At 38.3% G+C, this 144,179-nt stretch overlaps 1 protein-coding gene and 6 long non-coding RNA genes across 23 annotated transcripts; 4 read left to right on the top strand and 3 right to left on the bottom strand.

The window, feature by feature from the left end:
* Positions 1 to 58,941: 58,941 nt before the first annotated feature.
* Positions 58,942 to 113,527, top strand: LOC136258242 (uncharacterized). 6 transcript variants are annotated; one of them, XR_010702654.1, is made up of 18 exons: positions 58,942 to 59,024; positions 77,281 to 77,427; positions 77,483 to 77,519; positions 80,553 to 80,639; positions 89,125 to 89,195; positions 90,135 to 90,242; positions 90,285 to 90,348; positions 91,168 to 91,352; positions 99,812 to 100,018; positions 102,598 to 102,734; positions 106,604 to 106,678; positions 106,719 to 106,820; positions 107,378 to 107,613; positions 109,937 to 110,007; positions 110,948 to 111,055; positions 111,108 to 111,171; positions 112,003 to 112,187; positions 113,159 to 113,527. It is a non-coding gene; the product is annotated as an uncharacterized lncRNA (long non-coding RNA). The 6 variants fall into 6 exon arrangements; XR_010702652.1 differs by having other exon boundaries at positions 77,281 to 77,519; XR_010702655.1 differs by lacking the exons at positions 58,942 to 59,024; positions 77,281 to 77,427; positions 77,483 to 77,519; positions 80,553 to 80,639 and adding an exon at positions 86,675 to 86,805 and having other exon boundaries at positions 91,168 to 91,202; positions 91,244 to 91,352.
* On the top strand, positions 65,221 to 66,332 carry LOC136258538 (uncharacterized). Of its 3 annotated transcripts, XR_010702813.1 has the most exons (4): positions 65,221 to 65,747; positions 65,797 to 65,887; positions 65,944 to 66,038; positions 66,122 to 66,332. It is a non-coding gene; the product is annotated as an uncharacterized lncRNA (long non-coding RNA). The 3 variants fall into 3 exon arrangements; XR_010702815.1 differs by lacking the exon at positions 65,944 to 66,038 and having other exon boundaries at positions 65,797 to 65,878; XR_010702814.1 differs by lacking the exons at positions 65,797 to 65,887; positions 65,944 to 66,038.
* On the top strand, positions 82,421 to 85,634 carry LOC136258245 (uncharacterized). The gene is made up of 3 exons (XR_010702665.1): positions 82,421 to 82,969; positions 83,028 to 83,604; positions 85,581 to 85,634. It is a non-coding gene; the product is annotated as an uncharacterized lncRNA (long non-coding RNA).
* LOC136258244 (uncharacterized) lies at positions 85,640 to 86,701 on the bottom strand. 3 transcript variants are annotated; one of them, XR_010702663.1, is made up of 4 exons: positions 86,678 to 86,701; positions 86,535 to 86,636; positions 85,830 to 85,950; positions 85,640 to 85,777 (listed from the first exon to the last, which is right to left on the bottom strand). It is a non-coding gene; the product is annotated as an uncharacterized lncRNA (long non-coding RNA). The 3 variants fall into 3 exon arrangements; XR_010702664.1 differs by having other exon boundaries at positions 86,535 to 86,629; XR_010702661.1 differs by lacking the exon at positions 86,678 to 86,701 and having other exon boundaries at positions 86,535 to 86,671.
* Positions 113,048 to 120,500, bottom strand: LOC136258246 (uncharacterized). Its single transcript, XR_010702666.1, has 3 exons — positions 119,944 to 120,500; positions 115,058 to 115,101; positions 113,048 to 113,389 (listed from the first exon to the last, which is right to left on the bottom strand). It is a non-coding gene; the product is annotated as an uncharacterized lncRNA (long non-coding RNA).
* LOC136258243 (uncharacterized) lies at positions 120,031 to 135,893 on the top strand. Of its 5 annotated transcripts, XR_010702658.1 has the most exons (11): positions 120,031 to 120,177; positions 120,834 to 120,957; positions 121,520 to 121,638; positions 121,687 to 121,799; positions 121,843 to 121,935; positions 126,169 to 126,244; positions 126,452 to 126,531; positions 133,239 to 133,326; positions 133,378 to 133,533; positions 134,852 to 134,995; positions 135,687 to 135,893. It is a non-coding gene; the product is annotated as an uncharacterized lncRNA (long non-coding RNA). The 5 variants fall into 5 exon arrangements; XR_010702657.1 differs by lacking the exon at positions 126,169 to 126,244; XR_010702656.1 differs by having other exon boundaries at positions 126,169 to 126,531.
* LOC136258355 (uncharacterized) lies at positions 127,924 to 129,254 on the bottom strand. Of its 4 annotated transcripts, none has more exons than XM_066051673.1 (6): positions 129,190 to 129,254; positions 128,880 to 128,944; positions 128,791 to 128,819; positions 128,608 to 128,740; positions 128,126 to 128,190; positions 127,924 to 128,077 (listed from the first exon to the last, which is right to left on the bottom strand). In XM_066051673.1, the coding sequence occupies exons 2-6, from the start codon at positions 128,886 to 128,888 to the stop codon at positions 128,002 to 128,004; spliced, it is 312 nt and encodes a 103-aa protein (XP_065907745.1). In that variant the 5' UTR covers positions 128,889 to 128,944; positions 129,190 to 129,254; the 3' UTR covers positions 127,924 to 128,001. The 4 variants fall into 4 exon arrangements, with proteins under 4 accessions (XP_065907745.1, XP_065907744.1, XP_065907743.1 ...); XM_066051672.1 differs by having other exon boundaries at positions 128,608 to 128,700; positions 129,190 to 129,248; XM_066051671.1 differs by having other exon boundaries at positions 128,608 to 128,700; positions 128,791 to 128,944; positions 129,190 to 129,248.
* Positions 135,894 to 144,179: the final 8,286 nt, after the last annotated feature.

The raw sequence follows: 144,179 nt of genomic DNA, 5'->3' as shown, positions 1-144,179 counted from the left end.
AAAAGGGGGGGGCTAACTCAAGGTACTAATCTCTTGGGTAAAGGTGTGTGAAGCACACTTCCCAGCATGCTTTTAACTAGGGGGGTCTGGGGGCATGCCCCCCGAGGAAAAATTTGAAAAATAGATGCTAAAATACTGCAATTTGGAGACATTTCCACATAAAATTCATACCTGTAGATACTTTATATACTGCCTTTAGATTATAAGTATGGCTCTCTGAAGCATTTTGCTAATGTAAAAGTTTGGGTAGGTACAGACAACTAAGTACATGATGCACGCCTCTCACAATTGCACAACACTGAATAGGTGCATGTTAGAATAAGAATGTTGAAAGTGGAAAATTTTGAAATTTGAACAACACAAGATTGAATCTGAGAGCATTTTCAATGAAAATTGTGTACCTGAATTAAGTATTGCCATACATATTAACTACACAAGTAGATGAATGAAGCCCTTTAAACAGACTAATACACTTCATTGTATGTATAGGTGCAGGCAGATTTGAAAAATTCCATAACAGAACCAACTACATGTTTCCAGTGAATGTTCTATTACAGTAGTTAGCTGACTGCTCTATTAGAGTATCTCGATCTTGTACACCTCCAATGCTGATCCGGGTCCTTGTTGCATAAACTTTAGCATAAATCCACTGATAATACCTTTGAAAGATGTTTATAAGGTGGTTTTATGAGTATTTGTATTATTAGTGATCATACAATTATGCTAAGACAAAATTTCATTATAATAATCAGCATATTGATCAAGTAAAGCCTAAATATTAAGGGGGGGGCTTCAGCCCCCAAAGCCCCCCTCCCCCCCCCCCTGGATCCGCCCCTGCCTAGTAGGCATGAAAACTAATACTTTTTTATTCCTAAAAAATCGATCGCATAATTTTGACACAGGTTGGGTTTTGTGTCATATCTCCGTGGTCTTTATCTTGATTCCTTTCAAACCACCAAAAGGCACTCCTACGATGGTTACTCCATCTACATAGCAATTTTCAACTCATTCCATGAAGCGGTTTACCCTGTAGGCGTGACAACAAATCGATCTTGTTTTACGCGAATAATTGGTCATAACTCCTGAATCATTCACCGGATTTGAACCACATTTGATGCTAGGATTCGCCTTTGGACTCCCTTTCTGTGTGCCAAATTTTAAGGTGATCAGACTACGCGTTTGCGTTTTATAGCAATTTTTGCAAGTGTGCGAAAAGACGAAGAAGAAGAAAAAACCAAGAAAAAAAAACAAAACTTTGGCCACTCGTATCTCGGAAATGGCTCGAGTGATTTCCTTCAAATTTCGGATGGAGACTCCCCTAGCTGGCGGGCAACCCTGCAGCAAATTTGGTTCCAATCGGATGAGGTATCACCGAGATACAAATGTGTGAAAATGACGTTTTCTTTCTTCCTGTCAATATACTCACGGTGTGGCGCGCCGGCTTCTTGGGCCGCACGACACACTATCGTGTGTCTTGATCTAATCAAAAACAACCAAGCTGTAAAAAAGGGTGCAGCCTCCAAAAAAGCCAGGGTGAAAAATGTGAAATCCAAGGTGGCGGCCAAGAAATGCCTGTGATGGTAGGTTAATGGCAAAAATTTTAAAAATGACAATTCAGGTGAATTTGTGTTGCCTCCTCCAAGTTTCATTCAGATTCAGCACCAAATTTACCTGAATTGTCTTTATTAATTTTATTGCTATTAACCTACCATCACAGCCATTTCTTGGCCACCACCTTGGATTTCACTTTTTTTTTCACCCTGGCTTTTTTGGGGAGCTGTATGTACCCTTTCTTACAGCTTGGCTGTTTTTGATTAGATATCACTTCTTTTTGTAATTTCATACCTAAAGCCAGCCCATGGCTGGCTTAGGGTATTTCTTTAACTTATCTTTTTCTTTTCTATAGGAATGATGATTATTAAGGAGAAAATAATATTGTCTAAGTGTTACGAATTATATTGTCTAAGTGTCACATTTACCAATACTTGTGTTTATTAATCTTTAACTCAATGCAAATACTCTACATGTAGGGAAATGTGTATGCAACTAAAACAGGGAGAATCATAATGTAGCTGACCTCTTAGACTACATGGTGAACAGCTTGTACATAGTTGAACTTGCTACAGAGTGACTTGTAATGCAACTAAAGTCTACAGAAAGAATTGCAAGATAGCTGAACTTTATACAGGGTAGTTTTCTTGTAGGTAAGCCCTCCACAGGATGACATGTTTCTAGCTGAACTCTCTACAGGGTAACTTAGCTCTATCTCATCTCTCTACAGGGTAAATTGCTTCTAACTGATCCTTCTACAGGGTGATATATATATATATATATGTATATGTTTCCAGCTGCCCTTTCTACTGGGTGATTTAAAATGTAGCTGGTTTCTATACTTGGTGACTTGTTTTTAGCTGAGCTTTCTACAAGGAACTGTAACTTGTTTCTAGCTGATCTCTCTACATGATGATTTATTTCTAGCTCTTTCTACAGGGTAACTGTTTCAGGCCGATATCTCTACAGGGTGGCTTGTTTCTAACTGATCTCTCTATGGGGTGATTTGTTTCAAGCTGATCTTTCTACAGGGTGATTTGAAATGTAGTTGATATTTCTACAGGGTGACATGTTTCTAGCTGAATTCTCTACAGGGTGACTTGGTTCTATCTGATCCCTCTACAGAATGATTTGTTTCTAACTGATCCTTCCACAGGGTGATATGGTTCGAGCTGACCTTTCTACAGGGTGGTTTGAAATGTTGCTCATTTTTCAGTCACTTGATCCACTTGAAGTACATGCTCAACAATCATCACATTATTGCACACTATATCACACACTGTCACATTGTATGATCAGCTTACTTTTTCCTGACAATTGACATTGGCATTAGCATCTAGTAGTGAAACGACCACATTGTTGTGGCCATTATCTGCTGCATGATGTAGTGGAGTCCATCTTTTCTATAAATAATAGCAAACAACAATCGGTGTTATAAAGACATACATTATTGATAATCACATCAAAGCCAGATAGTATATTTGCAATGAGAAATTTAGTTGATAAACTGTTCAGGAAACATCTGTTTCATTGATAATAGACAGAATAATGGAGCCACTTAAATTCACTTGCATATATTAAACACTTCTGTATACTTTCATTACATAGTTTACAGTAATTTTGAAACTCCTGTGTAGCTAATTGACTGTTCTATTAGAGTAGTTAGAATTGCTGCACTGCTTTATTAGATTGCTTTACTAATTGTGTTGTTTTAATACTAAACTAATAGTATGACCATTGCTTAATGAAGATATAAAATAACCTAATGTGTTCTGTTTAATGATGAATCCAAAATTCTAGAAACTTTAAGTATCACTTTCTCCATGCCCCAGGTAGTTTGTAAAATTCAAATATATTCACCTGACACCCTCTGGGTACACCTTTGCATTTGCTCAGATAAACAATAAACTACATAATACACTTTCCATTTATATATGCCAGTCTAATTATAATTGTTAAGCAAATGCACATATAATTTCACTTACTATTTCAATCATATATTACACATATCATTTTTATGGAGATATAATTTCACTTGCAATTTTTCATATTCTAAATGTTTATGTACTCATATACATATCTATACCACTGCAAAAATAACTTAGATTTACACACCCAATGACATATTAAGCACACGTGAAAAATAGGTCAAATTTGCAACACATGTGTTTGCAGAAATGTGGAGAATAGGTCAAATTTGTGAATACGCAAATCATGACCACATATGATGAAAATGGTATTTCAACACATTTCCTCCAGTAGTACATACATGTTTGCAACTTCACTACATATGTGAACAGTGCACAAATGTATAGCAAAAAAGATGACTGTATGTGCTTCACCTATGATTGGGTAGCACATAATAGGAAATTCATATTTTTTTGCTGTGGATATCAAAGCAGCGAAGCTGCAAAAAAAGTGTGTGATCATGAAAAAAGGCAAGGATGAAATGTGAAACCACTGTAAAGTCAATCATTTTTAGTGATGAGTATAATCACCAAAGATGAATGACATTAATGTCATTGCATGGCCACCTTTAATTCCACAACTTTTCAACCTGAGGTTGCACACAATTTTTATACAGTAGCTTAGATGATTTGGTATGGATATTTTCACTTCTTGTTATTGAAAGCCCCAATGCTGGCATGTGGCTGGCTTTTAGAACCTTCTTTTCATCTGTTTTTTACTACAGGAATGAGGAAGAGTATAAAGGTTTCTTTTTGTTGTAAAAATTACAATGAATGTTCTAATAGTTACTGATGTAAGTGAATACACTATAGTGTGGCTTGTTAAGTAGCTGAACATTCTACAAGGAGATTTATTACTTAGCTAAACTCTAAACAGGCTAACTTGTAATGTACCTGTAGCTGAGAGATTTGTAACACAACTGCACTGCCAACAGAGTGACCTATATTGTTTACAGCTCATGTTATAATGCCACATATAAAAACCATCATAGAAAAGCCATATGCGACAAAAATCACCTTCTTACTTCATTTAATAGTTTTTAAAGTTTATTTAATAATTACTTTATGGTAAATGTGCCAGTGAAATTTCTTAGATCGCTATGCCTTTGTCTAGGAGTAGGGTATACTGTATATGCCTCCAGCATAGGATAGTTCATGGCATAGTCAGCAGAGAATTCTTGATTACAGATACATTGTGCATTTATTTATTCCATGGATGGAATTAATAACTGGCATAGGCAAGCCATTGTGTAGGAACACAGCTGTGCTTCCATTCTAATTGCAAGGACTGCCTGTAACTAATTCACTGTAAATCAAGAAAGATTGACTCAAACTGGCCATGCCCTAGAAGACTCAACTGTAGTTGCTGTACTGCCTCTATGTCTTTTGCATCAAACATGTTGTGGATCTACTTTCATGGCATGGTTCTCAGCCCCCAGCATAGCTACTTGAATATATAAGCATATGTCTCACTTAATAACTACTATCAAATGGTATGGTAGTACTGTTTAAGTAGGGATTGTGGTGAAAAATTTGCTCACTGCCACCCAAAATTCTGCCTTTAAAAAAATCACCCTAGAGACATTTTACACAACGAAATTCACCTTTATGGAATAGTACTAGTCCACATAATATACAACACAGCATTAAACACAACAGAACACATACAGGTGCTTGAATACAGAATTTAAAAAAAATATCACTAAAATTTGAATTTTAACTCACTGCCTCACTGCCGTACTGACTGCAATAGTCCTGTAGAACCATCAGCATCACGACTGGAATCAGGGTGATTGATCGACAAAAATATACCTTGATCACTTGATTTTGCCTTAAAACAGCCTTGATTGCTTGATAATTTAGCAAAAATTTTCATCAATTCTCGATTTGTTTGCGAGCTAGCTTAATCCATTTTCTAGGATGTCTTGATCACTTGATTCAGTGCTAACTTTATGTGTCAATTCGGATTTATGAAAGGCTGTTCAACTTTACAACAACTTCTTATAATTTTAAACAGCATTCATGAACACTGTAAAATTCAAACAGATGTAATATACTTAGACTTTGCAAAAGCAGTCTCCATAATGAATTACTTCTAAAACTCTGGAAAATCGGTATCACTGGCAACCTTTGGTGGTGGTTTAGATCTTACTTCAACACAGAGCCACCCACAAGGGGGAGGGGGGGCAACTGGGGCATTTTGCCCCGGGCCCCAGCCTGAAAGGGGCCCCTTGAATACCTGTTTAAAAGATTGATATACTCTAATAGAGCAGTCACAGTATTCTTCAGAGGAGAAGTGTGGCAAGCTTATAGATAAGGAGATATGGTTGGTGAGGGGTAGTTATTGTCATTGTTAGCAGGTCATGACCTTTTTTTTGTCTTCAACTTACAGCTTGGGTGAAGTTGTGATTCAGAATGGAAACCTCCTTGCCTCTGGGGCCCCACTTTAACTCTTTGCCCTGGGCCCCTTAATTTCTCTGGGCAGCCCTGCTTCAACAACAGACAGCAATGTGTTCACCTTAATGGTTCATATTCCACCTTCCTACCAGTCCTATCAGGTGTTCCTCAAGGGAGTATCCTAGGACCCCTTTTATTTCTAACCTATATCAATGCCTTTTTTTATCTGTCCATTGCTCTAATGCTCTCTTCTTTGCAGATGACACAAAATGCTATAAACAAATTCTTGAACATCTAGACTCCATACAACTTCAACAAGACCTTGATTCAATAGCAAACTGGTCTAGAGATCAGAACCAATTTTTTAACACCAGCAAGTTTATACACCTATCATTTAATACAAACTTCCCCGCATCCTATTTCATAGACAACACTGTAATCAAAACTAGTAGTACTCACCGTGACCTCAGTGTCATTTTATCAACTAATTTACAGCATCTTGAAAAATCATTATAACCATATGTGACTGGATCTGCAAAAAATCCCCTACATAATGGCACATTTTTCCAATTCTTTATTATTGAATATTTATAATCTACAGTGTACTTAGCTAAGTGCATGCTCTGGCCAAGTTTCAGCCTTGTATGCCAACAACTTTTGGAGTTACAGCCCTACAAAGTAGCAGCAACAGAAAGATCGATTTGTACAGCAAGTATTGGGAAAATAAGTTACAGGTGCTTACAAAAACAACTGTAACTTACAAACGCAATGCAGTACAGCAGTAGAGAGTTGCAACTTGCACCATCGTGTTCACCATGAATAGGGGAGTCCATTATATGGTAAGTTTTGTCTCCTACTACCTTTCTTCACTACATACAGTGACGAAATCCGTAAAGAAAAATTGATCGCATACGACCTCTTCGACATGATGTAACCAAACACCCATAACTCACGTATTCTTTAGGCTACTGCTACGAAACAAAGATGTTTGAACTCCTCTTGAGTAGGCGAATAAGATGGTACACATGTTTTTATCATTGCACACTTTCTTCATAAAGGACAAAATGTTTAAACGTTTTCCAAATTTTTTTTTCATTTACGTAAATATTTTATGCATTGCAATTATATTATATATACTGAAAATTTAGGCCCATTATGTCTGGTTTTCGCAGATCCGGTCACATATATCAGCTAAAACCTACAGAATCCTTGGACTACTGAGACGTACCTTCAGCCACTCAATTGACATTCCAACCAAGAAAACTTTATATTTAGCATTAGTTAGATCACAACTACTTTACTGTTCTCCCTTATGGCACCCTTACCTTATTTGCGACATCTCTACTTTAGAAAGAATCCAATGCTGGGCAACCAAATTTGACTATGCAAACAGTTACAAAACACGTCTTATCAAACTTAACATGCTACCACTGATATACACCTATGATCTTAGTGACATACTCTTCTTCATAAAATCAATCCAGCATCCAATCAATATCTCAACTTTTGTCGCAATCCCACCAGATTCTCCACCAGCAAAAAGCTTCAACACAATTTTACATCATCCAACAAACAAAGTAAATTCTACTTCAACAGATTACCAAGAACCTACTACAGTCTACCAGTACTTGGCTTAAGTCAACCTTTTCCACCATTTAATCACAGTTACTCTAGATCTTCCAGCAGCATTTTATAAACAATTTTGACTCTGACAATCCTCACAGTCTCCACTTTGATTGCCTTTGTAGTACCTGCTCCAAGTCTCCCCCCCAACCAAACTTCAGCAGTAATTAATAATTTTTTTTCTTGCTCTCTCTTTTAAAATAAGTACTTATGTAAGTAAGTTTATTATTAAATACATATGTAAGTTTTAACATTATATATAGGATAGTTTAAATATATACCAAATATAATATGTATGTAATAACTTTAGCCAGCTAACTTAAATTTGATTGTAGTTTTATACATTCAATTGTAAATGTAAGTTTAATTGTACGTATACTTTTTCTCAGTCTGGCTGTGGGCACATAATTGCCCACAGGTCTTTAATGCAGGCCTTGCCTGCATTAAAAAGCAGTTAAAATAATAAATAAATTTACCTCTTGATCGTTTGATTTGATTTTGATCCCAGTCACAGATGATTCTATAGGACAATTGGTAGCTAGTGACTATCCCTTGCAAAGCCACCATTTTACACCACAACAACAAACTCACCAGTTGGAGTGATGTGCCTTTTGGAGTTCCAATGAGTGTATATAGGCCTTCTGTGCCTTGTCTTTTCTTTTATCTTCAATCAGGCTGCTTGTTTTCTTCTTCATCCAACAAAACCATATCAAGGCATTAATTTCTGTATCAACACTTTCTTTCAGCAGCATAATTATTTAGATGCCACAGAATTATTTCAGAGCTGGATTTCAGAAGTGCCCTAGTCCCGGTGCTACTATACACTAGCTAGATATCTGCAACTTCACGATTGGGATCTCATTCGCAATAGGTTTGGACCACGCCACTGAAATAAAGATGTAGGTGGACTAATAGCCATAGATTATGGAGACCCCATATCTTAACAATCTAGTTAGACTTTACAGTAAACAAGATCACTTCACCCCTTATTGGTCTAGCTAGTTGCACACCCCTTGGCTGACTTGAGATCTACTCTAATACAACAGTCACTCTAATACAACAGTTTTTAAAAAATTTACTTTTTAAACTCTGGTCCTAAAAGAAAGAATATTACCTACAGAAAAGACACCTAAAAGAGCCTACAGAATCCCAGGGAATGTTAGTGAACTGGTAGATGTCCCTCTGCAATGGCGAGATCTATTGCCAGGGGCACACCAGGGTGCTTTTATTTGTTTATTATTATTAATACTTTACAATACTGGTATGTATTGATGGTCTGCCAACAACTTGTACTGGCAGCCAGGAAATTACTTAATTACAAAACTAATTACTTAATTACAAAGCTAATTACTCATTTACGAAACTAATTACTTAATTACAAAACTACTTAATTACAAATAAGAGTTGCTAGACTTACATCACTGAGAAATCACTAATTATCCCTAAGTTATAGCAGTTTGTACATCTACAACAAAACTGATAGGTGCATGAAATGTCAGATGAAAAATTGTTTCGAAAATGCTTAGAGCATGATTGAGAACCACGGATGCACATGATGGAGGAGTGAAGCAAGGAGAACCCCAAACTGCAATGGAGCCAGCCCATCACCACTGAATATGGGAACTCCACTTCTCACTGAGTAATTGAGCCAAATGCTTATAGGTGGTAGTGGCTGCTTTCCCCATTCCACTGGAGGAGGAAAAAACTAATGGGGTAAAGCTGCCATGTTCTACTTTGCATATACTCTCCTCATAAGCACGATGCTTCTCAGCCTCATGCCTAGGAAAAGTGGCAGCCTAGGTGGTAGACTGACTGGAAGCTACAAAAGAATTAAAAACGTGAACATCAAAAAAAGTGCGATGATGTAAGCGCCTCTGAAAACCAGATGCTCTGATATCCACTCTGGCATTATCATCAAGCACAGCTGAACAGTGATGTATAACCTCACCAGACAGGGCATGTAAGTGAGACTTCACCTGGACATCATGGCACACTTCCATCATCAAACTAGCAGTCAAATCTCGTACTTCATTATGCCGGATAATTGGAAAGGCACCATGTGGGCAGCCAAGGGCGTGAAACAAGGCAAACTTCTTACCAGTGACACACACAGTGCGATGGTAACAATGATGGTGTAAAACCATCATGTAAACAGATGGTATCAATGAATTCACCTTTATGAAGGCCGAAACCATACTGCTCCAATGGAGGTGCAGACAGTCAGGAAGAGGCCCCACTGTCCATGTGGCACTCAACAGCCCAGTGCAAAGGTGGAGGACAATTAGAGATGGTTGATTGCAGCTGGGCAGATAAAGACTGTTTCTAAGGACAGAAAGTTGGTGAAAGAGGTCATTCTGATGATGGATCACCTCCGGACACAAGGCTGATTTTTGGATAAGACTAAATCAACAAAGCCCTGCAAATGTGCTCTGGAAAAACCAAACTGTTCCACAGAAGTTGACACAGGGTTACAAATCCCAAGACCACCAAAGCACACAGGAAAGGAAAACAACTCCCGTTCTATGTCACTAACAGCATGGGGAACTAACTTTGGAAGTAGATGATTATGTACAGCTGATTCAAATGGAGAAAGCAAGGCTGAGACACCTGAATTATACAACAGTCATGTTTGATAGAACATTTATAAGTTACATTGTTCTGGTAGACATATTTTTATAAGAAAAAGAAGCAAGCACAATACAAAAAACATTATTGCTCTATAGGAGACAAGTGCCCTTCGACAGCTGGAGGCACACAAGGATGCTTGGTTCTAGAATGTAATCCGCTGATGCACATTAATGAAAAGCGCAGCAAGGAGAACTCCAAACTACAGCAAAGCCTGCCCATAACCACAGAATATGGGGAACTCCACTTCTTACTGAGCAAATGGGAAAGATATTTGTTTATAAGTGATGGTATCTGTCTCCCCATACCTACATACAAGTGCACTAATACAAGTTACATTGCACCACTACAAAAACTAAACAAATTAGTTTTTTTTTTTAAATTGTTAATTTAAAAATGAAGTAGAGATCTATGCAATAAAAAGTAGTGAAACAAGAGATGAATGATAGTATTATAGCATAGTTTAGTGGGAGTCCCTATTTTGGCATTGAACAAAATAATAACTAATGTGACAAAGTAGGGACTTCTCACTAAGTCATGCCATAATACTATCATTCATCTCTTGTTTCACTACTTTTTATTGCAAAGATCCCTACCTCATTTTAAAATTGACAATTTTATACTAAGTGACTCTGTAACATAGCTGCTGAGCAGTTGTCACATAGCAGGTAAAGTATTTTAATGTAGTTAGATAAACCAAGTGATAAGCCACAATTTATACTGCATAAATGCTTACCTACAAGAACCTGAGAAGAAACCTTGTGACCACTAAACTAATCAATGAATAGCTTGTAATAGTTAATAAGTTAAATTGCTTGGATGACTCTGCACCATTATAGTCATATAGTATTGTTCAAATATAAGAAATAAAAATTAAATACACTGTTGCTCTTTTTGTCTGCTAGTTGTGACAGCTGTGTTAGAGTACACTGAATTGACACCTCTATTAGAGTATCTCAATAATGAAAATTCCATGCAGCTATACAATAAGCATGTGGGTAGTGACATAATGCTATTCATTATATAGTCCATCAGCCTAATTGTACCTGTACTAACAAATGTAAGGTAGGGGTGCAGGAACTAGCTTATTGTGGCCAAAAGAGTGGAAGATTTAAATTTGTGGTAGTTAGAAAATCACTGAAATTGATGAATATATAACCGAAACCAGGTAATACACAAACTATGAATTGGAAATGTGTACTTAAAATATTTACCTACTCTGGTTACAATGCATAAAACATGTTTCTGCGAATTTAGAGGCTGTTTAGAGTTGTTTTAAGGTGTATACATTCTTTTAAAGTTGTTTTAAGGTGTATGTATTTTTATTTGTGTAATATAGTTGTTTTGTATGTGTCACCTTGTCTGTTTTTCATTGTACTTTTATGTGTAACCCAGTATGTGTGTAATTCTCCAGTAAGGAAGAATGACTATGCCGATTACCATGTAGTTAAATTAAAAATCAAATCAAATTTTAAAGTCATTCACTGCATTGCATTTTGTACTGAACAAGAACCCAAGGTATTTGTGGAGATCGGAGAGAATATCATTGATGACAGGAGGTACATGTCAGCAAATATAATGGCAGCATTTCTACTAGCTAACTTCTGTGCCAAACCAAATTTAGTAGAAAGGAATTTTAAGCCAACAACCTGGGTAAAACAATTGCCCAAAGTAGATAGTGCATGTTTTCTATCATTTTATCAAAACAGTCTGATTGAGTGCACGTTACAGTACAAAAGTCACAAGTGCAAGATTGAGATACTCTAATAATGTAGTCACACTAATAGAGAGACAGTTAAATAGTGGTATCTACAGTATTTTCATGTTCATCAGTGCCCCCATTTCTTGTTAATAACTCTTATTGTATGGGCAGCTGCCCAAACCTTTAGTAGCACTGTGAAGCCCTTTAAATGCCAGAAATAATAGTCAAAAGCGCTTTGATACAGCAAGAACAAGTGAGTTATGAGGCTTTAAAATATCCCATTCATTTATAATATGGATGATTCTGGCATGCAAACATGTTTACAACATGAAAACATGCTTGTTCCCAGTACAAAACCATTGGGAGTGAACATGTGTTCATCTCTTTGATATTACTATACTTGGCGGGGGCTCAGGTGAACACATACTGACTATAGTAGCTAAAGCCACTCTACCTGCTCTGAGTAGAATAAGTAACAGCAAACAAATGAACAGATCTATTCATTCAGGAAATATGTTTAACTGTTATGAACACCATAATTATTTCACTTTTAAAATAATTTTGTAAATCTTCTTATGCTGTTGTTTACTACTTTCCAGGATTCCATACCAGTCCAGCCTCCAATTACTGTCGGTGGTAAAAAAATGCAGTAAGCACAAATTTGTAGCTTACAAGAAATGCAAGATGTTACACCTGTAATGACATAAACTTTTTGTGCACCACGGATCATGGCTTACAAAATAACTGCATAAATAATACAGGTTTTTCCAATTGATAGCTCGTAAATGTGACCGGATTTCATATAACCCAGCTTCCACACACACAAAATCAAGCTTACACTTTTACCAGAAATGGATTGCTGGTCTAATACACTATCATATTCCACTCTGTATTTCCTTCAGGACTAGGAAGTCTGGTTTCTGCAGCAGCTTTCTTCCAATCCTGTCAAAACCACGAGTGGAAGATTAGCACCATTAAATGGCCATGGCTTTGTTGTAATGGTATGTAGTGAGCTGGGACTTCACTGAGAGCTCGCCAATAGTGTTCTCAATCAATTTGGAGTAATTTAGGGCCATGGAGGGCCCATACTTGGCCTCTGTATTCCATTCGACTTCTCTCTCCATTGTATACTCCTATATTAAGCCCACCCACCACCTCGCACTCTCCACCCCTATTACTGTCACTTGTGATATTATTGCCCGCTCAAAAAAAGCTGCCCAAAAACAGGGTATATTTTTGGGTATCAGAAACTTATGCACCCACACAGTGATAGCTAGCAAATAGATGAATAATTGGTGTAAATTTTGTTTGTACAGCTGTAGACACTGGGAAGTTACTACAAAATGATTACTTAAATCGCCATATCTCCTAACAAAACTTTGTGCATCAAAGCCGGGTTTTGTCAAATTCAGTCACATCAAGACACACGGTAGTGTGTCGTGCGGCCCAAGAAGCCGGCGTGCCACCCGTGAGTATATTAACAGGAAGAAAGAAAACGCAATTTTCACACCTATGTAGTTCTGTGATCCCTTATTAGGGACCCGCCGATTATGCTGGCATAATAATGAGCATAATAGATGTCTGAAAGCATTGAAGCATAATAGGAAGAAAACTTGTGCAATGCTATAAATTCTTGCTTATCAAAATACATATCCGACAAGAAGATCGATAAACTCTAATAGAACAGTCAGTAACTCTAATAAAATTATCAGGTAGCTGACTGTTCTATTAGAGTATATCGATCTTTTCTGTGACATGCATTTTGACAAGCAAGGATTTACACAACCACTTACTGCTTTTCCATAAAGTGCAAAGTTATTAGAAAACATGGGAACTGAGGTAAAAATGTTGAGCATAATTTGAGCATAATAGGTAAATATTGAGCATTAATTTAAGTATAATAGGTAAATTTTTGAGCAGTGCAGCATAGCATAATAGGTAAAATAATGAGCATAATCGGCGGGTCCCTATCCCTTATCCGATTGGAACCAAATTTGCTACAGACGTGCCGGCCAGCTAGGGGAGTCTACACACCAAATTTGAAGAAAATCGCTCCAGCCATTTCCGAGATACGAGCGAACAAAATTTTGTTTTAATTTCTTCGTTTTTTTCTTCTTCTACTTCTCCATTTCGCACACTTCGCAAAATGCGCCATAAAACACGAATGCGTACTCGGATCGGGCTGAAATTTAGCACACTTAAAGGGCTCATTAAGGCGGATCTCTGTACCAACTTTGGTAGGAATCCTGAAGAACATTCACGGAGTTATGACCGATTATTTGCGTAAAATAAGGTCGGAGGTCTGTCACGCCTACATGGTAAACTCCTTTGAGAAATCAGTTGAAAATTGATATGTAGATGAAGCACCCATCGTAGGAGTGCCTATTTGTGGTTTGAAAAGAATCGGAATAAAGACCATAGAGATATGACACAAAACCCGACCTGTGTCAAAATTACGCGATCGATTTTTATGAATAAAAAAACTATTGGTTTTCGTGTCTACCAGGCAAACCGCTTAGAGCAACAAGCTGAAAATCAGTATGTAGCTGGAATAATCATCATAGAAAGTCCTTGCAGTAGTACAGAAGAATTGGATTACAAACCACTGAGTTATGATTCGAAAGACAACTACGTGTAACAAATGCGAGATCGAGATACTCTAATAGAACAGTCACCCTAATAAAGTATTCAGCTGCATTTATAATTTACTCAATTATATTACATTGCAAGTTATTCTGTAGGGAATTCAGCTACAAACAAGTCACCCTGTAGTCAGATCAGCCAGAAAAAGGTACCTAATAGAGAGTTCAGCTACAAAGAAACCATCATGTAGAGAGTTCAGTTCAAACAAATTGCCCTGTAGAGAGATCAGCTAGAAGAAGTTACCTTGTACAGAGTTCAGTTACAAAGAAACAATCATGCAAAGAGTTCAGCTGCAAACAAATCACCCAGTAGAAAGTTCCGCTATGAACAGATCAGAGTTCAGTTAGAAACAAGTCATCTTGTAGAGAGATCAGCTAGAAGTCACATTGTAGAGAGTTCAGCTACAAAGAAACTACCATGTAGAGAGTTCAGCTGCAAACAAATCACCCTGTAGAGAACTCAGCTACAAACAAATATGCCCTGTAGAAAGATCAGCTAGAAGAAGTTACCTTGTATGGAGTTCAGCTACGAACAGATCACCCTGTGGAGAGTTCAGCTACAAACAAATCACCCTGTAGAGAGTTCAGTTACAAAGAAACCGAGAGTTCAGCTGCAAAAAAATCAATCAATCTGTTGAGAGTTCAGCTAGAAGAAGTCACCTTGTAGAGAGTTCAGCTGCAAATAAATCACCCTGTAGAAAGATCAGCTAGAAGAAGTTACCTTGTAGAGAGTTCAGCTGCAAACAAATCACCTGTAGAGAGTTCAGCTAGAAACAAGTCACCCTGTAGAGAGATCAGCTAGAAACAAGTCACCCTGTAGAGAATTCAGCTACAAAGAAACTACCATGTAGAGAGTTCAGCTGCAAAAGATCACCCTGTAGAGAACTCAGCTACAAACAAATATGCCCTGTAGAAAGATCAGCTAGAAGAAGTTACCTTGTAGGGAGTTCAGCTACGAACAGATCACCCCGTAGAGAGTTCAGCTACAAACAAATCACCCTGTAGAGAGTTCAGTTACAAAGAAACCACCATGTAGAGAGTTCAGCTGCAAACAAATCACCAGTAGAGAGTTCAGCTAGAAACAAGTCACCCTGTAGAGAGATCAGCTAGAAACAAGTCACCCTGTAGAGAGTTCAGCTAGAAGAAGTCACATTGTAGAGAGTTCAGCTACAAGAAACTACCATGTAGAGAGTTCAGCTGCAAACAAACACCCTGTAGAGAACTCAGCTACAAACAAATCGCCTGTAGAAAGATCAGCTAGAAGAAATTACCTTGTAGAGAGTTCAGCTACAAAGAAACCACCATGTAGAGAGTTCAGCTGCAAACAAATCAACCTGTAGAGAAGTCAGCTACAAACAAATATGCCCTGTAGAAAGATCAGCTAGAAGAAGTTACCTTGTAGGGAGTTTAGCTACGAACAGATCACCCTGTAGAGAGTTCAGCTACAAACAAATCACCCTGTTGAGAGTTCAGTTACAAAGAAACCACCATGTAGAGAGTTCAGCTGCAAAAAAATCAATCACTCTGTAGAGAGTTCAGCTAGAAGAAGTCACCTTATAGAGAGTTGAGCTGCAAATAAATCACCTTGTAGTTTCTTCTAGCTGAACTCTCTACAGGGTGACTTGTTTCTAGCTGATCTCTCTACAGGGTGACTTGTTTCTAGCTGAACTCTCTACAGGTGATTTATTTGCAGCTGAACTCTCTACATGGTGGTTTCTTTGTAGCTGAACTCTCTACAAGGTAACTTCTTCTAGCTGATCTTTCTACAGGGTGATTTGCTTGTAGCTGAATTCTCTACAAGGCTACAAAGAAACCACCATGTAGAGAATTCAGTTACAAACAAATCACCCTGTAGAAAGATCAGCTAGAAGAAGTTACCTTGTAGAGAGTTCAGTTACAAAGAAACTACCATGGAGAGAGTTCAGCTGCAAATAAATCACCTGTAGAGAGTTCAGCTAGAAACAAGTCACCCTGTAGAGAGATCAGCTAGAAACAAGTCACCCTGTAGAGAGTTCAGCTAGAAGAAGTCACATTGTAGAGAGTTCAGCTACAAAGAAACTACCATGTAGAGAGTTCAGCTGCAAACAGACACCCTGTAGAGAACTCAGCTACAAACAAATCGCCTGTAGAAAGATTAGCTAGAAGAAGTTACCTTCTAGGGAGTTCAGCCACAAAAAAATCACCCTGTAGAGAGTTCAGCTACAAAGAAATCATCCTGTAGAGAGTTGAGCTGCAAACAAATCATCCTGTAGAGAGTTCAGCTAGAAGAAGTCACCTTTAAGAGAGTTCAGCTACAAAGCAACCACCATGTAGAGAGTTCAGCTGCAAAAAAAATCAATCACTCTGTAGAGAGTTCAGCTAGAAGAAGTCACCTTGTAGAGAGTTCAGCTGCAAATAAATCACCCTGTAGAGAATCCAGCTACAAACAAATCACCCTGTAGAAAGATCAGCTAGAAGAATTTACCTTGTAGAGAGTTCAGCTACAAAGAAACCACCATGTAGAGAGTTCAGCTGCAAACAAATCACCAGTAGAGAGTTCAGCTAGAAACAAGTCACCCTGTAGAGAGATCAGCTAGAAACAAGTCACCCTGTAGAGAGTTCAGCTAGAAGAAGTCACATTGTAGAGAGTTCAGCTACAATGAAACTCCCATGTAGAGAGTTCAGCTGCAAACAAATCACCCTGTAGAGAACTCAGCTACAAACAAATATGCCCTGTAAATATATCAGCTAGAAGAAGTTACCTTGTAGAGAGTTCAGCTACAAAGAAACCAGAGTTCAGCTGCAAACAAATCACCTGTAGCGATTTCAGCTACAAACAAATCACCCTGTAGAGAGTTCAGCTACAAAGAAATCATCGTGTAGAGAGTTCAGCTGCAAACAAATCATCCTGTAGAGAGTTCAGCTATAAGAAGTCACCTTTTAGAGAGTTCAGCTACAAAGCAACCACCATGTAGAGAGTTCAGCTGCAAACAAATCACCCTGTAGAGAATTCAGCTACAAACAAATCTCCCTGTAAAGAGACCAGCTAGAAACAAGTCACCCTGTAGACAGGTCAGCTAGAAGAAGTTACCTTGTAGAGAGTTCAGCTGCAAACAAATCACTCTGTAGAGAATTCAACTACAAATAGATAACCCTGCAGAGAGTTCAGCTAGAGTCAAGTCACCCTGTAGAGAGAATCCTGTAAAGAGTTCATCTACGTACAAGCAGATCACCCTGTAGAGAGTTCAGCTACATTTCAAGTCACCCAGTAGAGAGATCAGCTGCAAATTATCCTGTGGGGATTAATTGATATGTAATAAATATATGCAAGAGTTCATAATAAAATGAACTCTTGATATATGCATTATATATATAATTTGTACATTTACTGATAAAATCAGAATGAGTTAAAGTATTTATAAAATCTGCTTCATATTTTTCTTTTCCCTGTGGTAAAGAAAAATATATAGGTTAAAAAGCCCCAAAGCTGGCCATAGGCCGGCTTTGGAGTATACAAATACAAAAAGAAGTGAAATCTAATCAAAAACAGCTAAGCTGTAAAAAAAGGAGTGCGGCCCTTGAAAAGGTTATGGTGAAAAAAGATGTGAAATCCAAGGTGGTGGCCAAGAAATGGCTGTGATGGTAAAAATTTTAATAACGACAATTCAGATGAATTTTGTGCCAATTGACCAAGCGGCACCAAATTCACCTGAATTGTCGTTATTAAAATTTTTACCATTAACCTACCATCACAACCATTTCTTGGCCGCCACCTTGGATTTCACATCTTTTTTCACCATAGCCTTTTCAAGGGCCGCACTCCTTTTTTTACAGCTTAGCTGTTTTTGATTAGATATTAACTACACTGCAGCTGACAGTCACTAGGAATGTTGCAATAGCTACTGTTGCATAGACTGTATTCCAAATGATGTCATGCTAATTTTCTATTTGTGGGACTCTTATATTTTCCAGTATTATCACCAATGGTATCGAGATTTCAAAGATTGATATAGAGGCTAACAAACAAGATATTGAGGCAAAACTACCAGGTTTGGTTATTACAGCAAAGAAACAAAGTAGTCCTTCTAAACTTTGAAAACCAGCTGAAAATTCAAACCCGGCATTAGAGAATAGATTTTATACCGTTATAACTGTACCTTTAGTTTAGGTCAATAGCTATCTTCTTCCAGGATTGAATAGTGATTCAAATCTTTTTAAGCCCTATTGGAACTCTTACTCGAAATTGTGAGAATACCCCAAATAGCCGTCATGTTTATGGCATATCAAGACACACAGTAATGTGTTGTGCGACCCAAGAAGCTGGTGCACCACACCGTGAGTATATTGACAGGAATAAAGAAAACGTGATTTTCACACATAAGTAGCTCTGTGACTTCTCATTTGATTGGAACTACATTTACTACAGAAGTGCCAGCCAGGTAGGGGATTCTATGTACCATATTTGAAGTAAATCGCTCCAGACATTTCCAAGATATGAATGGCCAAACTTTCATTTTAATTTCTTGGTTTTTTTCTTTTTCTTCTTTTAGCACACTTTGCAAAATCCACCATAAGGCCACCAATTGTAGATCCTTGTTTCCTGTCACCCACCCGCATGGTAATTGTTGAGCCGCATGCAAATTTATTATTGCATTTGATAGTCAGTCACGTGACCTAAATATTAATACTGGCAGGGAGTTCAGTTATGTGGTCATGTCATTGGGATGAAGACTAGGTTATTGGATAGGTAGACTTTGATGTGAGTTTTTGATGTTATTTAGTACATGGTACCTGGCTTAATACTAGCAGTCTATCTCTTCAAGTAGCCATTAGTAAACATGAGATGCACATCAACACAAGTCCCATTCTCAATCTGTTATTAATGTGCAAACTATTCGGAAAATTCGTACTTTGAAGTTGATGGTACAGAGTCAGGCTAATACGTACAATACTATGTAGCTAGTACATGTTGCCACAAGCATGGCAAACCCAGAAGCTCTATATGTAAATACCTTCCTGGCTGCTCAGGAAACACTGCAATATTTCAAATCTAACATTCTAGAGGTTTTGCAGTGATGTTTCAAAGATCATTGTGGCGAATGAAAGTGAGACCACCATGCTTGCATATCATTGCATGGTCTGGGAAAACATGGCCCCACAAACGCAGTGGCTTGGTATATATATTCTCAAGCTTCCAGTCATATCTCAAATGCAGAGCATTCCAAAATTCTTACGTATTTAGACAGATGAAACCCCTGCATAGCTAAAGGTAGTGCTATTAACCAGAAAAGAAGCACCTGGTTCACCGTTCAAATCCATCACCCACTGGAATTGGGCAGAAAGATTAGATCGGATCTCTGATGCTCGTGCCTTGGAAGCACAGTGATGATCTTCTTCTTCAGCAGTTTTTAGTTCTAAAGTTTCACTGTGTTGTGTACTCCATTAGAAGCAATGTTGGAGTGGTGTAATTGCAAGGTGGTTCCAATTTCTGCTACCACATCTTGATGAACCCGAGCCTTTATGGAGTGGACATCAGGTAATGGTGCTTGTACAGCCTCGTCGAGGATAAGAAGTTGATGAGAGGCTGTGATCTTGGTAGAAGTATTAAACTGGGAACCTGCTATGTGCAGGGTTTACTATATGCCAAGGCCACCCAGATGACAGGGTAAAGAAAGAGCTTCCCGCTCCAGAGTAGAACAGGCACTGTGACCAGCCAATGAAGGGATCAACTTCAAATGAATGACATCTTCAAGTGGTTGGAACAGAGGGCTGACATCAGGAATGGTTCTCATGATATACACAGGAAACAAAGTGACATTTTCAGACCAAAAATCAGCATGGAAATGCACAGGAAATGTAACTGTTGAATTTACTATATCAAACTGGAGTAAACCTGTATACCGTAAATGTCACATGTTGTGACATTTCCTAAAACATTGGAAATTTCATGTGTCTGGGCATTTCCTCTGCCAAAAAGTTGACATGTTGTTATTAGATTTCCTGCATGTATCCAGAAAATTGACATTTACATGAGATTTCCTTATTCAAGGTCACATGGCATGCAGTGACATTCCTACACTATTTAGAAATTTGACATTTACATGAGATTTCCTAAGTCATGAACACATGGCATTTCCTATATACACTGTTCAGAAATTTGACATTTACATAAGATTTCCTTATTCAAGGTCACATGGTATGCAGTGAGATTTCCTACACTATCCAGAAATTTGACATTTACATGAGATTTCCTAAGTCAAGGACACATGGCATGCAGTGACATTTCCTACACTAGCCAGAAGTTTGACATTTACATGAGATTTCCTTAGTCAAGGACACATGGCATACAGTGACATTTCCTACACTATTCAGAAGTTTGACATTTACATGAGATTTCCTTATTCAAGGACACATGGCATGCAGTGACATTTCCTACACTATTCAGAAATTTGACATTTACATGAGATTTCCTAAGTCATGAACACATGGCATGCAGTGAGATTTACTATATATACCATTCAGAAATTTGAAATTTACATAAGATTTCCTAAGTCAAGGACACATGGTATGCAGTGAGATTTCCTACACTATTCAGAAATTTACATGAGATTTCCTTATTCAAGGACACATGGCATGCAGTAAGATTTCCTGTACTATTTAGAAATTTCAATGAGATTCCTAAGTCAAGGACACATGGCATGTAGTGACATTTTAGTCTGAGATTGTCACTCCAGCTGCTACCATACCTGACTACTATAACACTTCATAGATTAGGATAAGGTCTCTGTGTAACCTGTGTATTTGGAAATGCAATATATACGGTACATTATAGAGGCTAAGGACATATCATGTAAATTTCAAGAAATATCATATTTACTGGATATTTCCTACATTAACAGGAAATGTGATAACCCAAACCCACAATGAAATAATACCATACATTTTGCAAACTCTATTAAAGTAGGTAAGCTAGCTAGTTGTAATGTACTAATGCTGTCTGTTCCTTACCATTTAGGAAATGTCCATAAATATCATGTAATGTCATGTGTCCTGAACTGGTGGAGAGGATAATGCACACTGGCACTATACTGTCCCCATCTATACTGTGTTTAGGAAATGTGTTGACACATGTCATTTACTGACATTTCCTAGACAGGAAATTTGCATTTTGACACCACCTATCCTGAGTGCAGAAAATTTCATGAAAATTTAATCTTCCCTGTGTTTCAGAAATGTCAGTAAATTTCATCTATCCTGCATTAGGAAATGTCAAGAAATACCATCAATCCTGCTATTAGGAAATGTCATGGAAATTGTGCCCTATACTACTTCAGGAAATGCCAAGGAAATGTGCAAATGTCATGAGCATCGGAAATGTACAGAAATATGGAATTTCTGTACATTTACTGGGGATTTCCGAATACCTGAAATGCAGCTTTTCTTCCTGTGATACACCCACCTACCTATCATTCCATGTGTGAAAGCACAATAGGCTGCATGTGGGTGATTTGCAGTAATACTAGCTAAACAAGACATTGCAACAGTCCAAGTACAAACCTTCTTAGATTCATATTCCTCTGCAAATTCATGAGAACCCAGTGCAGCACCAAGATGGTGCTGGCATTGATTGTTACGCTGAACATTGGTACCACCAAATATGGCATTTGCAACAGGTAAGAGATGAGGCTTCACAATCAATACAGTTTTTAAAGCATTTGGAAAATATCCATAGTCTGGCTCCAAGAGGGACAGTATCTGCCACCAAGACATCAAGGCTTGTATTGTTCCAACTGCAGTGGCATCATCTGCAAACCACACCCGCTTAGCTTCAGGAACTGCCATACGGAGCTGTCAAATGAAAGGAACTACAGCCTTGGCATACATCGCCATGACAAAGCGGTCACCTTGAGTCATTCACTTGCATAATGGTATTCATCTTCACCAACAACAAAGAAATGGACAGGTTTGGCATAAGTGTTATTAAGGATGGTAGAAAGTGCTGAACATAGAATGGAAACGTTGTGGAGGGCAGCCTGGCAGTTCACACAGTTAAAAGTATTAGTGGCATCCACCAACAGAGTAGCTTCACAATCACTGTCATCAAACATAGCCTTCATGGCATAAACTGCAGCTTCAGAGCCAGCAGACTGCCCTGCACAAGTTTGCAATGGACCAGCAGCCAACACAATATCATATCCAATAGCAAAAGAATGGACATGGCAATAATCCTATGCGGCACATCCAGGACACACTCCAGGTAATTTATCAAGTGGTATAAGCCTGCAAGCTACAAAAGGCATCAGAATTGCAGGTCCAACAACAGATGTAGAAAGGTAGCGACCAACAGAGGAAAGAGCATCACACAATTCAGCAGATGCCTCTCCAAAAGAAGAACATGTACACATGTGCCTCCAAGCATTAGCATCAACACCAGATAGAGCAGCAGAACCATGGGTGTTAAGGGATGCTCGCTTGATAGGTCACTGGTTAAACAGTCAAAAATGATTGGATCAAACTGAGGGGTATCAGTAGAGTCCAGGAGGACAGCAGGGGTAGCAAACTTTCCACGGGAATTGGATTTCCTTTAACTGGATTTCCTAATGAATCAGTACCACATGGAACCAGTGAATCAAGCGATAACACTTCACCTTTCAACTCTTCAGCCAAAAGACAATAACCATGCTCACCTTTCCCTCAGACATAAGATGATCAAACAGGCAGGACTGGTCACGTGGTGTAACTTTAAGACAATCTTATATACACTGGCATTCATGAAGCAGTTCTTCAAAGGACCCGTTAGACCCTAAATCCAATCTCAGAAAATATTTCATCTCAGCTAAGACTTTTTGCAGATGACTGTTTATTGTATCAAGCTATTAAAACAGAACAAGATTCTATCCTACTCCAACAGGATTTAGACAGTCCGTCCCAATTAATGGGCAGTCATTTGGTAGATGAGGTTCAACCTTAGTAAATGCACTGTTATGAGATGTACAAGGTCCCAGAATCCTATGATTGCAAATTACTCCCTTCATGGATCCATTTTATCTCTAACACATAATCATGCTTTATGCTAGATGATCACCTCTCATGGTCCACCTATGTTACAAACGTTACTAACAAGGCTACAGGGATGTTGAACTTATTTTAATGTCATCTTAGCAAGTGTTCATCACATGTAAGGCATCTGCTTATCTGCTAATGGTTCGACCAGTAATGGAGTATGCAAACATTGTCTGGGACCCACACTATCAGACTCAGATGTCAGTTTTAGAAAAAGTTCAGAGGCATGCAGCTAGATGAGTTCTATCTGACTATAGTTATCACAGCAGTGTTAGTGCCATGCAGGAACAGCTCAACTGGTTGAAGAGAAGGAAGCAAAAGAGGCTTAATTTGTTCTATCAAATAATGCATGGAGAAATTGGCTTATCCTTACCAGAATACATTCATTTCACCACCAGATGCACTAGACACCATCATCCATTTCACTTGATTGTGCCACCAACAAACACGGCCACCTACATGACAAGTTACACCATCTGGGAATGGAATTCACTGCTACTGCAGCTAATTGAACTGAACACTTTAGTTACATTTTCAAACTTGATTGTACAGCACTTATAATTTGTAATCAGCTTTGCTGTCTGCCCTTTTCCCCCAAATAAATCATTGTAACAGGTGTGAAGAATAATCTCTAGCTTTGCTGTTCTTGTAAGGCTTTTGCAATAACAATGGTTGTATTACAGAAACTGCCAACAGAGCAATAAAGCGAAGAGCAGAATTATCAACAAATTCCTTTTATAATCTTGCAATCTCTTTCACAAATCATTTTCCAGCTATACCAAAGGGTATCAAAAACACATTAGGATGCCAGTAAACAAAATAATATCATCATCCCACACTGCTTTAAATTAAAACAATTAATATTAATTTGTGACTGATCACCACTGCATATTTATAGCTGTATAGCTATGACATGGAGTATAGTTTCTGTTAATATGCAGTGGTGGATCTAGGATTTTTAAATGAGGGTTTCTGAAAGTTGGCATAGCTGAATAAGAAATCTGATGGCAAAATTTTTGAGATTTTAGAAGCACTATAAGGTCGGATATTAGGCTACTTTTAGTTAGCAATTACAATAAATACAATGCAGCTAACTATAGGGCAAATATGGTGACTATAAGCTGCAGCTTTAATTGCTCTATTAGAGTAGTTACTTGACTACTCTGTTGGGGTATCTCGATCGTTTTTTAATGCAGTGGGAGATGGCAAGTAAAGTGTTGCTGAGGGTTTAATACCCATAAATGGTGTCAGTTAAGTACAACTGCATGCATGCTACTGAAATACAGTGGTATATAGTTATTTGCTATGACAAATTGTCAGTACAACAATGTTTAGGGCACATAAACTTAATTATTAGTTTCTCATCCTCCTGTACTCAAAATAGCAATGTAGGAAGGAGGGTTTTTATTTTATTTTTCATTGACTAGTTAGCTGAATTAGCTAGCTAAAATTACTCATCTTAGACTGTTCTAGCAAGGTACCAATGTAAGAAGGTGCTGGATAGCTGCACACAGCCACCAGTGGTGCAAAAATATCCTTGATGAGGTAATGAAAATGGCCATGTGGGCAGGGATGAGAAACTAAAACTAAGTTTATGTGGCCTTATGTACCACTGAGTTAAATTTAAAAGGGAGTTTCTGTTGAAACCCCAGAAACCCATCTAGATCCGCCACTGATATGCAATATTTTTCCATAAATCAGCTTGGGAAATGAAACTACTCTATTCATAATGTTGTAATTTGCACACCATGCAGTGGTTCCTGACTAGGGACCCGTTGATTTCGCCAGCAAAATTTTTGGCATAATGGTTGGGTAAAAGCAAAGAGCAAAATGCTGGCATAATACGTGCAATTTTTGTGAAGTGGACATAAAAATTGCACAAAAGATCGAGATACTCTAATAGAACAGTCAGACACGCTAAAATATCGACAATGCATAGCTAATTGTTACAAGAACAACAAGTGACAATCGAGATACACTAATAAAACAGTCGCACATGTTAAGCAATATTAGCTGGCTTCTTGCTTTACATGTTAGAAGTAATTTCTGATTGAGATACTCTAATAGAACAGTCACTTTAAGGCGAAACTGTAGCTTTGCACTTGGAAATATTCAATTAACAAAGATCAGTGCTGAGCAAAATTATAATTCTTGAGCAAAATATGGAGCATAATAGGTGAAAAATAAAAGAATTACTGGAAAGAAAAATAGGTAGAAAAAAAAGGAAAATAGACTGGTCCCTATTCCTGACACTAAACATTTGTTGTGGAATAATACTTCACTGCCACATATAGACTAGCTGGGTAGCTAGCTGTATTTATTATCATACTGGGTAGGCAGCACTGCTGATACACCCAGGAAAAAAGAAATAATTTACAATTAGATTAGTTAATTAGATGCTAGATTGATATATAGTTAATGAATTGGATGCTACTGTCATTGGAGGTAATGTGTTCCATTCCTTAATTGTTCTGGGGAAGAAACTGTTCATATATGAAGATGTTCTGGTACACGGATGTATTAAGAAGGATTGGTGATGAAGTCTTGTTTGAGTAGGACATGTTTGGTAGTATGGTGGTACTTGAAGTGCAATAAGGTTATTGTTAGCTTTGTAGAGCAGGGATAGTCTAGCCTTCTTGCATCTCTCTTCCAAGGTGGGCCATTGCAATTGTTGGAGCATTGATGTTACACTGCTGTATCTACTGTAGTCATTTAGCACCCAAATGGCAGCCCTTCTTTGGATATTCTCAATGCTGGTAATGTAAACTGCTTGATAGGGTCCCATACAGTGCTGGCATATTCTAAGGTAGGCCAAACAAGACTGAGATATGCAGTTTCTTTAGTTGATTGAAGGCAGTTGGAAAGATTTCTCTTGATGAAATTAAGTACTTTAGATGCCTTAGACACAGTGTTGGTTATATGTGAAATAAAGGACAATGTTTTGTCAAGCATCACATCTAGGTAAGGATGCTGATTAATGCTTTTCAGGGTATGGCTCTCAATAAGATAGCTCATAAGAAGTGGACTAAAAGATCTGTAGTATTGTAAATTGACACATTTGTCGACGTTCAATCTTATCTGCCAGCATTTGCACCATTCAGTAATTAGATTAAGATCTTGCTCTAATATCTCAATATCTCTTGTGGAATCAATCACATGGTACAGAATACAGTATTCTGCAAATAATCTCAACGTCGAAGAAACACCAAATGCCATGTCGTTTATGTAGATAAGAAACAGCAGAGGACCCAGTGCAGTGCCCTGAGGAACTCCAGACTTAAGTTGAACCCACTTAGATGCAGTACCATTAACAGTAACATGTTGTAATCTTTCTTTTTTACCAGAGTGATATCCATTCAAGCACCTGACTACCAATACCATATTTCTTTAGTCCACATAGCAAATGTGTATACACATGCTAATGATTGTGGAGTCATCTCATAGAATTTGCACTTGCCCAAACCACATTAGGTCAGGCCAGACCAATTTTGGATGCCAAAAATGGTCTAGCAGGACTAAATTTGGTCAACCAAAATTGGTCCAGCCAGACCAGTTTTGGTATACAAATTCAGTCTGGCCAGACCATTTTTACCTGGACCGATTTTTCTATGACACTACCAGGCAAACCCGAGGGGTCACCAATGCCCATGCCAACTTCTAAATTGTGTACAAGAGTCCAAATATTTAAGTATTTCAAAATGTATTTCTGTATTATTTTAATAAATATTTCATGGATTTATAATTGCATTTCTCAGATAGTGTACAAGAGTCCCAAGACGTTGGCTAGCCCTCGAGGCAAGCCGCTTAGAGCAATGAGCTGAAAATTGGTATGTATGTAGCTGGAATAATCATCATAGAAAGTCCTTGCAGTAACATGGAAGAATCAGATTACAAACCACTTAGCTATGTTTCGAAAGCAAGCTACATTTAGCAAAGCGAGATTGAGATACTCTAATAGAACAGTCACCCTAATAAAACATTTACCTGCCTAAAGAACAGTCACCATGCAACTAAAATTAAATCACCCTAGCGGTTCAGACCATTACAAGTCACCCTGTAGGGAGATTTATAAGTCACCCTGTAGGGAGATAAACTTGAAACCAATTCACCTTGTTGAGAGTTCAGCCACTAACAAATCACCTTGTACAGAGTTCAGCTACAAGCAATTAAGTCACCCTGTAGAGACCTAAGCTAGAAACAAGTCATTCTGTAGAGAGATCAGCTAAAAGCAAATCACCCTGTAGAGAGTTCAGTTAGAAAAAACTCACCCTGTAGAGAGATCAGCTACAAACAAGTCACCCTGTAAAGAGTTCAGCTACAAACAAATCACCCTAGTGATATCAGATAGCAACAACTCACCCTGTAGAAAGATCAGCTAAAAACAAGTCGCCCTGTAGAGAGTTCGGCTATGAAAAAGCCACACTAGAAAGTTCAGCCACAAACAAATCACCCTGTAGAGAGTTCAGCTACAAATAAATTACCCTGTAGAAAATTCAGCTACAGACAAATTAGATCAGCTAGACACAAGTCACCCTGTAGAGAAATTAGCTAGTTACCCTGCATGTAGAGAGATTAGCTAGAATCAAGTCACCATGTAGAGAGTTTAGCTACCAGCAAATCAACCGGTTAGATCAGCTAGAAACCAGTCACTCTGTAGAGAGATCAGATAGAAATAAGTCACCCTTAGACAGATTCCAGTCATCATGTAGAGAGTTCAGCTACCCTGCCAGAAACAAGTCACCTGTAGACAGGTCAGCTAGTAACAAGTTTAAGCATAAGGCTATTATGCTCTAAAAATTGAGCATTTTGTGCTTTTGAGCAGTGCTCAAAAAATCACCTATTATGCTTTTGAGAATTGCCCATTATTCCCAAAATTATGCTACCATAATTGGCTAATAATGCCAGTTTATGCTGTATCAGACCATTTTCATTGATGTTTAAGCTTCAAAATAGTCTTGAATTCTTTAGCTGGTTGCTGTATGAGAGTATTTCATTTCAATGTGACTGCTTTATTAGAGTAAATAATATTCAGTGACTGTTCTATTAGAGTTTCTGACTGCTCTATTAGAGTACCTTGATCTTTTTAACGGAATTGTGTAATCTGTAGATTTTCCTACTGTTAAAGCTTTATAATCACTTCAAAATGGTAGTATAATTCCTGATTCCCACACATACCTATTATGCCCAAAATTATGCTGGCATAATAGCCACATCCCTAAACAAATAACCCTGTAGAATTCAGCTACTATCCTAGAGAGATCAGCTACAAACAAGTCACACTGATGAGAGCTCAACCAGAAAAGGTTACCCTGTAGAGACATAAGCTAGAAATAAGTCAACCTGTAGAAATATCAGCTAGAACCAAGTCACCATGTAGAGGGGTCAGCTGCAAACAAATAACCCTGAAGAGAGATCAGCTAGAAACAAGTCACCTTGTGGTGAGATCAGCTAGAATAAGTCACCTTGTAGAGAGTTCAGCTACAAAGAAACCACCCTGTAAAGAGTTCAACTGCAAACAAATCACCCTGTAGAGAGTTCAGCTATGAACAGATCACCCTGTAGAGAGTCCAGCTGGAACCAATTCATCCTGTAGAGAGATCAGCTACAAAGTAACTACCCTGTAGAGAGTTCAGCTACAAACAAGCTACCCTATAGAGATCAGCTACAAAAAAAGTAACCTTGTAGACTACAAACAAGTCACCCTGCAGAGATCTCAGCTATATACAAACAAATCACCTTGTAATGAGTTTAGCTAGAAACAAGGTACTCTATAGAGAAATCAGCTAGAAACAAGTCACCCTGTAGAGAGTCCAGCTACAAAAAATCACCCTGTAACAAACCACGCTTTAGAGAGTTCAGCTACAAACAAATCACTCTGTAAATATTTCAGCTACAAACAGATCACCCTGTAGAGAGATCAGCTAGAAACTAGTGATTTGTAGAGAGTTCAGCTACAAAAACAAATGACCCTTTAAAAAGATCAACCAGACGAAGTAATAGAACCCTGTAGAGAGATCAGCTAGAAACAAGTCGCCCTGTAGAGAAATCAGCTAGAAACAAGTCACCCTGTAGAGGGATCAGCTTGAAACAAATCATCTTGTAGAGAGTTCAGCTACAAACAAAATCACCATGTAGAGAGTTCAGTTACGAACAAACCACCCACCCTTCATTTACAAACAAATCACCATTCAACTACAAACAGATAACCTTGTAGAGAGTTCAGCTAGAAACAAGCCACCCTGTAGAAAATTCATCCACATTTCAGAGAGATTAGCTACAAACAAAGGAATAATTGGCATGTATATATGTGTATTATATATAAATATATAATTTGTATATTTAATCAGAAATAGTTAAAGCATTAAAAACTTGCTTTATGTTTTTCTTCTTCCTATGGTAAAGAAAAAAGAGATAGGTTAAAAAAGCCCCAAAGCCAGCTTTGAGGAATATAAATACAAAAAGAAGTGATATCTAATCCAAAACAGCCAAAATATTAAAAAAATAGTGTGGCCCTCAAAAAGGCTATGGTGAAAAAGATGTGAAATCCAAGGTGGAAGCCAAGAAATGGCTGTGATAGTAGGTTACTGGCAAAAAATTTAATAACGACAATTCAGGTGAATTTGATGCCAAAATCGAGCAGCACCAAATTTACCTGAATTGTAATTTTTACCATTAACCTCCATTCTTGGCTGCCACCTTGGATTTCACATCTTTTTTAACCAAAGCCTTTTTGAGGGCTGCAATCTTTTTTTACAGTTTGGCTGTTTTGGATTACGTAGATTTTATATATTATCAACTTACTTTAGTCTGACAATTGACATTGGCATTAGCAGCTATTAGGAATATCACTACATCATTGTGGCCATTATTTGCTGCTTTATGTAACGGAGTCCATAATTTCTATGAATGGTAACAAAACACAATCAGTGATATGAAGATATATTGACCATTACACTATTTAGATTTCTAATCTGAAATTGTCTTAATGAACATGAAATGACAAAGAAATATTGCAAAAATCAGGACACACAATCAATAACTTTTTTTGATTCAACAGTTCTATTAGTGGGTGTACATGTAACTGATATGGTAGATGCAAGTAACAGTTTACAATAATGTAGTTTAGTATAAAGTTTATCAGTATGACAACTCAATATTATCTTTATATTAAACAACCAATCATTTTGATTCTAGTCACGGTCCCCACTACACTATACATATCATATAGCTAGAGAGGACAAAATTTCCTTTTTCGTGGTTGTTAACAGATCCACAAACAATAATTTATTTGTGACTGGATTTTGGAAAAACAATCCAAATCGCACATTAGAACTTTTGAGACAAACAGTTTTAAAGAATTCAAGTCAGCATAACTTTCCAAGGATAGCAAGCACGCACGTGTATGAAACTTGCACAAGAGATCGATACATCAATCTACTACTTTTTAGACCACTTCTGGTACTTGTAGCTACTCATAAAGTTTCCCGTGAAATAAGATAGGAAATCTGAGCAGTTGAATGAGCAAAGTAGTATCACGAGTGCTCACAAAGGAAGGAGGGCAAGAAATAGACTTCAAAATGGAGGAAGACCATGATTGGAGTCCAGACACAAGATTACAGGACTGTGTTGGTTTCTTAGTGGCTGATATATAACATAATTAACAGAAAATAAGTCTGGCCAACATTATCAGGCCATCCACCAGTATACCACAAACCAGGCCCTTCACAAGGCCAGAAACTGCCATTCGAACTCTCCACACTACCCATGCAGAAAAGATGGCTGTTAAAAACAACCTTGAGTATTTTGAGGGTCAATACTAGTAATACAATAGTGCAACTATCCACTGGTTGTGTTAGATTAATTTTGCCTGATGTGCAATTTGGATCATATTGTAAAATCTGATCACATTTGTCCTTGAAAGTAATATATATACATTCAATGCTGATTTCTAAAGGTTTTTCTGTCAACTATAATACAATACTACATTATGGTTATGTACGCACTCAAGAATCAAAATAAACAATTATATTGTAAAAAATAGTGAGTAAGAAAATGTCCAAACAGACTGAATCACATAAATTTTATGAAACTGTGCGGTTTGAGACAGAACAGTCATTCACATCCAAACACACACTAGGTGTTCAAATACCAGTACAGTATGACTGAGTGAATCTGTAAACTACTTGAAATTTCTATTACACACATTGATATTATTAGTTTACCTTGTCCACACATTCTATGTTGGCATGTAAGGATATCAATTTCTTCACTATGCTATCATGACCCCTCCGTGAAGCTACATGTATAGGTGTTCGTTGATACTCCTACAGAACAAAACAATTATCATAATGTGGTAGATAATTATATCGAATATTTATGACATGTATATAGCTAATAACTTGAGAAATGCAGTAACAATTACGCTATAGACACATCACAAATATTACACACAATTTTAGTTTAATAAGTCAAACAAAACTACCTGTACATCACTAAATGATTTCTTAACAATCCTATACATGTACTGTACTAAACCTCTATACAATAAAACTATGACACTTTTTGTACTCTTGTCCACTTATGCTACTTATATGAATGGCTAAATTGATAATAGGGATGCGCCGATTTTGCCGGCAAAATTTTTGGAAACTACGCTGGTAAAAGCAAAGAGCAAAATGCTGGAAAAATAAGTGGAAAATTGGAAAAATGGGCACCAAGGAATGGCAACTTGGCACATTTTGTATGATAAAGATCGAGATACTCTAATAGAGCAGTCATTACGTACGAAATATTCTAATAGAGCAGTCACACATACTTGTAAGCTAGAGATACTGCAATTAATTTTTACTGATGCTCAACAAAATAGAAAAATTTAGAGCAAAATAGGTAAAAAATAAAAGAATTGCTGGAAAGAAAAATAAGTGGAAAAAAAAGCAAAATAGGCTCATCCCTAATTGATAAACTGTAGTGATCATTGTAATATATGACTAGTTAGTGCACACCTCTGCTTAGTAATTCTTCCATGAATGCTACCATTATACAGCAGCTTAAAAATTCAAAAATATAAATGTATAGGTGAGCACACGATGACATAGATAAATAAATAATACAGTTAACACTTCCACACAACCATAGATTTACACTAATCAAGACACATGATAGTGTGTCATGTGGCCAAGTAGACTATGTGCGTACAACAGACAAGTGTGCAGAACCAGGAAACGTTGTTTTCACACATCTGTAGCTCGATAGTGCCTGATCGGAAATTAACCATTTTTACTGTGGTAATTTCGTTGGGATGGGGCACCTCCATTTCAAATGTGAGCTGAATCCGCCAAGCCATCACTGAGATATTCGTCTTCAAAGTTCGTCTTAGTTTCTTCGTATTTTTCTTCTTATTACAATCTTCTTTTTGCAACACTTAGAAAAATTGCTATAACTGGTGCATGTTTGAGTCAATTTTCCTCACATTTGTAGGGCTGTAAGAACGTAATGAAGCATGTTTACAGTCCAATTGTTGTACACATCAGATAAAGAATCAGGGAGTTATAGCTACGCAAGTTTTGAAGTTCGATAGCAATTTTTTGTCACGGCAACGGCCCACAGGTTAAAACCATTTGAAGGAATGGCATGAGAATCGGTCTGTACATGGAGTAACCTAGTTTGGTAGTGCAAACTTTTGTGGTTTGAAAGAAATCGCACTAACAGTCATGGAGTTATAACAAAAACGCCAATCATATGTAAAATGCAATCGATTGAGTTCTGTTAATAAAAAAAGTAGCTAACACTTTTCACACCTATAAGGTAAACTAGTTAACGGAACCAGCTGAAATCAGGTAGAGAGGTATATAAATCATTTTAGAATAATCTTTCAGTGGTTTACAAGGAATCGGATTAAAGCCCACTGAGCTACACTATGAAAGTGAACTAGGTGTAAGAAGTGCACAATTGAGATATTCTTATATAGGGTCCACAATCCGAAAAATCAACTTTTACAAATCGATCCCCCTACCATTGTGAGATGTTCATTGTAGTATCCCATTACTAGATCACCATGAAACCAGAGGCATGATTGTTATCTTCACAGAAATATCGGTTTTAGTATTCCGTGAGATGCAAACAGAAATTTTTTTTTAATTTCATGCTCCACACAAAGAGCAAGATAAAATTTACTACTTAGCTAGATATTATCTAGAGTTATTGTAGTTAAAAAGTATGCATAGTAATAAGTAAATGATTCACTGGGTTACCGGCACAGAGTTGCTTTCTTTCAAGAAGCAGAAAACGAAGCACGAATTTTTGAATTCAAACTGCCCTACCACCCAAGACAAAAAAATGACTTCTCCTATCACAGAACTACCATGCTCAAACATCTTAAGTGACCACTACTCGAACACCGAAGAAGTTTCTTAAAATTTATAATGTTTTACAAAATATTACATGGTCTTGTTGACATTTCATTTACACTTATACCCCTCTCAACATCTACCCATGGACACAGCCAGTGTTTCGTCACTCCTTTTGCTAGAACCGATACATATTTAAATTCTTTCCTACCCTCTGCTATCAATTTGTGGAATTCTCTACCCGATTCATTAGTTGAACTGTATGATTTAAACCAATTTAAAGTTGATTTATCCTTATACCTCTTCCCAACAGACTGGTTTATGTATGATTATCTGTGTGTTTATACTCTTTCTGTGAGTTCTAAACAGTAATAACAATAACAATAAGAAAACCAACTCTTCCTCATAGTAATGTGATAAAGTTGGATGCATAGTCTGTCTATGCTGTTGGTCTGGAAAGGATCTGAGACTTCTCACCATCTGGGTGAAGTGTGTCAAAATTTTTGTATGCCATTTCATGGGATTATCTCAATGGTGCCAAGGTCCTTTCCAGTACATCTAATGCCACACTGGTCACCTAATTTTGTTTAGAATGATGACAAAATAATGATGGTTCAAAACGTTTGGTAGTAGTAGCAGTTGGCGTTTCTGTGATTTCATATGATGCAGTATACCAGCAACTCACTAGGAGCTCCACCTAGCTCGAATCTAAAATGAAAGATTTTGTACCTTTTCTGGTTTGTTATGGGATGTTTTGCAGCATAACGGTGATGTAGGGTGATCTAGTGAAGATTTGAAGCTGCTGTGGAGCGTGAGAGGTGAAGTCAATTTTGGACGATTTTGCTGCCTTCCTTGATGCATAGCTTAGAGCGGGGTGTGGAAGCTGTGGATGAAATAATAATTGACAACCACTGCTACTAAATGTTCAGAGACATCTTGCATTGTTTTAGTCAACAATTAATAATTGTTGTGGCTGCAGAAGCGCTGGAAATGGCTAGAAAGTGCAACACAATTTTTTAATGCTGCAGAAAATTTTGACGCTGGTCACCCAGATGGTGAGAACTCTCAGATCTTTTCCAAACTAACAGCATAGACAGACTATGCACCCAACCGTATCGAAACACTATGAGGAAGAGTTGGCTTCTCTTACCCTGGATGGTAGGGCAGTTTGAAATCGAAACTTCTTATTTCTTGTTTGTTTTTTTAAAGAATGCAACCCTGTGCCGGGCACCCAACAAATCATTTATTTATTTCTGTACGTACTTTTTAACTACAACAACTCTGGATATGATCTGGTTAAGTAGCAACTTTCATCCGGTCCTTTGTGTGGAGCACAAAATTTAAAAAATTAATTTTGCATCTCGCAAGATACTAAAAACGATATTTCTGTGAAGACAACAATTGTACCTCCGGATTCATGGTGGATATAGTAATGGGATACCACAATTGACATTCCACAATGGTAGGGGATTGATTTGTAAAAGTTGATTTTTCAGATTGCGGACCCTATTCTAATAGTGCAGTCACCCTAATAGAACATTCAGCTTCACAATAAGTCACTCTATTGTAAAGTTCATCTGCAATAAAGTCAACATGTAGAGAGTTCAGCTAATAACAAGTCACCCAATAGGGAGTTTAACTACAATCAAGTCATCCTTCAACTAGTATCAAAAACAAATAACTCTGTAGAGAGTTCAGTTACAAACAAGTCACCCAGTAGAGAGTTCAACTAAAAACAAGTCATCCTGAAGACAGTTCATCAGTAAACAAATCCCTTTGTAGAGAGTTCAGCTATGTTTCAAGTCACCCTGTAAAGAGCTCAGTAGAGATCAGCTAGAAACAATTCACCCTGTAGAGATCAGCTAGAAACATATCACCCTGTAGAGAGATCAGGTCGACTCAAGTCATCCTGTAGATAGTTCAGCTGGAAACAAGCCACCCGTAGAGAGATCAGTTAGAAACAAGTCATCCTATATAGAATTCAGCTACATTTCATAGAGTGTTTCAACTAGAAATAAGCAACCCTGTGGAGAGTTCAGCTACAACAAACTCTATTTGTAGAAAGATCAGCTGGAAGCAAGTCATCATTGCAAAAAGTTCAAATACATTTGAAGTCACCCTGTAGAGAGATCAAATAACCTTGTAAAGAGATCGATCAGTTACTTTTTATATTACCCTGTAGAGAGATCACCTCAAAACAAATCACCCTGTAGAGAGATCCAGTAGAAACAAGTCACCCTGAAAGAAATCAGCTAGAAACAATTCACCCTGTAGAGATCAGCTAGAAACAAATCATTCTGTAGAGATATCAGCTATAAATAAGTCACCCTGTAGACAGTTCAGTTGGAAACAAGCCACCCATAGAGAGATCAGCTAGACATAACCACCTAGAGAGAATTCAGCTACATTTTGTAGAGTGATTCAGTTAGAAATAAGTAACCCTGCGGAGAGTTCAGCTACAAACTCTCTCAGTAGAGAGATCAGCTAGAAGCAAGTTATCCTACAAAGGACATTTGAAGTCGCTCTGTAGAGATAACCTTGTAAAGAGATAAGCTACATTTCAAATCACCCTGTAGAAAGATCAGCTTGAAATAAATCACCCTGTAGAGAGATCTGGTAGAAACAAGTCACCATGTGGAGAGTTCAATCAGCAAGAAGTCACACTGCAGAGAAATCAGCTAGAAAAATCTCCTGTAGAAAGATCAGCTAAAACAAGTCACCTGTAGCAAGATCAGCTACATTTCAATCACTCTGTATATAGAAAGATCAGCTTGAAATACAGTAAATCACCCTGTAGAAGGATCAGTTAGAAACAAGTCACCCTGTAGAGAGATCAGCTAGAAACAAATCACCCTGTAGAAAGATCAGCTTGAATCAAATCACTCTGTTGAAGATTACTTAGAAACAAGTCACCCTGTAGAGAGATCAGATAGAATGAAGTCACTATATGTGACCAGATTTTACAAAACTGATCCAAATCGTACATGAGGCAAAATCAAACTAACACCACCAGTGGATAGCTACACTATTGTACTAGTAGTTTTGGCACTCAGCACCACTTAAACTACTCGAGGCTGGTTTCAACAGACGTCTTTTCTGGGAGGTGTGTAGAGCTTGAATGGTGGTTTTAGGCCTTCTGAAGGACCTGGTTAGGCAAGAATAAGTGGTTTACTAGTGGATAGCCTGACAACGTTGGCCAGATGTTTTATCTGTAGATTTTGCTACATATCAACCACTAAGGATCCAGCACAGCCCTGTAATCTTGTCTCTGGATTCCAATCGTGGTCTGTCACCATTTTTAGGTCTAACCCTTGCCCACCCCACTACCTCCCACCCCGCCACCTCCCACCCTCCATCTCCCACCCTCCACCTCCCACCCTCCACCCCGGCCCTTTGTGAGCACTCATGATACTACTTTGCTCGTCCAACAGCTCAGATTTTCTATCTTATTTGGTGGGAAACTCTACAAGCAGCTACAAGTACTAGAAGTGGTCTGAAAGGTAACAGATTGATGCATCTTTAGTGTAAATTTCATACGCGTGCTTGCTATCCCTGGAGAGTTATGCTGGCTTGAATTCTTTAAAACCGTTTATCTCAAAACTTCTAATGTGTGATTTGGATCGTTCTTCTGAAATCCAGTCACATTTGTAGCACTATCAGAGAACAGTGCCATCGAACACCAGAGTATGTATTATCCATGAATTGTAAAATAATCTCCATTAAGTGCCATGAAAGTCATTTCATTGATATTTCATGGTAATATCCATGCTATGAAATATTCATGAAAACTGGAGATTTCATGGTATTTTCATATTACTGATAAATGTCACAAGAAGATTTCATAGTTGCAGTGGCCATGAATTATTAAATTTTCATAGGCAGTGTCCATGAAACTACATGAAATTTCATTGTTTACCATCACATTTTCATAGGCTCTTCCTTGGGAGTTCAGCTAGAAAAGTCAGATCAGCTAGAAACAAATCACGCTGTAGAAAGATCAGCTAGAAAATCACTCTATAAAGAGATCAGCTGGAAACAAGGCACACTGTAGAGAGATCAGTGTGATCAAGTCACCCGTAAAAGCCCAACTACTTTTCAAGTCACCCCATGGAGAGTCCAGCTATGAACAAATCACTCAGTAGAAAGACAGCTAGAAATAAATCACCATGTACAGTATTCAGTTAGAAACAAATCTCAGGCAAGTTATCCTGTTAGCTACCTGCAACAGTTCAAGTATATTTCATGTCACCCTGTAGAGAGCTCAGTACAAACAAGCAGCCCTGTAGAGAGATCAGCCAGAAAGAAATCATCCTATAGAGAGATCAGCCAGAAAAAAAATCACCCTGTCAGGTAGAGAGATCAGCTTGATCAAATCACCTAGTAGGGAGTTCAACTACATTCCAAGTCACCATGTTGAGAGTGTAGCTAGAAACAAGTTACCCTGTAAATAGATCAGCTAGAAACAATTCACCCCAGGGGCAGATCCAGGCAGGGGCGTAGCCAGCCAATATTTGATGGTTGGGCATAACATCAACTTATTAACTACACACACACAAGAAACACGCTCACTTTCATGTGAAACTTTATCAAAGAAAAAATATGAAGAGTGTATGCACACAAGGCCTACAGCTACCTATGCTATAGTGTAAACAAATGTTGCTTGCATGCATGCAACATTTTACTAGCTATATCTATGCTATTCTATTACTTTTAGGGTATGCATCCACTGACGATCGTCGTAGCTGAGCATCACGTGACATCAAACTGCTGAACCTACAACGTAAATAGTTCATCACATATTTACTACAATCAACTGGCAGTATAGCTTACAGACCAACCACCACAGCGATATGCAATGCTTTTCAAGTAAACGCCACATGGTCCCAAATGAAGGCCGGGGGGCCTAATTTATGAACTATGAGTCCATGGATAATCACAAATATCAGCATGCCAAGAAAGTTTCGTCCCAGACTTATAGCAGCCAATGTACATTTTGCATGTATCTGGTGTAAACCACAACTCGTTTAATCAGTACAAATTGTGCACATGACACTTTATGACTTGACCTTTTCTCCATTTCCAGCTTCATTTGCATATACTTTTATTGTTATCTAGAAGAGTACGTTTTCCCGTTTTCCGCTTTCATCAGCAGTAAGTTAGGCTATATGGTTTTTTTCCTTATCAAAAAAATATGCTTAACAAGTCCACTGAAACGAAATCTTTTGCTGCCAGCACCATTCGCACTGAATCCTACTAACGATTATCTGACTTAGAGGTACAGTACCACGCTTCGACTCCATTTTAAATTTCGAATTTAAACCGCGCCAAGGAGCATGGCACGTGCGTCTACATGAAGTGTAATTATAGGGACTTTCCAAGGGATTTTCCGCTAAATGGATCACGTGATACACCATCTATCTCTATCCCTTCTTCGAAGTCAATGGTTCAACAAATGAGGTACACGTTTACGCTTTACAGTATTAAAGTAAGGTTGTTTTGTGTGCTGCTGTGAATCCTCGCGTGAATCTTAAGCTACTTGTGATGGTTGGGCAAAAGTTTGTGATGGTTGGGCAAGAAACTGTGATGGTTGGGCAAATGCCCGCCCATGCCCATCCTTGGTTACGCCACTGGATCCAGGAGCTGGCAAGAGGAGGGCCACAAACAGGCTAGGTAGGTGGTTGGGGAAAGCTAGCTACACTCTCTTGTTAGTTGCTGCATTTTTGCATTTTTTGAAGCAGCAAGTAATCACAGACATGCTAACTTGCACGCATTAGGTGTGAGTTTCACTCTCTGTCTAGTAATCTCATGCCTAACTCTCTGTTTCTCTCTCTTTCAGCTTAGTTCTCACACATTTCTCATGCCTGATCTGCTTCATAATTAGCCCTGTGCTTAAAATTGGGTAGCACTGTGCTTATTAATGTACTTTGAGTATGCAGCGACCTTTTATTGGTTTATTTTTATTTTTTTGTCTTCACTATCAAAAATCATGCAGCTGCACTTGAGTCTAGTCCACATTGCTTGTAGTGTTTAAGGTCTCGCTCCTAAAATTGTTGCGAGGTTGGCATCTAGGGACCCGCCGATTATGCTCATAATTTTACCTATTATGCTATGCTGCACTGCTCAAAAATTTACCTATTATGCTTAAATTTATGCTCAATGCTTATCCATTATGCTCAAATTATGCCTAATTATTTATGCCTCAGTTCTCAAGCTCTGCTAATAATTTCCAATTTATGGATAAATAGTAAGTGGCTGAAGCACAAACTTACTTGTCAAAATGCATATCACAGAAAAGATCGATATACTCTAATAGAACAGTCAGCTATATGATTGTTCTATTAGAGTTACTGACTGTTCTATTAGAGTATATCGATCTTTCTGTGATAGCTATTTTGATAAGCAAAAATTCATACTATTACACAAATATTCTACCTATTATGCTAGAATTATGCTCAATGCTTTCAGAGACCTATTATGCTCATAATTATGCCAGCATAATCGGCGGGTCCCTATTGGCATCTCTGTAATCACCACTTATCAGGGGCGGATCCAGGAGCTGGCAAGGGGAGGGGCACAAACAGGCTAAGTTGTTCAGTGCTGCATTTCTGAAGCAGCAAATAATCACCTCTTATAGTAGTGTCTCACAGTTGATTTTTGCCATTTTGGCCTTACCGGATGGTTGTGAAGTCATAAAAGCTGTTTAAAAGTTCGAATCGAGGGATTTTTTCCTTACTTTGGCCCCTTTTCTGTTACACCTTTTCAGCTATAAGCCACTACGTCTAAGTCCTTGCAATTAGGTTAGGTAGCTAATCCTAAGGCTGCAGCGCATGTTGCTGTCAGACCTTCAGTGCTGGTCACTGTAAAGCGCTGAACAACAAATACTTTAGGTTTAAGGAAGAAAATCCATCCCTCCTGGAGCAGACTGAGTGTGGTCCCAACTAGACATTGGGTGACCTGCAGTTCGAATCCTGGGGTTGGAAGGATTTTTTCCTTACTTTGGCCCCTTTTCTGTTACACCTTTTCAGCCACTCGCTTTTCAGCTATAAGCCACTAAGTCTAAGTCCTAGCAATTAGGTTAGGTAGCTAATCCTAAGGCTGCAGCACATGTTGCTGTCAGACCATCAGTGCTGGTCACTGTAAAGCGCTAATAACAATAACAAAAGGCTCTGAAAGTCTTTAAACCAGCAACACTTTAATTATTTTAGAGGCGCTTAGTACGCACGAAGGTGCTGGATGGAAATTTCATTGTTACTTTGACTTTGGTTCCAGTGGCGATTCTAGACCTGACCTACAGGGGGGGCAGTAGGGAACAGCATAACTATTGTTGTTTGGCTATAGTATAAAGTAGAATTTTCAGGGGGGTCTGGGGGTGAAACCCCCAGAAGCTGTAGGATTTTTACAATTTAAAGGCTTGAAAACAGCCTAAAATTTGTTCTAAAAACATGAAAAATGCTAAAAATAACAATGTCAATCTATACAGCAACTTTTCCCCAAGATTTTGTAAAAGTTATTTTTTAACAGGGGGGGGGGGGCAGAATCGCCTATGTTTGGTTCCCTTTAGTTTCAGGTGAATTTGTATTAAATTTTTCATGTGTTGATAAACTGATCTTGGTCTATGGTCTGACACAAAGTTTAGTAGCTAGCCACAAGCATGGTTGGCTCCTCCACAAGCAAGGGGGTGTCACTCCAATGTACACTGTACTATGATCTGCGATCGCGGTCAAAGTTAAAGGTCAATGAACAAGGCCGATTTTTCACGAAGAGCAACGGTAGTAAGTAGTGCACGAAAATATAGCGAAAATAAACGGAACCAGGTCCATAGTCAAGACAAAAATTCGATGAAAGTCAACAGTCAAAATCGAAAATCGATCTTGACCGCGGCCAAACGCAGATCGTAGTACAGTGCTTATTGGAGTGACACCCCCTTGACAAGGTGGAGGGGGGGTGGGGGTTTGCCCCAAATTCCCCATGCTGGATCCGCCATTGCTTATTGGGGCGAGCCTGAGCAAGTCCCACAATTGCAGTACTCGATTCGACCGTACGATCGTCGCGTTCCCAAACGTTTACGCAAAGAACACGGAAAGTCCAATGGCGGATCCAGGATGGGGCATTTGGGGCAAATGCCCCCCCCCCACTCACCTTGTGGAGGAGCCATATTTCTGATTAAAACACTAAACTTTATGCCAGGCAAGATCAGCTTATTAAACTCACGAAATATACACAATTTATTACGAATTCTCCTGCTACTAAAGCGAACCAAAGTCAAACTAACTATGAAATGCGTCACTCAGCACCTTTGTGCGTACTAAGCGCCTCTAAAATAATTATCGTGTTGTTTAAGAAAGATTTCACAGTCTTCTGCAAAGGCCAAAATGGTAAAAAAGCAACAGTGAGATACTACTAAGAAGTGTATTATTTGCTGCTCCAAAAATGCAGCAATTAACAAGATGATCTGGCCTATAAACGTGACTACCTACAAGTGACTTGCCCGTTTGTGCCCCTCCCCTTGCCAGGTCCTGGATCCGCCCCTGAAGTCCCACACTGTTAGTAGTCCATTGGACCGTACGATCGTCGCATTCCAAAACGTTTACGCAAAGAACACGGAAAGTCCCACACTGTTGGTAGTCGGGACCGTCACATTCAGTTTCCAAAAATTTACAGTGGTCACTTTTAAGTTTTATTGCACATGGCGCGATGTGACCATGGCGAGTGTTGAAAGTGCAGAAGAGAGAGAAGAAAGGCTCAGAAGAAGAAGGGAGCGCGATAGGCCCAGAAGAGAGAGAGAAACCGAGGAGGAAAGACAAGTAAGGTTTGTAAACGCAAATAGCCGGTACATGCACTAAGTGCAGCTTGCTACCTGTGCCTTTCGAAAATACTACTGTAGGTTGGCTAGGCGAAGACAATATGAAGGAATTAGACGCGAGAACGTGGATGAACACCAAAGGCTAATATGTTGACAGATTAAACCACCTAAACTTACCATCTCTCAGATATCGACGTCGTAGAGGGGACTTAATTTACACATACAGACTATTTCATAACATGCTGGACATGGATAGCTCATCTTTATTTACCCTTCGATCATCTTCTATAACAAGAGGTCATGATTTAAAGATCTATAAACCACACGCTACCTGCTTGCCACGCCGTCACTTTTATTCAGTAAGAATTATAAATGATTGGAATGGACTCCCATATGACTCAGTTAATGTTCATTCAACCAATTTGTTTAAGACACACCTAGATAGATTTTATTATGATTACCAGTATGATATTGTATAGTTATTTTTGTAGTAGTTTGATTGTATAGATCAGGTTTTTACAGGCTTTGCCTCCTTACCTGTACCCCCAATAATAAAAAAAAAAAAGGCTTACCAGAAGACAGCAAGATCGGCGTACACGTGGAACAGAATCTGATGAACAGAGGGAAGCAAGGTGCTGCCGGGTAAAATAGGACTGTTGATGGGTGTTAAATGCATGTATCTTTAATTTGTAACACATTAAGTTTATCAAAGAACTGTGTATTAAGTACTTTCAATAAACTAAGTGAGGCTGTGTTGATAGCCATCTAAATTGCATGTCAACATAAGTCAGTAATAAGCTGGCTATACTGTTTTTTTTGAATATGGGATTTTACAAGTCTTTTAGCTATAGATCAGGCTCGCCCCACAATGCTTTTAGCATCTGTCTAGTTATAGTAATGTCTCGCTGTTGATTTTTGACGTTTTTGGTTTTTTCAGATGCATTATGGTTGTGGAGTCTTAAATGCTCTGTAAAAGGTTTATGAATCTCTTAAAATAACAGCAATACGATAATTATTTTTAGAGGCGCCTAGTACATATGAAGGTACTGGGGGCAGTTTTACAGTTATAATTTGACTTTGGCTTACATTGATTTCAGGTAAATTTGTAATGAATGCTACTAAATTGTGCATATCATTTTCATGAGTTAATGGATCTAGCCCTGACATAAAGTTAGGAGGGGGGGAGAACTTGCCCATCCTGGATCCGCCATTGCACCCTGTAGAGTGTTCAGTTGGAAACAAGTCACCCTGTGGAAATATTAGCTAGAAACAATTCACCCTGTAGAGATTGGCTAGAAACAAATCATCCTGCATGTAGAGAGATCAGCTTGAAACAAGCGATAATTCAGCTACATTTTGTAGAGTGTTTCAGCTAGACATAAGCCACCATCTCAGCCACCATGTGGTAAGTTCAACTACAAATCATTCACCATGTAGTCAAAGAGTACAGGTACATTGTGAGGCTCCCTGTAGAACTATATACAGATTTCCCTGTAGAGTGTTCAACTGCGAACAGTTCAACCTGTATGACTTAATTATTTTTATGACTGATCAATCAACACAGTAATGTTTGTAAATTATTGCCTAAATGTACACGTAGCTAAGCAAATCATTAAAATCTTCTTCATACATAATAATTTTTTCTCTAGTAAAGAAAAAGACAAGTGAAAATAATACCTAAAGCTGGCCTAGGCATGAAATTACAAAACAAAGTGATATGTAATCAAGCTGTAAAAAAGGGTGCAGCCTCCAAAAAAGCCAGGGTGAAAAAGATGTGAAATCAAAGGTGGTGGCCAAGAAATGGCTGTGGTGGTAGGTTAATTGCCAAAATTTTAATAACGACAATTCAGGAAAATTTGGTGCTGAATCCTACTGAACTTGGAAGAGGCAACACAAATTCACCTGAAGTGTCATTATTAAAATTTTTTGCCATTAACCTACCATCACAGCCATTTCTTGGCCGCCACCTTTGATTTCACATATTTTCTCCCTGGCTTTTTTTGGAGGCCGCACCCTTTTTTACAGCTTAGCTGTTTTTGATTAGACACTATTCTAGTCAAGCAGACTATGACCCTACAAACAGTAGTTATAATACATATTTGTTACCATCAGACAACACTGTACAGTATATATATACACCAGATTAAGGTCTACACACCTCCTGTATAATAGCATCCATATCAACTCCATCATTTGATAGTCTAGTAACTACCTCCATATCACCATAATAGGTAGCTCTATGTAATGCTTCACATTCTTCCTATGTGTTATAAGGAAGACAAGTTGGCATTTACATATCACTTGAATAAGTACACACCTTGTTCTGTACAGTACAAAATATTGGTAGAAACCACAAAGAAATCAATTTTCTTTACAAAATCAAATGTAACACTCTGACAGGAATTCCAGAGGATGCATTTGCCATGTATACCTCTTTCAAGGGGACATGTAAATGTACACCAGTGTACATTGAAATGTATCCCGGGAAAGTGGTTACACTTCCAAAAGGACAAGCCACTTTTATCAAAACAAGCATGGCCTTTATGTGGATGAGGTACTGGTACCATAGGCGGATCTAGGAGACACTGTCAGGGGGGGGCCAAGGGGGAGCAAGAAGTTTTAGTGCACAACAGTATTTATTTCACTGTCACACTGTGAGGATAAGAATGGCAGAATTCTAGTACACAAGTTATATTCATTTGTATAACTTTATTTAGCATATAGCTGGATGAATGATGGACATATAGTTTTTAAGACTGTAGTTGGAGAAAATTTAAAAAAAATTGACCTCCTAGGTTTGAATTTGAGAGCATTTTTGATAACACTTAGCTAACAAAATGTATGCTTTGCAATGCATACAAAGATTGGTTGGCCTATCTGAGATAAACCTGTTTGGATGATGGTAAAGTGCATACCAAAACAAAATAAGGAGTAGCTAGCATTGTTATATTTGTAAATTGATGACATTAGAACTGCGACTGTTCTATTAGAGTAGTGACTGCTCTATTAGAGTATCTCGATCTTTCCACAAAAATTCAAATCTATTTGTCTCGCTTTCTTTATAGTGTACAGTTTAGCTATAACTGTAAAGTACATTTATAACTGTTGTCTTCTATTTGTCCATTGGCTTTCTATACTTCTGAATACACTGTGAATGCATGATTCTAGTTTCTGGTATCAATATAGTACTGTAGGTCCAAGGGGGGCAAGAGAAGGGCTAGGGGGGGGGGCACAGCACCCCTTGGCACCCCCTCAGATCCGCCTATGACTGGTACCACCATCTGTTTGTTTATACAAGCCAAGGGCGGTGGAGCAGGCCAAAGAGTGTAGGGGGCCGGACCAGCTGTAAGTTGAAGACCGAAAAATAAAAGGTCACTACCTGCTGACAATAGCTGCTATTCACCAATTATATCTCCTTAATTAAAACTACACAGTAGCTAGCTACACTGCTTCTCTGAATACTGTGACAGCTCTATTAGAGTATCCAGATCCTGAGTGTTCTATTAGAGTATCTCGATCTTTTCTTGCAAACAGTGTCCCATAAAAGTGGGGGGCCATGGCCCCCCTGCCCCCCGTCTCCACTGCCTGTGATACAAGCTCAGACCAAAATTGATTGTGAGAATATGCGCCCTTAGGCTTTGGGCATACATATCAGGCAAATCACTTGTGTCCATGTTACAACTATAAATTATCCAGCACAATAAGCATTCTGTTGTTTTTGACTCAAGTATATATTTGGTACAATATCTTTTACAAAGTTGGCTGTTGAATGATCACAATCAGTAATAAAGTTTAACACAGAAGTTGACAGGAAGGATAGCTACCAAATATTGAGAAAACACAGATCAGGTGGGGGTTTTATTTTCTGGGAATACAGTGTATAAGACACGAGTCACTCAAACAGGAACCCAAAGCCATAGCAAGGCCCAAAAAGTAGTCAGGCTATGCCAAATTAGAGGGACTGTGGGCATACCCCACAGAAGTTTTTGAAAATTTAGCCCTTTAAGATTGAATTTGGGAACACATCTGACTGAAATTATCAATGCACATTGTAAGATTGTTAAATGAAACCTATAGCTGACTACACTATTAGAGTTATTGTGCTGACTGTTCTATTAGAGTATCGCACTGACTGCTCTATTAGAGTATCCTGACCTTCAACAAAATACCAAGTGGCTGAAAAGTAGTCCAGCCAAAACCAGACCAGCTGAACTACTTGCAACGGGTCTGGAACCTAACCATTGCAGCTTTGCACTATCCAATAAGAGACAAATATAGTACTAGTGAGTCAAGTTAGCTGACCATACTGTGACTATTATACCACCCAGACTCTTGTATGCATTACATAAGGTGCTGGAGATTGGTTGATCAGTACAGGCTACATTGACCATCTAATATTCCTATGCATTTGGCATGGGTGGTGCTTGCAACAGAGGTATAAGTGTATGTTTGTAGTACTCATCTTATAATCCAACTGCAATAATATTATCACAGGTCCCTAGTGGGCAGTGTTGGGCAAGTTAATTTGTAAAAGTAACTAGTTACATATTACATATTACTTGCAACTGAACTATTTAGTTACAGTTACATATTACCCATAAAATAAAGTAACTGTACTAATATTACATATTATATTACTTTGTGTCCGCAGCCTTAAGCTGTCACTTGTGAAACTACCACTTTATCACGCAACATGATTGCATTGTTGGACAATGTGCAAATCTTGGTTATAAGTAAGAAGGTGGTGAATAAGCTTCATTCAGTAGGCCTCGTTACTTCGTTGTGGCTAGGCATTACTCAGAGGATAACCAAAGAGATTAGTAACTTTGTTACTTGTAGTAATAATATTACATAATTATAGACTCGTTACAGTAACTATATTACTTAGGTAACGCATTACATTTGTATGTAAATGAGTTATATTACCTATTTTTATAGCGTATTTCGTTATATCACTTTGTTGCCACAAAAGTAATAATATTACATAATGCGTTACATTGTATTGTATTGTATTGTATTAATGCTTTACAGTGACCAGCACTGAAGGTCTGCAGCAACATGTGCTGCAGCCTTAGGATTACCTAACCTAATTTCAAGGACTTAGACTTATTGACTTATAGCTGAAAAGGTGTAACAGAAAAGGGGCCAAAGTAAGGAAAAAAAATCCCTCCAACCCCAGGAATCGAACTGCAGGTCACCCAATGTCTAGTCGGGGCCACACTCAGTCTCCTCCAGGAGGGATGGATTTTCTTCCTTAATCCTAAAGTATTTATTGTAAAGCGTTACTCCCAACACTGCTAGCATTTAATAAAACCCCCTTGCTGGTGAGAAGTCAATGATTAAGTAGAGGTTGAATGCAGAGAAGATCTCAGATCCCAGCTGTTGTGGCTCCTCTGGTGCATGCCTAGACTACATGTTGTGGGGGATCAAGTCACCACTGGGTCTGGGATTTTTTCTGCATTCTTCAGCATTTCAGTTACATGTTTCTGACTCCCTGTATTGCAGGCTTAACCTTCTCACAGATCCCATATATGTGTTAAGCTAATTCACCATAGTTTGGTCAATGCCATGCAGCTCTACTTAGCTATTGAACCATAGCGTTACTAAGCTGGCAGAAACAAGTTATGCCATTAAAGTCAGTACACTAGTATCACATTGCCAGACCACTTTTTCTCTTTGTCATTGGGTAGGGGTCTGACCAAGTTTGATTACAGGTACTGTACCTGTACTCAGTGCAGATCAAGACACACGGTAGTGTGTCGTGCGGCCCAAGAAGCCGGCGCGTAACACCCGTGAGTATATTGACAGGAAGAAAGAAAACGCAATTTGTTGCACCTCCGTAGCTCTGTACTGCCTTGATGAAACAAGACGATTTTTGCTGTGGACACTCCCTCCAACGTCAGCACTCCACATTCCAAATTTGAGCGAAATCGCTTCACACGTTCCCGAGATATTCGACTTCAAAAATTGGTTAGTTTCTTGGTTTTTTTTTTCTTATTTTTTTTTCCTCTTGTTGCACACTTACAAAAACTGCTATAAAACGCGAACGCCATATCCGATTGCCTTGAAATTTGGCACACAGAAGGGGGGCATAAAGGCACATCTCGGTACCAACTATGGCTGGAATATGATAAACAGGCAAAGAGTTATGAGCAATTATTCACGAAAAATAACACCAATATGTTGTCACGCCTACAGGTTAAACGGGGGTGTCTATTTTACAGACCGGACCGGACCATCGGACCGGAAGTTCCTGCTTAGCAAGCTAGGTGTTTAGCAGGTCTATTTTACGGACCAGACCAGAAAAGCATGCATGCACGTGGATTGATGTTTTCATGATCGTGCGTGCTTTTTGAATTCCGTGTGCAAGGATCTAAAGGCCGAAAGCTTGTGAGAGCTGATATTTTTGCGGGTTTTCGGGCCCCATCCGAGTTAGTGGTTCAGTAGCTATCTCAGAATAATGTAGTGTGTCATTGTTTCGAAGTTTATTTATTTATTTATTATTCCTGGGCAGGCAGTGTTTACTGATTATGCCCAGGGGGGGAAATTACAATCAGGAGGGGGAGATTTACAAGGGCCAAGGGGGGAACATATGTACAATTAGCTAGCCACAAATCAGTTAGAAATAATTTCTTATCAGTCATTTCAATTAATGAGGTCGATAATAAGTTCCAATCAATGATAGGTCTTGGGAAGTAGCTAGCTATTTCGATATGCTGTGGTGTTTGTGGACAAGAGTGAAGATTTAGCCGTACACGAAGTTGTAAGATGGTTAATTTAAAGCTTCAGTGCAGGGACAGAGATTACAGCAAGGCCATGTGTGACTTCTCTGGGGAAGTATGTTTTTAAGCCTATAAGAGTGTAGTCCACAAAAGTAAACTCCCACTGTAGCTATTTGTTGCTAGTCTGTTGCTAGTTGTTGCCTAGCTAGGTGTCACTGAGCTGCTAAGCAGTCTGAGCAAGAGATTTTTCAGAAGGATAGTTAGCTATTGCTGCATGCCGAAGCCAAAACATTGTTTCAGTGTGTAACTAACTGCAAACTGATTCAGCATTGATCAAATTAATTAACACTTTTTCTTCTGATACAGATCAAGGAAAATTGGCCAGTCAAAAATAATAGCTATGGCCTTTTTATAATAATAGCTACTTGCAATTGTAATTACACCCAATCTGTCATGAGTGGCCCATTGTCATTTAAAGTTTGCTTGTTAGATGGCCGTGGACATGATATGGAGGAAACATCAAGACCATTATTTTAAGATAACATCATGACCCAATAGCAGAGACTGTTCCCTCCTTTCTGCTACATCGTAACCAAGACATAATTGTACCAAATCTATAAAAGGTATCAAAATGATTTATTATTTAATTATAATTGCTCCATCAATCAAAGGAGGAGGAGATGTAGCTAATGACTTGTAATAATGCACACACATTGTTAATTGTAATTACACTAAATTACATGCACTTTGACGTAATACAACTTAGTTTCAGTTTTGTAAGAATTGCTGTATAGTTTCATGCTATTGTGTCTTGTTCGAAGTAGGGATGTACCTGTGTGTTTTTTGTAACTATTGTCTGATTAGAATTTTTTGAGTGATTATAACACCTTGATCTATAAGTTTCATGTGGAAACTGGACTGCTATATGTACACTGTGGTATTGTGCATGAATCAGACTTAGGTAATATTAATTTTAACAAGTCAAGTATTTGCACACATGTCCTTTCCATCTGGTGTCACACACACACACATTGTAAACCTTCTTGAGCTCTGCCAGAAAGTTCTTTTGTTCCATTTTGATAGCAGAATGCAATGTCATATGGTCAGATTTCTAGTCCTCTGTGTATAATTATACAAACCAATATCACATGAAACTGTTACAGCCTACTGTGTAATATTACAGCAGTTTTTTTAAAGTCTAGCATGCTATAGCTACATACGTAAAACACAATTAATAATAATAATGTATGTGCATTATTATACAAGTCACTATACTCAGGGTTTCTGATAAAGCATGCAGTGATCACCACAGGAGCATGGACAAATTGCAGTACTATCATTGCCAGCCAGTTTACCCTGTGCAATCAGCCAAGATGTTTTTAATGGACTCACAGTGAGCTATACATACTCAGCAGTCAGTGATAATTATATACAAAAATTTAATGCTACATGATGGTGACAGACATCACTGGCTAACTGTCAGTAACCTGACCAGGAATTACATACGTTTATGTTATATAGCATGTAGCTAGCTCTCATGTTTGAGCTCAAATGGCTTGTTTGGGACAGATAGAGAGTCCATGTATATTCTAAATTTTGTAGACGTGCATGCATACGCAAGCATCTTGATGACTGTGGCATATATATTATTAGCATTACTTATTCCGTTGCTTTGTGCCTTGGTTAACAACCTGGATCTTTACTTTATGACCAGTTGTGGGAATTTATTGAAATGTCTTCAAAATCAGCACTGTAGTTTTCAATGTTTCCTATAGTAAAGTAACTTCTATAAGAAGAGGGAATTTAAAGTCTGACAGCAAAACAGTGCGATTCTACATCCCAAGGCAACCAGATATCAGTGATCTGATGAAAAGTGGTACCCTCGGGCCTCGGTGGTAGCCACTATGGCAACAAAGATGATTGGAACAGATATGTTCCTTAGTCAGTATTGCGGCTTACAAATTCAGGCTGCCGGTGTTTCAAATCATTATCTATAGGTATACACATGCTTGATTATTTGGTTGTATGAAAAGTTTCAAGCTGCTACATGTACAGACTGATAATATTGTTGAGTAGCCACTATTTGCAATCATTTGATTTGCTCTATCACCTGAACAACACGCTCGACACTATATTAGCTACTGAAACGTTTGGCTGCTGCTGCTGCCAGGTAGCTAGGGCATTAGCTAGCAAAATTGCTAAGATAATCGTCGTCTCTGTTATGAACGAGCAAGCTTCACCCGTGAACAGTTGCTATCGAGGTTGCTATTTACTGTAAGCTACAGTTACTGTAGTTAAAATGGCTTTGCTGGGCTATAGCTAGCTAGATACGTACGCCCAGCACGAGAGTGACCAGATCAATGCGAAGCTACAATCATCCGGGCACGACAGAGCTGGCAAAATGCTCGTGGGCTGGCACACAGACTATTTCTAGTCTGGTCCGTAAAACTTGGCTCGCTAAACAGGAACTTCCGGTCCGGTCCGGTCCGTAAAATAGACATTCCCGGTTAAACCGCGTATGGGAAGAAGCTGAAAATCGATGGGTGATAGGTTAACTATTGAACCTCAAACCTTTTGTGGTTTGAAAGAAAGCTAAAAACCAGGAAGATACAACGAAAAAACCAACACTGTGTAACAATTACGCAATCGAGATTAGCTAATAAAAAAACGACTGCTTGCCACGCCTACCAGATAAATCGCTTGGGGTAATGCTTTGAAAATCGTTGTACAGATGGAGTAATCATCTTAGAAAGGCTCATCAATGGTGTAGAAGAATCAGACTTAAAGCCACGGAGTTATAACATGAAATCCAACTTGGTGCAGCAAGTGCGAGATCGAGATACTCTAATAGAGCAGTCATCCTAATAGAGCAGTCACCCTGAAGAGAATTCAAGAGATCAGTTAGAAACAAGAAACCTATATAGAGATCAGCTACACACAAGTCACCCTGTAGAGAGATCAGCTAGAAGAAGTTACCTTGTAGGGAGTTCATGCAACTATACAATTACTTACCACTCATTGATCTTTCACTATCTACCAACACAATTAAGTATCATTTAACTAACTACTTATGGTCGCATTTTACTAATAACTTCAACCCTGAAAGAGCTTGTACATTTCACCTTTTGTGCCCTTGCCACCGCTGCTCTAGAGCACCAATTTCTACCAATTTTAGCAATCTCTAGCTATAATTATAAGTAACTAACAGTTGTAATTATTAGTTATTGCACTGTATTGTATGTATGTTTCTTTGGCAGTGGGTATCTATTACCCACTGACCTTTAATGCAGTCCTGAACTGCATTAAAAAGTATTAAAAATAAAAAATAAAATAAAATAGGTAGTTCAACTAGAAGAAATCATCTTGAAGAGTTCAGCTACAAAGAAACCATCATGTAGAGATTTCAGTTACAAACAAATTGCCCTGTAGAGAGATCAATAGAAGAAGTTACCTTGCAGAGAGTTCAGCTACAAGAAACCATCATGTAGAGAGTTCAGCTAAAAAACAAATCTCCCTGTAGAGAGCTTAGCTAGAAGAAGTTACCTTGTAGAGAGTTCAGCTACAAAGAAACCATCATGTAGAGAGTTCAGCTACAAACAAATCTTCCTGTAGAGGGATCAGCTAGAAGAAGTTACCTTGTAGAGAGTTCAGCTTCAAACAAATCACCCTGTAGAAAGATCAGCTAGAAGAGGTCACCTTGTAGAGAGTTCAGTTACAAAGAAACGACCATGTAGAGAGCTCAGCTACAAACTAGTGACCTTGTAGAGACATCAGCTAGAAGAAGTTACCTTGTAGAGAGTTCAGCTACAAAGAAACCATTCTTTAAAGAGCTCAGCTGCAAACAGATCGCCTGTACAGAATTCAGCTACAAACAAATCGCCCTGTAGAAAGATCAGCTAGAAGAAGTTACCTTGTAGAGAGTTCAGTTACAAAGAAACCACCATGTAGAGAATTCAGCTACAAACTAGTGACCCTGTAAAGACATCAGCTAGAAGAAGTTACCTTGTAGAGAGTTCAGCTACAAAGAAACCATTCCGTAAAGAGCTCAGCTGCAAACAAATCACCTATACAGAATTCAGCTACAAACAAATCCCCCTGTAGAGAGATCAGCTAGAAGAAGTTACCTTGTAGAGAGTTCAGCTACAAAGAAACCATCATTTAGAGAGTTCAGCGTCAAACAAATCACCTGTGGAGAGTTCAGCTACAAACAAATCTCCCTGTAGAGAGATCAGCTAGAAGAAGTTACCTTGTAGTGAGTTCATCCACAAAAATCACCCTGTAGAAAGATTAGCTAGAAGAAGTCACCTTGTAGAAAGTTCAGTTACAAAGAAACCACCATGTAGAGAGTTCAGCTACAAACTAGTGACCTTGTAGAGACATCAGCTAGAAAAGTTACCTTGTAGAGAGTTCAGGTACAAAGAAACCATTCTGTAAAGAGCTCAGCTGCAAACAAATCACATGTACAGAATTCAGCTACAAACAAATCACCCTGTAGAGAGATCAGCTAGAAGAAATTACCTTGTAGATAGTTCAGCTACAAACAAATCACCCTGTAGAAAGATCAGTTAGAAGAAGTTACCTTGTAGAGAGTTCAGCTACAAAGAAACCATTTTGTAAAGAGCTCAGCTGCAAACAAATCACCTAAATTCAGCTACGAACAAATCACCCTGTAGAGAGATCAGCTAGAATAAGTTACCTTGTAGATAATTCAGCTACAAACAAATCACCCTGTAGAGAGATCAGCTAGAAGAAATTACCTTATAAAGAGTTCAGCTACAAAGAAACCACCATGTAGAGAGTTCAGCTGCAAAGAAATCACCCTGTAGAAAATTCAGCCACAAACAAATTGCCCTGTAGAAAGATCAGTTAGAAGAAGTTACCTTGTAGAGAGTTCAGCTACAAAGAAACCATTCTACAAAGAGCTCAGCTGCAAACAAATCACCTATACAGAATTCAGCTACAAACAAATCACCCTGTAGAGAGATTAGCTAGAAGAAGTTACCTTGTAGATCGTTTATCTACAAACAATTCACCCTGTAGAGAGAGCAATTAGAAGAAGTCACCTTGTAGAGTGTTCAGTTACAAAGAAACCACCATGGAGATTTCTGTAATCAATATATGTATTATATTATATATAATATGTACATTTACTGATAAAATATTTAAAGTACATCTACTTCATCTTTTCTTCTTCCTGTGGTAAAGAAAAAAAGATAGGTTAAAAAAGTCCCAAAGCCGGCCATAGGCCGGCTTTGGGGTATACAAATACAAAAAGAAATGAAACCTAATCCAAAATAGCCAAGCTGTAAAAAATGTGTGCGGCCCCCAAAAAGGCTATGGTGAAAAAAGATGTGAAAACCAAGGTGGCAGCCAAGAAATGGCTGTGATGGTAGGTTAATGGTAAAATTCCACAAAAAATCACCTGAATTGTCGTTATTAAAATTTTTACCATTAATCTACCATCACAGCCATTTCTTGGCTGCCACCTTGGATTTCACATCTTTTTTCACCATAGCCTTTTTGAGGGCCGCACACTTTTTTACAGCTTGGCTGTTTTGGATTAGATTATAACTACATCTCACATTATGTCTGATTAAAGGCAAAGTTGATCTGACATGACCTGACCCTGTATTAAAGTCAATGTGCATTCCAAGCTGTGGGAATTGCACCCCAGGAGAATTTGGATATTACATGAGATTGCAAATGGTGATTATTTTGATACTCAAACTACTTCAGCAGCCATGCACTGCATCATGTTAAGCCACACATACTGATAATCCATCCCAATGCAATGTTTGTGACCCTATACTTAATAATACATGCTGGAAAGTGTATATGAACTGAGCTGTGAACTGTACCCTGCATATGGTCACATTACACAAGTAATTACAACTACAGTACTTATATTAGCTACACATATATTATTACAAATTGTAATCACAGCTAGCTATCTACCAAAATCACTACTTGTGTCATTAAAGTTGTGAGTACTGTAATTTGCTTTAGTTTTGTGCAAAAAAATTGTAATAAAATTTTGTTTAAAAGTATTTTTGTATGATTTACATGAATGACTGCTCTATTAGAGTAGTTTAAGCTTCTGTAAATTTTTCGTGTAAGAATTTTATACAAGTTTGAAAGTTATTTTACAACGAAAAAACAAATTACGGTAATAGCTAGATCTGTACTGGAATTTTGAACAGACATTAAGTACATGAGTTATACTGTGATTGGAATTAGTAAAGAACTGAATGAACATATGCATAATTATTCTATTATCATACTGCAGGACATTTACAAAGGCTGTTGAAGGCACTGTGATGGTGTGTAAGCTTGTAGTAGAAAGGTGAAGAACACACACTTTGCTGAAGGGTGTAGCTTTGATTCCCCAGTGGAACTTTATTTCATTTTTAAGATCTTAGCACCACTTTAGAAGCACTTCAGCTGCTTAACTAGGGTAGCTGACTGTTCTATTAGTGTATATCAATCTATTTAGCAGGAAGTGTACGGCCATCGTTGACCGGTTTAGTAAGTAATTTAGTGGTCTCCTAGCTAATTGGTTGGTAAATATGGCTGACCATTATACTGCTCTGCCTGTACTTATTCTGACCATCCTGGTTGTGCTGTAGTGGTAATATGACCCATCACTAGTCTACAGTAGCATGCACTTGTAGCAGCACCATCTGGAAGCTTAGCAACTGCTTAACAATGGAAGCCTGTAATACATCAAGAATCCATCACTGTAACAACAGAAGCCAAGAACTCAGTGCAGTGAGTGCACACATCACTTTAGGTCATTTTAGTCATTGGAGATTACAATCAGTTACACTGGTTCTGCCAATCCTGTGAAGCCAAAGTGGACCAGGTAGCTGTACAAGCGCTTTTGACTCCAAATAGCGACAGTCAATCTGCTGATACCTCTTCAAACCACACTCAAGTCATTGCTATGATTATTATTGATGCAATGAGCAAAATGGTAGGTAAATTCATGAAAGCTCTCAAAAATACTAAAGAATTCAAAAAGACTTCAATTGAAGAGATCATGGATCCTTTTGCAATCTACACAAAGATCAGTGCAGCAACCAGTTCCTAACCAAAGGTAACATCAAACAGTTATACACCTGTAATAAAGCTATTACAGCTGTTGAAGAATATTTGAATGAGAAAAACAGAAGTGCGATCTTATTTTTCATAACATTTCTGAACCTATTGAATTAGCTCCCAGTGATCAGCAGAAGCAAAAAGACACTGAAATAATTAGTGAACTGTTTAGCAAAGAATTTAACATCTCCAACCTTCAAGCCAAGCAGGTTGTTCATTTGGGTACTCACAAATCAGGTCCTTTGAGACTTCGTCTTCTATTCGTGGAGCTTGGTGACGTTGCTACTAAAAGGTCCATTTTGAGACAAGGGGTAAAATTACATAGCAGCTCTACATGGTCCAATGTTTACATTTCTCCTGATTTAACTCCTAGGGAATGACATCACAATAAACTGTTAAGGGAAGAACTAAAGGAGTAAAGAAATACTGGTGAAAAGGACATATACATTAAACACAGTAAGATTGTTACCTGACAGACTAACGGTGGCTTGTCAATCCAGGTTTCCAAGTGACTATGTCATAACCAAAGCATGACTTCAAGATCTGTTTGAGTTATAATAAATTGTGACCAACTATCAGCCTCCAATAAATTAGGACACAAACCTACTGTCAATTTCATTACTACCCACACTTACCTCCACACTGTAGCTTGGTTATTTCAACCCTGACAAATCCCTGTAAGTTTTTAATTAAGTAACTTTTTAAGTGTGTTATTGAGTAATTAAGTAAGTAGTTTTATTGTAATTAACTTTAATTTTTTTGTTAGTGATTACTTTTTTATTGGCTGGCAGCACAGGTTGCTGCCAGACCATCAGTATACACTAACATTTGTATTTGTTCACATGTTCCTGTAATACTTAGTACTCACGATTGTTGTGTGGCAACAGCAAGCACCCGCTCACACATGTGGCCTCTTGTCACATTTTGGTGACCCTGTCATGCCAACAACATTTGACATGAGTACTACATCAGTGACCCAGAAGTGGATCAGCTACCCCTAACGAAGGACTAGCTACACTGCTGACATTTGATGACAACCGAGGACACAATGCAACTACACTTGACTCACTGAGCTTCTGAGCTTCTTATCCCTCAACTGCTCAACTCACTAAGCACCCACTTCTCACCACACAGCAACTACAGTGTACCCTCATCCCCCCACCGGACACTGGTTACTCTCCTCACGACTGACACCAACGTCACAGCTCTCCACTACTATCACCCACTGGATACTATAGCTACCAGCAGTCAACTACGGCTCATCTAGCAACATTTCCAGCTCCTACAGACTTGTGGCTTGTACATCACACCTCTGGACTGCCAAAGTATTGCTGCAGAATCCTGCACACTGCTAGCACTACTTACCAACACCCTGAGCCAGCTCACCATCAACTACTCAGCTGCCCACTTCCATGAACAACACAGCACACCATCTCAACCAAGATATTGATGCATCAACTATACTCCTGTTCCGGATAGCTTCTGCAGCTCACTCACCAACTCAATCAACCAACTCAAGCTGCTGACTGACCCACACTGCTGCTCCCTTCTCACATCATTGTTCACTATTCGCTCACTGGAGGGGGGAGTATATATCAAGAAGCCATCATTGTAATAACAGAAGCCAGGAAGTCAATTAACATCATTACTGGACTCAGTGCACACATCACTTTAGGTCATTTTAGTATTGTGTCGCTTAGTAACCTGTTCTGTATAAATATGTTGTATGTACTAGACGGTTCATAATATATATATATTATGAACTCTTGGTTGTATCCTTGTGCTTTTATCAGTTGTGCTCAAGTCATACTTAAGTGGTTGTCCAGTCAGTCATCAAACATGCACACTTCCTCAACGACAAGCAATCGCTTGCGCATGTGGCCTTTGCCACACACCAAAGCAATCATGTCATGTTGGGAATTGTTCGCACGGTGTCCACATTAGTACAAGTATCAGTTGATCCAGACCAGACCTTTTTCTTGACATTATGACAAAGAGAATATAGTCTGACCATGTGAGGATAATCACACACCACGCACTTAGCTACAATTTTACACAACTTTTACCTTAGTTGGCAATCTTGTCGTCTTGTGTACTATCTTCTCTTCCACATGGGACGAATCCTCAGAAACGTCTGTAGCCAGGTTAGCCATTACGGTAGGAATGTCGGGTTGTCTGTACGTGGGTGTGGCTAGAGGTACACGTAGTTACTGAATCTGACAAGATCTCGCCGCGGATCTCACTCACCATATACTGTAGCTAGCTAGAGCACCCTATAGTAAAACACACCCAGTGTTCGTTAACCTATGTTTGAAGTTCCTCGTCTATAGTCATCCACTTGTGTTGTAGACGAACAATGTCGCTCTGCTACTAGATCACTTACTATCTATACTCTCAACTATACTTTTGCGCATGCTCCAGATTATTCTTTTTGGTGCGCCCCAAAGCAAAACCCGAAGAATTCGAAACAGCTGTCGAAAGTCTTGGAAAGCCTCGAGGACTAAAAGTATAGTGAGAGTTTGTATGATAATAAATCATGAGTATTGTATGTATTTGTTTGTAGTTGATAAGGTCACTCCAAAAATTCATTCTCTATTTTCCTATTCAGGCATATTAGCTCACTGGCGGTGGTCCATTTCCGTCCTTATAGAGATTGACAGCTTTCACAGCCATATCTAACTGCATAAAAAGCTTCTTAAGTTTGTTCCTTTACTCGTGCCTTAATTTATTTATCCATAGACATACTAAACACATAGGGATTGGAAACGGAACTCGCGCACTAAACATCTGTGTTTCGGTTTACGTCATCATGCGGTTGCTAAGGTTGAGAATGAGCGATGTCGAGTAGCACCTTGTGTAGTACGTAGTTGATCTGTTTATGGCTAACCTCACTTCAGGATGAAGCAGTTAAGTCTCCAAAGCCAGTCACAAAAGTTTGAAGAGTTTGTAAGAGCCGTATTTTCGGCAAACTTTTGGTAGTGACACCATGACACACAGAGGACTCTGGCGATTTATCAACGCTTGTTTGGACCAACTTTCAGCTACCCACAATCTATTCTCAGAAGTGTAACGTAGTCCATACCATACAGCACTGCAAGTGTGTCTACAGCCAATAGGAGAACACTGTTGCCAAAGCTCCACAGTCCACAAAGCTGAATGACTGGCATCCGGGTCATTCTATGATTGCAGATTTACAGGTGGTCAGTATGGAAGCATTACACGACATCAGACTGGAAAGCAGATAAACAGGTTTGATTGGTTTCAGTGGATGATTTATTGCAGTGGTTTACTTTTAAAACCATTGTTATGGTGTTAGCTAAAGCTACTGATAACTTCACCAGTACAGAACACATAGCCATTCTGATTCTTTGCATACAAGTTCACAGACTGTAACTTTTAATGTAAAGACTGTACTGTTTGAATATTTCTGGTGTATGGTACGATATGTACTTGTTAATAATGAATTACGTGTGTGCAAGTATGTGTGTACTGTAGCTATGAGTATTACGTCAGTTCTTGTGAAAGTGCATTGATCGTGTACATATATATTTGGTAGTGTATCTTGAGCTCTCGCTTTCCAGTCATCAGTATACTGTTGTTTGCTGTTCTTTGATGATGGATTACTAATGTGGCTTGGATGATTTCTTCAAAATTTGTGTCTATTCAGAATATTCTATATTTTCATCCCAATGCCACATGGCACTGGTTTCAGAGCAATCCAAAACACCCATTACACTTCCCTAGTGTGGTAGTAGTTAATGATATGGTAAATTGATATCTGGCAGCATTGCATAGAAGTCCACTAAAAGTGAAAAGTGGTAAGTAGTGAATTTATACAGTGTGACAATTAATGCAATAAATCAAAGGTGTCCTTTACACCACACACTGTACATAGATATTGAAACAAAACTAGCTGAGCTGTTTCCCAACACAGAAAATTTGTGAAAACTTGACAAGCATGAGAGGGTGTGACCATAACACAATTTGCCTACCTCATAACTTACTAGTGGTTCAATAGCAAATTCCTGTGGTCACACACGCATTCCTGTTATCGTGTTCGTGGTTAGTTCACCGATTCATTACATTTCTAGTCGAAAAATTTACAACCAATTGACAAAAAGGGCATTGAAAATAAGCTTGCACCCGTAACTATGGACAGTATCTATGGTGACTGTTTAGCGCAAGCGAAACACGGATGGTTCTTGGAGCTTGTTACGTCACATTGGGAATTTGCACAGAGACGTCACGTGAGCTACTTCCATTTCCAATCCATTTGGTATACTGTATCTATGATTTATCAGATTGCAGGAGTTGACATACCAAAAACTTTTGAAAATTAGTAAATACATTACCAGCAAAAGGACACACACCCAAAATCTTGTAAATCACAGTGATTTTTTGTGTACTTTCGAAGCACCAGCAAATTACGTAGTGGTACCCACATAAATGGCCTGTTAATTACTCATCACATACCTCTAAGGAATGCTCCACCTTGTTCTCATAGCTCTAGCTATAGTGTATAACCAAATTCTGCCACTAATTCATTGTTTTTCCCAATATGTATTGTATTGTGGGACCCTACTCGAAATGTTGTGCATGTAACATACATGTGACCATGCACCTACATGAATGTTTAGTGATACGTGAGTGTTACATGTGTGTGAAGTGCATGTAATTTACATGATCCAGTGACATGCATGTTACAGTAAAGGTGACATGAGCGTGACATGCATATACAAATCATGTGTATCTGTCGTGCATGTTACACATAGGGTTACTGTATATGCACGTAACATGTATGGTACAGTCATGTTGCAGAAAATATGCATGTTACATGTAGAATCCCACAATGAAAACTGACAGTTGTGTAAATACAAATTGCAAATTTTATATGAGTAAGATTGCTTGGTGAGTCAATAGTATTATGTGTGTGCAACTGCCCAACATGCTTTAGGTACTTCTTAACAGTGTGTACCAGTGATGGACAAAGGCAGTAACAATAGAAACAGGAGTAGCCGTAGCAACATCTCCGCATGTAACATGAACGCCCATGCATGCCATTGCCTGCATGTTGGCACTCACATTACAGGGAACATGCATGTTGAAATTCATGCATGCTGGAAAACCATCCCAATTCCCTGCATGTTACATGAAACATGACTAGTACATTAAACTGACAATGTGCATGTTTAGGTGAATAATCAGTGTAAGGTTTCATTGTTATGAATGCAATCCAGTAATTAAGTGGCCAAGAAGCCTATAAAGAAGGTATTTTTAGGTAAATAATCAGTGTAAGGTTTCATTGTTATGAATGCAATCCAGTAATTAAGTGGCCAAGAAGCCTATAAATAACCACAAACATGTTTGTGGCTTTGTATGAATAACTTACTGAGAAGAAAAGGATAGCACAGTGCCCTTTCTGAAAGGATTACCGCAGAAATATTGTGATGGAAAGTGTTATAACAAAGTAGAAGTACGTGGAGTAAGCCACAAATCCTTACAAAGTCTTGCACTTACAGCGATTTACCACAGCATTGGTACATCTTCACCAATTAGTGGCTGCCTAATGCTATTTCTAGCCTTTGCTTTTTATCATCACCATCTTTTCCTTTCATTATAGCATCTTCTTCCACTACATTAATTGCTGACAGCTAATCACATGCAGTATGATTAGAAATTATCTAATAATAACTTCTATCATTTCCCTGATTTATTATCTCCTAATGCTGAGTATACTGTCAGCGAGACTGGTATGAACAATTAGGGTTAATTAGTAATAATTAGGGTTAATTTTATTATTAGAATACAATGCAAACGAATATTAATCCAAATAATTGGCTATTCGTTTGAGCCCTATTCACCATGGAGTTAGTTGTAAGGGTATCCAACAAGTTCTGGTGTGGATAAGACATGTGGAGCAGTTCTCAGCATCATATTTATGTTGTCCAGAATGTACATATATATAGTCAATTTCAGGTTGCTTGAGAATGCAATTGAACAATTTACAAACGTGATTTTCAAACATGATCATGTGAATGCTGATGTGAAATACTTTAATGTATTGAATAACTACCTCAGTATGCCCCTGGCATTGTCTGATGGTCTAAGAAGGTGAATAATATAGTAAACTAATATATTAAATTTTTAAATATTAAGTAGGGATCTAGCAATAAATAGTAGCAAAACGAGAGATGAATGATGGTAGCTATTACAGCATAGCTCGGTGGGATACCCTACTTTGGCATGGTATAGCAATTATTTTGTGTCCAATGCCAAAGTAGGGATTTTCCACCAAGCTATGCTGTAATAGCTACCATCGTTCATCTCTTGTTTCACTACTTTTTATCGCTTGGATCCTTACTTTATTTTTAAATTTATAATTTTTAATATCCTAGTTTGTTGAGTTCTTTTGTTAAGGCATACAGTTAGCTAAAAACATGTGACTGTTCTATTAGGGTGATTGCTGTATTAAAGTATCTCGAGTCAGCTTGCAAGTGCAAAGATGTGTACTTGCCCAAAAGGGGCATGCTTTTGATCGATTACAGTATCTTGAGTCGGCCTTCAATTCCACCTTTAAAAATCATCCTAGAGATATCTTACAAGTCGAAAATCACCTGTACGGAATCGTACTAGTCCATATAATACATTAAATGCAACAAAACACTTACAGGTGGCTGGATACAGATTTTTTTTTAAATGCCAAAACTTGAATTTTAGACTGACTGACTGACTGACTGACTGACTGACTGACTGACTGACTGACTGACTGACTGACTGACTGACTGACTGACTGACTGACTGACTGACTGACTGACTGACTGACTGACTGACAGCAGTGTACAATATAAGGAAAAATTATTGCTTGGACAGAATGGCCAATCAAAGTAAATTTGATTGGCCATTTCTGAAATTGCATGGCCATAAGATAGAGGTGTACTATCCTGGTGTGTGAAGCACACCCCGCACTGCGAAGCACAAGCCTTCTAGGGGGGTCTGAGGGCATGCCCCCCCCAGGAAACTTTTGAAAAACGATCACTCTGAGATTGAATCTGAGACCACTTTCAGCTACTTATCACTCAACTTTATGCACATATATTTTACAGAGAATTAATTGTGTTTATTAATTGTGTTTATTAGTAACACATGTACAAAATTTGTATTGCTGCATACATATTTTCCAAAAAAAAAAACTATTTATTTATTTTATTTATTTATTGTTACTGGGCAGACGGCAATTGCCCATGCGCCCAGGGGGTGATCAACACCCCAAAGAAATCACACATACACATAAGATATACAGCAAACAATTAGATAGACAATAAGTAATTAGTACATGTATCTATGTTTTCTGATTCTATGACAGATACTGGAAAGCTGTTCCAATCTTTGATTGTTCTTGGAAAAAAGCATGTTGATAATAACTGGACCGTGTACTGGGTTGGATAAAGTGGTGAGTGTGGTGGTGTCTGGTGGATCGTTGAGTTGGCAAGAAATATGGTGTACTGGATAATCCTGATAAGTTGTTGATTCCTTTATAAAATGTTTGTAGTCGACCAATTCTTCGTCTAGATTCAAGTGACGGCCAATCCAAAATCTCTAGCATATCAGTTACACTGCTAAGTCTATTATAGTCAGACAGTGCCCACCGAGCAGCTCTACGTTGGACCTTTTCTAGGGACAAGATGTCATTTTGTTGGTATGGGTCCCATACTGATGCCGCATACTCTAAAACAGGACGAACTATAGTACAGCGTTGAAACCGAGTCGGGTCATCCGGGTCACATTTTCTCTGGGTCATCCGGGTCAGACCCGGTTTACAATTTATCCGGGTCTGACCCGGTTTACAATTTATCCGGGTCTGACCCGGATTGGATCACGTGAGAAACGAAATTGTTCGTTTGACGATGTGGAAACTTCTAAACGCTATCGCGTAGCTCTTTCGTGAGCCACGCCCACTTATCGCATTACTAACATACGCGAGGGTAGCTATTGTCAGTAGGTGAAGACCTTTTTTTTTTTTTTTTTTGGTCTTCAACCTACAGATAGGCTGAAGTTGCAATATTTACTCAACACGAATCGAACGCTCAAAATGTAGACTTGTTCGCTCGCTCGAGACTAGCCGAAACACGTCTCGGCTTTAATTAATCCGGGTCTGACCCGGATTGCTATCCGGGTCAGTGGGTCATCCGGGTCAGCAGTAGTGACCCGGTTTCAACGTTGCTATAGTAAGGTAGGCAGTGGCTTTAACTGAGGGAGAACAGTTACTCAAGTTGCGTCTTAAAAAGTTGAATAATTGTAATGCTTTTGCAGCAGTTCTAGTAATATTATTATTATTATTATTATTATTATTATTGTTTACTGAGCAGTCAGCCCTGCTGGTGTGCTCAGGAATCACATAAACAAATACATTAGGTACAATAATATGATTGGAGTCTAGCTGTAAATAGATCAGTATCTGCAATTTCAATTGTGTCAGTTGGTAGTATGTTCCACTCGTTTATTGTTCTTGAGAAATAGCTGTTTTGGTATGCCGTGGTGGATGAGGTAGGTAAAATATAGTGAAGATGGTGGTATTGTCTTGTTGGTCGTGTTTTTGGTAAGTAATAATGAGGAATTTGGAGTGATAACTGTTGGTAGTGTATCTTATGCAATATTTGTAACCTAGATAATTTCCGACGAATTTGTAATGTAGGCCATTTCAGCTGTTCCAACATTAGAGAAACTGAACTGAATCTGCCATAGTCATTCAACACCCAGCGCGCTGCTCTTCGTTGTACTTTCTCTAACTCTGAAATATCTCCAACGTGGTAGGGATCCCAGACAGCAGATGCATACTCTAGTTGTGGTCTCACCATTGTTAGGTAAGCTGATTCTTTAACTTGTTTTGAACATTTGTTTAGATTGCGTTTTAAGAAATTGAGTGTTCTAGATGCTTTATTGACAACATTTGATATGTGAGGTGACCAAGACAGTGATTTATGAATTAAGACTCCTAGGTACATATGTTGATCAGATATATCTAGTATGTGACTGTGAAGTGTGTAGTCGTAAGTGAGTGGTGATAAGGATCTCGTGCAACGTATAACTGTACATTTACTAATATTGAACTTAAGTTGCCAAGTATCGGCCCATTCTGACAGTTTATTTAAATCTTCTTGAAGTCTGTTGATGTCTTCTACACTATTGATAACTCTATAAAGCAAGCAATCATCAGCGAACAGGCGGAGTGGTGAGTTGATGTCTTTAGTTATGTCATTTATATACAATAAGAACATTAGAGGTCCAAGAACTGTACCTTGTGGTACCCCAGACATTACCGACACTGGACTAGAGGATTCACTATTTAAAACAACACACTGAGTACGTTGGGTAAGCCAAGTTTGGATCCAGTTATAAGTACTGCCATTAATTCCATAATATCTTAGTTTGGTCATTAAGCGTTGGTGTGGTACTGTATCGAATGCTTTAGAAAAATCCAATAGGATGTTTCTGATGGTCTAGAGCGAAGGATATGTCTTCTGTAAGAGTAATTAGTTGAGTTATGCATGAATGATTAGATCTGAACCCATGTTGATTTTCAATTAATATGTTGTTTTCGTTTAGATGGTTGATGATGGAATGATATATAATGTGTTCCATAACCTTTGCACAAATGGAGGTCAAAGATATGGGGCGATAATTACTAACACTACTGTGGTTACCTTTCTTGAATACTGGACATATATTGGCTTTTAACCAATCAGATGGCAATGAGTTAGTTGACAGAGAATGATTGAAAATTATGTGTAATATTGGTGTTATTTCATCTGCGCAATGCTTCAAGATGTAAGGGGATATACGGTCTGGACCACTAGCTTTATTTGTATCAAGTGTTATAAGTAACTTGTGTATTCCAGATTGTGAGATAGATATATCAGTCATGTTGGGTACTTCAGTATTACTATCCATAGTAGGCATTGTTAACAAGTTTTCCTTTGTAAACACAGATTTAAAGTGATTATTCAAAGCATTTGCTTTGTCTTTTGCATGATGGATTGTTTGGTCACCTATACGTAATGTCGGAATATCATGTTTATCTTGTTTTTTGGCTCTGATGTATTTCCAAAATTGTCGACAATTTCCACTGAAGGAGTTATTAAATAATCTGCTGTAATAGTTATTGTGTGCTGCTCTCACTTTCAAATTTATAGAATTCTTTAATTTACGATAAGCATCCCAATCAGATTGTAAAGCGGTTCTTTTAGCTTTGTTGTACAAACGTTTTCGAACTTTCATATCCTTTTTCATTTGTCTATTTATCCATGGCAGTCTATTACTTGATTTATTTACTTTGTGTGGAACATGATCAAGAACAGCCTTGTGAACTGTTTGCTTAAACTCTTGCCATAGCTGATCAACAGATCTAGACTGAGGGTTACTGAGCAGGAAAGCATTTCTAAAGGTTATGAGATCATCTTTTATTGATTGAATATCTCCTTTATGGTATAAAGCAACTTTGTGTTGGTTTCTACTTGATGTTGGTTTATTAATTATGTCAAAATCAAATATTATAGCATCATGATCAGAAATACCAGGTACAATGTCAAGATCAGAAATTCTTGGGTAAGAAGAAAATACTAAGTCCAATACACTATTCTGACGTGTTGGAAACTGTACAAACTGCTCAAGACCAGCGTCATTAATTACATCTATGAACAAGTTATTCAGTCCACTTCCATAAGTTGGTACACTAATTTGGCCATAACCAGTACTCCAGGAAATACCTGGAAAATTAAAATCTCCTATTAGTAGGATGTTCGGTGGAGAGTTTGATTGGTTCAGTAAGTTGGTTATAGATAAACGGAGTTGTTCTATGGGATATGAATCAGTATTTGGTGGGCGATAGAATATACATACATGAATAGGACATCGGTTCAACAGTGTAATTTTGGCCCAAATTAGTTCAGCTTCTGTATCCAGCGATGGTTCTTCTACAACATTTAAACATTTCTTTATACACAAAAAGACACCACCACCACCCATAGTACGATCTTTCCTAAACACATTATAATAATCAGGAAATATCTCAGGCGTGAAAAAAGATTGATCAAGGTGAGATTCACTTCCTCCTATCACATCTGGATTATGTTCATCCACTAGTGCCAAGAACATTGCCTTTTTGGTGTCACTTCTCAAACTGCAACAGTTAAGACTTAAAATTTTTAGCTTGGAATCACTTGTTTGAGTAGCATGGACATCTGGGGTAATTAAAATATCAGTATTTTCACAAGAATGACTAATCTTATCTTTACCATCAGGAACTCTGTAATGCTTCCGTAGAGGGAGCATTACTTGCAGCACCTTGGCTATTGTATCTTCTAAGTACAATTTCACCATTTAATATCATCAGACCCTTTTCACCTTTTTCTCTCCTTTGTTTTAGTTCTTGTACCAGTTTCCTATGTTTCTCTCGTTGGTATTTAGTCATGTCTGTGGTGATATAAACATCCTTATATTCAGAGTGACGTCGAAGGTAATAAGAATGAGACACTAAGAATTCTTTATGTGACAAATCGTCAACTACAACGAGTAGTGGTCTAGCCCTGTTTTCAACATGTTTACCCAATCGTAGAATTTTGGTAACATTAACATTGATGTCAAAGATCCGTTTACAGAGGTCGATAAACCATGTCTTGTCTCGTGAAGGATCAGTTTCTGGTAAATATGATTAGACCATGATAGGGATTCGTGTAACAGGACACCCAAATACAAATGCTCATCTCTTCTAGAATATGATTATGTAGTTGGTAGTCATATTGAAATGGATCAAGTGATCGAGAGCATCGAATTAGTACACACTTAGATACGTTGAACTTCATTTGCCAAAGTGTTGCCCACTGAGATAATAGATCAAGATCACGCTGAAGGATAATGGAATCATTTTCACACTTGATAACTCTGTATAAGATGCAGTCATCAGCAAACTATGAATCAATGTATATAATTATTGTACAGCCAGTTTTGTAGACTTAGCTGGGCTAAATGCTTTGTTACAGGTGGTGTTGAGTCAACAACACAGATTGAATTATAACTATCCAACTATAGCTATTTCTCTTGTGAATTGCAATAGATCAAAATTTACTCTTGAACCTGCCGTACGTGCAGAACTTTTATCACCTGCCTTTCAATTAATTAATTAGTTTTTTGTTATGCAAGAATCAAATAGGGGTGTATAGTGCATATCAAGTTAACGTACACTTAATAAGTTAATAAATGAATGTAAGTTAGGAGAATTAACTGTTTCTTCTGACAGAGAGTTCCATAGTCGAAGTATGAAGGAGTGATAGTAGGTGATTCTTTTAGCAGGAATAGTCATAAATCTCATTTGATTCCACTTTCTACAAATTCTAATGACGAAATGGCCATCTTATACTTAATACCGTACCTCCACTTCGCAAATATCACTTTCTTTTCTTCTCCTGGAAAGCGCCACTCGTGTAGTCAGTGTAGTGATCGCTTCTTTCAACATCGACTGTAACCCACAATCGATAATTGGGGTAAACACGAGGTGCAGTGCTCTAGCTTACGCATGCACATCAAGTCGATGCTTCAACGGGATCAAGACTTCACGCAGCGATTAAATAGCTTCGGTAAGGAAGCGTATCTATACGATAATAATAATAACTATAATAATACATGTTATAAAGACTAATAATAAAGAATTACAGTTGTAAAAGATTTGATTGGCACAAATGGCCGACCAACGGCTACATTGATCGGTCAACAGCATCACTTGGTCGGAAAATGGCCGATGGCTAGGGACCGGCCGATTATGCTCATTATTTTACCTATTATGCTATGCTGCACTGCTCAAAAATTTACCTAATATGCTTAAATTAATGCTCAATATTTACCTATTATGCTCAAATAATGCTCAATATTTTTACCTCGGTTCTCATATTTTTTTAATAACTTTGCACTTTATGGGAAAGCAGTAAGTTGTTGAAGCACAGACTGTAAATCCTTACTTGTCAAAATGCATGTCACAAAAAAGATCGATATACTCTAATAGAACAGTCAGCTACCTGATAATTTATTAGAGTTACTGACTGTTCTATTAGAGTATATTGATCTTTTTGTGGGATATGTATTTTGATAAGCAAAAATTTATAGTATTGCACAAGTTTTCTGCCTATTATGCTAGCATTATGCTCAATGCTTTCAGGCACCTATTATGCTCATTATTATGCTAGCATAATCGGTGGGTCCCTACCGATGGCCGACCGTTATATTGTACTCTGACTAACTGACTGACTGACCACAGTCGCAAGCCTAGAGGCCAAACGAAGCAGTGCATGGCCACCATCTTACACCACAATAACAAACTCACCAGTGGGGTATGCCTTTTGGAGTTCCGACGAGCGTGTGCCCTCTGCCCCTTGTCTTTCTTTTATCTTCAATCAGGCTGCTTGTCTTCTTCATCCAACAAAACCATATCGAGGCATTAATTTCCATATCAACACTTTCTTTAAGCAGCATAATAGACGCCACAAGATTATTTAAGACGCTTAGACTACATTACTGTATGGAGATACTGGTACTAGATAGCTTTCACGATAGGTCACAAGATTATGCCCATTCTTCATTCTACGCATTATCAATCTATTGATTGATTAAAACCACGATGACACACCCCTTTTACGCTAGCTGTATTGCAAAAATTTCACCTGGATCCCTACTTAATCGGTACAACCGTACCATTTGATGGACTTGGTTGAAAGGAAATGCTCATGTGTTCGAGCGATCACATGTGCAAATTGTTCGATTGCATTCACAAGTAACCTGAAATCTACTGTACCAACATCAGCTACATGCAGTGTATACCATTGTGCTATCATGTGACTGTTACAAGAAGACACTTCTTTCTTTCCAGTGACAGTTAAGGGATAGTGTTATTCCCAGCCACCCAATACAGTGATGTGTGTTGATCCATTGTGATCATGTGATTTGTGTTGGTTCATTGTGATCATGTGATGTGTGTTGATCCATTGTGATCATGTGATGTGTTCTGAAGTTTTCCTTCTGACTTGTTTATCTTGTACCAAATTATGTTCTATAATTCACCAAATATTATCCTACCAAATTCTTGTGGTACAATGTTGTCCCCACCATTTTCCCACAATACACAGTATTGTATGTGGTACAGCATCTGCTGTGTTGTGTATAGTGGGACCACCTCAAATAGTGATTGTTGTATTAAAGTATTTTGTGTGTGTAGTAAGTGTATGTTCTATGAACCATTTTCACATAATACGGAGAAGCCGTTCAAGTGCAATTTTCCATTTCATGGTAGGCAATAGATAACTTCCGTTGTAACAAAGCTGTAACTGTATGTTACTTTCATAACATTTTGAAGTAAACTAACCGATGCATGGCAGATCAACTGGATCAATCTATTCACTCTCCTTTACTGAAAGGAAATGAACTATCAGACAGCGATATAGCTGTACAAAGGGACGATTTGGTTGTGAAGAAGATCGATGAGCTGTGGAAGATTGCGAGTAGCTTGTCCATTCGCCTTACCAGCTCCACCTGTAAGAAGGACATCGTGGACAGGATAGTTGGAATGGCACAGATAGGGGCGGTTCGTGATTCATCTGGCGAAGAGAATGGTGAAGATGTGATAGCTATTTCGTACTTGACCGAAGAAGTAAAATCTTTTCTCAAGAGTTTGCCGTTGTTTTCAAACGTTACGCAGTGGAGCAAGAAGTTGAGTGGCGTCCTTGCTGAGTTCACATTGATCAATATAGTAATTTATCTCGTGTATGGACGTGATAAAACTTTTGACATGCAAGCATTGAGAGCCCACAAGTCTCTGAAAGCATACAAATACTTCTTTGATGGCTATGTCAAGAATGTCTGGGTGTACCAGTGCTCTAGTGAAAACCAGTTAAACTTGGAAGTGTTGTATTTCTGTGCCTTTGTTTATCACTCTTTCACCACTGATACACCTTATGAAGTGTTTGTGTCACTCAATGGAGATAATGGAGATGTTTACGCTGGACAATGTGCTTGTGTTTCTGGGTAAGTCATTAGCTAACATTGTGAGATAACAACAATCATTAATTGTATCAACATAATTGAATCCATTATGTGATTTGTTAAAATTATCAATTAGTATTAATTATCTATATTCATTAAGATCATTAAAATTATCAATATTAATTAGCTATATTATAACATTATTTTATTTATCAGACTGGGACAAGCTTGTAACCATATTGCAGCACCATTGTTTTTCATAGACTACCATGCCAAAGATGTTGAATTACCAGTGGAGCTTTCTAAAACTTCTGTCCCTATGAAATGGAATCAACCCCCCAAGAAAACAGTGAATCCGGCTTGTGCAAGTGATATGACTTTTGTTAAACCAAGTCATGGTGATGTCCCAGAAGTGAGCAAGTCTACAGGTCGCAGTGCATTTGATCCACGTCGCACTGAAGATTGTGTATTACACAAAGAAATACTGCAACAGCTCATGGTCCGCCTGGAGAAAACTGTACCAAACACTGGACTGATGCAATTTTGGCAGCCTGGTCACTCAGGAAGCCAGGTCCATGTAGAAACTTTGTGGCAGCATGTTATTTTTTCACATCAGCATGCATCTACAGCAGTGCAAGAAAATTTTTTTTGTTCCAGAGGTTGCACAGTGTTACGACTACCTTCGTGATATGACCATATCAAGTGATGAAGCTGCAAAGATTAAAGAAGCAACAAGAGGGTAAGGAGAGAATGACCTTTGGATAGTACTGAGGAATGGCAGGATAACTAGTTCAAGATTTGGAGAGATACTCCGTCGAAGAGAGTCTACCAATCCAAGAAGGCTATTTCGAGATTTTATGGGATATGGTGGGCCAATGACTATACTACCACCACAGATTAGATGGGGGAAGGAGAATGAAGACAAGGCATGGAAATGTTACATAGGTAATCGACATCATGCTAGTGAGACAATGATAGTAGAGGACAGTGGGTTACATCTTATGCCAGAAAAAGCTTATCTTGGTGCATCATCTGATGACAAAGTTACTTGCACAAGTGTGGACACATGCTGTAGTGGTTGTTTGGAAATCAAGTGTCCATACAACATTGACAAATGCATCACTGTGGAGATGACACCAGGTGAAATTGCTGACAAATTTGGAGAGACATTTTTTCTTCTAAAAAGAGGAGAAGATGGAGAGTTGCACCTTTCTCGGCAGCATCATTATTTTGCACAAGTGCAGGGAGAGCTGGCTGTAATGAACAGAGAATGGTGTGACTTTGTTGTGTATAGCAATGGAGAAGTGGTTGTTGACCGTATATTGGCAGACCTGGAGTACTGGGGTACACTAGAAGAAAAGCTGGAGGAGTTCTCTGTCCGTTATATGGTTCCTGAGATCTTGTCTGGAAGGATCTTTCTAGAGGAATACCAGTGCTAAGTGTTAGTTCAATGATTTGGTTTGTGGTCAACAAGCTATGCATGTATAATGTACTAGTTATCTTGTCCTGTACTTGTTAACAACAACGTATGCTTGTTATGATGTAATTACAACATGTACATACTTAAATAGTAATCAGCTATTGTATACACACTTGCTAATTCTACTTCAGTAAATGGTTGTAATATTTAATATGAGACAAGTGGTACATCAAAATTAGTAAGATACATACAAACAAGGTTAACATTGCTAACTAAATCATGCATAGTGTTGGGAAATTTTTGATTAAGAATATCAAAACGTTGACCTCTTCCAATAACGCGCTCCACATGTGTTCTTGATTCAGCAATTCTCCTTGTCCTCTCTACTTCATGTGCTGCCATCTGCTTCTGTCTAGATTCCAAACGAGGAGGCACATTGACCAATATTTTAGGGGCTACTGCTTCCTGTATGTCAAAGCCCCTCTGTCAGCCATTATCATATCCCCCGGTTCAAGCAAGTCTAAAAGTCTGGACTTCTCTGTTAATTCACGATCAGAAATTCGTCCACCCCAAGCATCTGACACAAAGCTTACCAACCCAGAAGGAGTACAGCCTACCAGAACTTTCCAAGTATTTCTGCTTTTGTACTGCGAGTATGTGACTGAAGCATTCATTAGCCCTGAGGGTCGCTGGCATTCTATTTCATAGCAATCTATGATAATTCTGGTGTTAGGGAAATGCTTCTTGAACCGTCTTGGCATCCATTGTGTAACCTGGTCACATGAAGGGAAGGGAAAATCAATAAAAACTCTTTAGATAAAAAGCAAATCCATGTTGTAAACATTCGACTGTATGTTCCCTCTGCCATTCTAAAATGAGTGCATAAATCAGTCAATGGTAGAGCGAGTCTTAATCGTACTAGAATAGCAAACAACTGGTTGGCAATTGATAAGCCATCAAAACATTGTGAACCATGTTGCTGCTTCTCCTCTAATAATGTACTGCTACCTTTTCATGCCCTGAGCTCCTTAGCCTTAGGTGTTAAGTACTCAACTAGGGCTAAAAAGGAATCAAATGTTGGCATTCCTGTATAAAACCTTGTCAGCCTATCGTTGTTCTCCAGCAATCGCACATCTAATTCAGGTCTCTCCAACAGCATAGATCTTAACATTTTATTCTCTGCCTGCCGTCTTGCAACTACATTTCCATCTTCATCCGTCTGGCATTCTGAAAATGTTATGATGATAGTTAACACCTACAGTTACATTCATGATTCCACATGACTTACCTACTTCAGCACAAATGGCTCTCTCATCACCACTCCGACTTGACTGCAAGTACAGGCTACATGAGGATACTATCGATTCATCTCTAGCTGGTGGATGTTTACTTCTGCTACAGTAACTCCCATGGTAACTTGAGCAAGTGTCCTCTCCAAGTCAAAAGTAACTGCTACAAAGCCCTGATTAAACCTATCTTAGAATATGCAGCCACAGTCTGGTCACCCCACACGCGAAGAGACATCGATGCCATAGAAAATGTCCAAAGACGAGCAGCACGGTTTGCATTTAACAACTATTCTAGATATTCCAGCGTCACTGAAATGTTATCTAACCTTAATTGGCCTACCTTAGCCAGATGCAGGAATGAACAGAAGGCTACAATGTTATTTAAAATTATATCTCACCAAATCGATATTAATGCTGATGATTTCCTTTTTTCTAATCCTAACCTACATCACACCAGAGGCCATGATAAGAGATTTTTAACCCCAATGACTAGAATTGACTGTTATAAATTTTCTTTTTTCCCCTCTGCAATCAATATTTGGAATTCCTTACCCCAACACGTGATTGATTTAACAGAGATTGACCAATTCAAGCACAGCCTAGCTGGACTAGTAACTGTTTAATAATTTATCAATGTGTATATATGGTCTTGTGTATAGTAAATATTGTATAATTATATAAGTTTGTTTTTCTTTTGTAATTGACAGTAGCAATTGTACCCTTTTTTGTGCACCATAATCTTTTGAGGTCTGCACAACAATCAATAATAATAATAATAATAATGGTCGTGCTGGAATGCCTTTCAAACGTGCTGGTTGACGATAGCACGTCTTTCTTCTTCCTTTCTCTTTGTTACTTCCTTTCCTCTCTCTTCCACTTCTACTATCTCTTTAGCCAAAGATCTTCGTTTTGCACGATTGAAATGAGCTACGCTCTCCACGTTCGCCGTTGTGCGAGTAGAACTTAGTTTTTTAGAAGCTGTCTGGATGGAACAAAATCGGGATCACCAGCATCATCAGACTTCTTTCCAAAGATAAAATGGGCAGAGCATACTCTATCACCATCTGCTGGCTCCCAGGGAAATCCATCTTCATTCTTTCGCGAGGGGTCCGTCACGGGCTGGAATCCCGTACAAGTCATTTGGAATCCCTCGGAATCTCGCACAAAATCTGGAATCTTGCCTTGGAATCTGGAATCTTTTGGTTGATTAAAGTCCGTGAATTTCCGAATAATTTCGGATATTCTAATAGCGTGCAACTCGTGGTATGCAGCTCGAGATGCAGCTATAAGCTTGTTGGCCTGTTATAACTTGTCTTGAGCTGTTCGCTTTAAACTTACTGTGTCTATATAGGTGTTTAAGAGCTTTTATGGATTCAACAGAGCACGAGTGTAGAGTCGAACTGCTGAATAGTCGAGTCTCGAGTTTTGCCGAGTCTGTAGTTGTGTCTCCGATTAACAGCGAACCACAAGGCGAATCCAGAGCCTATCCCAGGTACAGCGAAGTCTACAATGAGTAGCTAATGAAGTTTAGGTGCCGAGTTAGGTGCTCGTTTAGAACACGAAGTTGAGCAGCATTGTCTGAGCTCGCCGGCATTCGAGGAGAGTGTCCGAGGCACTGATCGTCTATCCAAGAGAGTAGCTCGAGGTAGCTGTTACCTTTCCACGCATTGCTGTAGGGCTAGCGTGTCATTAATTTTGTTTGAGTACAGGAATTTAATTTTGTTAATTGGATTTCAGTAATTTAAATATTTCTTGGAATCCGGAATCTTGCCTGAAATTTCGTGGGATTCGGAATCTCGTACAGGATTTTAAGGTCGTGGCGGACCCCTCGTTCTTTCGTGATACAACGTTATCCACTTTCGTCGCCTCTCTAAATCTTCTGCCGGAAAACGATAGAAACTTATGCCATCTCCCGTTTGGTGATGGTTGTAGCAATCAACTATAACACAGCTAGTTGGCATTCTCCACTTATTCGTGACAATCAACCATTGGCCGTTAATTATTATAATTAATTATACTGCGGTTACGCACAACCTACCACTGGAAGCATACACGTATAGTTACGTTATATTTCCATGTTACGTGAAAAAGGTCTATTAGAGTACTGTAACTGTGTGTAGAAATGAATGGTCTTCATTTATCAACATTTTTGTCATTGAACTAACACACTAGTATTCAGATAAAGAGGTACCTTAAGATTAGTTACTATATAGTACCATATAGCCTGGTTGTTAAGCGCTTGTATTTATACTTTTTGGAGAAAACGTTATGAAAAAGTCATACTATCTGTTAGGCGCATACGCCTAATAAATAATTATGGTGAGTGTAACATGGAATCACTACATTGTAATAGAGTAGTTAATACTTAGTGCCAGTCATCACACCAGTGTGTAAGGATATTTGACTCCATTTCTGGGTGAAATTCTTCGTGATAAACAAGATTTTCACTATCCATATGGCTGATTTGCTCAATATACCTAGTGAAGGGAGACCTCAAGGGAGACGTAAACACTTGAGAAGACATTAAGTTTTCAGTACTTTCAGCTTTTCTTGCCGTTTCTTGCTGTGTGTAGCTGTATCATCGCATTTGGCCATGTACGCTTATCATCCATGGTTTATTACAATAAATGTGTATGCGTTTAACAAATTATATGCACTTAATAGATACATGCGTTTAACAACCCGACTCTACAGTATAGTGATGTAATGTTATTTGACAACAGCTACATATGTAATAAATGTTTTACAACAGTTACGTTTGTAATAAGTAAATATGTAATAAATGTTTTGAACAACTGTCAACTGTGAGGTCCAACGAGCTGTATAACTTTTATTTGGAATTTTAGTATCCCCAAGGTCCTGTAGTAGTATCCTTACAAGTATTGAGTACTCAAACACAAGCACCTTTAGATTAACAACCGTGTGTTTAGTAGTCCACAAGTGATGGTTTGTACTTTGTGGTGGAGTAGGTGTGTAGTAGAATATTTGTTAGTATACAATTGTTCTGTTCCTACACTGGTTACTGTGTTTAGATTCTGACAATGATAATGGACTAGTCGACCACATAATTGATTGTAGAGAATCCTAAAAAAAAACAATCATCAACATCATCAAGGTCATCAAGGTCATTCTCTCAAGATGTTATATTAGATGTCTGGGAATAGTAACCAGAAAACAAGGTCAAGATGATATTGTCACTTTGGCAGATTCTAATACGTATTGCTGAAACAGCAGACAGTAAAGAACTCTTTTGTGCTGGACATCCATAATAGTAAGTGATTGTGTATAAGTACAGTATTTGGCCATATCTTGCATTTTGCCCTACACCCTGATGTGCACTACTGGAACACATACACATTGTTTTGAAAATGTACAGTGTATAATGAACAGAGTGCTGAATTCTAAATCTGCAGAAGGTAAATGTCATGACAAAATGTAATGAAGTACAGTACCGCCCAGAGGTAATGTTACACTCACGAGCAGTTGACACTCGAGTAGCTAATTATTGACCCACGATTTCTTTAGCATGTGCGTGCTAACTAACTCATCACCTGTAGCCACGATAGGTGAGCTCCCTCAGGTGGCTGCTCCAGTAACAGCGTGCCTTCACACGTGATATATTCCAGTCATGTATCGTGTCCAGCCGTAGCCTGGATTTGAGCACTCGTGAGGGATTGTAACATTATTTCTGGGCTGTACTGTAGCTAATTCCAAAATTACCTTCAGTATAGTGGTTGTGAATACATGTATATGGTAACATCCATCACTACATGTAATCCTACCATAATACAGTATACAAGTACATGTGATGTGACAGTAGCTGATAAGACTACTGTACAGTGTGACACATTTTGTAGGCTGTAGCTGGTGTAGTGACTGATACTACCACCCACTAGCTGAATATGTGTCCGCATGTGTTGGAAATGATTTTATCAAACAACATAGAAAGTTTTTGTTGTACCAGACACTTGCTGTGGACAGAAACCCAGGAGAACCTCTCTTAAAGGACGCTGTACATCTGACTTCATAAGAGAACAGTTTCTGAGGTACCTTGACCTATCCCGGCACATTAATAGGACATCCTCTTTGTAACACTTGTTTCTAAAGTATCAGTATTATAAAGAAGGAATTTAACTACTTTTAATTCAAATACAAGTAGTATTTGCAACACACGTCAATACAGTTACATGTTCCTCTATTTCACCCCACAGGTGTTTGGCTACTGTTTGGAGAAGAAGGTACTGTATAGCGGGAAAATTTTGAATAGTTAAATTTTCGAAAAAGAGTGCTTGATTGGAAATTTAAAAAAAAATAGTTTTGAAACAATGAGTATTTACCGTGCCACACTGTAGATAATTAATTCACTGACTGGTTGCGTTGATCACTTACATAACTAGAATTTGCTGCTTTGGTTATCTAGATAAATGCCCAATCTGGCTTTGATAAAATCTCGTGTAGCTACCCTAGGGTCTTCCTGCGTAGGTTGAACCATGTTATTTGGCGGACTTTGCCTTAATTCAGTGGTCTGCGGGTCGAGCTGCGGATTGAGCATAGCTATAAAGTACATGGTGTTTTCTCAGCCCATCTAGATATTTGCTGATAATTATTTGCTGCCTTTCCTAGTACTTTCTGGCTATTATAGTTGTAGCTTCAAGACTCGTGGTGTCATTCGTGCTCATATCAGACTTCAGCCCAGGTTGTAATGGTGGTTCTGCACTATTCTTCAGGATCAAATTGCATCTTTATTTATGACCAGATCTGCAATAATCTCATATGTTAGCGCAAGCCGAATTTTACAGTAGAATGTAATAAATGCAATGGGTGAAATGTTTACAAAGTCAAAAATAATAAAAATTCCGTAAATTTTTAGAGCGCTTGTTTCATAATAAAGGAAGGTGATAACAGCAATTACTTTGATAGCATCGTGATCCCCAAAAGCAAGAGGAGTTTGGAAATCTTTGTTTCGTATCAGTACTCCTAAGGAGAGAGAAGATAAGAGCATTAGTTTGCCTTGCGTTAAACAAGCAGTTCATCATTAAACAAGCAGTTCATTATCTTTTTTTTCTCATGTTTTCGCCTTCGCCCAACTTTTACTGGAAAACAAAACTTACCCAGCAATGGATTAGCCTGTTGATGGAGAATCTGATGGTGAAAGTTGCATCTTGGTAGAGGACTGTGTTCAAAAGTAATTACTGTTTATTTAAGCACCTGTAATTTACTTTCTGTATCGTCAGAAACTTTGGTTGACCATTTCTTTGGCTGTCTATATAAGCAAAATGAAATTCACAAAATGCGCTGAGTCCTCATGTGTTCCGCGCTGCGCTGAGTCCAGTTGTTGACCTAAGTCCTCATGTGTTCCCTTACTAAATGATGTATTGTCCAAACCTGTTTTTAACGTTCTCACTATAGAGACCTTGTTTGTAATAATACATACAGAATTATTAAGTTCATGCAATAATTCATGAATTATTGTGTAATTCTCTAATTATGAAGCACTATTAGAACAAACTGCTTTACAGAACATGTAGAAGTATCTTCTCATCTATTTTACAGTTTGTCTATCTTGACAAAGCCTCAAACTTTAAGGCTGCACTTCATTTTCGTTCACATATGTAGAGGACACAACTCCATTCACTTGCTATGGTGTTTTTTGGTTGATATAGTAAATATCTGAAAAGCACAATCTTAAGGTAGTTCACAAAGTTTGCAGAGTCGCTACACTCATATTTCAAACTGCAAAAAGAAGAGCAAAGCTTACCTGTAGGAAGTTTACTTCAGGCTTCACGCATGTTCACATGTAATCCTACCATAATACATTATACAAGTACATGTGATGTGACAGTAGCTGATAAGACTACTGTACAGTGTGACACATGTTGTAGGCTGTAGCTGGTGTAGTGACTGATACCACCCACTAGCTGAATATGTGACCTGATGTGTTGGAAATGATTTTGTTTTCAAACAACACAAGACAGTTTCTGTTGTAACTGACGTTTACTTTGGTGGACTAAAACAGAAACCCAGGGGAACCTCTTTTTTAAAGGACACTACATCTGACTTCATAAGCGACAATTCCTAAGGTCCCTCCTCATATCCCAACACAGTTTTACCTCTTTAATAGGACAACCTCTTTATAACACTAAATCAGTTGGTTAACATTATCAGCATTGTACGCACAAAAGTAGAAATGTACTTTCAAACTTTAATTCACATTAAAAACAATGTCACAAACATTCTTTTTACTATCACAATTAACACACTTGTAGTCATACACAGTTACATGTTCCTCTATTTCACCCCACAGGTGTCTGGCTACTGTTTGGAGAAGAAGGTAGACAACAGACACAACATCAACACAGTGGTCATCAAATCTTTACCTTCATCCACACAGGTAAAAGGGAGCTACGTAACTTCAAACATTATCATGTAAAGCTGATATATGATAGTGATTGTTCTATTAGAGTATTTTGTGTGTTCCATTGTATGAATGGAGCTTGTGTTAGGAATAATGGGCTTACAAAAATATGATGCGTATAGGTGCATGAACTTTTTCAAATTGTTAGGACCTCACTTATGATTGTGAAAGTGTGAAATTATTTTGGCTTTGTAATATATGCATATGTTCCATTTGGTTCAACTGTCAAGGTATTTGTGATTGGTTTTGTAGTTGGTGCCCATGTCTACGCCTGGTTAGAACTGAATACTAAAACCTTATTAATATGGCTGTAATACTAATGATACTTGGGATCACACAGCACAGAATTTCAGACCTTTGATATCTATATGGTCACTAAGACAACATGCATGGTCTTTCTAGAGAGGTACTATGTCAACTTCTCAATTCTACATGTCTTGTATTAGTATATGCAATAAGATGGATGGCTGTGGTATTCGGGATTAATAGTGCGAGCATTGTAAACAGGAAGGAGTAAAATAGTGCGAGGCGAAGCCGAGCACTATTTCCTTCTGTTTACAATGCGAGAACTATTAATCCCGAATACCACAGACATCTGTCCTATTGCAAATTAATCCGACAACCATAGCAACTGTTACTAGGCAACAGAAATTCAAAATAATAACCACTGCAAAACACTTAACAACCATTGCCTAGCAACCATTGCTATGGTCTCGAAGTGCTTAGCAATGGTTACTTAGCAACCATTGCTAGGCAACCATGTGTTGTTGTACCATAGGGCATCTATCACTGTGGTAACACTAGCTGTCAAGTCGGACATTTACTTCTAATAGAAACACACCACACTGTTTAAGCCAATCAAATTAGTATTACAGGTTTTTGTTAAGGGGCCTTGACAAACAAGTGTAATACTAATTCTATTAGCTAATCACTTGACATTTCAAAATAATACGTCAAGATGCTATTATACTGTAACACATTCAGTTGTTGGATTATAATAAGTTTTGTTTAATAGATATGTCATATGCCAAAAACTAGGGCTGCACCGATTCCACTTTTTACCGATACTTCAAATACCAAGTACTCAGCTGGGAAGTATTTGCAAGTACAAGTACCGATACCAAGTACCTTAAAGTAGCTACTTCATAGTGCACACATTTACTATATAGTGCATTTCATGGTATTCTTGTACACATTTTCAGTATGGTTCATGTTTATCTGTCTCTGAATGCTATCCCACTAGGGACCTGTGAGAAGGCTAAAGCCTGTATTTATAATGAAGTAGCCAATCAAAATTCACAAAGAAGGAAGTCACTGAAATGCAAACCAGTGGATATTCTAGTATTCTTCTGGAGAAGTGTAGATAATGTCATAATGCTACTTACAAAAACACAATATTCTAACACTGAAACAGTCAATTCTACCTGATTGCTCTATTAGAGTTATTGACTGTTCTATTAGAGTTATTGACTGTTCTATTAGAGTATATTGATCTTTTTCTCAATAAAGCGTTTCACACGTAGGTTTCAGCATAGATCAGCAATTTTGCTGGTAGTTAGCTATTAGTGTTATACTTGATGCTTTTAAGCGTCCACTGTGCTAGTATAATAAGTAAATACAAACCAACGCTATTTTATTCTCGCACGTGATAAGTATCAGTATCTACAACAATACAATGGCCGATTCCGATACTTCATGAAAACAGTAGTATCGGTCCGATACCAATACCGATACTAGAATCGGTGCAGCCCTACCAAAAACAGTAAACATCAATCACAAGTACACAATTGTTCAACAACTACAATTTTCTCCGTGCAAGGGTTCTTAAAGTCTGGCAGGACTTGGAAATTGATGACCTACACAGAGCCCATATATGCTCAAACTCAACTGGAGACTTGTGTGGTACCCTGGAATGGACAGCCATTTTGATATAGTAAAGTTTTTCTCTATCCAGTGTAGCAGTATGTTTTCTGCCACTCAAACTACATCTTATCAGCTCTTCCTTGCCAAAAATGGCATCCCTGGCTAAAGCAATTGCAATTTCTCTGAGGTGCTGAGCATCTGTCCCAGGTCAGTCATTCATGACATCCTGAACGGACTTCAGTTTTGGAGGTGTACTAAAGGAAGGTGGTGGGATTTGTGATGAAATACTAACAGGCGGTGAGATGGTTGACTGTATGGGTTGTGAATAGGTTGCAGATGCCGATGAAAATGATCCTTGAAAGGGAGGAATTGGCGAAGATACTGCTGGAATGATTCTGTTCTCTCCCATTGATTCCGACAACAGAAACTCCAAATCATCATCGGTGAGTTCATCATTAGAATAAATTTCCTGACTGTCAATGGGTGTTGTTTGTACAATAGAACTACTTTGCTCACTTAGGCTTGGAGTCTGGATGAAATGATTAGCACTAGCAGTAACATCCATCAACTGCTGGAAGACAGGAAGAGTAGCAGTGCTAACTAGCTGTTGGTGTTCATTGATGGACATAGTAACTGGCTGTTGGTAGATGGCAGTACTAGCCAACTGTCAATATGTAGTAGTAGAGGTGGTAAGTGTAGGTGGCTGCTGGAATACAGGAGTAGTGGCAACCAGTTGTCCGTATTGAGTACTGGTCATAGTAACTGGCTGCTGAAAGGCAGAAGTAACCATATGTTGGTGTGCAGTACTGGAGATGGTGACCACAGGTGACTTTTGGAATACAGGAGTAGTGGTAACCAGTTGTCCGTATTGAGTACTGGTCATCATAACTGGCTGCTGGAAGATGGGAAGAACTTTGTTGCTGTATGAATGTAGTGCATTCTGGCCACTGAATTTGCTGAAATATATGTGAGAGAAGGTTTAGCATATTTCCTTGTTGCTGCAGCATCACTCCTTGTTGTTGGATAAGTTTTTTTTATGTCACTTTGATCCATCTCAAAATCTGCAAAGTACACAAATGTTAGTAACAATGTGTTGTATGTTTGTATGTATAGCTATAAAAAATTTAATGCACCATGGTAAGAATTTCAAAAAAAAAAGCAGTTCAAGTGTTTTAGGTCCTTTTGAATTCCTTTCTCTTCTTCTTTGGCTTGGTATCCTTGGTTGTTGTGCCTGGTTCTAGCTCTTTCTTCTTTCCGCTCATTTCAGTGTCTTTCACTGTAATGTTGAATTAGTAAAACACTGCAGGGAGCTAAATTATGTATAGCTAACATAGTTTAAAAGTAGCCACTATGAATATTTGTTCACATATGAAAATAGCTATTCATGCTAAAGTTCTATACCTACAATTACAGCTTGCTATATGTACCTCTGCCAATGGAAGCCGGGTCTACAATGACAGCATTCCAATATGTTGTTTTACCCTTTACTTTCCATGGAACCTGTACTTTGCTCCCAATAAATAATTATTTTTCATCATACAGATCTTCCAGACTCCCCTGATCCATGCTTACAACCTTGCCATTCCATTTCTTGGAGTTGTTATTCTCATATTTCACAAAATGCTGGGAAGCTGTTCTTCATGGTAGAAGCTGTATCACTGGCTGTATCTGTGGATGTTGTGGTAACAAGGAAGTCACCGAGCACACCATCCTTAGGGGATCCTGCAGTGTTAGATTCCATTCTCAGTAAAACTTATTACTAGAGCTAGCAAACAATCGCGCAGCAGCTAGCTACCAACCGAATCGCCGAAGAAATGAAATTGGCAAATTAACTGTTGCCTCACCCTTTGTACAAAGCTGCCAACACTCGCTATGCGTACCTTGGGCATGTTGCACTTACCCTTGCTTTCTTTTTCAGTGGGTCGCGACTTGGTTCGTGACAGTGCCGCATGCACACCCAAGTGGGCACGCCACTGACTAAGAAAGTAGTGTCACGACCACTTGGTCGCAACACTGGCCACACCCAGCTGCTAAGGTAGCTTTCATATCGTGCGAAGCTACTGCTCGCGAACACCACAACACGCCTTACCTTGGGAATGGAGTGCTCGCAAATGACAGTATTAATTATTGGTCTCACGAGACGTGCGAGCACTAGGGCTGCACCGATTCCACTTTTCACCGATACTTCAAATACCAAGTACTCAGCTGGGAAGTATCTGCAAGTACAAGTACCGATACCAAGTACCTTAAAGTAGCTACTTCATAGTGCACACATTTATTGTATAGTGCATTTCATGGTATTCTTGTACATGTTTTCAGTATGGTTCATGTTTATAATGAAGTAGCCAATCAAGATTCACAAAGAAAAAGTCAAACCAGTGGATATTCCAGTATTCTTCTGGAGAAGTGTAATAATATCATAATGGTGCTTACAAAAACACAAAATATTCTAAGTCACTTAATTCTACCTGATTGCTCTATTAGAGTTATTGACTGTTCTATTAGAGTATATCAATCTTTTTCTCAGTAAAGCGTATTCACATGTAGGTTTCGGCATAGATTAGTACAATTTTGCTGGTAGCTATTAGTGTCACACTTGATGCTTTTAGGAGTCCACTGTGCTAGTAAAATAAGCAAGTACAAACAAACGTTATTTTATTCTCGCACGTGATAAGAATCGGTATCTGCAACAATATAATGGCCGATTCCGATACTTCATGAAAACAGCAGTATCGGCCCGATATCGATACTGATACTAGAATCAGTGCAGCCCTACCAAACACACATACATCATACCCACAACAATTTAATTATTTTTAAGCACAAAGCATGCAACTGTTTTGCAAGTCTCTGGTGACCATTTCACGACTAATACACCTTAGCGACTATATCGCGACTACTTCATTACCTTTTTTTTTGCCTAGTACCTTAAATAGAAATGTAACAAAATTAATAACACTATGGTGCATGCAATATTACTCCATTCTGATGGTACGTACTGTTGTAGTAGCCACATGTGACTGTTATTAGGGTGTGTTTTGTCCTGTATTGTAGTATTCAGACATGATTTGCAGGGAAGCCAGACACAGTTGTAGCAATGTTAGGTTATGACCACATAATCTCCACATCACTCTAGCAATGGGATGGATACTAACATTACCTCTTGTATTGTCAGATTGTTCATTAACAGTATTACTTCCTACAAGTGTTAAGAGATCTGATGGTCACTTTGCACTGCAGACCAGCCCCACCTACAAAATAACCAATCACAATGCACCACACTAATAAATACATATACCATACCTTGTTGTCGTCATACAAGGTGTCAATAAAATTAATAAATCTCCAAATGTACTATTAGCTCCAGTTTTATCACTGAGAGTCATTTTGGATAAACACAAAGTCAAAGAGGCAGCAGATCATTCTGTAGGGACAGAGATTATGTAGATGTAGTCACACAAATCAATATGGATTAAAGCTAGACACACACACACATGCACACACGCTCATGCACACACGCATGCATGCATGCACGCACACACATACACAAAGCCTTTAGCTACTGTACATCATGCATGGCCACCAGTGAACCAAACCTGTGTGCTACTCAGGTGCTATGAGTTGGCACAGGCAAACTTCCCTGGGGCAGGAATAAAGACCCTGTGTTGTGTCTCACAGGTGAAGGCGTGAGCATCTAAGTCCTACCTGGACTTTCACCTGTTATGAGAGATGGATCGACAGTTGGGCATTTAACATCAGGTGCTGATTGATGTTATGGCTGGGTGGGCTGCTTCCCTAGTTGACAAGTCCCCATTTAAACAACTGAGCAGACTGGAGCAATGTGAGTAAAGTTTCATGTTCAAAAAAAAAAACAATGAAAACAGCAACACCTGGAACAGGCTGTTGCTCTAGCCTCTCTCTCTCTCTCTCTCACACACACACACACACACACACACACACACACACATGCACACGTATACACACACATGCGTGAACGCACATGCATACCTGAACTTGAGTAGCAGACCTCCATAAGGTGATGTCCTTCTACTTCATGGCAATGATAAATCATCACAGTCTTCTGGTTGTAGAGTATTTGTGTCCTGGAGCCTTTGAAAAGTTATGTAGTTGACAACAACTAGAGTACTCACATTGATTATTACTGCACATTGTAAGGGTACGGTGTGGCGCTGATAGTCTCCTTGGTGACCTGATGTTGTTATTTACCTCACGATACATGTAGAACTGGCAACTACAGTACCCACATTGCTATGAGGAGGTGAAGTGTGAATATAGTGTATACAGTATACCAAGCTTGACGTATTGTACATGTAGTTACAGTACATGTTTACAGTGACATACGTATAGTAATGGTTTAACTATGTTACAGGGAATTGTATACCTCATGATAACAAGTAAATAAAAACCAGTTACTAGCTAGGAGACATTGTACAGTATGTGCCTCTAGAAATCTTCAACTGATAAAAATTTCAGTACATCAAAGTTTGTGTTCACATATTTCTTCAGAGAATTATCAAACTCTAATAGAACAATCACATTGGTATTTGGACTAGTGTAAGCTTTTCACATACACTTTAGCAAATGACACAGTCAGAATGATATATGCCCATACTGCATCAGAAGAATTACACCGAACACATTAATCACATGACTGAATGCACACCCCAGTTATCAATGACTGAAATGTACAGTCTCCATTCTGTTTATTTGTTTCAGCTATGTTGTACCCGTTGTATGGAATTGTAAACAAATAACAGTACAAGAAGTGTCTTTGCAAGCAATTCAGTTGCTATGGAAATTACAGTTGAACATGCACCCCAACTATAAATGGCAAAGTGGTCATTTATCTTCAATTCCAGTTATGTTCCACCCGGCATACAGTGTTGCAAGCAAAGAACAGTTCAGGAACTAGAGTGCTTCTGCAATTAATCCAATTACACTACAGAAAATAAACACTGAAGCCAATCCACAAGTTACTGCCAATCAACACATACAGTACATGCAGTGGATAATAAAGAAATGGGACACAAAGGAGGACAAAGGTAGGTCCATGATACATTTGTTGTAGCTGTTGAGGTTGGCAGAAAGACACCTCTTAGGCCAAAGCAATGTCAAACAGTGAAGCAATCAACCCCATAGAGTTGTGATTGACTGGGGTATCAGTCAGTCAGTCAGTCAATCAGTTAACACTAAACTAAAAAATCATAGAGTTTGGAGTCACTCTGAAGATGTTTATGGGTTTGGTTATACCTAACCAATACTGCCGAACTTGTAATGAAGGAAAAGTGAGGCTGTTTTTTGGTAATATTCTTGGGCAAGAAATCCGAAACCTTCATGATCCCTACTACACTGTCAGGACTGTCATACTGTATGATGCATCATAGATAATATACGCTTAATGTATGTATACGTTACATTATCTATGGTTGTATGTACGTACAGTGGACATGCACACACCTATGTACACCCAGTGCCCACATGTATATGCAGGCACACACACACGCACATACACACACACACACACACACACACACACACCACACACACACCACACACACACACACACACACACACACACACACACACAACACACACACACACACCACACACACACACACCACACACACACACACCACACATATATCACACAGTATCATGGCCCCTCTACACTAACTCTACACTACAGGTATAAGCTAAGGTTGGTGAGGGAAGAGGATCATTCTACAGTGTTAATGTTCCCCTCAATATTGATATCTGTGATCAACCCTTCATATCTGCTACTCTGTTCATCATTATTGTGGTAGCTAGTAGTTCACACTATCCTTATCATCTGTTTATATTATACTGTTACAGTAAATTAAGAATTTTCTATCACTGTAATGCCTCCAGCCAAACATAACTTGATGATGGATTCAATGCTATGGGCTTGATCTCTCTTCACTGCTCGACATCATTTTGTCCCAAGATGTGTTTTTTGCCAACCACAGTACATCATAATCATGGGCTTATCTTTGTTCTCCTTTTGTGTCCCAGTTGTTGTGTTTTGCTGATGTCACAAAGTATCAATACACAATAGAGTGATATGGCTTCCCTGTGGCTGTACTAACTACCTACTGTATCATGCTGCAGTAAATGTCCATAGTTTCCATAGCAACTGGATTCATTCCTGAGACTCTTCTACTGTTCATTTGTAATGTTGTGTAACATGCAGAACATAGCTGAAAATGAAGCATTGGGTAATTGATTGTTGGGGCATTTGGTCAGATGCAAAATTTTATGACCTGTTCTCTTTTGATGCGGTATGCTTGAGTATTATATTATCATCAGTGTATGCTGTATTGAGCTTGTGTCAAATGTAGTAGTGTGAGCAGTAACCCAAGGTAGTGTAATTAACCTGAGGTAGTTTAGTTAAAGCCTTGAGGTTGCCCTTCATTCTCTTTTGTGTAAGTATGGGACACACCCCTTTCTCTTTAAAAGAATTTATTGCTTCCGGTAGTCTACGAAGCCAGATAATATCATATAACAAGCAGTTATGTACTTTCTACTCTATTTCATTCCAGTGTGTTTTCTTCTCTAGTCCAAACACTGTAGAATATAACAATTGTCTTAATCTGAAGTTTGAGTGACTGTGTGAAGGATACACTGAAGGTGAGAAATATATGTAGTAGTACTTGTGTGTAAAGTGTACATGTTATAGTGTTATACAGTGTATGGATATCTGTTGTGTTGTATAATCATCCATCCCCTTCACTTCCTGGGTGGTAGGTAGTTTCTAGTTCCCAGAACACATTCAAGCTTGGTTTACATTTTTTCTGACATCTGTTGGTGGGTGCATGAGTATAGCTACATAGATTTTAACTCCTTCACCGCCAAATTTGTAGAGGCTCCAATCTACTGTTTCTAAACTGCTATAATGTACACACCATACCATATAATCATATAAAACTATAAATCAATTTACTCGCTATAGAACAAGGAATTCGATTGTGAAGTTGTTGTTTACACAAGAGCAACCACAAATCCATTATATAACTTTAAAGTACAAAAATCGATATAAGTGAAACCAAACGTGAAATTTCACTACTTTACAGGCTAGCACTGTTTATAATAACACAATAAACTTCACTAACCATTTTACAGTTGGAGCGATTATCTCTAAGTCTGGTTTTCCAGCATTTGAGCAAGTGCGTTTGCGCATACAAGCACGAGGTTACTGTTTCGAGGCGAACAAAAGTAGCAACACACCACTCTAACCTATAAAATCCCTACCCTTATTGTTTCTATTTTAATAGTGCCATTATCACGTCGAAGAATTGTCTACAATGCTTGTTATCGACGTTCCGAAAGTACGTGATTGCACCATCTAAGCACGTAATAGTGTATGAGAGACCGGTTATCCCTGTTCCCGTTCACTTAAGGGCGTGCCCACTACAGGATAAGCGCAGGAGCTACTAAAACGCTCGACTGAAGTTACAGAGCATTTAGAATATGATGCTATGGGCATTCATAATCGAAACTGCCATATGGCAGTTGTGGCGGTGAGAGGGTTATCACTCAGTTGCTTCTAACTATTTTTGTCTTTTTTAGCTGATGACTTTAGCAGATTGTCTTGAGCTCTGTCACCACTTTGACTGTGTGTTACAAACTGGAGCTACTAGTACAGTAGGAGATTTATTAATTTTATTGGCTCCTAAGGTAATTTATTAGTTTGGTGTATTGTAATTGGTTATTTTGTAGGTGGGGCTGATGTGCAGTGCAAAGTGATCACCAGATCACTTATTGACTTGATCACATGATACAGGTAAACACTTGTAAGTAGTAATACGGACTATTTGAAGATGCAAGAGGTAGCATTAGTATCCATCCTGTTGCTAGGGTGATAGTGGGGATTATGTGGTCATGGTAGTGTGATGTTGATGGTTTCCATGGTTACCTGATGCTGTTATTCACCTCACAATACATGTACCAGACATGCGTATGTACGTGTATGTACATGGTATAGTAATTAGTCACTAGATGTTTATCATTGCTACAAGCCTGTACACAGATACTAATGTATTCCAAAACACACTTATAGAACTAGTGTTATGAGGAGCAGGTGGGGTGATCACATGATCTCCATAGTTGTAAACTATTACTAATAATGAGCCTTATCCGAAATTGCCACAGACCTAAAATGGCCACTGTAGTGTGGGGACGTTCATAAAATTTGTATGGGCGACTATGGGGAGAAATTTTTTGAACAGAGATATCTCAGCCAACTGAGCCATGAAGGAAGATATGGAACTCTAACTAGTAGCTATGGCTATAAGATGATAAATACAATAAGTGCATAAAAGCGATTTTCGGTTGATTTTCAAAACAACGCTAGATACCTATTCTTTCAGCTAATTTATAACCATACCTGCTGGTTAGAGCTCAATATCTTCCATCTTGACTGAGATATTCCCATTCAAAAATTTTCTCCCCATAGTCGCCCATACAAATTTTATGGACGTCTCCACACTACAGTGGCCATTTTATGTGATGTAATTTTGGATAAGGCCCATACACATCATATACATGTACACATCAAGACTAGTCCATTAAGTGTGTCATTAATGTGGTTTGATTTTGGTAGGTCAACTACTGACTGGTCTACTGAACATTTTGAAGGTCAAGATTATACCAAAATATAAAGATGATATATCAGATAGGCTGAACCAAATCCTGGATGTGGCATGGTGGACACTAGTGTGTATATACATGAGCAACAGTAAAAGGAGGGTAAATCATGAAGAAACCAGATGTGGGATGGATTGCACTGTAAGTGATCAACTGTATAGAATAGTCTTTGGAGTGTAAGACACCTTTGTAGTTGGAATTCCATTGTTTGTTCAGGCTGGTTTTACCAGGTTTAGACTTTGCTGTTTGATAACTTTGTTGTGGTTACTGTTATGTAAACAAAAGTAACATAGTCAACCTCCTTAGTTTATCATGACTTCTGTATATTGGATGGTTAGTATGATGCAATTCAGCCAGATAATTTGGCAGCCAGTGGATTAATCAGTTTGAAAATATCAAAATTAATTTCATAGTATAGCCCTACTGTAGTCAGTGTCCTATTACAAAATGATGTTCTTCAAAAAGTGGAACTGAATTTTTTGGTAACACCACACCTATACTTGAAAAGTTGTTGTCCAGACCCGACCAACCCAATTTTGCACTTAAAATCAAGATTGTCTTACATTTGGAATTTATTTTGTGATCGTTACAAAATGATCGTGATGTTCTAATAAGACAGTCAGTTGGTCTAATTTTCATCTCAAGTCAAGGCTTAATTTTCATAGGCATAGACCAGACCCCTTGGCAAGACGCACGTTACTTACAAATCATAGCATGGTAGTGCTCAACAAAGGAAACCTACTGTAAGCTGAGCCAAAACTTTAGTATTTAGTGTGCCATGTTTGTAATTAAGCTCTGTGGCTTGTATTTTGACATGCCTGTAGACGCTACAGGTGTTTTCTGTATTTCACCGATTTTTCTTGTACCAGCAACTTTTCAAATAGGTATGGCCCAAGGTTAGTAAAAACAGATACCTTATTGGGTTGTCACAGCGATGAGGGAAATTACTAATAGTTCCTCAGTGTGTATGTAGCTGGCCCCAATCATACACATACTACACATTCACTGGAAATAGTTACTAATACCAATGATATAAGTAACAACACACATGTGCAGTAAATAATTAGAATACACATCTGCATAAAATAATTAGAGTTACTCCTTTATTGTAGTCCCTACTGGTCAGTGAAGTAGACAAGTCATCCACATCTTGAATTGGTTAAGAGAGTTGTGGTTAACAGTTATCTGTGATTTAGGGTGATTTTGCTTGTAGCTGAACTCCTTGCATTGTATCTAGTTTCTAGCTGATCTCTCTACAGGGTGATTTGTTTGTAGCTGATCTCTCTACAAGTTGATTTGTGTGTAGCTGATCTCTCTGCAGGTTGATTAATTTGCAGTCGATCTCTCTACAAGGTAATTTGTTTGTAGCTGAACTGTCTAAAAGGTGATTTGTTTGTAGCTGATCTCTCTGCAGGTTGATTTGTTTTAGCTGAACTCTCTACAGGGTGATTTATTTGTAGCTGAACTCCTTACATTGTGTGTAGTTTCTAGCTGATCTCTCTACAGGGTGATTTGTTTGTAGCTGATCTCTCTACAAGTTGATTTGTGTGTAGCTGATCTTTCTACTGGTTGATTTGTTTGTAGCCGATCTCTCTACAGGGTAATTTGTTTGTAGCTGAACTCTGTACAAGGTGTTTTTTTGTAGGTGATCTCACTGCAGGTTGATTTGTTTGTAGCTGAACTCACTAAAGGGTGATTTGCTTGTAGCTGAACTCCTTACATTGTGTCTAGTTTCTAGCTGATCTCTCTACAGGGTGATTTGTTTGTAGCTAATCTCTCTACTTGTTGAATTGTCTGTAGCTGATCTCTCTGCAGGTTGATTTGTTTGTAGCCGATCTCTTTACAAGGTAATTTATTTGTAGCTGAACTGTCTAAAAGGTGATTTGTTTGTAGCTGATCTCTCTGCAGGTTGATTTGTTTTAGCTGAACTCTCTACAGGGTGATTTATTTGTAGCTGAACTCTGTACAAGGTGTTTTTTTGTAGGTGATCTCACTGCAGGTTGATTTGTTTTAGCTGAACTCTCTACAGGGTGATTTACTTGTAGCTGAACTCCTTACATTGTGTCTAGTTTCTAGCTGATCTCTCTACAGGTTGATTTGTTTGTAGCCGATCTCTCTACAGGGTAATTTGTTTGTAGCTGAACTCTGTACAAGGTGTTTTTTTGTAGGTGATCTCACTGCAGGTTGATTTGTTTTAGCTGAACTCTCTACAGGGTGATTTATTTGTAGCTGAACTCCTTACATTGTGTGTAGTTTCTAGCTGATCTCTCTACAGGGTGATTTGTTTGTAGTTGATCTCTCTACAAGTTGATTTGTGTGTAGCTGATCTCTCTGCAGGTTGATTTGTTTGTAGCCGATCTCTCTATTGGGTAATTTGTTTGTAGCTGAACTCTCTATAAGGTGATTTGTTTGTAGTTGATCTCTCTGCAGGTTGATTTGTTTTAGCTGAACTCTCTATAGGCTGATTTGTTTGTAGCCGATCTCTCTACAGGGTAATTTGTTTGTAGCTGAACTCTCTACATGGTGGTTTCTTTGTTGCTGAACTCTCTACAGTGTGTTTTGCTTGTAGCTGATCTCTCTACAGGGCAATTTGTTTGTAGCTGATCTCTCTACAGGGTGATTTTTTTGTAGCTGACCTCTCTTCAGGGTGATTTGTTTCTAACTGATCTCTCTACAGGGTGATTTTTTGTAGCTGACCTCTCTTCAGGGTGATTTGTTTCTAGCTGATTGCTCTACAGGTTGATTTGTTTGTAGATGAACTCTCTACAGGGTAATTTACTTGTAGCTGAACTCCTTACTTTGTGTCTAGTTTGTAGCTGATCTCTTTACAGGGTGATTTGTTTGTAGCTGAACTCCTTACATTGTGTGTAGTTTCTAGCTGATCTCTCTACAGGGTGATTTGTTTGTAGCTGAACTCTCTATAAGGTGATTTGTTTGTTGCTGATCTCTCTGTAGGTTGATTTGTTTTAGCTGAACTCTCTACAGGGTGATTGCTTGTAGCTGAACTCCTTACATTGTGTCTAGTTTCTAGCTGATGTCTCTACAAGGTGATTTTTTTTGTAGCTGAACTCTCTACAGGTAGATTTGTGTTGATTTGTTCATTGCTGATTGCTCTAAAGGTTGATTTGTTGCAGCTGAACACCCTGCAAAGTGTTTTGTTTGTAGCTGATCACTCTAAAGGGTAATTTGTTTGTAGCTGAACTCTCTCCACAGTGACTTGTGTGTAGCTGAATTCTGTGTAACTGAATTCTCTAGAGAGTGACTTAATTGTAGCTGAATTCTCTACACAGTGCATGACTTGTTTATAGCTGAACTTTCTTCAGTGTGACTTGTAATGTTCTGAATCTCTATAGTGATATATTTGCTTAACTCTCCACATGGTGACTGTCTTCTTGCTGAACTGTCTATAAGATTAACTGTTTGCAGCTGAACTCCCTACAGAATGACTTGTGATGTAATAAAATTCTATAATGGAGTAAATAAATTAGCCGAATGCTCTATTAGGGTGACTGTTCTATTAGAGTATCTCGATCTCGCATTTGCTACACGGAGTTGGCTTTCGAATCATAACTCAGTGGTTTGTAATCCGATTCTTCTGTACTACTGCAAGGACTTTCTATGAAGATTATTCCAGCTATACACCTATTTTCAGCTCATTGCTCTAAGCGGTTTGCCTAGTAGGCGTGAAAACTAATACTTTTTTATTCATAAAAATCGATCGCGTAATTGTGACACAGGTTGGGTTTTGTGTCGTATCTCCGTGGTCTGTATCTCGATTCCTTTCAAACCACCAAAAGGCACTCCTACGATGGTTACTCCATCTACATAGCAATTTTCAACTGATTCCATGAAGTGGTTTACCCTGTAGGCGTGACAACAAATCGATCTTGTTTTACGCGAATAATCGGTCATAACTCCTGAACCATTCATCGGATTTGTACCAAAGTTGATGCTAGAATTCGCCTTTGGACTCCCTTTCTGTGTGCCAAATTTCAAGGCGATCGGAGTACGCGTTTGCTTGTTATAGCAATTTTTGCAAGTGTGCAAAAAGACGAAGAAGAAAAAAAAAACGAAGAAAAAAAAAACGAAACTTTGGCAGCTCGTATCTCGGAAATGGCTGGAGCGATTTCCTTCAAATTTGGAATGTAGACTCCCTTGGCTGGCGGGCAACTGTGTAGCAAATTTGGTTCCAATCAGATAAGTGATCACCGAGATACAAAGGTGTGAAAATGACGTTTTCGTTCTTCCTGTCAATATACTCACGGTGTGGCGCGCCGGCTTCTTGGGCCACACGACACACTATCGTGTGTCTTGATACTGCACATGATGCAGTCGGGTGCTATTGATATAGCTGTTGTAGAGCAGTAGCAAGGCAAGAAATGGACAGGCACTAGGCCATAATTTGTGTGAATGAGGAAGCAGGACAGACTGCCTTAGAGCACATACATGTAACTGGACATGATGAGTATTTGAAATATTGCAATTAGAGGGTCTGGAGCATGTCTCCTTAGTAAGAGAATTTTTAGCAATAATTTAGCTCTTTGGAATTGGATTTGGAAGACAATCATCAATTCAAGTTGTAATGTGGTTAACTGACCTATGGCCAACTGCTGCGTTAGAGTTATTAAGACCGACTGCATTATTAGAGGACTGCAATGACTGAATCTCTTGACCTTAACTGGTCCAACCAAGAAACCAAACCAGCCCAATCATTTGCTATGGCTCTGTGATGTGCAACTATACTGGGGTACTGACCTAGTTGTCTCACCCACTGTGGCTTATACGGTCAGGAGCTAGCTCTGACTAATTCATGACTGTCCTGTGCTAGTTGTCATATCTCCTACAAATGTTGCAGGTGGTAATGATATAACTGACATGTGGCTAGATTGTGCTACTGGTGTAACTGTTAAGCTAACATGGTCAGGAGTACTGAATTGACTGTACAGTCTTGGCTGTTACATGTTGTAATTAATGTAGTCAGATGTTATCAATATTTAACTGTTGAAGTTGCTGTCATCTCTGCTGCATATGAATTACACGGCAGCAACCATCTCATATGTGAGTGTACACTGCCAACATAGCCTGCTGTCCCATCTACTACAACTTGATGCAGTGAGATGTATTGATATACCTGATGTGTGTTGTTGTGTGACTGTACAGTACAGCTGATGATATAATTGTGATGTGTGACTATATTATATACTGCTGATGTTCCTGTCATCTCTGCTGCACATGATATAGTCTGGTGCTAACAATATAGCTGATGTGCGGCTGTAGCTGATGCTGCTGTTCCCTTTTCTACAACTGATGTAGTCAGGTGCTAACAATATATGATTGTATACAATGTTGCTGCTGTAGCAGTCACCTCTACTACAATCAGGTGCTAATAATATAACTGTCATGTGACTGTACAATGCTACCCCACACCAGTCATATATACATGTATAGAATGTAAATGATACATACACTCACTGTACTGAGCCACTGATGTAGCTGTCATTTATTGTGGCTGCTGCCATACTGATGGAGCTGATGTGATTGACAAGTGGCTACATTTCCTCTGTTTGATAGTCAGGTGCTACTGACATATATCTGAAGTGTGACTGTACTAAGCCACTCACATAGCTATCACATTAATATTTTACTGCCATTGATGCAGCCAGGTGGTATAGCTATCAATTTAGTAAATGCAGTGCTACCAGCACAACCATCACATTTATGTAGTCCAGTGTTACCCCATAGCTTATGTGTGACTACTGAATTACCAACATAGCTACTACACCTGATGCAGTGAGGTGCTATACCGGCATAACTAATGTGTGACTACTGTGCTCCCAATGTATATAGTTGTCCCATTTACTGCAGTTGATGCAGTCAGGTGCAGCTATGTGTGCGTCTACTGAGCCACCAGCTTATACCTGTTAGATTTAATTTATTGTGGTTGATGCAGTCAGGTGCTACTCATGTAGCTGATGTGTGACTGTGATTGTACTGCAATGTAGCTGTCACGTTTGCTGCAATTGATGCAGTCAGATGCTAATGCACAGAAGATCTGTGACTGTAATGTGCTACTGACGTATGTAACTGCTACTTTTACTGCAATTGATGCAGTCAGGTACACCAACATAGCTGATGTGTGATTTTACTGAGTCATCACGTGTACGTTTATTGCCATTGATACAATCAAGTGGTATGGATATACAGCTGATGTGTGGCTGTACTGAGCAGCTATCCTAACTGTCATTTACTGAAGTTAATGCAGTTACGTAGGTGTCACCGACGTAGCTGATACGTGACTGTATTGTGCTGCCGATATGTGGCTGCAGACTGCAATTGATGCAGTCAGATAACAGTGTGCTGATGTGTGACTATACTGAGATCATTGGACCGTTTCTGTGGCCATGGCCAGTGACCACCAGTCACAGCTGGTTTGACTATTGACATGTCCCCTGAGTGCTATATGCCAATGTACCTCCTGTTTGTGTGCTGCTGACATGGCTCATGTTTGCATGCTACTGATGTAGCTCATGTTCGACATATAGCTCATGTTATGTACAACCAATGGAGTTCATCTTTAGTGCTATATACCAACAAAGCTGATGTACTGTATATCGTGTTATGTGCAACTGATGCACTGTTAAGTACTACCGATATAGCTCATGCTTGAGTGCTACCAACATAGCTCATGTTATGTGCAACCAATGTAGCTCATATGAAGTGCTACCGACATAGCTCATGTTTGAGTGCTACTGACATAGCTCATGCTTGTGTATTATACTAACATAGCTCATGTTAAGTGCTACCATAGCTCATATTTGAGTTCTACTGACATAGCTCATGTTGAATGCTACTGATGTAGCTTATGTTTGAGGGCTACCAGTGTAGCTCATGTTTGTGCAATACTAACGTAGCTCATGTTTGTGTGCATGCTACCGGCATGGCTCATGTTAAGTGCTAATAATGTAGCTCATGTTTGAGTGCTACTAACATAGGTCAATTAAGTGTTACCAATGTGGCTTATGTTTGAGTGCTAGTGACATACTGTACATCGTATTTGTGTGCTACTGAAGTAGCTCATGTTAAGTGCTACTGCCATAGCCCATGTTTGAGTGCTACGATGTAGCTCATGTTAAATACTACTGACATAGCTCATGTTTTGAATGCTACTGACATTGCTCATGTTTCAGTGCTACAATGTAGTTCATGTTTGTGTGCTACTGCATGTCTATGTGTTACAGACATAGCTTGTGTTTATGTGCTGCTGAGTAGCTGTTGTTTGAGTGCTACTGATGTAGCTTGATTGAGTACTACCAACACAGCTCCTGTTTATGTGCTACCAACATAGCTCATGTTTGAGTGCTACCAGCATAGCTCATGTTTGAGTGCTACATAATGTAGCTCATGTTTACTTGCTATCGATGTGTTGTTTGAATGATACTAATGTAGATTGTTTGTACTACCAATGTAGCTTGTTTGAGTGCTACCGGCATAGCTCATATTTGAATGCTACTGATATAGCTCATGATTGAGTGCCACCAATGTAGCTGATGTTTGTGCTACTGATGTAGCTTCCTGTCCACCTGTCCCCACTGATACAGGCCTAGCTATCATTCCCTTTAATATTTACACCTCTCTCCTACAGGCTGAAGGCTTAGGAAATATCCTTGGAATCCACTGTTTAATTTGGGTCAGCTCATAAATTCCTTAGAAGAATCCCTGCAAAGTCAGCAACCCTACTCTTCAAAGGCCAAAGATACCCTCTGGACCTCCATCCAGGATTTATTATATATATTTCACTCCCTTCCTGTGTGAAGGGAGGAGAGGCGGTAATCTGTGACTGGTTTGTGGGGACTTTTGGTGGTAATGGGTGGTATGTAGATGATCACTCACCTGGCTAGACGACGTTGGATGCCCTAACAGTAGAGTTGGCTGCTGGAACTGTCTGTCTTATCAATGCCACACAGTTAGAGCACTCCGGTTAGAGGCCAAATCAGTGAAAATTGTTTGAACATTCTATGGTCACAAACTGACCACTGTCCACACCATAGAAGTTGAAACCCCACTAGTCATCGGGTTTTTGTTTCCACTTGAGGTAGAAACGTCGTTCTCCATCTTGTACTTTAACACACAACGAGTTGAAGTTTAATCACGCAAGCCAACAAATAGCATCTTCTGACACGTGCCTAATGGCTGGAGACTTGCATGATTCCTTATGTGCTAACCACGGTTAAGTTATTAATCTCCATTTAGTCACTATAGTGATGTAATGTGTTTATCATGGGTTTAGTGTTATTTGACCACAGCTACTTATGAAATAGTTTAATACTTACTAATGTAAGTGTTTTGAATAACTGTCAACTGTGAGGTACAACAAGCTGTATGTTGATGTTCATAACTTTTATTTGGAAATGTAGTATTCCCAAGGTCCTGTAGTAGTATCCTTACAAGTATTGAGTACTCAAACACAAGCACCTTTAGATTAACAACCCTGTGTTTAGTAGTCCACAGGTGATGGTTTGTACTATGTAGTGGAGTAGGTGTGTAGTAGAATATTTGTTAGTATACAATTGTTCTGTTCCTACTCTGGTTACTGTGTTTAGGTTCTGACAATGATAATGGACCAGCTGACCACAGAATTGATTGCAGAGACCCCTAAAAACAATCATCAAGGTCATTCTCTCAAGATGTTATATTAGATGTCTGGGAATAGTAAACAGAAAACAAGGTCAAGATGATGCCGTCACTTTAGCAGGTTCTGATATTGCTGAACCAGCTGAACTCCTTTGTGCTGGACATCATCCATGATAGTAAGTGATTGTGTATAAGTACAGTATTTGGCCATATCTTGTGTTTTGCCCTACACCCTGCTGTGCACCACTGGAACACATATACATTGTTTTGAACAGAGTACTGCAGAAGGTAAATGTCATGACAAAATGTAATGAAGTAGCTAATTCCAAGATTACCTTCAGTATAGTGGTTGTGAATAACTACAGTATATTGAAAACATCATGAAAGTAGCTAGCTGTAATACAATTTTCATCTATTTTTCAAAAGTTGAACCAATGAAATTTTTTCACAGCATTTTCAGCAACTCTAAATGTTATTTTTCAAACAAATCCTCAGTCACATGCAATCACTAAAACAGTGATTGACTGTTTTAGTGATCGCATGTGACTGAGGATTGTTAGTAAAGTATCAATCGCTTGCCCACACAAGCGATTGTTAGTGATTAACTATCGCTTGTGTGGGCATGGCATCTGGAAGTGTTAAGGAATACAAAATTAATAAGCATGCACGCATGTGCTTTATCAGTCCAGGAAGAGATGCCACTGACTCACAGCAATCCTGAGCCATATACAGTGTAGCTATTCTATTGAAAACTGTAATGTACACTCAACAATGCTGTGAAGTATCATCCAAAGTTTTCATTTAGTTCATAATTATGTTAAGAACATAAAACATTTTCATTTTCTACAGGTAGCAAATGAAAATTTTAGACTTCAGCATACCATGTTCATTATGCACCTATCAATGTCATGCTCCACCCCCCACCCCCAGGTAGGGTGTGGGATTTGACAAAGTCTAGTGTCAAATTCCCCAGTACTGTGGCTAAGAAGCTTGCAAAAACCCCACTAGTCCACACCTCAGAAGAGGGGTTCCTATAGGGAATTTGATTTGTCTATTAAAATAATTTAGGGTTTTCAGCCAACTGTTGCCGTCAAAAGCCCCAGAATGTAGATGTCAAATTCCCAGTAGGTGTATGGGGATCCTGGAGGTGGGAGTGGGGCTTGACATTGGCTGGACACCTCCTAATAAGGGACAAGAACACTAGTTATTTGTTGTCCAACAGTTTTTTGGAGGTTGTCCTTTATTGGACATTATTAAAACTGGGTCATTTGGAACTACAAATCAGGCCTGTACCCGGGAGGGGGAGGGGGTTTGAGGGGGTTCAGTTGAACCCCCTATTTTAAACTGGAAATTTTATTTTTACTGTAAAACGATCATTTCTACTGTAATCTGTGTTCTAGCATTCATTACACGCCTTCTATGGCTTCTACCAACTGAACTGCGTGTGGCTTCCAGGTATTAACCATATAGCGCTTTGAGGTTATCTGTGTACATAGAAACCACTTTAATGATGCATGAATACAGACAGTGGTTTTCTCTCTATCACTAAGGCTTCTATTGTTCTTCTTACAGTATCTTAATAAGGCCATCCATCGAGCCATCCCTGACCATACTGCACTGAGAGCTATTATTATTATTATTATTTCGATTAATTTCAATCGTAGTTTTGTTGAAATATTTTCTAATAAGAGCCCAGAATAACAATGGTGAACACCAGACTGGATGGACACTGCGACTGATAGACTGTTAACTATAACAACAAATAAGCCTGGCTTGTTGCATTCAATGATATGAATTCTAAAGTGTCAAGTGTGTTAGTCTGTCAGTTGTTTTAATATTAACCTTATTATGGTTATCATCCATGTTTGGACAATGGTGAAATGTAAGGTTTAGCTTATAGCTGAAATGAATGACCCTGAGCAGTCTTAGAAATGATGGAGTGTACATGCACTACAACCATACTGTAATCTCTTGTTTGCATTAGTGTGTGATGGGCCCATGTTGAGAGGTCTTTGTGTCACCACAATGAAGTTTATTTAATCAGTGCATGCATTTCTGCATTTAAGCAATTTGAGGCTATTCTCAGGACATTGAATATTAAACCTTTCTCAGCGTCTGGGATTGCCTACCGCTTCAATTTAGAACCCCCCTTTTAAAATTCCTGCGTACGGGCCTGCAAATAGTGTCCTTTATACAGAGGTGTAGAGAGTGAGAAGAGGTGTCTACTCAGCATACAGCTACTAACAATATCAAGTACATTACTATAACATGTTGTAGTGTTGTCAGTAGTAATGACATGGTAACATCCATCACTACATGTAATCCTACCATAATACATTGTACAAGTACATGTGATGTGATAGTAGCTGATAAGACTACTGTACAATGTGACACATGTTGTAGGCTGTAGCTGGTGTAGTGACTGATACTACCACCCACTAGCTGAATATGTGTCCTCTTGTGTTGGAAATAATTTTTCAAACAACATAGAAAATTTTTGTTGTATCAGACAATTGCTTTGGACAGAAACCCAGGGGAACCTCTCTTAAAGGACACTGTACATCTGACTTCATAAGAGAACAGTTTCTGAGGTATCTTGACTTATCCCGACACATTAATAGGACATCCTCTTTATAACACTTGTTCTAAAGTATCAGTATTGTAAAGAAGGTATTTAACTATTTTTAATTCAAATACAAGTAGTATTTGCAACACATCAATACACAGTTACATGTTCCTCTATTTCACCCCACAGGTGTTTGGCTACTGTTTGGAGAAGGAGGTAGACAGCAGACATAACATCGACACAGTTGTCATCAAATCTGTACACTGTACCACTTCATCCACACTGGTTGAAGGGAGCTAACTTCATTCAAACATCATCGTGTAAAGGTGAAATGATAGTGATTGTTCTATTAGAATATTTTGTGTGTACTTCGCTTTTTTTCAAGCGTGGGTGGATGTAAGCCAAAAACTATAGCCTGATGAATTTGCTTGATCATGATGAACACAAGTGGGTTACTGGCAAAACCTGACATCAACACTAACAACTATAGGATAGACCACTGTACAGTAAAATTAACCATAGGAAGAGCACCAAATAGTAATTAATTGATTTTATGGCATATTGGGACTGACTCACAATTAGACACTGTACAATACATTCCAGGGGTGTAGCCAAGGGAGTTTGGATAATCCCCTTTTAGTGCTAAAAATGTAATCATATCAGACTTCAGCCCTAGTTTGTAATGGTGGTTCTGCACTATTCTTCAGGATCAAATCAGACCAGTGGCATCTTTATTTGTGACCAGATCTGCAAGAATCTCATATGTTAGCCCAAGCCTAATTTTACAGTAGAATGTAATAAACACAATTGGTAAAATATTTTAAAAATCAAAAACTACAACGACTACGATTTTCTCCGTGCAAGGGTTCTTAAAGTCTGGCAGGACTTGGAAATTGATGACCTACACAGAGCCCACATATGCTCAAACTCAACTGGAGATTTGTGTGGTACCCTGGAATGGACAGCCATTTTGATATAGTAAAGTTTTTCTCTATCCAGTGTAGCAGTATGTTTTCTGCCACTCAACCTACATCTTATCAGCTCTTCCTTGCCAAAATGGCATCCCTGGCTAAAGCAATTGCAAGTTCTCTGAGGTGCTGAACATCTGTCCCAAGTCGGTCATTCATGACATCCTGAACGGACTTCAGTTTTGGAGGTATACTAAAGGAAGGTGGTGGGATTTGTGATGAAATACTAACAGGCGGTGAGATGGTTGACTGTATGGGTTGTGAATAGGTTGCAGATGCCGATGAAAATGATCCTTGAAAGGGAGGAATTGGTGAAGATACTGCTGGAATGATTCTGTTCTCTCCCATTGATTCCGACAACAGAAATTCCAAATCATCATCGGTGAGTTCATCATTAGAATAAATTTCCTGACTGTCACTAGGTGTTGTTTGTACAATAGAACTACTTTGCTCACTTAGGCTTGGAGTCTGGATGAAATGATTAGCACTAGCAGTAACATCCATCAACTGCTGGAAGACAGGAAGAGTAGCAGTGCTAACTAGCTGTTGGTGTTCATTGATGGACATAGTAACTGGCTGTTGGTAGATGGCAGTACTAGCCAACTGTCAATATGTAGTAGTAGAGGTGGTAAGTGTAGGTGGCTGCTGGAATACAGGAGTAGTGGCAACCAGCCGTCCATATTGAGTACTGGTCATAGTAACTGGCTGCTGAAAGGCAGGAGAAGTAACCATATGTTGGTGTGCAGTACTGGAGATGGTGACCACAGGTGACTTTTGGAATACAGGAGTATTGGTAACCAGTTGTCCGTATTGAGTACTGGTCATCGTAACTGGCTGCTGGAAGATGGGAAGAACTTTGTTGCTGTATGAATATAGTGCATTCTGGCCGCTGAATTTGCTGAAATATATGTGAGAGAAAGTTTAGCATATTTCCTTGTTGCTGCAGCATCACTCCTTGTTGTTGAATAAGTTTTTTTATGTCACTTTGATCCATCTCAAAATCTGCAAAGTACACAAATGTTAGCAACAATGTGTTGTATGTAGCTATAAAAAATTTAATGCACCATGGTAGGAATTTCAAAAAAAAAAAAAGCAGTTCAAGTGTTTTAGGTCCTTTTGAATTCCTTTCTCTTCTTCTTTGGCTTGGTATCCTTGGTTGTTGTGCCTGGCTCTAGCTCTTTCTTCTTTCCGCTCATTTCGGTGTCTTTCACTGTAATGTTGAATTAGTAAAACACTGCAGGGAGCTAAATTATGTATAGCTAACATAGTTTAAAAGTAGCAACTATGAATATTTGTTCACATATGAAAATAGCTATTCATGCTAAAGTTTTATAGCTACAATTACAGCTTGCTATACGTACCTCTGCCAATGGAAGCCGGGTCTACAATGACAGCATTCCAATATGTTGTTTTACCCTTTACTTTCCATGGAACCTGTACTTTGCTCCCAATAAATAATTCTTTTTCATCATACAGATCTTCAAGACTCCCCTGATCCATGCTTACAACCTTGCCATCCCATTTCTTGGAGTTGTTATTCTCATATTTCACAAAATACTGGGAAGCTTTTTTGCTGTTCTTCACATATCAGGAAGTTTGGCTCAAAAACGGAAATTTCAGGACAGCTGCAGGTGATTTGTCCAATTGTAATCAAAGCAATTTAGCAGCTACAATTATTTTAACTTGTTATATTTCATTGATTAAAGGCTTTACTGTTGCTGTTTTTTCACTTTTGTAGGTTTTGAGACATTTCTGCTTAAAGGAGTCATCAAAGGCTGTCTGTGCTGCGTATAGTGTATTCATGACAGGTGCACTGGATCCAGGCCGGAACATTATAACTTTAGTACGCATACAGAAGTTCTTTAATAAAATCGTTCTAAAGCTCTGTATTAATTCTAAGAAGTGATTTATGGTTAAAGCCTTGCTGTGCGTTACTAGTCAGACCTTGCCGGCTGACGGAGTCCACGCCAAATCAAAGTAATAATCTCGCACAGAATCACAAGAATATTTAACCTCCAACTTTGCCATCGTTTTGACGAGTGGTAGTTTATGCTATAAGTGCTCACTATGGCTTGTTGGAATCGCTCAAGAATAAGCTAAACGAATCTAGCAGCGAATCCGGGATAATCCAAACGTGTCACGAGATATGAATGAATCTATTAGAATTATCAAAATGCCCATTTGAAATGTATTGCAGATGATTGTCTTCCTTTACTGTGAAAATGACGAGCGGAGTTTTTGTGTACTGAGCTTCATTTGGTACCATCCTGTTCGCCAAGAGTTGCTCTTTTTCATGGTACTTGCGAATCTGAAATTCGTCTTTTGAGCGAAAAGATATGTGAGTACAAAGTGTCAGTACAATAGAAACTATGTAACTTATATAGTGAACAAAGCGGTGCAGCTGGACCAAATCTCCGCAAAATTCTTGATATGTGGTAGAAGCTGTATCACTAGCTGTATCTGTGGATGTTGTGGTAACAAGGAAGTCACCGAGCACACCATCCTTAGGGGATCCTGCAGTGTTAGATTCCATTCTCAGTATAACTTATTACTAGAGCTAGCTAACAATCGCGCAGCAGCTAGCTACCAACCGAATTGCTGAAGAAATGAAATTGGCAAATTAACTGTTGCCTCACCCTTTGTACAAAGCTGCCAACACTTGCTATGCGTACCTTGGGCATGTTGCACTTACCCTTGATTTCTTTTTCAGTGGGTCGCGACTTGGTTCGTGACAGTGCCGCATACACACGCAAGTGGGCACGCCACTGACTAAGAAAGTAGTGTCACGACCACTTGGTCGCAACACTGGCCACACCCAGCTGCTAAGGTAGCTTTCATATCGTGCGAAGCTGCTGCTCGCGAACACCACGACACGCCTTACCTTGGGAATGGAGTGCTCGCAAATGACAGTATTAATTATTGGTCTCACGAGACGGTGCGAGCCTAAGCCAAACACACATACATCATACCCACAACAATTTAATTATTTTTAAGCGCAAAGCATGCAACTGTTTTGCAAGTCTCTGGTGACCATTTCACGACTAATACACCTTAGCGACTATATCATGACTACTTCATTACCTTTTTTTTTGCCTAGTACCTTAAATAGAAATGTAACAAAATTAATAACATTATGGTGCATGTAATATTACTCCATTCTGATGGTACGTACTGTTGTAGTAGCCACATGTGACTGTTATTAGGGTGTGTTTTGTCCTGTATTGTAGTATTCAGACATGATTTGCAGGGAAGCCAGACACAGTTGTAGCAGTGTTAGGTTACAATGTGCAGTAATAATCAGTGTGAGTACTCTAGTTGTTGTCAACTACATAACTTTCAAAGGCTCCAGGACACAAATACTCTACAACCAGAAGACTGTAATGATTTATCATTGCCATGAAGTAGAAGGGCATCACCTTATGGAGGTCTGCTACTCAAGTTCAGGTATGCATGTGCGTTCACGCGTGTGTGTGTATATGTGTGTGTGTGTGTCTGTGTGTGTGTATGAGAGAGAGAGAGAGAGAGGCTAGAGCAACAGCCTGTTCCAGGTGTTGCTGTTGTCATTGTTTGTTTTTTTTGTGAACATGAAACTTTACTCACATTGCTCCAGTCTGCTCAGTTGTTTAAATGGGGACTTGTCAACTAGGGATGCAGCCCACCCAGCCATAACATCAACCAGCATCTGATGTTAAATGCCCAACTGTCGATCCATCTCTCATAACAGGTGAAAGTCCAGGTAGGACTTAGATGCTCACGCCTTCACCTGTGAGACACAACACAGGGTCTTTATTCCTGCCCCAGGGAAGTTTGCCCGTGCCAACTCATAGCACCTGAGTAGCACACAGGTTTGGTTCACTGGTGGCCATGCATAATGTACAGTAGCTGAAGGCTTTGTGTATGTGTGTGCGTGTGTGCATGAGCGTGTGTGCATGTGTGTGTGTGTGTGTCTTTAATCCATATTGATTTGTGTGACTACATCTACATAATCTCTGTCCCCACAGAATGATCTGCTGCCTCTTTGACTTTGTGTTTATCCAAAATGACTCTCAATGATAAAACTGGAGCTAATAGTACATTTGGAGATTTGTTAGTATCCATCCCATTGCTAGAGTGATGTGGAGATTATGTGGTCATGGTACGGTGTGGCGCTGATAGTCTCCTTGGTGACCTGATGTTGTTATTTACCTCACGATACATGTAGAACTGGCAACTACAGTACCCACATTGCTATGAGGAGGTGAAGTGTGAATATAGTGTATACAGTATACCAAGCTTGACGTATTGTACATGTAGTTACAGTACATGTTTACAGTGACATACGTATAGTAATGGTTTAACCATGTTACAGGGAATTGTATACCTCATGATAACACGTAAATAAAAACCAGTTACTAGCTAGGAGACATTGTACAGTATGTGCCTCTAGAAATCTTCAACTGATAAAAATTTCAGTACATCAAAGTTTGTATTCACATATTTCTTCAGAGAATTATCAAACTCTAATGGAGCAATCACATTGGTATTTGGACTAGTGTAAGCTTTCCACATACACTTTAGCAAATGACACAGTCAGAATGATATATTCCCATACTGCATCAGAAGAATTACACCGAACACATTAATCACATGACTGAATGCACACCCCAGTTATCAATGACTGAAATGTACAGTCTCCATTCTGTTTATTTGTTTCAGCTATGTTGTACCCGTTGTATGGAATTGTAAACAAATAACAGTACAAGAAGTGTCTTTGCAAGCAATTCAGTTGCTATGGAAATTACAGTTGAACATGCACCCCAACTATAAATGGCAAAGTGGTCATTTATCTTCAATTCCAGTTATGTTCCACCCGGCATACAGTGTTGCAAGCAAAGAACAGTTCAGGAACTAGAGTGTGCCTCTGCAATTAATCCAATTACACTACAGAAAATAAACACTGAAGCCAATCCACAAGTTACTGCCAATCAACACATACAGTACATGTAGTGGATAATAAAGAAATGGGACACAAAGGAGGACAAAGGTAGGTCCATGATACATTTGTTGTAGCTGTTGAGGTTGGCAGAAAGACACCTCTTAGGCCAAAGCAATGTCAAACAGTGAAGCAATCAACCCCATAGAGTTGTGATTGACTGGGGTATCAGTCAGTCAGTCAGTCAATCAGTTAACATTAAACTAAAAAAATCATAGAGTTTGGAGTCACTCTGAAGATGTTTATGGGTTTGGTTATACCTAACCAATACTGCCGAACTTGTAATGAAGGAAAAGTGAGGCTGTTTTTTGGTAATATTCTTGGGCAAGAAATCCGAAACCTTCATGATCCCTACTACACTGTCAGGACTGTCATACTGTATGATGTATCATAGATAATATACGCTTAATGTATACATACGTTACATTATCTGTGGTTGTATGTACGTACAGTGGACATGCACACACCTATGTACACCCAGTGCCCACATGTATATGCAGGCACACACACACACACACACACACACACACACACACACACACACACACACACACACACACACACACACACACACACACACACACACACACACACACACACACACACACACACACACACACACACACACACAATCACACACACACACACAATCACACAGTACCATGGCCCCTCTACACTAACTCTACACTACAGGTACAAGCTAAGGTTGGTGAGGGAAGAGGATCATTCTACAGTGTTAATGTTCCCCTCAATATTGACATCCGTGATCAACCCTTCATATCTGCTACTCTGTTCATCATTATTGTGGTAGATAGTAGTTCACACTATCCTTATCATCTGTTTATATTATACTGTTACAGTAAATTAAGAATTTTCTATCACTGTAATGCCTCCAGCCAAACATAACTTGATGATGGATTCAATGCTATGGGCTTGATCTCTCTTCACTGCTTGACATCATTTTGTCCCAAGATGTGTTTTTTTGCCAACCACAGTACATTATAATCATGGGCTTATCTTTGTTTTCCTTTTGTGTCCCAGTTGTTGTTTTTTGCTGATGTCACAAAGTATCAATACACAATAGAGTGATATGGCTTCCCTGTGGCTGTACTAACTACCTACTGTATCATGCTGCAGTAAATGTCCATAGTTTCCATAGCAACTGGATTCATTCCAGAGACACTTCTCCTACTGTTCATTTGTAATGTTGTGTAACATGCAGAACATAGCTGAAAATGAAGCATTGGGTAATTGATTGTTGGGGCATTTGGTCAGATGCAAAATTTTATGACCTGTTCTCTTTTGATGCGGTATGCTTGAGTATTATATTATCATCAGTGTATGCTCTATCGAGCTTGTGTCAATTGTAGTAGTGTGAGCAGTAACCCAAGGTAGTGTAATTAACCTGAGGTAGTTTAGTTAAAGCATTGAGGTTGCCCTTCATTCTCTTTTGTGTAAGTATGGGACACACCCCTTTCTCTTTAAAAGAATTTATTGCTTCTGGTAGTCTACGAAGCCAGATGATATCATATAACAAGCAGTTATGTACTTTCTACTCTATTTCATTCCAGTGTGTTTTCTTCTCTAGTGCAAACACTGTAGAATATAACAATTGTCTTAATCTGAAGTTTGAGTGACTGTGTGAAGGATACACTGAAGGTGAGAAATATATGTAGTAGTACTTGTGTGTAAAGTGTACATGTTATAGTGTTATACAGTGTATGGATATCTGTTGTGTTGTATAATCATCCATCCCCTTCACTTCCTGGGTGGTAGGTAGTTTCTAGTTCCCAGAACACATTCAAGCTTGGTTTACATTTTTTCTGACATCTGTTGGTGGGTGCATGAGTATTGCTACATAGATTTTAACCCCTTCACCGCCAAATTTGTAGAGGCTCCAATCTACTGTTTCTAAACTGCTATAATGTACACACCATACCATATAATCATATAAAACTATAAATCAATTTACTCGCTATAGAACAAGGAATTCGATTGTGAAGTTGTTGTTTACACAAGAGCAACCACAAATCCATTATATAACTTTAAAGTACGAAAATTGATATAAGTGAAACCAAACGTGAAATTTCACTACTTTACAGGCTAGCAGTGTTTATAATAACACAATAAACTTCACTAACCATTTTACAGTTGGAGCGATTATCTCTAAGTCTGGTTTTCCAGCATTTGAGCAAGTGCGCATGCGCATACAAGCACGAGGTTACTGTTTTGAGGCGAACAAAAGTAGCAACACACCACTCCAACCTATAAAATCCCTCCCCTTATTGTTTCTCTTTTAGTAGTGCCATTATCACGTCGAAGAATTGTCTACAATGCTTGTTATTGACGTTCCGAAAGTACGTGATTGCACCATCTAAGCACGCAATAGTGCATGAGAGACCGGTTATCTCTGTTCCCGTTCACTTAAGGGCGTGCCCACTACAGGATAAGGGCAGGAGCTACTAAAACGCTCGACTGAAGTTACAGAGCGTTTAGAATGTGATGCTATCGGCATTTATAATCAAAACCGCCATATGGCAGTTGTGGCGGTGAGAGGGTTATCACTCAGTTGCTTCTAACTATTTTTGTCTTTTTTTAGCTGATGACTTTAGCAGATTGTCTTGAGCTCTGTCACCACTTTGACTGTGTGTTACAAACTGGAGCTACTAGTACAGTAGGAGATTTATTAATTTTATTGGCTCCTAAGGTATGGTATATGTATTTATTAGTTTGGTGTATTGTGATTGGTTATTTTGTAGGTGGGGCTGATGTGCAGTGCAAAGTGATCACCAGATCACTTATTGATTTGATCACATGATACAGGTAAACACTTGTAAGTAGTAATACGGATTATTTGAACATGCAAGAGGTAGCATTAGTATCCATCCTGTTGCTAGGGTAATAGTGGGGATTATGTGGTCATGGTACAGTGTGATGTCGATGGTTTCCATGGTTACCTGATGCTGTTATTCACCTCACAATACATGTACCAGACATGCGTATGTACATGTATGTAGGTGTATGTACATGGTATAGTAATTAGTCACTAGATGTTTATCATTGCTACAAGCCTGTACACAGATACTAATGTATTCCAAAACACACTTATAGAACTAGTGTTATGAGGAGCAGGTGGGGTGATCACATGATCTCCATAGTTGTAAACTATTACTAATAATGAGCCTTATCCGAAATTGTCATAGACCTAAAATGGCCACTGTAGTGTGGGGACGTTCATAAAATTTGTATGGGCGACTATGGGAAGAAAATTTTTGAACGGAGATATCTCAGCCAACTGAGCCAAGAAGGAAGATATGAAACTCTAACTAGTAGCTATGGCTATAAGACGATAAATACAATAAGTGGATAAAAGCGATTTCCGGTTGATTTTCAAAACAACGCTAGATACCTATTCTTTCAGCTAATTTATAACCATACCTGCTGATTAGAGCTCAATATCTTCCATCTTGACTGAGATATTCCCATTCAAAAATTTTCTCCCCATAGTCGCCCATACAAATTTTATGGACGTCCCCACACTACAGTGGCCATTTTATGTGATGTAATTTTGGATAAGGCCCATACACATCATATACATGTACACATCAAGACTAGTCCATTAAGTGTGTCATTAATGTGGTTTGATTTTGGTAGGTCAACTACTGACTGGTCTACTGAACATTTTGAAGGTCAAGACTATACCAAAATATAAAGATGATATATCAGATAGGCTGAACCAAATCCTGGATGTGGCATGGTGGACACTAGTGTGTATATACATGAGCAACAGTAAAAGGAGGGTAAATCATGAAGAAACCAGATGTGGGATGGATTGCACTGTAAGTGATCAACTGTATAGAATAGTCTTTGGAGTGTAAGACACCTTTGTAGTTGGAATTCCATTGTTTGTTCAGGCTAGTTTTACCAGGTTTAGACTTTGCTGTTTGATAACTTTGTTGTGGTTACTGTTATGTAAACAAAAGTAACATAGTCAACCTCCTTAGTTTATCATGACTTCTGTATATTGGATGGTTAGTATGATGCAATTCAGCCAGATAATTTGGCAGCCAGTGGATTAATCAGTTTGAAAATATCAAAATTAATTTCATAGTATAGCCCTACTGTAGTCAGTGTCCTATTACAAAATGATGTTCTTCAAAAAGTGGAACTGAATTTTTTGGTAACACCACACCTATACTTGAAAAGTTGTTGTCCGGACCCGACCAACCCAATTTTGCACTTAAAATCAAGATTGTCTTACATTTGGAATTTATTTTGTGATCGTTACAAAATGATCATGATGTTCTAATAAGACAGTCAGTTGGTCTAATTTTCATCTCAAGTCAAGGCTTAATTTTCATAGGCATAGACCAGACCCCTTGGCAAGACGCACGCTACTTACAAATCATAGCATGGTAGTGCTCAGCAAAGGAAACCTACTGTAAGCTGAGCCAAAACTTTAGTATTTAGTGTGCCATGTTTGTAATTAAGCTCTGTGGCTTGTATTTTGACATGCCTGTAGACGCTACAGGTATTTTCTGTATTTCACCGATTTTTCTTGTACCAGCAACTTTTCAAATAGGTATGGCCCAAGGTTAGTAAAAACAGACACCTTATTGGGTTGTCACAGCGATGAGGGAAATTACTAATAGTTCCTCAGTGTGTACGTAGCTGGCCCCAATCATACACATACTACACATTCACTGGAAATAGTTACTAATACCAATGATATAAGTAACAACACACATGTGCAGTAAATAATTAGAATACACATCTGCATAAAATAATTAGAGTTACTCCTTTATTGTAGTCCCTACTGGTCAGTGAAGTAGACAAGTCATCCACATCTTGAATTGGTTAAGAGAGTTGTGGTTAACAGTTATCTGTTCTCAAAGGACCTGCAGACAGGCAACAAGTTAGCCTATGGCACAGGGAGTCAGATATCTGATCCTGAAAATTGATGAATGCAGAAAAATAATCCCAGATCCACAGATAGCACTCCATCCAACAATCATTGTGAAGGTGACAGACCTTACTAGACCTACGATATAGAAAGAAACTATTGTATATTATTTTGTAAGAATGACATCATACATGTGACATGTAGCACTTACAATATTGTTCATTTCTCTACTGTGTATTGTGTAACATTGGCTGGATGAAATATTGGGGAGTTGAATACTGTATTTTGTGGGGTTAAATATTGGTGGGGTCTAATATTGGCAGAACCAACACTTCACTACATTACTGTACATATACACACATCATCCATGTATATAACAGGGAGAAGTACATATGTACTTCAGAGAGCCCTATGGTAGCACATTGCATATTATGTTCATTAATAGTATAAGGAGTGTGTATTGGTGGCAACGGGCAATAGATCTGCTCGAGCTAGCTGAATTGGGAGTTTCAAAATGGATTAATTTTCATGGATCAGCTTTATGTGGATTAATTTTGTGGATCAGCTTCAAACCATGAAACCCACAAAAGTTTATACACTACGAAAATTTCTACGCTTACGGTATATGGTAGCTGATGGTAGGATGCACTTTGCAATTAAGAGATGAATTTTCATGAACACTGCTCCAAGCATACATTATATTCATGAACTATTCATGAAATATGTTACATGAACATTCATGGACTGGTTAATTGACTAAAGTTGCATATAGCCGCACAGCTGTTTATAGTTCTGTTGCTTCTTCCCTGAAATTTAGAGCCTTAAGTTCATGAATCATCCTTAAATTTCACTTAGCCTTGCTGCTTCTTTAAACCTTTACTTTGGCAGTACTAGTAACAACAGTCACTATAGTTCATGAACATAGAGTAGGCACACACTAGTTTACTTGATGAACAGTTCGTGAATTCACCAACTGTTCATGACAAGTAAGCCTTCATGAATGTACATGAAATATTTCGTCCATGCCGTAAAGTTTTTTGTCTGCCATATAAGGTGGGAATTTGTGCTTTCCTTGTTATTCAGCCAAATTTTCAACAGTTGTACAAGGAGAGTGTTGTAAGACCCAGGATAACTGTTGAAAGCTGCAACGGCTTAAGTACAGTCCATCTGGCAGACATGGAATCAAATACACGAGTATTTACTGTATAAATCAGATTATTTTAATAGTAATACATTTTTGAGGTTATACGTAGCCACCAAACACTTAACACGTAAACAGCAAATTTTATTTGCAGGTACCAGCAGATATACAGTGTTGTACATTTCACATGTGAACAACAGCTACTATAAACCACAAGGTGGTCAGTGGATTTCAGGTTGCTTGTGAATACAATAGGACAATTTGCACACATGATTGCTCAGACACATGAGCTGTTTGCTTTCAACCAAACTCCTTTTAACAACACAACTACATTATTAACCTTCTTAGTTCATTAGACAATGCCAGGGGCATACTGAGGTAGTTACTTAAAAGCACTACAGGTAAGCATTCACATGATCACATTTTGAAAATCATGTGCAAATTGTTCAACTGCATTCACAAACAACCTGAAATCGACTAGATCACTCTAAAAGTCAAGTGAGCACAAGTTGTGACCTGACACAACATGTAACACACAACCACCTGATTATGGTAACAACTGATAGGATCCCACACAAACCTACGTAAGTGGCACCACAAACCATTTGAATTTATTATGTATACTCCAATATTATACACTACACAAGATGTACATACATCCTTACCTTATCAGAAACTTCGTCTCAAATATAATTCCTTCTTCAATATTCTACAAGGACAGAATAATAAAGTACATCACATCGCTATAAGCAAGCAGTCTCATAACAATTAAGATTTCAATCTAAACAACAGAATTACATGAATTACAAACTAATTACAAATGTATGCAGGTGACTGGCATGACACAACCATGGTAACATGATGTCATATGCTAATTAGCAATTTTATTACTATAACATGTCCTTGGAGACTATTGGAGGAATGAAGTCCAATAGCCTTTGAAAAACATGTCATGTTGAACCCTTCATGTCTGATATAATCACAACTAATATGGTTTTGGCAATGTTTGCTATAAGCAGGTACAAGCTGTTACTATGGTTACCATTGGTTACTGTCACTGTCAGTCGACTGTACAAAGTGATTCACTTAATAGCATTGATTCATGTAAATTACCACTCATCCTATGTGACAAAATTAGTGGAAATTAATATACCTGTAGTCAATGTCCACAAACACCACAGAAGTTGATTTTTCACCATTAATGGATAGCCATACATAAATACACTAACTACACATTTGCACTATTACATACGTATGTGTTGAGCTGGATCCTCAAGAACATTTGATAATTCACTCATGGATGCAATTACAGCATTGAAACCGGGTGGGGTCATCCGGATCACATTTTCTCTGGGTCATCCGGGTCCGACCCGGTTTACAAATTATCCAGGTCTGACCCGGATTGGATCACATGAGAAACGAAATCATTCGTTTGATGATGTGGAAACTTATAAACGCTAGTCACGCAGTTCTTTCATGAGTCACGCCCACTTATCGCATTACAGACATACGCTAAGCCATGCCCATTTATTAGTAAGTGTAGTCTGTAGCACAAAAGTGTGTCCGTTGTTGTCTACAAGCTTATGTGGAGCCACGCCCACTACTAAATTATTGTATGAGTCATATATAGTGTAGTCTTACAGCAGGATAAGTACTTTTGTAAGCCACACCCACTTTACTATATCGGGAAATTGTAATACTAGGTATGCATGAAGCCACACCCAATTGCTGTCTGTAAACTCACAGTAGTTACGTGGAACTAAACCCACTGACTGATTTTAAATTATAAACTTACCAGCTTAGTTATCACATAACTACTCGTTTACTCAACACGACTCGAACGGTCTCGCTCGTTCGAGACTACCCGAAACATAGCTCTTATCGCATGCCTCGGCTTTAATTAATCCGGGTCACATCCGGGTCGGTGGGTTGTCTGGGTCAGCAGTAGTGACCCGGTTTCAATGCCAGTACACACCATCTTGAATTTTGGGTCATTTGTAGCACTGCTTGACCTGCTAAAGATATTTCAAAATCTTTTCACTCAAAATTTCTGGCACAACAATACACAATCACTGCTTGACCTGCTAAAGATATTTCAAAATCTTTTCACTCAAAATTTCTGGCACAACAATACACAATGTCCACCATAAATTTTCTATAGTGAAGCCATAAAAGTGTAGTATCCATTGCAGCCTTTTTCAAAAAAATTGTGATGTAGCCAAACCACACGTGTCTGTTGTTAACACTTTTGTTGTCACCACAATTATCTGGTTGGCTGAAATGGAAAAAACATCCACCTTCATTTTTAGCTGTTTTTCAGGATCAAGCTCACTATACACCCATGTGACTAGTTTGTTCAGGATGCTTTATACAAGTGGATTTCTAGACACGCATGTTAGCCACTGGTAACATTCTGGTGTCACAGATCAGCTAGAACATGAGATTCCCAGCAGTACATGCATATTATGTACATATTTCTCTTTGAGTAAGGCTGGAGACTCTATACAGCCTACTCAGTCATTTTCTGTTGATATACCACCACCATTCATGGCTGCATTATGTAATAGTTATACCATGGCTGCGAGGGATTTTGCTGATATATACACCCAAAGCGCGAGGGCCGCAGGCCCGAGGGCTGCGGGTGTATATGTCAGCAAAATCCCAAGCAGCCATGGTACAAGTGATATATATCACTTGGGGCGCACTCACCTAATAGGTGAAAGAACTAATGAGAACTCATCCCATTTGTTTTATACAGTAGCATCTGAAGATCGATTGTGGTTTTAATAGCGTGGGCTAATAGCCATCAAAACATTGTCCATACGTTAAAACGTCATTAATACGTTACTATATGCTTCAACACGCAATGTTAGAAAACTTGCGATTGTGGGATGGAGTTTATATTGTTATCATTTTTGTACTAAGTTAAGCCAACTAACTTCGCTATTGGGACAGTAAGTAAGTTATTATATTAAGTTAAGTACTTAGAACTGTAAGTTACTAACCTATTTCAACGTAGCAGTAGTAGCTTTGCTGTTCCATGGTCTGTTCAAAGGCTGATACACGGTGGGTAGAAATATGCATCCACAATCGCCCAAACAATTATCTTGTGCCTTCATTATCCTTTAGTAACAACCAACTACTCTATCTTAGCCTATGTACTAAGCTTAGCAACCTCTACAAAACCGAGTCCCACAATACAAAGCTCTATGTCGCTCAATATAACGAGTCAAAGCGCATCGATTCTTTGAACTGGCTGGGTATCAAAGTCATTGGCAAACCGCTTTCCCATGATATTGCCCGGGCAATATCTTGATATTGCCCGGGCAATATGCGAGTTAAACATCGAGCGGCGCCTTTGAACGCCCACGCTAAAGTGGTATATACGTAGATGTAGTCATGAAAATATTGCTCAAAAATACCTTACTATGGACTGCAGTTATTTTAAACATGTTATGGTTAGCTTCATTCATGGTAAAGACTTCAAACTTGCATAGCTTTTGACTTTCCCAATGTACATGTATAGCGGATTGAATTTTTCCAAATTGTATTTCCAAATCTATTCATGTGCATACAATAATTGGGGTTTTTCTAAAATTAATCAAATACACCCTGTACACTGTAACTAGTTCATTTTGTATTTATCATATCTACTGGAAAAGTGTGAGATTTCATTGTGGGATTCTAAACGTAACACATACAACATGACTGTACCATACCATGTCATCCTACGTGTAATATACATGACAACAGTGTTGGGCAAGTTACTTTTTAAAAGTAACTAGTTACATATTACATATTACTTGCAACTGAACTATTTAGTTACAGTTACAAATTACCCATAAAATAAAGTAACTATAATAATATTACACATTATATTACTTTGTGTCCACAGCCTTAAGCTGTCACGTGTGAAACTACCACCTTATCACGTGACATGATTGCGTTGTTGGACAATGTGCAAATTTTGGTTATAAGTAAGAAGCTGGTGAATAAGCTTCATTCAGTAGGCTTCATTACTTCGGTGTGGCTAGGCGTTACTCAGTGGATTACTAACGAGATTAGTAACTTTGTTACTTGTAGTAATAATATTATGTAATATTAGATTTGTTACAGTAACTATATTACTTAGATAATGCGTTACATTTGTAAGTAAAGTAACTTGAGTTATATTACCTGTTTTTATAGCGTATTTCGTTATATTACTTAGTTACCACAAAAGTAATAATATTACATAACACGTTACATAAGTAACGCGTTACTCCCAACGCTGCATGACAAATACATCATCATTGGTTCATTGGTACATACATGTCACATGTAAGCAGCCCTTAGTATAACATGTCACTGGATCATATAACATGTTACACTCATATAGTATATGATGGACTTGAATATCACAACAACAAAACTGGTGTAATATGGACACTTTGGGACAACATCAATTTGATTATCAAGGTGACCAGTTATTTACTGTACTAAAGGAACATCTTAATGAAGTCTACACAGTATTGGGAGTGATCTCATTTTTTGAATCTCCACATTAATTAGGACAAAGTATTTGAAAATGAATAAATAAATTTACATTTTATATTTATGGTCTCAACTAGACACCAGCTACTTCATCCCAAGATAAAGAACACATACCTGGTACATTAAGAAGTTGAGATGCTAAGTGATCATAGCAGGTGAAATCTTGGAGCTGTGGGTCTACTTTTAATTTTGAATATAAATGCTTCACCAGGAAATCAAAACCAGAACTTCACACAACACTGTATACATACACCTGTACATTCACTCATATGGTATAAAGTTCATTGTGATAATTGGCAGCTTACACTACTAACAGTAGAGCAGCACCAGCAACTTTACCTGAGAGATTAGTGTACCCCAGCGAAGTACTGTGTTTGTACAGTTTGTTTCCAAAAAATTAAAGTACCAGAGTGCTAGCAAAAAGTATTTTATAGAAATGCACTTCTGATACAGGTTGATAGTGATATATCAGGCATGAACGATTGTACGTATATGGTCATTGTAACCCTTTGTGCTGTGACTGCCATTTGTTGTCATTGCTCTAAGTCTAGTTTCTCCTTAACAGAACCATTTATAGTTGTGAAATTCACATGATTGTGAAGTACAGATAAAATAGAACCTGAATATCACTTAATCCCCGGTGATCCCCACCATTAGTATAATGTACAGGACCTATTGGGCTCACGTGAAAATGTTTTCTGACGTAGCGAATTCTTATACTAGTACATGTGACATGTGTCACACCCCCTGATGTATTACCATCTACACCAATTATAAGTGTCCTAATTATGTAGGTGTCCTGATTTTCCAGCAAGTCTTGTTGATAGTTTCATGAGGCCATACCACTCAATGTTTTTGTTGAGGTGCTGATATAACCATACAGGACTATATAGTCTCTCTTGGCCAGACCACTTTGTCATTGATCATGAGTACAGTATACGGTCTGGCTAAGTGAAGTTTAGTACAATATTCAATAATCGATTGCTGCATAACAAGAAGTAGCTAACGTTATTTATACCTCTCACTTGACAGGACATCCTGATGCGACCTAAGCGAGGTCCTCTGAGACTCTCCTCCTTGCTCTGACCTAGTCCCCGCTCCTCGTTTGTGAATAAAATGATGTGCTCTAGTTGGAATAATTATCTAAATAAAGCACACTAGTAACTTAATGTTGTTACCTGGTCTGGCTCGTGGTCTGGGGAGCGAGACTAGACTTTCTCCCACAATGATGATGTCAAGCGAAGTACTGCTTGTAAGTGTGAACTGATGTTTCTGTACCGTCTGTATAGTAGTTCGATCATAGATAAGGCTTCTCCAAATATATTCTCTGTTTCCCGTCCACCGCCCGCATCTGGTTACTGTCAGCTCGATATATTCCATTGTGTTTCGGCTGTTCTTGCATTCTGTACAGGCTCAGTAAATGTTGTGAACGGTGTCAGCAGTGCTATGAAGTGGTAACAAATTCACGTTTGTGTTTACAACTTTTAAAAGCTTAAACATGCTTTTATGCTTGTACCAGACAAATAATAGCTTGAAAAGCTGCCAATATTAGCTATAATGGAAATGAACCACCAGCCCGCATGCAAATATACCCGAGTTCAGGATGGGAAACAGAGAATTTATTTGGAGTGGCCTAACCCCAGGTTACAAGGGGGTGTCATGTCGGCACACGCTGCAGCTAGATCTGCGACCACGGTCAAAGTCTTGACCCTTGACTTGCAGCGTTTATCATCTTTGACCTGTGACTTGAGCATTTCTTGTTGGACTGTTGACCTTTGCTTATTTCTCTCTGTTTTCCAATATGTAAATGCTAGGTACAGGATAAAAGTTACACCTATATTTTACTTAATTACAACAAAATACTTAATTACAACAAAAATACAGTGAATTACACAGGCCTTTAAATAGGGCGAGGACAAGATACAAGATCGGATGAAAATGAGCGAGATTGAGGACCAACTCGCCCTCAGACCAACTGGATGAGCAAGATTGAGGACCAAACTGGATGACATCGGCGATGGCCATGAACAATGTAAGTATGAAGCTGCACATGTTCAGCCAGGTAATCATCCCAGGTGCAGATACATGTAAGTGAAACTATTCAGATATTGACATACACAGAGTTTCATTCATTCGCTCTAATAGAACAGTCATTTACTCTAATACAGTTTTTTTCTTTGATCCCTAATCCAACTTGAAATCCGTAATATTTTTCATCTTAACTGTCCCTCACTATAGCACACACACAGAGCCACTACATGTGTTCCATGTTACATCCTATAATGAGTTGTAATTGTTCTGAAACTTTTTGTAATAGTAAGGAAATGGTTTGATACTGTAAATCAGACCACCAGGATACCATCACTGCTAGATCATGAAATAAGTTGCTGTTTCATACAGAATTCCTAGTGAATCTCCATAGAATGTTCATAGATTATTAAATGAACATTTCGTGGACAAGATATTTTCATGCAAATTTTTGTATAAATTCTTGGAAGAATGCAACACAGAAAATTTACATCAAACCATTTTCATGGGTCATGTACAATTCATTGACAGTAATGTATGTCTGTTGTGTAACTTGTGTTGTGTAGTTATCCATCCACTAACACTTCACTTCCCTCACTAACACTTTACTTCCCTTCCTGGGTGGCTGGGAATTTCAAGTTCCCAGAACATTCAAGTCAGTAGCTTGGTTTACATTTGTAGGCAGGTAAGTATTGCTGGATTTTATCACTCAACATTTTTTTTTGTCTTTTAGCCGACCAGCTTTGCAGACAGTCTTGAGATCTGTAGACATTTGACTTTGTGTGTGTTCATGACTCTCAGTGATAAAACTGAAGCTAGGAAGTTTATTTTTTACTGACACTAAAGGTATGCATTTATTACCTTGGTGCATTGTGATTCGTTATTTTAGTAGGTGGGGCTGGTGTAGAGTGTTCTGCAGATCAATTAATTTAAAAGAGCAGAACTGTTTATGGATGATCTCAATGTACAGGTGTACACTAAGGTAAGCAGTGTTCACATATTTAAGTTTTTAAGACTCAAAAGTCATCCTCTTGGATGTGAGTGTATGACAGCCACTTCTATCAAGACACACGGTAGTGTGTCGTGCGGCCCAAGAAGCCGGCGCGTAACACCCGTGAGTATATTGACAGGAAGAAAGAAAACGCAATTTTCGCACCTCCGTAGCTCTGTGCTTCCTTGATGAAACAAGACGATTTTTTTCTGTGGACATGCCCTCCAACTGCAGCACTCCACATCCCAAATTTGAGCGAAATCGCTTCACGCGTTCCCGAGATATGCGACTTCAAAAATTGGCTCAGTTTCTTCGTTTTTTTTTCTTCTTATTTTTCTTTTTCTTGTCGCGCACTTACAAAAACTGCTATAAAACTCGAACGCCATATCCGATTGCCTTGAAATTTGGCACACAGAAGGGGATATAAAGGCGCATCTCGGTACCAACTTTGGCTGGAATACGATAAACAGGCAAAGAGTTATGAGCGATTATTCATGAAAAATAACACCAATATGTTGTCACGCCTACAGGGTAAACCGCGTATGGGAAGAAGCTGAAAATCGGTGGGTGAATAGGTTAACTATTGAACCTCAAACCTTTTGTGGTTTGAAAGAAATCGAGCTAAAAACCAGGAAGATACAACGTAAAAACCAACAGTGTGTAACAATTACGCAATCGAGATCAGCTAATAAAAAAAACGACTGCTTGCCACGCCTACTAGATAAACTGCTTGGGGTAATGTTTTGAAAATCGTTGTACAGATGGAGTAATCATCTTAGAAAGGCTCATCAATGGTGTAGAAGAATCATACTTAAAGCCACGGAGTTATAACACGAAATCCAACTTGGTGCAGCAAGTGCGAGATCGAGATACTCTAATAGAGCAGTCAACCTAATAGAGCAGTCACCCTGAAGAGAATTCAAGAGATCAGCTAGAAATAAGAAACCTGTATAGAGATCAGCTACACACAAGTCACCCTGTAGAGAGATCAGCTAGAAGAAGTTACCTTGTAGGGAGTTCATGCAACTATGGAAAGAGATAGTTCAGCTAGAAAAAATCACCTTGTAGAGTTCAGCTACAAAGAAACCACCATGTAGAGAGTTCAGCTACAAATAAATCGCCCTGTGGAGAGATCAATAGAAGAAGTTACCTTGCAGAGAGTTCAGCTACAAAGAAAACATCATGTAGAGAGTTCAGCTACAAACTAGTGACCTTGTAGAGACATCAGCTAGAAGAAGTTACCTTGTAGAGAGTTCAGCTACAAAGAAACCATTCTTTAAAGAGCTCAGCTGCAAACAAACCATCTGTACAGAATTCAGCTACAAATAAATCACCCTGTAGAAAGATGAGCTAGAAAAAGTTACCTTGTAGAGAGTTCAGTTACAAAGAAACCACCATGTAGAGAATTCAGCTACAAACTAGTGACCCTGTAAAGACATCAGCTAGAAGGAGTTACCTTGAGAGAGTTCAGCTACAAAGAAACCATCATGTAGAGAGTTCAGCTACAAACAAATCTCCCTGTAGAGAGATCAGCTAGAAGAAGTTACCTTGTAGAGAGTTCAGCTTCTAACAAATCACCCTGTAGAAAGATCAGCTAGAAGAGGTCACCTTGTAGAGAGTTCAGTTACAAAAAAACCACCATGTAGAGAGCTCAGCTACAAACTAGTGACCTTGTAGAGACATCAGCTAGAAGGAGTTACCTTGTAGAGAGTTCAGCTACAAAGAAACCATTCTTTAAAGAGCTCAGCTGCAAACAAACCACCTGTATAGAATTCAGCTACAAATAAATCACCCTGTAGAAAGATGAGCTAGAAAAAGTTACCTTGTAGAGAGTTCAGTTACAAAGAAACCACCATGTAGGGAATTCAGCTACAAACTAGTGACCCTGTAAAGACATCAGCTAGAAGAAGTTACCTTGAGAGAGTTCAGCTACAAAGAAACCATCATTTAGAGAGTTCAGATTCAAACAAATCACCTGTAGAGAGTTCAGCTACAAACAAATCTCCCTGTAGAGAGATCAGCTAGAAGAAGTTACCTTGTAGATAGTTCAGCTACAAACAAATCACCCTGTAGAGAGATCAGCTAGAAGAAGTTACCTTGTAGATAGTTCAGCTACAAACAAATCTCCCTGTAGAGAGATCAGCTAGAAGAAATTACCTTGTAGAGAGTTCAGCTACAAAGAAACCACCATGTAGAGAGTTCAGCTGCAAAGAAATCACCCTGTAGAAAATTCTGCCAGAAACAAATTGCCCCGTAGAAAGATCAGTTAGAAGAAGTTACCTTGTAGAGAGTTCAGCTACAAAGAAACCATTCTGTAATGAGCTCAGCTGCAAACAAATCACCTGTACAGAATTCAGCTACAAACAAATCACCCTGCAGAGAGATCAGCTAGAAGAAGTTAACTTGTAGAGAGTTCAGCTACAAAGAAACCATCATATAGAAAGTTCAGCTACAAACAAATCTCCCTGTAGAGAGATCAGCTAGAAGAAGTTACCTTGTAGAGAGTGAAGCTACAAACAAATCACCCTATTGAAAGATCAGCTAGAAGAAGTCACCTTGTAGAAAGTTCAGCTACAAAGAAACCATTCTGTAAAGAACTCAGCTGCAAACAAATCACCTGTACAGAATTCAGCTACAAACAAATCACCTGTAGAGAGTTCAGCTACAAACAAATCTCCCTGTAGAGAGATCAGCTAGAAGAAGTTACCTTGTAGATAGTTCAGCTACAAACAAATCACCCTGTAGAAAGATCAGTTAGAAGAAGTTACTTTGTAGAGAGTTCAGCTACAAAGAAATCATTCTGTAAAGAGCTCAGCTGCAAACAAATCACCTATACAGAATTCAGCTACAAACAAATCACCCTGTAGAGAGATCGAAGTTACCTTGTAGATAGTTCAGCTACAAAAAAATCTCCCTGTAGAGAGATCAGCTAGAAGAAATTACCTTGTAGAGAGTTCAGCTGCAAAGAAATCACCATTGCCCAAATTTCAAGGCAATAGCTCTTTCCAATCTGAAGTTATCAATTGTCAGAGTTGGCAAATTGGATGTGTGTGGAAGACCCCTTTTCGCAAATCCGATCACATATGTATTATATATATAATTTGTACATTTACTGATAAAATATTTATAGTACATCTACTTCATTTTTTCTTCTTCCTGTAGTAAAGAAAAAAACATAGGTTAAAAAAGTCCCAAAGCTGGCCATAGGCCGGCTTTGGGGTATACAAATACAAAAAGAAATGAAATCTAATCCCAAACAGCCAAGCTGTAAAAAAAGTGTGCGGCCCTCAGAAAGGCTGTGGTGAAAAAAGATGTGAAATCCAAGGTGGCGGCCAAGAAATGGCTGTGATGGTAGGTTAATGGTAAAAATTTTAATAACGACAATTCAGGTGAATTTTGTGCCACTTAATTCACCTGAATTGTCGTTATTGAAATTTTTACCATTAACCTACCATCACAGCCATTTCTTGGCCGCCACCTTGGATTTCACATCTTTTTTCACCATAGCCTTTCTGAGGGCCGCACACTTTTTTTACAGCTTGGCTGTTTTGGATTAGATTAGAGTATCTTGAAGATTTTTAGTTTTAACTTTACTGTGTTTGCAAAATTGCCTTACATTGTCAGTGGTTGGCCATTACAGTAAAACATCATCTATCGTAAGGCGAGAGATTTTTGTGACAGCCTAAAGTTTTCATGGATTGCCAATATGTACATGTAGTTTTTATCTGGATCACTCCACACAACTTGTACATGGGCTGTAAAATATGTGGACAAGACTTCTGTGATATTCATACAAATTTGTATCCCATGAAAAATTCCTGTTGCATAGTATTCCCTGGAGATTAGGACCATACTGACTGAAGTGTACTAGTAAGAAGTCAAATGAGCTTATCACTTATAAAACAGTTCATTTTAAAAGTCTAAATCACTTAGATATTGACAGACATAACAGCCGGGGGACCAGCCCCATCATCAGTACCTGTACCAGATCTCCAATCCTCTCAAACACAGGTGCTTACGTATGTAGCTCAGATGACAGTCATGTCCCATTACCTCACTATATAGCTCTTCCTCAAACTAATTGACAGTTTCCTCATAAACAACACAAAAACAAAACAACCTCATTTCCTTTGTAGTGATATGCAATACGTATGTCAATAATATCAATTTTAAATTTGTAATAATTTTTACATCACAATATTACAGTGTATACATGTATTACAGCGTGTATAGCACTATTACATGATGTTTACTGTAAGACAACACTGCAAAGTCTTGTGGTGTAATGCTACTTTCATATGTAAGTGAACTTGTACGAATATTGTAGCATATATTTGTCCCATGTAGCCCCATTTTGATATTACTAGGATACTTCCACTTCCTAGAAGCAACAGTCCATAATGTGTGTGGTGAATCCAAGAGTCCTCTTATTATGGACTCTTCCTAGAAGTATAGAGATTCCACTGTCGTGTGTACCTTTGTGATGTGTTGTGTACTTGTTTTGTAGTATCCACATTAACTGGTTCCTGTGAAACAGTCATCGAGTATAGTGAACACAGAGATGTGTGTGGTGATATTATACAACATGTAAGGAATACTATAGTGTACTATTGTGTGGATTTGATCATAGTTAACATTGGCAGTTACCATTGAAGGGCGTAGGAACTGCTCTGGCTGGTCTGATTTTAGTGAGACCTCTTTTCAAATATTGACAGTCAATGCAATAACTCTAATAGAGCAGTCAACTGCTTAATTATTTTATAACTTTGATTAGTATTTTGCTCAATCTCAAAAGGGTAGGACTCATGCTTTATGTTTCAGACAGTGACTCCTAGCAGAGCATCACATCCTAGATCTCCACCACAATCAGAGCCGGACTAAATTGCTTCCTACTGTGTTTCCCTACCCATTTAACAAGACTACCTTGGTTGTATCCAAGTGAATATTTCAGTCATACATATTCAATGCTTTACAATGTTATACAGCCTGTTATTGATTCCTGTGTCAAAGTCAATCGAGCTATCACTTCTAAAACAGTTCCTTGAAATTTACAAATCTAAATGGCCATCAAGTAGCCCCAGTATAGTACATTTATGGTATCAAGACTCGCGGCCAAGAAACTACAAAGCGCACGCCCAATTAAAAGACGCGCGGCCACTACTGTGAGTTATTTATATGTAGGGCTGGTTTCGCAATATTAGTCCTAGATTACGCAACATCTCTCAATAGATTTGTATTGCGTTACGTGATAAAAAAATCTTTAGGAGTCGTCATCATCATAGTTTTCTTGCGACCTCGCTAAAATAAAAAAGTTACCATCGCAAAATAAAAAATAGGCGTATTTCACTTTATTTCTCTACCTTATGTTACAACTACTGTCACGTTATACCAGTCAACATAGCCGTGTTTGTATAGTCCATCTAGCACTGACATTATCCAATCCTGGTTTGCCTATACGCGTATTTTCTTCAATCAAACCTCTATTCCCTACAATAACTTTTAAAGACATGACGTGGACACAAACTCTAATGCCTGATAAACAAGTTGTGACAGCATGCTGAACCGTAAGTTCCCTAGGGATGACGTTTTAAGCAGAAATCTTTTAAATTCGATTTAGTGCCACACCCCATGCGAGCGTTTATAAATCGCCAGTTGTCTTATGGTGTGAAGAACAAAATCACTAGCGAAGGTGCTTTAAGCATACTCTTCAATTCTCTATTTACATGTAATTTTTAATAGATTAACCACAAAGGCCGGTAAGGTGAATACAAAAGGTAACAAGGCTTTACCACCTCTATGTAGTGTGTACCATGTAGCTTGTGTTGTGGCTTTCATTAAGTATTATGCACACACAAATGATGCAACAAAATTTTGTAATGGATTGCTCGGATGTGGTTCGTGGTGTTGTGGCTCGAATGTGGTTCGTGGTTTGCCAGTGACCATGTATGAGTTGGGGTTGTTCCACACAACTTACACAATATTCAAATTTCGTGATGTCCATGAAAACTTCTTACCATATGGTAGACATACAACAATGTGTGACAACGTTAATCAACATCACATCAAGACTTGACTAAAAATAGTTCCAACAATAGTGATGATTTCTTGTATGTCAGCATGACGATACTGAGACCTGTAAAAGAATAAGCAGGTACTGAAGTTAAACACTCATGCAACTGACCTGGAACATCGGTCGCAACACCAAAAACACTTGTTTCGATATCTGATGACACAATCCAGCAGGCACTGAATTAAAAGAGAATGTACAAAAAATCAATATGCCGGGCTGTATTAATAATAGCATGTATAATCAAAATGAACAAAAATTATATCCCAGGCTAAGTGAATGAATAACATAACTGTTGGGTAAGCATGTCAAACCAGAACATTAGGACATTAGTCAAACAAAAGTACGCTATCACAACTTGGTCATAATACAATGTTTGTACCACTGGACTTCACACTGGTTGCCCAAAAATTGTGCCATTCCGGGACAACAGCATATTATTAAACAAATAGTTACTACAACACAGAAGGCTTACTGTTGCACTGTCTACACTGATATACCATAATTTAAAAACATAACAGGTGGGCATTAAATACAATACACTTAACATCTGGGTACTAGGAAAAAATCACTAACATCACAACATGTAAACTGACCTGGAAATTAACACCCTTGATGCCACTACAGTCTACACTGGATATTTGTATGAACTCATCAACACTATGCCCGATACATCTGAGTAGACTGACCTGTAAATTCACATCACTAGTATACAGTGATAATTGATAACTACAAAAACAACAATTGCAATAATACAATTCTTCTGTACGTCAACTGACCTGAAATTCATGACACTCGATACCGAGACCTGTAAAAGAATAAGCAGGCACTGAAGTCAACCTTAAATTAAACACACATGCAAACTGACCTGGAACATCGGTCGCAACACCAAAGACACCTGTTTCAATATCTGACGAAACAATCCAGCAGGCACTGAATTAAAAAGAGAATGTGCAAAAAATCAATATGCCAGGCTGTACCAATAAAGGATGGATAATCAAAATGAACTAAAATATGTATATCCCATATGCAGGTTAAGTCAGTAACATAACTGTTGGGTAAGCATGTAAACCAGAACATTAGGTCATTAGTCAAACAAAAGTACGCTATCACAAACTGGTCAGTGATAATTGATAACTACAAATGCAATAATACAATTCCTCCGAACGGTAACTGACCTGAAATTCATGACACCTGTATCTTTGTTCTTGCGTGGTCTCAACTTACATATGCACCATAATCACATTCAACTGCTAGTGGATGATAAACCAGTATGACCAGATGACCTGCGAAAACCAACAAACAGGTGTTAAATACAATACACCTAAAGCCTGGAATATGAAAAATATTATATAAGCATTATTCCACACTGATATAGTAATAGATTATAGGATGTTGTGGAAATTGCCTAAACGTGTAAACTTGAACATGAGGACAACTGCATAATCTGGACACTTGGAATTGTCCAATACCTGATGAACAAGTTGGTACTAATGACATTCACTTCAACATTTTATCCCAGCTGGGTGAATCTCTTGTAACTGAGTAAAAAGGTGTTTATTTTCCACCTGCAACCAAAGTTCTACATTTCTGTGGTTGAGTGTATAAAATCAGTATGCCATAGGGGTATGGAAATGGTTCCTTTCCTTCTGTTGTGACATTACTTACAGCTGACTGGTAAATGATCATCGAGGTCCCCGTGGACCCCAACAATGAGTATATCAATAACTTCACAAGTTGGAATGAATTTCCTTTCAACATGTGGTGGAATGAATTTCCTTTCAACATCTGGTGGACAGGTCAAAAACCCTATCGCACAAACACGGTGAATCAGTGTGTGGCGATATGACACGTTGCACAAACTTCACTCCCATGTATCACGAGTGTCTGCTTAAGGTAATTAGGGATTTTCCATGAGATTTCCCCTAAATAGATCACGTGTTAGTTGTCAATCCGGTGGATTCTGGTGGTATACATGGTTCAACAATGCGGTAAGTGTACTTTAATATAGTATAAGCTGTCAATAATTGTTTTTGCACTGCTAAACTAAGTTATTTTTGTGTGATAAGCATGCTTGAGGAAGGGTCTGGGGGACGAGACTAATGTTTTTACAGCAGTTGATGATGGCCAGGCAAAGAACTGCGAGAAGAACTACTGTGATAGTGTGATAGGGAAAAATTCCACCCCTATAGCTCTACCTATAGCTAGGGGCATTAACTAGCATTATCTACAACTACTGTATTATGTTGCTGATATGTACATCCGGGCCAAGAATAAAGGTGAAAGTGGTAGTAAGGCTCAATCCTATTATTCTGCTGAACAGGCAAGGGAGTCTGGGACTCTGGGGACATGCTCCCTCAGGAAAGTATAAGTACTACAACTTTTTTGTTTTAATTGCTTCAAGTATAAAAATTTCAGTCAAAAGGTGATGATCAAGGCTCTGGTCTTATGCACTGGTTGGAGTGGTTGTATCGATACTGCACTGTGACATCCTTGAGGGATTAGTGCTGGCATTGTCCATGGCAATACTGTTCCATCTCCCCGAGTCTTGATGATTGAGTCCTCCATTCCTTTCTCTGTTGCTCCAATCCTGAAGTTGTGACCACAGTCAAAAGGTGACGATCGAGGCTCTGGTCTTGCATCTATACTGTACTGGAACACCCTTGAGGGGTTAGTACTGGCATTGTCCATCGCAATACTGTTCCATCTCCCATATACAAGTCTTGATGGTTGAGTCCTCTATTCCTTTCTCTGCTGCTCTAATCCTGAAGTTGTGACCAAAATATTAAAAAATGGTTATAACATGATAAATGATTATGATGATAACAATTACAAATGTATTTATAGCTGTGTAGCAACTGTGAACTAGTTAGGAACTTGCAAGTTTAATTAGGTGTCTGAAGCATTTAACATGCACAGATATGAGATATATTCATCACATGCAGGCAGTAAAGATAGATTTACTCTAATAGAACAGTCATACTACACCGTAAATTCATACTTTCGAATTTACTGTGTTATGAAACAATCATTATTATGTTTGGATTTTACTGACTCTCCAAGATAATATTCTGCATTAATGTTAATTGCTCATTTCCAAAAAAGTTACCTTTTAAACCAAATGTAGAGTCTATCACTGACAAAAATGAGTGATATCCACCCCAAAAACACCTTCGCTGTAAAAAAGGCGCGCCCAAGAAACTACAAGTACCTGGAACCCAATGTAAAAAAACAAAAAGAAAAAACAGCTCAGCTGAAGTGAAAAGTAACTGGTAACTTAAAGAGCTGATATCTGAAGCGGCCAAGAATACAATTACTAAAGTTTTATCCATGCAAGAACACCTTGGCTATAAAACAGATGTGTACATGAAAGTAACTGGCAACTGAAATGGCTGATATCTGAAGCGGCCAAGAATGAATGGTCATATACAACTAATTCAAAAATTTAACACTGAACCTTTATACGTAATTCAGCTGTGTTTTATATTCACTCTTGCTGCATTGTAAAGTAATTTCTTTTAACTCTAATTGGCTGGTAATTTGGCCGCCTTTTTTTGCTCTATTATACTGACTATTAAAAAAGGCGGCCAAATTACCAGCCAATTAGAGTTAAAAGAAATTACTTTACGATGCAGCAAGAGTGAATATAAAACACAGCTGAATTACGTATAAAGGTTCAGTGTTAAATTTTTGAATTAGTTGTATATGACCATTCATTCTTGGCCGCTTCAGATATCAGCCATTTCAGTTGCCAGTTACTTTCATGTACACATCTGTTTTATAGCCAAGGTGTTCTTGCATGGATAAAACTTTAGTAATTGTATTCTTGGCCGCTTCAGATATCAGCTCTTTAAGTTACCAGTTACTTTTCACTTCAGCTGAGCTGTTTTTTCTTTGTTTTTTTACATTGGGTTCCAGGTACTTGTAGTTTCCTGGGCGCGCCTTTTTTACAGCGAAGGTGTTTTTGGGGTGGATATCATACACTTGAATATAAAATGAAATGCACTTACGTATAGTTTTCCTATTTTCATGAATTTTTTCATGAATTATATCTAGCATTCAATATGTATTGTACAGACTAATTGATCAAAAGGAACTTTCCAACATACGTACAAATACAGACGTAAAAAGAAGTTGAAATGTACTTGTGGCACTAGCAACTAGTGCTCGACAGTATTGAAATTTCAATACATGGTATTAGTAACAGGAAAGTATCACGGTATCAATATATAGTTAGACATTTCAGCTGGGGGACCAGCAACATCATCAGTTGTGTGCGTGCGTGCATGCTTGTACTGTATGTGGTACCTGGTCAAAACTTGGGAAGCAAATGTCAACTGTCCATGTCTCACACAGAGAGTGAAGGTACAGGTGGGACTTTGGGTGTCCACACCTTCACCTGTGAGACATGGCACAGTCTCCTGTGAGTTACTAGTCCTGACCCAGGAAGATTTTCCTGCACTGACTCTTAGCACATGAGTAGCACACTAGTGTCCCAGTGCTGGTTCACTGGGTAGATGTTACTGTGCTAACATGACAACTGAAGGCTTTTGTGTGAGTGAGTGTATTTTCTGTCAACACCTTCTCATAACTACCGTTTAGCAATAGCTATCAAACTGGCAAGGTACGTAGGATTGCAGTGTTCAAATCTGGTGCCAGTTATATATTACAAGTCTCCCAGAGGGTACTGCCTTGTATAGCAGAATCTGTTGCTATGTCACATGATGCACATGTTACCACTGGTCAGTGCTGATAAGTTCTCTGGTTTGTACCATGACAACCAGGTGTGTACTGGTGATTACTTTGCTATCCTAAGGAAGGTGTGTGTGCACGTGTAGTTTAGTTATGCTGGCTTAGTAATTCTGTAATATTGTAATTCGTATATACCATATACTGAACTCTTTATTTCTACAGCATATTTCTCATAACTTGAAGGCTTGTCCTTGCTACTGAAAACTAGGCCTTTGCACTAACATGTATGAATTTGACTACTGAACTTGTACAAATTGTAGCATATATTTGTCCACGTGGTCCCATTTTAATATTACCTCACTAATCAGGGTACTTCCATCCACATAGTTCCTAGAAGTGTAGAGATTCCACTGTAATGTGTACCTATGTGATGTGTTGTGTACTTGTTTTCTAGTATCCACATTAACTGATTCCTGTGAAACAGTCATACTTGGTATAGTAGTCATCAACCTGTTGTGTGTTTATATCATTTCAGAATGTCATAGTTCTTATCCAGCAGCTTTAAAGTTTTACGAACACTTTAAACCTGTTGAGGTATTGGGAGGAGTACATAGAATATTCCAGTAAGTTGTATAGTGTGAGGACCTTAATGCACATTCCTTGTTTGTCAACAGATTTTACCTAAGAATGACTCAACACTGTTGGATAACTCTGACAACAAAGCAGTAAACCATTCAATATGTACCAATTGTTCAAAACAAACGGAAAATTTGTTGTCTATTATGAGGAGTATAGTGAACACAGATGTGTGTGGTGATATTGTGCAACATGTAAGGAATACTATAGTGTACTATTGTATGGATTTGATCATAGTTAACATTGGCAGTTACCATTGAAGGGCGTAGGAACTGCTCCAGCTGGTCTGGTATAATAGTGAGACTACTTCTCAAATATTGAGACATTGTACGTACCATACAATAACTCTAATAGAGCAGTCAGCTGCTTAACTATTTTATAACTTGGATTAGTATTTTGCTCCATCTCAAAAGGGTAGGACTCATGTTTTACATTTTGGACAGTGACTCCTATAGTATGTTAACGTTGAGCTGAATCCTCAAAAACATTTAATAACTTATGGATGCAAATATACATGATCTTGAAATTTGGCTTATTTGTAGTACTGCTTGACCCACTAAAAATATTTCAAAATCTTGTTGTTCAAATGTTTGACATAATATTTACAGCCAATCAAATTTTTCACAATACATTTCCTGTGGGGAAGCCATATAAATGCAGTGTCCATTACAGCCCTTTCCCGAACTTGTAATGGAGCCAAACCATACATATGTCTGTTGTTGACACCTTTGCTGTTACTAATAATCATCTGGTTGGCTGAAATGTTAACTCTGTTGAGAAAATCCACTTTTTATTTTTAGCTGTTTTTCAGGATTCAGCTCAACGTGAACAAACTATAGCAGAGGATCACATCCTAGATCTCCACCACAACATAAAAAAATTGGATTTTTTGTCTAGAGTAGGTACCATAGCATGTCGATGAAAAGGTAAACAAGTTGGAGTAGTGCACATATTAAATCACAGTAGGGATATACATCTTACTGTGCTTTAATATCGTGCAGTACTCCAGCTTGTTTCAATACTTTTTTTGTGTACTTTTTACATGTAATTGTGTTATTGTGACTGGGTCAGCAAAAATAGGGCATGCGGGCACATAAAATTTAACTACTTTTTCAAACCTTTATCACCCATAACTTTTTGTGCCATCATGTACCATCGCTTAACTTTTTGTACCATAGCCCATAACTTTTTGTGACTTTAAAAATTTCATATCAGATATGACCACAGGATGTAGTTTCTATCCACATGCTCTATTTTCCCAGGTCCAGTCACAATAATTGATGTTGTACAGAAGCCATTGGTAATATTGAAGGACAAGTTTATTACTTTAATCTTCAACTATTGTATGTACAGCCTGAATGATAATGTTTGCCTACACTGAACTTTGCATTCCAATGTGTACATTGTCTTATTACACTTGAGGTCAATTCATGTATGTTAAAACCATATTACTAAGTGGCTGTAGTCGGCTATATAGTCACACAATTGTTGTGATGTGATATTTTATTTTAGTTGAACATGATAAGACTACAATGGAGTCAGCGCTTCAAGTGTGACCTACCCAAGAAAAACTTGGAGTTATTGTTTGTGCCTTAGTACTCTTTTTACTGTGGAGTACACTTGTATGGCTGCCTTGATGACAAAGTCATCTTTCTGGTGAGGACTAGCTATCTACTTATATATCATTTTATCATTTGTTTTGGGATGTTGCGTAAATAAAAAAATATTGTTTGTAGCTATCAGCATTGATTGAAATGGATCAGGTCATCTGGTCACATACTGTCCAGGTCATCTGGGTTTAACCTGCTTTAATTTATAGGATATTTGGCAGGTGCTAGGTCAGATCATAGGTGAAATGAATTAATCAGTTTGACAACTTGGAAATGTATTTACATGCCATCATCTAGCTCAGCTTCTTTCATGAGTCTTACACACTTATTAGGAGCACATGTTGCTGTTTAGTCGTACATGGAACCATGCTCATTTGTCAGTAGATGTATTGAAGTGTGTAGGTATACACCATCCCATGCACAAATCCATGTCCATTGCTGTCTGCAGGATTACATGGAGTCACTCCCACTAATCAATTATTATTACTGTATTATTATTATTGTTCTTTGTGTACACATCAATGTGAGGTGTAAGCTTTGGTTTCAGGTCATACCCAGCTCTGGTTTTAATTGTTATCTGGGTCAGTGGGTCATCCAGATCAGCAGTAGTGACACGAAGTTTAAATGCTGATAGCTATATATAAGCAGTATTTTATTTGTGTGACTTTCAGAATAAAGTTATCACATTAAATATGTACTTGTATGGGTAGGGTATTAAGTATCCCATTATTGTGTAGTGACCTTCAATAGTGGATCAAGTTTAACTGCTGATATTTCTGATCATTCATCTCATCATGTGCTGAGGAAAGAGGGTGCTCTTTATGTCCACCACACTGACATCAACTACACCTGTGTGTCTTGATATCATCTTTTCATTATAATTATGCATTAAACTAAAATCCACAATGTCATATTTTTGGTTGTAATAAAATACCATGATTTAATTTTGCTAGCTGACATTGTGCCATATGTGTTCTTTAAAAAGTGGTCATTAGAGATGTTGGAGAGATAACTCATTTTTCCTGCATTGGGTCTCATTTGATGAGAGATTTGATGAAAGCATTACAAGATACAGAAATATTGGACCCGATGAAAATAATTACTACTATCACTTTCAAGGAGGCGTTTTGCAGAGAGATACTGTTATTCATTGAGAAACTGGAACTGGTAAAAGCTGTACATTCCTCACTCCTTCCCTGCAGGACAGTGGACCAACCAGGATGAATACAGATGTAGGGTCCAAGGAGCTCAACTACATTACATAGCTAGCCATATATGTCCTAAAAGAAAACAGATCATGTCTGGCGTTGATAATGATGGTTGTAGTATGGTTAATGTTATGTGTTCACCCAGCCGTTATGTTCATAGCATATCACTGTATGATTTTCTTTTGCTGTGGGTAGGTTAGCCACGATAGAGAGTACCCATTTAATTTAGTAATGGTTACTAAGCAATGAGTAACAACTTCACCATAGCTTTCTAACCTTTGCTAACAGTCTTTGCCTTGTAACTCACTCCCACCTTAACATTCACAAAGATAACTTAGTGTTTTATGGGTGGCTAGCCCCCTGTATTGGTTATCATTACCATTGTCCATTGTTTGATATAAAACAATCTAGATGTTTAGTTAAGAATGAAGTCTATAGGAATTACTCCATTTGCTTTTTTGGGAGCTCAGATACCTTTATGTGTGTGTGGGCCAATTGTAAATTAACTTAGCAGTCATCTAATTAGCCAAATATGGCAAGATTGCAGATAGCAAATATGTGGGTGCTGATGAAAACAAATAATGACCTGATGTGTGTAGCCACATATTTATATGCAAGGAGGTGAGATACAGGTAGGTGGCTGGAGAAGTTGAGAAGGGAACCAGCAGCTGGAAAATGAAGAGGCACAACCTGTTACTATTCAATTAATTGTTAGTAAACTCCTGTGGTCTAAAGTCTCAACTATAACTGAATCACTCACTGAAATACGTGAGGGTTGGCTACTGTACATCATACATACATACCCCAATCCCAGATATTAACCAGCAAAAATTTTTGTTGTTTGTAGTTCTAGTATTACAAATGTAAGGATTTACAAGTTCAGTAAAGATCATAGAAATAATGAAGCAAGCTAAGAATACTTGTTTGTTTGTTTGTTTATTTGTAATAACAATTCATTACTAGGAATGATACCACCTCACACAATACAGTAATTACAGTATCTTGATTCTACACCTTACATTAAAATTTAATTATCGTGCTAATTTGCACATAAAAGTTTGTATAAGTGCGTGAAAATGTAAACTTCATTATAATATCTATACAACAAGATCAATAAAATCTGACCTAAATCATCAACTGTCTCGTTATATTGCATAATTGATACCAAAACTTGCAGTAGAGTATTACCACTTGATTCATCACAATATTGGGTAGTAGTGGTAGTATTACACAGCTCTACTGGTGAACCAGTGTATACTACATGCCAGACATGATAAACAGATTATTGCATGAGTGAATGCATGCCCCAAATCCCCAATTATCAATAATTATTAATTTATGTAATTTCAGTGACATGACCATCCTGCTTCATTTTCAGCTATGTTCTAATTGCTATACATTTTTATAGGATCATATCAGACAATTAGCAATAATTATTATTGAGCATTTATTGGTTATCACTTTTACGTCCACACTACTATTGTGGGTAGAGAAGAAAACTGCTTCAATCTTGCAACAATTAAACAATACCACTCTGTAATCAATCCAGTCACTAGGGAAATTATGGATGATTCTCATGACAGCTATAACACTGAAGCCATAACACATTACCTTGAATCAACATGGTCAACACCTAGCTATGCATTAGACTGTACCAATTATGTCAACATAATTATAGGGGAATAATAGATAGGCAAAAGCATAACACCAGCACAACAGGCACAATATTTGTACATTGGGAAGAGCTGCAACTTCAGATTGGGATAACGTTATAAAACATGTGCACAGTAAAATTATCATAATATTATAACCTAATGGGAGAATGAAATACTCTAATAGAACAGTCATCACGTATTGAGATATCCTAGTTCTGTTCTGTGAATACTATCCCACTAGGTACCTGTGAGAAGGCTTAAAGCCTGTGAATACAGAGAGTCAGAAACATGTAACTAATAGAACAAAACCCATAACTAAATATCTACTATTTTAAAATAACATAATATTTGGGGCATGATATTGGAGCATGATTGGAATAATGTTTGAGCATTACTTAATAGACAATTTCAAAAGCATCATAGGTGACTGTAGTAGAGAGAGAGAAGTGAGACACAAGGAAAGATGATGGTAATTGCAGCAGTGTAGCTGCTCAGTTAGTAAGTCTGTTGGTTGAAGATTCAATTCAATGAAAATATAGAAACTTGTAATTGTGGGAAGTTTTGTGATAGCTCCTTGGTTTGATCATGTCAAATGAACACTGCCTAGCTGACATATAGTGAAAGAAAAGTGAGGCTAGTTGTTGGGCACAGCAACCCTGATCCCTATACACTGCAGTACAGTAGTTCTGTATAATGATGCAATGTATGTTAGGATTATGTGATACTACTAAAACCTATAATTATCTCAATAAGTGACAACCATTAATCTTTATCCCATAATCAATAATGATGTGACATCATAGGATCATTTTGTAAACACAGTTTTGACATAAGGTCAAGTAGTGGTTGTTAAGCCAGAAATTTTATCATTTCCCCAACTAGTTTGACACCTTTGCACATTCCAGTTCTTTATCCAACATTTTTGGTTACCTTAATCTACTGGTTACCTTAATCTACTGATTATATCACAAGTATATGATAAGATTCTTGCATGGATTTTACTACCAAATAATAGGATATTAATTTCCTGAACATGTTTATGAGTGATATGTGCAATATGTCATAATGAGTGTGTAGGGAGGAAGTTGGTTATGCACCATCATGATCTCCAAGAAGTGTTGAATTAATTCAGCTCAGATTAATGTCACGTTTTCTAAAGGACACATCATATATCTATGCCAAACATGTCCCAGGGTTCTTACCAACCTTTAACTTTTTTTTTTGTGGAGCACGCTCTTCCTCACACTATAATGTTTGCATGGTTGTGTAATTGCATGTCACAGACATGACCAGCCTCCTCTGGGGATTATCAGGAACTTTGTCACATATTGAGCATTGTAGCTATTACACACAATCCATAAGATGATTGGTACATATAATAGTAAATGTATTGAGGCCATACAAATTAAAATGAGCTCATCAAACACATAAAAATTAGGCCTGAGTCAAATATGCTCAATTTTTTTTCCCAGAATGCTTTCAGGAATTTCCTAAAATGCTATTATGCTCATCAGTGTTCCCATTATGTTCCTATAGATTAGCAAAATTTTCTACAAATACCTTGGAACATTAAATATTTATTCACTGAATGCTCTATTAGAGTATTTCAAAAAAGTGACTGTTCTATTAGAGAGTATCAATGTAAGGAGCTTTCTACAATAGTTTCAGTAGTTTCCACTGACTGTTATTTTATGAGATTAAACTACATAGTTTGGAATAACCACCTAACATACTAGGCATAGCACTCCAGCATATTATGGTGTTTATTATGCTGACATATTTTACCTAAAATTAAAATAAAGTCCTGGAAACCTTATACTATAAGTTTTATAAGAGAAGCTATGTCATTGACATCAAGTCTCTTCATCTTATACTGTAAGTATCTCAAACATTTTCATAATAATTATTATATAAAGACATAAAAAAGTGGTGCCACTAGGTATATGCTTATTGCTTAAGAGTAACTATAGCAATGAAGCGAATAGAAACTATTCTTTACATCAACAAATGAACTATTCTTTACTAGTTTTGTGTAAGGGATCATCCAACATTTTCAACACTAGAGTACATGTACATGCCACTACATGGAGTATGCTATAGTGGGAGAAAGAAACCCACCTTGCAGTCTTTTATATTGTTGATAGTCAAAGTGCATTGTACCATCAAAGAAGTTCTATGGTTTGTAGTTGAACTGTGTGGAGAGAATATGTGTGAACTTTAAATCTTGTAACACCTTAATAACAGGTGGTGGAATGAGTCACAGATGGAGTCACAGTTGGGCCTGAATGAATATTTCTGGGACCCAAGAAGGCCCAAAATAATTACAGTAAACTTTTGGCCAACCATGATCATGAGGGAAACCAATCAGAGTATTCATAATAAATTATACAATAAGGCATGAAACAAGTTTGGCATCAAAACTTTAATTGTGCACTTTGGGTAGGAGGGAGGGGATAGCTGAAACAGTACTCTCTGTATACTTGCAAAAATGGTGAAAATATATATATATAATTTCTAACTAAATTTTTAAAAGTACAAAATCACACTGATTACTAACTATTATAATGCATAGGAAAGATCTTGATGCAGCTTTATAAAATGACAAGTTTCTGTATTACATGAATAAAACAGAACAGTCAATGTTAACTTTTGTAGTAATAATTATTTCAGCCTAAACAATAATTATAATGCAACAAAAAATTATACAGTGTTAACTTTATATGCAGGGGCGGATCCAGAGTTTCGAAAGAGGGGGGGCACCTTTCTGAAAAACAGTTGAAGACCAAAAAAACTTGCTGAAAACCAGTTGAAGACCAAAAAAAAAAAAAAAGGTCACAACAATAATAGCTAGTTATCCTTACCAACTATATCACGTCTGTTATGTAAAATAAAATCCTATTTGTAGCTTCATAGGTAAGCTACACTGCCTCATGAACATTGTGACTGCTTTATTAGAGTGATTGACTGCTCTATTAGAGTATCTCGATCTTGTATGCAATTTCTTGAAGGGGGGGCATTTGCCCCAAATGCCCCATCCTGGATCCGCCACTGATATGGGTGACTGAATTTGTGAAAAGGTACTTTTTACACACAAAATTTGATCCATTTTTTGAACTTTGAGACTTCATAACTTTTTATCATTTTATAACTGTCTAAAAATTTCCATGAGTACTGGCTATATTTTAGCATCTAGTTAGTGTAAGGAGTCAACTGTTACAACATTTTGTTTGATCACATGTAAAATGTGTGAAACAGTATCTTTTCATAAATCCAGTCACAAAAAATGATTTTATTTTTACTAGATGGATGACCGTAAGCCCAGAATTTTGACAAAAAAAAGTTTTCAAAGCTGTGGAAGGTGGTGTTTTTGTATAATAATATTCCAACATGTTCATCATGTTGTCTTTATGCAAACAAGACATTTATGATGATGGATTTTGAGTAGATCAAACTGAAACTGAAAATCCGAAAAGTACACATACATCCTAGGGCTGGTAAAATGCTCCTGTCAAAGTTGTTGCATATTCGTAAGGGGAAGATTTGGTTGATCTGTACATCAGCAACTATCAATGACACCTTGAAGGGAGAACTGGGATGGGGTGAGCTACACAGCTCATCTTACCATACCCCAGGGCTTGCCCCAGGGTTTTAAGCAGTGTTTTGTTGTTGAAGCTTGTCCTGGGCTAAACAAATTGGATTAGGCCTGTGTCGAATATGCCAGCATAACAAAGCAAATAGGCTGGAGTGCTATGCCAGTATAATACTACCATAATAGGTGGATATTTCAAATTATAGAGTTTAATTCCTCAAAATAGATTGATACTCCCTAATAGAGCAGTCAGTGGAAAATGTAAACTGCAACAGAACACTCAAATAGCTTCTTAGATTATTATACTCTCTAATAAAGCAGTCACTTTGTTTAAATACTCTAATAGAGCATTCACTAAGTAAAATGCTCTAAAATTTTGGTAAGAAATGTGCTAATCTAGGGGCATAATGCAAGCATAATGGAGCATATATTGGTGAAGATTTATGGAAATTCCTGAAAGTATTTTGCAATAAGTGGCTGAAGCACATCTTTGCTCTTCAAAATGCAAGCATGTGACAGAAAAGATTGATATACTCTAATAGAACAGTTAGCTGTCTGATTGTTCTAGCTATTAGAGTTATTGACTGTTTTATTAATCTTTTCTGTGATATGCATTTTGGCCATCAAGGATTTGTAGTATGGTTCAAATATTCTTCCTATTATGCTGGCATTATGCTCACTACAATGCTTTCAGGCACCTATTATGCTCATAGTTATGCCGACATAATCGGCGGGTCCCTACCCTACAAGATGTTTTGAAGAGATCTTCGGAGAGTGGGCCAAGACAGCTGACTTGTGAAATATGAACAGAGACCTGGTCTACACTAATAGAAACAATGAAGGGGTTAAGAGGTTCAACAATTGCAGTGTTGCAGAATAGCTTTGTCATAAGCTACATAAGAGATCAAGTTGGTATTACAAGTATACAAAGTTACTCATTGTAGCTACATGTGAATGTGTTTAACACAATTTTGAACATATTTTACTCAGGCCTGAACTGGATGTGTTAGTAAAACTGTTCCATAAGTCACAAGTAAAGTCAGCACTGGTGTTCATGCATGTAATCAAGCCAATTACAATTTACTTATGAACTATGTTCCAGAGGATTCATGATTGCTGCAGATTTATTTTACAAGGACTCAGCAGGTAACCTGGTGGTCCAAAAAAAAGCTGCAGAATATCTGCACATGTGTGGTCATGTTGGTAGGGTGGAGAAAGAGAGGAACAGCAGTGTTGACGTGCATCTGCTTGTATATACAGTATTCTGATTATAAGTGTGTTGCATTGCATGTACAACTTGTCCACGTACTTTGTTGAATAATGTCCTTTTCATGCAGTAAGAGGGTTTATACTAATAGACAACTGAATTGGCTAACCTAAAGATAACATACAGCAATGTAGCTATGTGAAAATCAGAGACTATGTATATACTATAAGGAAATGAACACTCAAAAACTAGATAACATTGAAATACATGTAAGCTAGCTAACAGAAAAAAAAGAAACATTTCTTCAAGGTTCTAAACTCAATCCACCTCTCAAGCACCATGCTACAAGCTTGGATAAATCACCATCTTGCAGTTTAGGATCAGTTCATTTTACATTTTTTCTGACCAGTAATTGTCTTATTCTTAGCACACTATTGTGCTAGAAGTATTATTATATAATTTTGCTTGGAAATAACATAACACATGCAGGTCTAGTGCATATGTACATTATGCATTTGTGGTGACTGTTCTATTAGAGTAAATTCCACTCTATTAAAGTTTATCAGTATCCAATTTTGAAAGAGGTCGCTCAATCATTGTGGTAATGTGGTGTGTTATTGCCATGCATATCCGCTAAAAATTTTCTCAATTATGAGTGCATTTCACTTGAGCTTTATCCTATCTGCCAGCATTTTGCTCCTTACTGTACTGTTCCTACTGTTCCAAACCTTTTCTGGCAGAATAGACACATCATTGCTGGCAAAATGCAATTGTATAAAGTATGACAAAAATGAGCATTAATATCGAACACAAACATTGCTGTACATCAAATCATTGCAATTTACCTGATCCTATGGGTTCACGTTTGGTTTGCAGCTGTATATATTATCTAATCAAAAACAGCCAAGCTGTAAAAAAAAGGTGCGGCCCCCATAAAGGCCATGGTGAAAAAAGATGTGAAATCCAAGGTGGCGGCCAAGAAATGGCTGTGATGGTAAGTTAATGGTTACATTTTAATAACAACAATTCAGGTGAATTTGGTGCCAAGACCAAGCGGCACAAAATTCACCTGAATTGCCGTTATTAAAATGTAACCATTAACCTACCATCACAGCCATTTCTTGGCCGCCACCTTGGATTTCACATCTTTTTTCACCATGGCCTTTATGGGGGCCGCACCTTTTTTTACAGCTTGGCTGTTTTTGATTTTGTATTTGTATACTGAAAAGCCGGCCTATGGCTGGCTTTGGGGCTTTTTTAACCCATGTGTTTTTTTCTTTACCACAGGAAGAAGAAAGAACTTAAAGAAGAATTTTAGTACTTCAATTATTTTTGATTATTATACAAATTATATACATATATTTATTACATGCTCATTATTCCCCACAGGATTTTTTTGCAGCTGATCTCTCTACTGGGTGACTTCAAATGTAGCTGAACTATATACAGGATGGTTTTTTTGTAGCTGAACTCTCTGTAACAGGTGATTTGTTTGCAGCTAAACTCTCTACATGGTGGTGTCTTTATAGCCGAACTCTCTACATGATGGTTTCTTTGTAGCTGAACTCTCT

This window comes from Dysidea avara, chromosome 6, assembly GCF_963678975.1.
Source record: "Dysidea avara chromosome 6, odDysAvar1.4, whole genome shotgun sequence".
Taxonomy (NCBI): domain Eukaryota; kingdom Metazoa; phylum Porifera; class Demospongiae; order Dictyoceratida; family Dysideidae; genus Dysidea; species Dysidea avara.
This window is presented reverse-complemented; position numbering and strand designations above follow the sequence as displayed.

What these genes read in the sequence shown, in the direction of transcription:
- LOC136258355 (XM_066051671.1), bottom strand. An exon ending in TCGAGTGTCATGAATTTCAG is followed by an intron (nt 128,701 to 128,790) that starts GTCAGTTGACGT and finishes GTGAATTTACAG; the next exon opens with GTCAGTCTACTCAGATGTAT. An exon ending in TCAAGGGTGTTAATTTCCAG is followed by an intron (nt 128,191 to 128,607) that starts GTCAGTTTACAT and finishes CTTTTAATTCAG; the next exon opens with TGCCTGCTGGATTGTGTCAT.